This window comes from Cololabis saira, chromosome 23, assembly GCF_033807715.1.
Source record: "Cololabis saira isolate AMF1-May2022 chromosome 23, fColSai1.1, whole genome shotgun sequence".
Lineage (NCBI taxonomy): Eukaryota > Metazoa > Chordata > Actinopteri > Beloniformes > Belonidae > Cololabis > Cololabis saira.
The window spans coordinates 10,318,651-10,419,644 of NC_084609.1; the positions used below are offsets into that span (position 1 = coordinate 10,318,651).

At 39.4% G+C, this 100,994-nt stretch overlaps 4 protein-coding genes across 5 annotated transcripts in view; 2 read left to right on the plus strand and 2 right to left on the minus strand.

Moving 5' to 3' along the window:
• The window catches only part of lhfpl3 (LHFPL tetraspan subfamily member 3), a 51,693-nt gene extending 35,627 nt beyond the window's left edge, over nt 1–16,066 (plus strand). Inside the window, exons 3-5 of the mRNA XM_061715313.1 lie at nt 10,401–10,631; nt 12,838–12,893; nt 15,218–16,066. Of these exons, the coding sequence (XP_061571297.1) occupies nt 10,401–10,631; nt 12,838–12,860 (254 nt within the window). The 3' untranslated portion in view covers nt 12,861–12,893; nt 15,218–16,066. The remainder of the gene's footprint in view (nt 1–10,400; nt 10,632–12,837; nt 12,894–15,217) is intronic.
• A 4,632-nt stretch (nt 16,067–20,698) lies between these two features.
• Nucleotides 20,699–53,567, minus strand: kmt2e (lysine (K)-specific methyltransferase 2E). Its single transcript, XM_061715109.1, is given in 26 exon segments — nt 20,699–22,155; nt 22,158–22,926; nt 23,860–23,939; nt 24,031–24,110; nt 24,913–25,175; nt 26,765–27,295; nt 28,795–28,851; nt 28,938–29,161; nt 30,036–30,186; nt 30,904–31,203; nt 31,342–31,668; nt 32,884–33,069; nt 33,624–33,695; nt 36,159–36,257; nt 37,194–37,446; nt 37,552–37,661; nt 37,767–37,884; nt 38,039–38,169; nt 38,395–38,595; nt 38,693–38,731; nt 38,823–39,004; nt 39,605–39,744; nt 39,953–40,182; nt 41,072–41,186; nt 44,613–44,800; nt 53,244–53,567. Coding segments are annotated over 25 exon segments (5,130 nt in total). The 5' UTR covers nt 44,684–44,800; nt 53,244–53,567; the 3' UTR covers nt 20,699–21,754.
• A 6,104-nt stretch (nt 53,568–59,671) lies between these two features.
• ndufb2 (NADH:ubiquinone oxidoreductase subunit B2) lies at nt 59,672–64,467 on the plus strand. Its single transcript, XM_061715162.1, has 4 exons — nt 59,672–59,871; nt 62,848–62,992; nt 63,767–63,842; nt 64,371–64,467. Exons 1-3 carry the CDS (start codon nt 59,786–59,788, stop codon nt 63,839–63,841), a joined length of 306 nt encoding a protein of 101 aa, XP_061571146.1. The 5' UTR covers nt 59,672–59,785; the 3' UTR covers nt 63,842; nt 64,371–64,467.
• A 112-nt stretch (nt 64,468–64,579) lies between these two features.
• Nucleotides 64,580–95,833, minus strand: kdm7aa (lysine (K)-specific demethylase 7Aa). 2 transcript variants are annotated; one of them, XM_061715160.1, is made up of 18 exons: nt 95,728–95,833; nt 85,039–85,124; nt 84,487–84,604; nt 83,596–83,756; nt 80,600–80,741; nt 79,658–79,844; nt 79,200–79,362; nt 76,347–76,434; nt 74,824–74,930; nt 74,641–74,732; nt 74,441–74,527; nt 73,005–73,250; nt 71,922–72,052; nt 71,064–71,218; nt 70,889–70,983; nt 70,020–70,201; nt 69,586–69,926; nt 64,580–67,084 (listed from the first exon to the last, which is right to left on the minus strand). In XM_061715160.1, exons 1-18 carry the CDS (start codon nt 95,823–95,825, stop codon nt 66,996–66,998), a joined length of 2,568 nt encoding a protein of 855 aa, XP_061571144.1. In that variant the 5' UTR covers nt 95,826–95,833; the 3' UTR covers nt 64,580–66,995. The 2 variants fall into 2 exon arrangements, with proteins under 2 accessions (XP_061571144.1, XP_061571145.1); XM_061715161.1 differs by having other exon boundaries at nt 71,922–72,049; nt 95,728–95,827.
• Nucleotides 95,834–100,994: the final 5,161 nt, after the last annotated feature.

A 100,994-nucleotide genomic window follows, 5' to 3' on the forward strand; every position in this document is an offset into this window, starting at 1 on the left:
CAACTTTTATGCAGATTATTACTAAAACGGGAGGCAACATTGTTTCTGCACTGGGACTACATGAAGGTTCCTGTGGTGGAGTCTCAAAACAATCACAATTGGCGCACACAGTAAGATCTGACTTAGTTTTGACATCTCTTTTAAGAACTGTGTCTTCAAAAGAGTAATAATGAAGCTTGTGCCCTTAATTGGAGATTGTCCAGTCATCAGCTTTATGAAACTGTGGCTGGCATATTTTGCACTCAAAGACTTTGGAGGGCTGTATCCAGTACTCGAGTTGTAAAAAGAAATCAGGGGGGATGGTGGATTTTATCATATGGGACAGATAATTTGTGTTGATTACAAATAATATAATATATTACAAATAATAGCAGTGACCAAAACACCTGCAGAAATACTGCAGGAATGACATAGCAGCAGTTAAATGCAGCCTTCTGTAAGCTTTAAATATCCACTGGGCTTACATCAAATACATCAAAACACAACAATAAAAAACAGTTTTCTGAACTTATCAATATGACTCTGTCCTTCACAGGATAAGTAACATGGATCACTGCAAAAACTCACAATCTTAACAAGAATATTTGTCTTATTTCTAGTTAAAATGTCTCATTTTAGTAAAAAAAATCTCATTACACTTAAAACAAAACTCATCACTGGAAAAAACAACAATTTTCACCTGTTTCAAGTAGATTTTCACTTGAAATAAGTAGAAAAATCTGCCAATGGAACAAGATTTTTTTGCTTGTAATAAGAAGATAAATCTTGTCCCACTGGCAGATTTTCCTACTTATTTCAAGTGAAAATTTACTTGAAACAGGTGAAAATTGTCAAATAAGTTATGTTTAAATAGCAGTAAAACCACATTCATTGATGAAATGACATAAGGGATGGAAAGGGGGGATGGCAGTTTTACAGGGGGGATGATTTGGACTGTTTTTATTTCAGGGGGGATGCCATCCCCTCTCATCCCCTCTCATCCCCTCTCATCCCCCCTCATCTCGAGTACTGGCTGTATCTTTATCGTCCTCTTCATTTCTTCCCTTGGATCATGAATTGGTTATATTAAAACACACATTTATAGTGTCAGCATTTTGCAGAACGACGATGTCAAAAAATAGAAATTAGTTCCCTGTTAAATTTAAATGGAGGTGTGAGTAAACTTTAACCAGTGTCAGCTGTTTTTTCTCTGATTCATGATGAAGCACTAATAACTACAGTTCCTTTTTGGCCCACGCTCTGCTTGGGCCTCTCTCTGCTTAGAGATGATTAGATTGTAAAACTTATCCTCAATCAATTTTACGGCACCATCACCGGCGGAGCATCTCTCAACTACTTTCTCTTTAACTCGGGAGTAAAATTTTATTTTTCTTTTTGATAAATTGAATGAGGACGATCAAATAGCTGAGGTCATGTTGTAGCTGGTAAACTCTTGAAGTCTGTTCTTTGAAGTGTGGTTTCTCTGTTTCTGTGTCATTCTCTGATGAAGGAGTGCTGCTTTACTGCTGCTACATTTTTGAGCAGCTTCTTTCATTCCCTTCATGTCTCAAATGAAGTGCATTGGGATTCAAATCCTGTAACCCTTGTTCACGCGGTATCCCTCCAGCCTGCCTACCTTCCTCCTCGTCTTTTCAATCCACACCCAAGAATGACACAGAAATTACACACATATCTTATATCAATTTGACTTTGATTCTGTTCTGATTTTTATGGTCCTCATAATTCCCATTTCATATTCTGTCATTTTTCTCTTCCTCAGTCATCAATCTTAACCTTTCTGCCATCTCTACTAAAGTGATGCAGAGCCTGAGTAGCATCCATCATCCACTTCCCTTTTCTTTTTTCTTATCTTCGCTTGTCCTTTTTGCCTTAATATCCAGTTTTCTGCATTCTTTACAATATGACAGTGACAACAGTTGCACAATGTTGGTTGTTGTCAAAAGGTGCAGGAGTTGATAGAGGGTATGCAAATGCTTTTCTGTTTCCATCTGTATACCGGAGTGCATACAGAGCTGCTCAGTGACCCAAGTCAGTATCTAAATAACAAAATTGTCAAGGCTGTGTAGTGCGGAACAGAGTAGCTGAAAACAAGCCTCAATACTTCTCCTGGTGGAGATTTCAGCACCAAAGGAAATGACAGCTCCTTGTGGCGATTGCAGTGGTTAGTTACGATTCTTGAACGATTGAATTCAGACGCATTTGTCTATTTGACATGTGTTTGTTGTGTTTCTCACAGCGCATCCTGGATTATTTATGATGTTTTTTGGTTTGGTGTCATAGTTTCTGTATCTTTCTGCAAATAAATGACCAGTATTGATCGTGGCGACTAGAATAAAGAATAAGATTAGACTTTTTATGATCATTTGGTCATTGTATATAAACATTTCACTTACAGAAATAAGCAGTACTCGAGTTGAGGGGGGATGAGGGGGGATGGCATCCCCCCTGAAATAAAAACGGTCAAAATCCTCCCCCCTGAAAAAACTGCCGTCCCCCCTTTCCATCCCTTATGTCATTTCATTAATGAATGTGGTTTTACTGTTATTTCAACATTTACAGTCATCACCAGAAAAATAACTTATTTGACAATTTTCACCTGTTTCTAGTAAATTTTCACTTGAAATAAGTAGAAAAATCTGCCAGTGGGACAAGATTTATCTTCTCATTACAAGCAAAAAAATCTTGTTCCATTAGCAGATTTTTCTACTTATTTCAAGTGAAAATCTACTTGAAACAGGTGAAAATTGTTGTTTTTTCCAGTGATGAGTCTTGTTTTAAGTGTATTGAGATTTTTTTTACTAAAATGAGACATTTTAGCTACAAATAAGACAAATATTCTTGTTAAGATTTTGAGTTTTTGCAGTGATCATTTTACTTATCCTGTGAAGGACAGAGTCATATTGATAAGTTCAGAAAAGTGTTTTTTATTGTTGTGTTTTGATGTATTTGATGTAAGCCCAGTGGATATTTAAAGCTTACAGAAGGCTGCATTTAACTGCTGCTATGTCATTCCTGCAGTATTTCTGCAGGTGTTTTGGTCACTGCTATTATTTGTAATATATTATATTATTTGTAATCAGCACAAATTATCTGTCCCCATATGATCAAATCCACCATCCCCCCTGATTGTTTTTTACAACTCGAGTACTGGAAATAAGTAAATAAGTACTAAATTAGATTTTTATGACTAACTGACAAAGTTAACATCTCATTTAAATGCAATTTAAAAAATGTAACAACCACTCTAATGATCCAGTGCATGAGCTCATATAACAATACTTATATAACATATATGTTGCAAAAATTAACGCTGCATCTCATGTTCTGTGTCTTCGGCCTTATCGTTCAACTCACTTTCATGCATCCACAGCTCTGCAGCGCAGAAGGGATCAGGGTAAGTGGTGAAGAAAAAGAGAGGGAGGTGTTTTGTCCTCATACCTTCCTGCTTCTGCCAGTTTCTGCCCCAATTAACTTCCATTAATTTAATCTGCTATGCTCCTCCTTGAAGCGGATGCACACTGCATACAGTATGAGCATTACACATGCACATGAACTCATGAACATGCACTGGCAGACACAGCTCATGAATCTCTGTTACATTTGAAAGGGAGATGAATCTTTTTTTTTTAAAACAACAACAACAACAAAAAACACGGTAGACGGCTGCTGCTTAGCTCCTGAATTGCACCGTAATGAGTGACTAGGTAAGTCTGTGCGTGTGTTCAGTACATGGTAACTCAACTCAGTAGTCTAGATAATGACACATCATCTTCTGTCTTAATGTCACTGCCAACAGCTGGCAGCTGGGAAGAGTTGAAGGAGAAAGGATGTGTACTACGCGTAGGTGTTTATGAGAGGAAGCATTTGAAGACATTTGCAGTCATTAAGATATATAATAATATATAATATAATATAATATAATATATTTGAGAAACCTTTCAGGATCATAAATCCTCTCACACTGAAACCTGACTTCTCAAGTATCACGGAACAATCCAGCGTTGAGGAAAATCAGATGCAGTGGGAGTTCCACATGGTCAGTTCACTAAACACAGCTAACGGGGGTTTTGAATGTCATGAATATCATCATGAGCTAATTTTCATGAGACATGATTCAGTTCATCAGTAAAAGGAACACAAATTAATACTTGACAGCATTCTGGCAGGCAAAAAGCCACTATAAAAATACTGTCACTTAATCGATTAAACTACTAATTAGTCCAACACTCATTTGTCCTTTGATTCACCTGGTAACTATAGAAACTGCACTGGGGAACTTTAAAGTATTAGACAGTAGGCCTGTGTTGAAAAGATCGATTCTCCGATTTTAAATCGATTCTCATATGAATTCCTAAAAATCGATTCATATGTCTAAAGATTGATTTAAAAAAAAATATATATATATAATATATAATATATATATATATTTTTTTTTTTTTTTCATCATTACGGTACATTACAACTTTTGGTACTTTTTTGTTTATGCCCAAAAAAGGAATATTTTGTTGGACAGGAGACTAACTGGTGCCATGTTTTTGCCTTTAAATATGTTTAAAGGTATGAAAACATTAAAGTTTTCAGTTATAATTGCATAAATTGTCTATATTTCTTTGCTTTATATACTGTCTTGGGGTTAAATTTGTATAAATGTTAAAAAACAAATTCTCATAAATGGGGAAAAAATAAAAGCGATTTCTTTCGTCCTCTGTTTCCTCCCTGGATCTGTTTGGTAATTCTGACCCACGATGTTTCTGAAAGCAGTTCTATCAGCATTCTGGGAGCTGATTGGTCCTTACAGCATCATTAGCTGCAATACTTGCTGTTTAATCTCAATATAATACTAGTATTAATATGTTGCATAACTAGACAGTCATATAATTCATGCAACAGCTCAAAAAACTGTTTTATTAACACTAACCCAAATCAATATCGGATCGAATCGGATCGTGATAATCGATTCTGAATCTTAAGAATCGTAATCGAATCGATTCTTGATATTTGAATCGATCCCCCAGCCCTATTCTGGCAAGCAAAAAGCCACTATGAAAATACCGTCACTTAATCGATTAATCTACTAATTAGTCCAACGCTCATTTGTCCTTTAATTCACCTGGTAACTATAGAAACTGCACTGGGGAACTTTCAAGTATTAGACAGTATCTAAGAAAAACAAAATCCGTGCCCTGCTGTCTAGGAATCATTAAATACTTCAGTTCGGATTTCTGCTACCAAGTCCGACTCAAAGTTTCTGTCGAAACCAGAGAGAAGATGAAGATGAGATGTAGCAGCGCGCAGTAGTCCACGCTCTCTTCTCTCTGTAGTGGTGAGCTGCTCTCAGGAGTCCTGGGTGAAGTTTTGCTCATTACCACTCGTGTCCTGCAGAGTTGGAGTACTACCATCCTGAATGAAGCCTTCAGCGGAGGAGCCGGTGTGTGAACACTTTGGAGCAACCAGTGCTCTCCATCTTTCAGTTGTCCTCAATCATCTGAAGCACTGCAAACTCAGATAATGCTGCTGCTTTCTGCCATTTCTGCTAGAAATGTTACTCTCAGTTTGAGGTTGTACAATCTAAAAATAAATATTCTACAGGACTGTCTCAGAAAATTAGAATATTGTGATAAAGTCCTTTATTTTCTGTAATGCAAAAATGTCATACATTCTGGATTCATTACAAATCAACTGAAATATTGCAAGCCTTTTATTATTTTAATATTGCTGATCATGGCTTACAGCATAAGAAAACTCAAATATCCTATCTCAAAAAATTTGAATATTCTGGGAATCTTAAAGGTATTGTGACATCATTTTTAAAATGCTTTTAACACTATTAAAAGTCTTGGCCAACATCCCTCAAATGTGTCTAAAAGAGTGTAACAAGAAAAACTTCACTCTAGTACTCTTTTCCTGGCTTTTTATTACAGTGTTTTTTTGCGCCGTGAAAAATGCTTCCTTTTCCCCCTTTCCTGTCAATCATTGCTCCGCTCCTCCTCCAAACCTCCTCCTCCTCCAGCCATACGCTCACAGCGGCGTCGGAGAGTTAAGCCGGGAGCGACAGGCGAAGCATGCACGGAAAAGCAGGAGGGCGAACCACAGCAAACAATCATAAAAATAAAGGCATGCAAGCAGCAGTGTCCCCTTATCTTAAGTCCAGTCAGTGGCCGCGGGTCTTCTTAGCAGTTTTCCTCCGGTGATTAGAACAAAAGAGGCTCTAAACAGCTCCGTGTTAAGCCTCATTTATGGTTCCGCGTTAAATCGACGCAGACCCTACGCCGTAGGGTTCAGCGTACCTTGCGCGTCGCCGCGTAACCCTACGCCGTAGGCTCTGCGTCGGTGTAACGCGGAACCATAAATCAGCCTTTATGGTGCGCTGGAGAGGAGAGGAGACAGGGAGCTGGGTGGAGGGGGCGGTGATTTAGCGGATCGTTACGTAACGATCCGCCACCAAACCACATGCGCCGTTTTTGCATAGTTATGCGGAAAATCCCAGAAAGCACATAATACACTGAATGTTAAAAGTTTGTTGTTTTTTGGGTGTAATTGATGTCAAGACACCCAACAAAACACAAAAAATCAAGAAAAATGTGTTTTTCATGTCACAATACCTTTAATCTTAAGCTGTAAACCATAATCAGCAATATTAAAATAATAAAAGGCTTGCAATATTTCAGTTGATTTGTAATGATTTTTTTTTTTTTTTTTTTTTTTTAAATTGCATTACAGAAAATAAAGGACTTTATCACAATATTCCAATTTTCTGAGACAGTCCTGTATGTACATTTAAAATAAGATAGCTTGTGTCATGTATTTCATATTTCATAATGTCTTTCATTATTTATGGCAGTAATAGTGTGAAGGCAGCTTATTTTCCTTTGTGGCAAAGACGGCTGTAGGGATGTTAAGATGAGGGGAATAAACCTCTCAGGAGATGAAACGTGCATTGTGGTCAGCTTTGTTTTGACAGCATGTTTAACAGTAGCATGTTATTTTGTAGGATGCCTTCCAGTTGCATAACATCCCCATAGAAATAAAAAATATTCCACATACACTGACTTCAGTGGTATCAAATGTGCTACTTTGGGAGCCTGGAGCTCAAACCATCACAGCACACCTTGGTGTTCAGATAAAAGTCCAAAGGCAAACCCATTGTGTCTTTGATCTCCCGTATTTCTCCCAACTCAGAGCCTGTGAGAGATGCGAGACGTCCCGTTGAGACGCGCAATTCAACTTGTTCTATTAATATCACAGCTGGGAGGCTGCAGGAGCAGGCTGTTTACACGGGAGAGAAGTTTGTGGATCATGCAAACTAGTCCAACATAAGATAATACCGTTTACATGGTAGAAATTATGATCGTATCTGTGGGTTTATGTGTGTGGATTGGCTTCACAACCACCCAAGTGCAAAAAACACTCACATGTGATTAATCATTGTTGGGGGGGCAAAGGCTCGGATTAACTATGACTTTGCGCCTGGTGCAAAAAAGTTATTTTGCATTATACAAGAATGACAGTTCGGATTTAATAACGATGCACAGTGAAGTAACTTTCCTTTTTATGCTCGACCCTGATGCATATGTATTTCATTTAGGGGAGTTTTCTTTGCAGACTAATAACATTTGGGGACAGAATCTAAATAAATGAATCACTGCACACTGACTAAGCATGCTTTGTGCTAGGAATGGGTGATATTTTACCGTTCACGATATATCATCAAAAAAATTCCTCACGATAAGAATTTGTCATCTCGCAGTAAAAATGATAAATTCCTGTTGATGACGTTTTTGTGTAAAGCTGATTTATGGTTCTGCGTTAAATCAACACACAATGTACGGGAAGGAAGGAAGGAAGGAAGGAAGGAAGGAAGGAAGGAAGGAAGGAAGGAAGGAAGGAGAGAGCAGAAGGAAGGAAGGGAAAAAAGGACGGAAGGAAGGAAGGAAGGAAGGAAGGAAGGAAGGAAGGAAGGAAGGAAGGAAAGGGGAGAAGGAAGGGAGAAAAGAGGAAGAGAAGAAGGAAGGAGAGAGCAGGAGGAAGGAAGGAAGGAAGGAAGGAAGGAAGGAAGGAAGGAAGGAAGGAAGGAAGGAAGGAAGGAAGGAAGGAAGGAAGGAAGGAAGGAAGGAAGGGAAAAAAGAAGGAAGGAAGGGAAAAAAGAAGGAAGGAAGGAAGGAAGGAAGGAAGGAAGGAAGGAAGGAAGGAAGGAAGGAAGGAAGGAAGGAAGGAAGGAAGGAAGGAAATGAGCCTGAAAAAAGAAAGAAAGAAAGAAAGAAAGAAAGAAAGAAAGAAAGAAAGAAAGAAAGAAAGAAAGAAAGAAAGAAAGAAAGAAAGAAAGAAAGAAAGAAAGAAAGAAAGAAAGAAAGAAAGAAAGAAAGAAAGAAAGAAAGAAAGAAAGAAAGAAAGGAAATGAACCTGGAAGGAAGGAAGGAAGGAAGAATAAATCGTGATACATTTTTTAGTCCATACCACCCATCCCTACTTTGTGCTAATAATTCACAGTTGATTGTTCTATGATTTACAGACCATCCAGACTGTTATCAGCAATAAGATTTCAGAACAACATAACATCAAGGTACCATCTTCTGACCTTTAGAAAAATATCTGGAGAATTTTCAAATGAAAGCCGGAATGACGACTCTGTATTGATGCACACCTTCAGACGTGTTTGCAGGAAGAATGAGGTGAATTAGCTTGTTTGTTACCCTCAATGTCAGGTTTTTAGAAGAAAAACCTAGAAGAAGAAAACCACGACATTACAAAAGGGTAAAGGTTTTACCTTTAATCTTAATATCCAATAAATGCATCCGTCCTTTCCAAATATGCCGCTAATAACTAATTTTGATAAAACTGGTTCTCTAATGATACAAATTAACCAGGGCAAACATACAACAGACATTCAGAAGCAGCTTTTGGTAGCACTGCTACAAATATACACAGACATCACAGATCCATGATGACTTGATTGCCTGGATTGACTGTGAGTGAGTGTGTAATCGTGTATGATTGTGAAAGCGGCTCCCTACTGACAGCAGAAGTGTTTGTGATGACTGAGCTTCCTAACAGCTCAGTCCATCATCGTCAGCTCGGCAGCAGACAGCTAATGAAGGCAGGCCGACTCACCACATGGTGCTGTGACATGTGGTAACATCTTTCTGCCTCCTTTCCTGTCTCTCCGTCCTTTTTATGTCCTGCTGCCGCCACTTTTACTTTTTTACTTCTGAATTTACTTTTGTCTTTTTTTTTTTTTTCCCCACATTTCCATCAGTTCCTACTTTTGAGAGTATCCCATAAGCTTAACCTTTCTCCCCACTGATTGCTGCTTTTTATGTTTTTTTCACTTGTAACAGGTGGTTTTAGATGACAGTTTATTGAAAACGATGACACTGCTTAAACTGCAAATTTACTGATGATCAGTAAGTGACCCAAAAATGCTGATGTAACATCTTAATTGGTAGCTATTTTCAGTTTTGTTAATTGTTTGAGTTTTATTTTTGTATACAAGCATCCTGGATATTAATCAGTGTTTTTGTGCAAGCTAAGCAATTGGCATCAACAAAGTGCTATGTGAATAATAATCCGAGTTAGTTTTAAGATCTTTTTATCATAAAATGCAACATTTATCCAACATACTACCATAGCCTTGACACCTTTACAATTAACTAACTATACTTGTTAGTTGAAATATAAATAAGAACCCTACACATTACACTGTATAGTTTACACCAGGGGTCGGCAACCCGCGGCTCTAGAGCAGCATGCGGCTCTTTAGCGCCGCCCTAGTGGCTCCTGGAGCTTTTTCAAAAATGTTTGACCTTTTTTTTTCCTTTTTTTCTTCTTTTTTTCTTCCTTTTTTTCTTCTTTTTTTTTCTTTCTTTCCTTTTTTTCTTCCTTTTTCCTTTCCTTTTTAATCTCGACGTTTTGACTTTTTTCTCATAATTTTGACTTTTTTCGCGACATTTCGACTTTTTTCTGGACATTTCGACTTTTTTCTGGACATTTCGACTTTTTTCTCAACATTTCGACTTTTTCACGAAATTTTGACTATTTCCTCAACATTTCGACTTTTTTCTCGACATTTTGACTTTTTTCTCGAAATCTTGACTTTTTTCTCGCCATTTTCGACTTTTTTCTCGACATTTCGACTTTTTTCTCGACATTTCAACTTTGTTCTCAAGATTGTACTTCAACATTAATCTTGACATTTCAAATTTTTTCTCAACATTTCGGCTTTTTCTCGAAGTGCATAATGAAAAAAAAAACTTTCCCCAGTTATAACTAATATAGAAACATGCAGCATGTGTTGTCTTCATTCTAAGGCTGATACAATACTTTTTCTATTTCTATTCCAAGATTAATCCTAAGAAGGTTTGTTATTCAGACCACTCACCCACCTGTCTCCTCTCTTGATCCAGGTACGTGTCTGATCCTGGGCTGTATGATCTACCCTGACGGCTGGGACAGCGACGAGGTGAAGCGGATGTGCGGCGAACAGACGGACAAGTACACGCTGGGCGCATGTTCTGTGCGCTGGGCCTACATCCTGGCTATCATGGGCATCATGGACGCCCTCATTCTCTCCTTCCTGGCATTCGTTCTGGGCAACCGTCAAGACAATCTGATGTCCGAGGAGCTGCTGGGAGACAGTAAGGAGACAAACATTGGACCATTTCCGTTCCGATTTGAGCTTGACCTCTATTAAATACACAAAAAAGACAAGCCAAAAAGGAAAAACTTTGTTCAGTTGGACCAAGTTTATTTTTCATGCAAAAAGGAAGTATGAAGAAAAGCATTTTGTGTACTTAACTACAGGGGCGTCAATTGGGTATGGCAAGGTATGGCAGCCGCCACAGCTTGGCTTCAAGGGTTAAATGTAAATGTTTGTTTTTTAAATACATTTATGGAATTACTCTGTGTCTATTTGTATTGATTATTCTATTACTTAATACATATAGAATAACTACAAATGCAAATCAGAACAACATGATCGATTTCACTAGTTATTTTACACTGCAAAAACTCAAAATCTTAACAAGAATATTTGTCTTATTTCTAGTTAAAATGTCTCATTTTTAGTCAAAAAAATCTCATTACATTTAAGACAAGACTCAAAAACAACATTTTCACCTGTTTCAAGTAGATTTTCACTTAAAATAAGTAGAAAAATCTGCCAGTGGAACAAGATTTTTTTGCTTGTAATGAGAAGATAAATCTTGTTCCACTGGCAGATTTTTCTACTTATTTCAAGTGAAAATGTACTTGAAAATGGTCAAATAAGTTATTTTTCTGGTGATGACTCTTGTTTTAACTGTAATAAGATTTTTTGACTAAAAATGAGACATTTTAACTAGAAATAAGACAAATATAATAAGATTTTGAGTTTTTGCAGTGAGCGAGACTGCATTTGAAAAAGTTCCAATTTTCTTAACCACACAGATAAGCTACATAGCAGATTTCTGTGATGAGTATTTGCTGGACGTTTTGATTGATACTCTAGTTAAGTTCTGTGACTCGTAACCTTGCCATACCTTAGCTTCCACTGAATTGACGCCACTGCTTAACTAGCTCACAGAACTCTGTGTTGATACTGTAGAACCAGATTAGTAATCAGAGCTGAAATGTCAGATAATTGACTTTCATTGTCAATTATTGTTTAGATATTTGCATGTCACAAAAGCAGGGACATTAATTACTCTGTCTACTACCAGAGCCAGTGTCTAAAAGCCTTATTTCTGTCTGAGCAGGTGCTAAACTACCACAATTACATGGAACGTTAGGGCAGGGCACCGCCTTGGGCGCTCAATGTCAATCTGAGAGCGTGTAGGATATTAGCAGAAACCCCCCACAAAATAGCTGCTTTCTCCTCAGCCACTGAATAAACACTTCATTTAAAGTATCACAAGACAAAAAAGGTTGGAAACTACTTGGCTGAGCTCAAATTTACACTTAAAACGCAGCTCCTAAAAGAGAATAACATTAAACTTGTGCATTACTCTGGTCCAACACCGTTTCAAAGTAGTGGAGACAGATTTATGCGCATCTCTTATTTCCGTGCTAAATTCTACAAGTACAACTTCTTAATTTGCCCAAACTAGATCGATGTTGAACAACACCTCCTTGATGGCTTTCGTTAGCGTCTGTTACCAGTGTTATTTCTGTGTCTTTGATTGTCGAGCTGACAACTGCGCCGGAGAATGATTTAAATGCAGAGTGAGAGGGGGAAAGAGAATGCAGATGATTGAGGACAAAGACAAAGAGCAGCTGGAAAATAAAAACGAGAGAGAGCGACAGAGAAAGATGGGTGTCAGAAGGAAAGCGCATGAATAGCAAGGGTTAATTGAAGCCTGGGGATGCTGGACAGAGTCATGAATTACTAATGGCTGTTTACACAGCTTGCTGCCAGCCTGTCTAAATGAATCACAGCCTCCCTATCAGCCAGGACACAGTTGCCTGTTAGCTCGTATGAATAAAGTGACTAAAGGGGAAAAGCTATTATCAACCGAGAGAACGAAAAGGGAGGACAAGGCAGAAGGAAAGAGTGAGGGATAATGAGCCAAGGAGGAGAATGAGAGAGGAAGAGAAGCAAATATGCATGATATATGAGACCCAAAGTAAAGATGTTGAATTAAACAGCAAAGAAAGTTTAAATTGATTTTTTTTCCCCCCTCATCTTGTCACTCAAGAGTGAAACTAGTGACATATGTTTAAATTAGAACCTGAACATGAGAGAGGGGTTTGAGTTCAGGCATCTGCAGGAAAGAAATACCATGCAATACTGCCACCTGCTGCTCATCATCATGTATACTCTCGCCTTCCTAACCTCATTTCTTTCCTTTTTCCTTTCTCCCACAGAGAGCAGAAATAATGCGATATAACCTCTGGAAATAGTAAAGCAGCAACTTTCTTGGGTGGGTATGTTATAAAAGTGGAGTGAGCATTACAACGCAATTTAATGGTAAACTTTTCTGTAAGATCTGAGCAATTTTTATGTATTTTCACACATAACATCAAAAATTCATGACAAAATAAGACCAAAAAAAAAGGTTGGGGCATTTAAAAAAAAAAAGAAAAAAGAAAAAGGGGATTTCAAGCATAAATAAAGGTTTTCATAGTCTTCCACGGAAGACTATGGAAGAAATTAGATGCTAAAGAGCTAACTGGATGGAAAGAAAAAGCCTTAGCCATCAACATACAGGACTGTCTCAGAAAATTTGAATATTGTGATTTTCTGTAATGCAATTAAAAAAACAAATGTAATACATTCTGGATTCATTACAAATCAACTGAAATATTGCAAGCCTTTTATTATTTTAATATTGCTGATCATGGCTTACAGTTTAAGAAAACTCAACTATCCTATCTCAGAAAATTTTAATATTCTGGGAATCATAATCTTAAACTGTAAACCATAATCCGCAATATTAAAATAATAAAAGGCTTGCAATATTTCAGTTGATTTGTAATGAATCCAGAATGTATGACATTTTTGTTTTTTTTTTTAATTGCATTAAAGAAAATAAAGAACTTTATCACAATATTCTAATTTTCTGAGACAGTCCTGTACATGTCCTGTCAGTAATCAGAAACTATTCCGGTATAATAATCTGGCCATCAAAGGAAATAGAAGGCACTAATGCTAAGATAAGAAAGCTCATCACAATGCGTTGAGGGTTTCACTCGAAGTCCACCACCTTGAGAATGGAAACAAAGCAGACGGAAGAATGAAAGAAATCACCCAGGGAAAAAAAACAATAAAAGATAAATAAATACCTTTACATCAGGAAGACTACTGCTCCGTTGTTCTGAAAGACAGCACTGAGGCACTGAGAACAGGCTTGGAGGAAAAGAGCAGTGGAGGCCACACTCTGTGACACCAGACAAGACACCGGGTGTAAACCGTGCAAGGATGTACTCAAGATACTCCAGCACATAACAGCAGAGTACCGGGAAGTTAAGCATACATGGATGGATGGCCCAAAGTGGAGATGGGAAATACCTCACGGGTGTGAGAGAATAAAAGAGCAAAGATCCTGTGGGATTTCCAAACGCGACTGAATAAATTGATGATTACAAGCCAACCAGATAGGATGGTGGTCAAAAAAAAGAAGTGAAAAAGAAAGGAGTGAGACATTTGACAATATCAAGTGACAACAACAGTGTAGATCTTGCGAAGGTATAGATCTCGAGGCCTATCCTGACCTGTCTCAAGATCCTGATCTATCAATCAGAATCCTGATCTCTCTGGATCTCCAGCTCATTCTAATTTGTGGGCTGGAGCTCTCACTCTTTCTCTACATTGATATGTCTACATCTGTAGATTTTATCTAGTCTACAATCGTGACTTCCTTCTTTCTATATGTTGATTATTTTATTTTATACCGCATGCGGCTCTTTAGAGCCGCCCTAGTGGCTCCCTGGAGCGATTTCAAAAATGTTTGACCTTTTCTTTTGTCTTTTTTTCTTTTCTTTTTTTTCATTTTTGTCTTTTTTTTCTTTTTTCTTCATTTTTTAACTTTTCTTCTTTTTTCCTTTTTCTCTTTTTTCTTCCATTTCCTTTCCTTTTTAATCTCGACATTTCGACTTTTTCTCGTAATTTGGAATTTTTTCTCAACATTTCGACTTCTCGACATTTCGACTTTTTTCTCGAGATTGTACTTCAACATTAATCTCGACATTTCGACTTTTTTCTCGACATTTCGAATTTTTTCTCGACATTTCGACTTTCTCGAGGTGCATAATGAAAAAAAAAAAAACTTCCCCCAGTTATAACTAATATAGAAACATGCAGCATGTGTTGCCTTCATTCTAAGGCTTATACAAGACTTTTCATTTTTTGCGGCTCCAGACATATTTGTTTTTTGTGTTTTTGGTCCAATATGGCTCTTTCAACATTTTGGGTTGCCGACCCCTGCTCTAGAGAGATCTGGATCGTGAACTAGGTCTCAATTTAAGTTGAGATTGGATTTGTCTATTTGTCTACATTTCTGGACCTTCAACAAAATCTCTCCAGATCTAGATCTATCTCACACTAGCACAAGATCTAGATTGTATTCTGTCTTTCTCTCTAGATCTTTATAAAAGATCTCTATATCGCTAAATCAGGACTAAAGCAGCCAAAAGAAAGACCTTAGAAACAAAAGTAAATAAGTTTTGCACAGCTTGATCTGGTAAACCGTAACAAATTACTAACTGAAGCTTAATTTTTCATTGCTATTTTTCTTAATGTGTGTAGGTCTTACAGCCTAAATGTGATGTTACTTCATCTCTTGGCCCGGTCGCTGGCTGGGATGCACAGCTGATGTGTTGGGAATCATCAGATCGAAGAAGATGAGGAGATGGTCCAGAAGAGGTCACGCGACTGCGTTGGAAACCAGGATGCCTCTTGTGCTTTTCAAAAATTCCCTCTGTAAAATTGTGTATATAGTCACAGAAAGTGCTCATGTTTGCAGGATCAGTTTTCTGAAAAGGCTTTGTCAAATGTTCGACTGTGTTGTTATCCAAACTGTTCTGAAATGTGAGGACTCTGCACACCTTCCTTTAAAAGAAAAAAGAAAAAGACAGACTTTTGCATTAACTTGTGTAGATTGATCACAAAAAAAACTGGTGGCAACTCAAATGTAATTACAGCAGAACAAATTAACCGGACTTTGATGGACACAAACAAGAACTTAACAGACTTGAGGTCAAAGCTGTCGGATCTTCTTGGTTATCAAGTCAACGGCTGAAGAGTGATGCCTGCAAAGATTTGAGGATTAAAGAAACTCAACGTTTGGACAACCAAACTGAACAGTATTGTGTCGTTATGATTAAATCTTTGATGTAATAGAATCAAATGGTAGTAATTTGATCTTTGTTTTGTGATGGATGTGCAATCGTAAAAATAAAAGTGCACTAAAGACACATCATTTGTATGTATTTGAATAGCTTCATGTGGATTATGTTTCTGTCTTCACTCTAAAACATATACTCTGAAATGTCAAGATATTGGTCCATTATTAGTGTGCCATAAAGGTAAATATTCACCTGACAGCATGGACCACTGAAAAGATGCAAGAAGTTTGACTCTTTTTGTTGTATACTGTCATTTTTTTTTCTTATTTCGACATTAAGAAGTTATCACTACAAATAAGAACCTATTCGTAAACATGTTTACAGTGAAAAAAAAAGTGTCATTTTAAAAAACTAAGCTTATTTGTATTTCTTGAGGAAGAGAAAGAAAGATAGCTTGAGTTAGTAAAATGCCTCTAGTTTGCCAAGACCTAAACAATTAAGACACAGCAGAACAAACAAAATATACATTTTAGTTATATACGTCTCAAAATGTTAAGCATATCTTGTTTGTGTCACTAATTAAGAGTTAAAAGCTAAAAATTACTACATTACATGAGAGAGAAACTACAGGATCTCTGGTTGTCTTTTAAGACATATCTGTTGCCAGGCAACTGCATTCGCACTACGGTTGTAGAGAAGAGGATGCTCGAGCACTTTGTAAGGACAGCTCAAGTATCGATTGTCCTGGTCGGGTTTTCTACGAGCTGTAAAGACTCCGGTAGGTTATTCATTTATACATATCTTTTATCTTGAACTGGGCTCTTTTTGCTAAACTTAGATCAAGGTAAATGGCGTTTAACGCGATTGTTTGAACAGGTGTTACATCAAATTATGTGACCCATCAGATTTAGTGACGAATTTCAGCTGTCATTGTTTTCCAGTCTTTGTCTCATATATATATATATATATATACATATATATATATATATATATATATATATATATATACATATATATATATATATATATATATATATATATATATATATATATATAAATAAACAAACACACACACCTTAGATTTTCCAGGTATCACTCGAGTCTTGCGCCTTTTTCAGAACAATACACACAACAATAATACAAACCAAATGTGCAAGCATACACGTTTAGTGTATTGTAAATTTAGTCTATATAGCATTAAAATGATTATAACTTTATCTTTTAGCTATAAAATATATTAATAATGATCTTTTCCTAAACCACTATTTGTAAATTGAGATTTAAATGTTGGATAAAATAAGATGTGGAAGGTTGTAGAATCTGACGGGTCACAGAGTAAACCAGAACCTGTGACACTACACAGGTGTGCTTAATTAGGCGCCAGGTGAGTGTAGTTAACATTTAGAAATGTAAAGTCTTTAGCTGAGCATAGTGAAAGTACCCAGCTGTGGAATAAAACCACCTAATGCAATGCTACAGCCAGTTAAACATCCAATAAATATCAGTTTTTAGGCAAAACTAACATTTAAATATATATATATGTATATATATATAATATATGTCTTATGTGATAATTACAAACAAAATACTATAGCTAACATTTTTTTGGGAATAAAACTGGCAATTTAATTTTTTTTGATACAATAGAAGTATACCAATGCAACAAAAATGTGAATAAAAAAAAAAAAATTAAGGTTACAGAAAAGTTGATGAAAAACCAATTTTTTTTTTTGTATTTTGAAAGAAATATTTATTATTTATGAAAGACTCTTGCAAAACTTACAAAATGAGTTACTAGTTGGAATAAAACTAAATAAATAAAACTTAACCACCAAAACCTTTACAGATAATGTTCAACTTTTAATTTTATAGCATCTGTTTCTAATAAAATTGGTGGTAATGTCTTTAATTGAACTAACTTTTATTGTATGAATAAGTGACCACTTATGTAATATTGAAATGTTGGTATATGTTTTAATTTTCCTCCCAGGACATTATTCAAGCACTTGAGAAAGGTCTTTGTTGAATGCATGCAGCCTGCACTACACCACGATGCTTCACTTCTACATGCATTTCTTTATCTCCTAATTCTGCATCATATCAAGAAGTAAAATAGTGTTCAGTAAAGGCACAGTTGCAAAAGTGTGTGTTTTCTCCCTCAGTTCAATAATGTTCAAAGTACCTCATGTTCCCCACAAATGTGATGGTATCTCAGTATCTCATTGCCACAGATTTGTTGTTTAATGAAAGCTTATGAATTAAGCAATTTTATGCAAGATCACTGCAAGATAAAGTATTGCATAATTCATGACCATGTTGGTGAGTAGAAAACTGATGGTTTTATAAATTTAGTTCCAATTATAAAAAAAACCAAAAAAAAAACACGTAATTATTTACTGGAGCTTGAAGAAATTATACCAATCTTCTGGTAACTTTGTGAAGAAACCTAATTACGAAATGTCAACATTTTCAAGCATTAATTCAAGACCTTTTTGAACAAATTTTGATAATTTTAAGTGCCCACAGAAACTTTATCCTTGTGAATGTGCTGCTTTTAATGTGAAGACCTCGTCAAATCAGCTACATACAAATGTTACTCCAAATGGATTCAAAAAAATTACATCTTTCCACTTCCTTCCCCATTACCAAGTCACATTTGTGATCTGGAATATTAGGAGAATATTCTTGTTTTATGACCTTTTGGTTTTTGAAAACATTTCGTATATGACCTATACAGAGCTACACATAAGTCTGCTTACAGCAAGTCCAAAAACACAACTCACCACAGGAGAGCCAGCTCCTCAGGGCAACGCTGAGCTATCCACCTGCATCTCTAGGATAAGAAACACTCCAGGATATTAATGTACACATTCTGGACTGAGAAGAGGAGTGGTTTGAGAGAGTAACAGACATTTTTGGTGTTAAACGAGGGAAAGCTGACAGAGGAGGTGGTTTTTGATTTCATCCATCCACCTGTGTATCCTTGAATCTCCTTCCTAGGTGCTATTAAACCATTTACATCTTGAATAACACAATCAAAAGATGTTGTCAAGGTAAAAAACTTGTGTGAAGAGCCTAAAACACCTTATAAGTCGGATTCTCCCAAAGACAAAAACGTCTTTGGGATGAAAGATGAAATGTCCGAAAGAACCAACACAAGAAATCTGACTAGCCTTCTCTTTATGCCGTTCAGACTTGTAAAACTGTTGAACCGATTCTCTGTGAGAGTCTATCCAGATTTAATTTTCATGTAATTTGACTGTCAAACACAATTTCACTGAATAAAGCAGCAAATGCTGTTGCTTGTTGTTTTTTTTTTTTTTTTTTTTTTTTAAATGGTTTGCACTGACTGGACCTCGATTAATTTAAGAAATTTAGACTGGAAGTCTATAAAAGTATCTGGGATTTACAATATTGTGCAGCCCTTGCAAAGTCCTGACACTGTTTACAACGTGCACATTCTGTATTGAAAATCATTGGGGTAGAATTGCCAATGACTCAAAAACAATCAATTTTGTGGATCATTTTTAATCCAATTTAGCAATATTTATGCATGAATGCCTTCCATATTTTTCCTACACACCCTGTACAATTTTCAGGGATTACCAATGTTAAGATAAACTGTGGCATCCTGTTATTCCCTGGATTTGATTTATAAACCAGAAACTGTACTTGCTTCCACTAATTACAGCCTTGGCCCTTTGCTACTTGTCATCCTTGTTCACCCCTTTCCTGTCCAATATCATTTATCTAAAACTAGATAAGAATCTAAAAGTTGACTCCCAAAATAGGTCATATTTAATAAAGATGGTCAAAAAATATTTAAAGTGCACTTGTGCACCAGGTCAAATTTGATAAAGACCAGATGGCATGAAGCTCACCTGGTCATATCAATTTCAACTTGAATGGTGACTGCCGTTTCAGGAAACTGGTTTGAATAAGAGATAAAAATCTTAGTCTGTGAAGTCACGCATCATTATTAATTGCTATCAGATTGAAATGTTTAGGCTGAAAGCCCCATTCAACCCTAAATCAGAGTATCATGTGTAAATTGGTAGTTTTAGGACTGAAGTCGCCCCTCTGTCAGGTTTACATCATCATAAACGCACTTTGAAAAACATTTAGCAGCTTTCTGAGCGATACCAGCACAACGTTGTCGATGAAGTACATATACATACCTGTGATTATTACTGATTGATAAGTTATTTTCAATTTGAAAGGTTTTGTTTCTGACACATGATCAAGGTCACATATTTGTTTTCAGCAATAATACGGCCGAAGTCTGATCTGTATAATTCACAAACTTTCCCAGGGTGTAATGCAAGAAGAAGAAAAAAATAATTTGAAAACTATGTGCAGATTTTCATATTATTTCTGATCTACACTGATATGTGATTACTTACCTGAGAGAGGAACTTCAACTCTCTGAGATGAACAATGTTTCTTTTTGCCCCTTTGTCTTACAGGACTGTCTCAGAAAATTAGAATACTGTGATAAAGTTCTTTATTTTCTGTAATGCAATTAAAAAAACAAAAATGTCATACATTCTGGATTCATTACAAATCAACTGAAATATTGCAAGCCTTTTATTATTTTAATATTGCTGATTATGGTTTACAGTTTAAGATTAAGATTCCTAGAATATTTTAATTTTTTGAGATAGGATATTTGAGTTTTCTTAAGCTGTAAACCATGATCAGCAATATTAAAATAATAAAAGGCTTGCAATATTTCAGTTGATTTGTAATGAATCCAGAATGTATGACATTTTTGTTTTTGTAATTGCATTACAGAAAATCACAATATTCTAATTTTCTGAGACAGTCCTGTACAGTCATCAATTGTTTCCCCATCGTCTTGCAAGAGGACAATTGTCAGGACAATGGCAGCAGAGGTGGTGGTAGCACAAATTTCCTGAGACAAATGTCATGACAAATGATATAAAACTGTCAATACAGTGATTTATTATAATGAACCATGAAAATAGCCAACCAGTGCAGTGTCTGTGAGTCTCTCCCCTCCGCACAAACATACACTCACACACACAAATAATAAAAAAAGACAAAGTTGAAGAGTTGGATAGGGAAAAAATAAAATAAAAATAATGCTACAGTTACAGAAACATTCAGCTTTGCCAAGAAGAGTGTTCATATTTACAACCATATTTCAAAATGGGATGGGAGCAAAATGTACAAGCATAGAAAAGAAAAGAAGCCAATATTTACAACCGGTTTCTGGTGAAAGCTGAAGTAACCACCTATACATTAAATTACACTTTCTACAAATAACCATTGATATTCAAAAATAAACCGCTAACGTCCTACTTGTAGGTGAGACCACTCTGCCTACCACAGAAGACTACAAGCACTCGTTACAAAACCTCTCTCTCACACACACACATTGCTCTTTTAAAACAGCCATACACACCGCAACACATTTACACACACGCTCCACACACGTACACACACACATACATGAGTGCAGCCTCCTGTGGAAGTGAAGCAGGCTCCCCAAAATGGGTCTTTCCTGAATCTGCAGCGGTGATCAGATATTTATTGTTAGAGGAATAAAAAAAATAATTATGTTTTTTTCTCTATACAAAAAGCTGTCTCTTTGCTATACTGAGCCACTAGTTTAAAACAAACGGTGTAGAGCGGACAACCGATGAGAGAGAGAAGAGGAAGTGTAAGGAATAACTGACAAAAGGAGAAAGAAGAAGGTGTAGGCTGGAATGTCCAAACGACAACCAAAGTGCAGGGCTTAACAACAGTATCCCAAACAAGATAGAACAGAGCTTTTTCTCTCTGTTGCAGAGAGATTTGTATAAAAAAAGAACAAAAAAAAATAAACTAAACAAAAAAAAGGGGGGGGCTATGAGCACCTGGGGGATAGTCCATCTTCATTTTCCATACAGTTTGTCTTGAAGATTATCTCACTGTCCTTTCTCATAAAATTTTCCTGTCCTTGTTTTAATTTTTTTCCTTTTAAAGTACCCTTTTATCCCACAATCAGTTGTTTTTCCACTGGCCATGAGTTCAGGTACATAGAAAACATATCTACATATCTTATGGTACATGCCCCTCTCAGGCAGAGTTCTCGGGGGCCGTTGCGTCGGGGGAAGGCGGTCAGTGCCAGCCCGAGCTCAAGTACCCCGAGCTGTGGAAGGGGGCGGTGGCCGCGGGGCCTCCTCGAGTCCCAGAAGGCATCTGGGAGGCAGTGGCCTGGGGTTGGCCTGGTTGAGTCTGTTGGGGGGGAGGAGGGGGAGGCGGGGGCAGTCCTGTCTGCTGAAGGGGCGGGGGGTACGTGGATGGGGGCACTGATGGGTTTGTGGCGGCACCGGGGTGCAGCAACGACGGCTGAAACCCCGCCAAGTTCTGATAGTGGTGGGGCTGCATCGGGGCGCTGGAGGAGGGGGCCGGGGGAGGCGGAGGAGGCGGCGGTGGGGGGGTGAGAGACAGGAGAGTGTTGCCGGAGGGAGCCTGCTGCTGCTGGGAGGTCTGGCCCTGCAGGGGGGGCGGCGGCGGGGGGGCGGTGGAGAGCAGGAGCTGGTGCTGCTGGATGGGAGGAGGCTGCAGGTTGACGTGCAGCAAGGTGGGACCGGGGATGGGGTGTGGAGGGGGAGGAGGCGGGGGCGGGGGTGGAGCCGAGGAGCTTTGATAGTGCACGCTGTGAGGAAGAGTCTGCATCAGGGACTGGGAGCCGGGGGGGTAGGGGGTCGTCCCCGCAGGCTTGAACCCGGGGAAAGGTCCGGAAGCTGCAGGACTCTGGCTGGGGAAATAGGCGGTGGAGACGGGAGGTGCTGGTGGCGGAGGGGGGGGCGGCGGGGGGGCACTCTGCGTGTTGTACTGAGGGAACGGACCGGGGCCCGTCTGGGCCGGGGTCTGCGGCTGGTTCTGAGGCTGGCCGGGGAACAGCGCCCTCTGGCTGCGGAAGGGCGAGCCCGCCGGCTGAGGCTTGGGGGAGTGCAGGAGGGAGGGTCCCGGGTAGTGCACGGGGGAGGAGGGCAGCGGGGCGGGGTGCAGCTTGGTGGGGGTCAGGGGGGCCGGTTTAGGGCCTGCAGGCTTGCTTGGCAGCTGGCTGGCCGTATTTGGTGTCCAAGGCTGACCGTCGCCGTCTTCTTCCTTCGCGGGTCGACTGGAAGGCTGGGAGACGGCGCCGGGAGAGCAGGGCTGAAGAAACAACAGAGAAAGATTCAGACCTCCATCACATCATATCCTCAATCTATAGTCACAGCACATTTCACACATTAATTCAATGATCATTTGTGCTTTACAACTAACAGTAAATATTAGTGTTGTCCCGATGGATCGGGCCTGATCACGGCATTTTCAAAACATCGGTATCGACCCAAAAAGTATCGGGACATACCTAGTTATTAATGTTTTTAATATATATCAAATCGTTTTATATATCGTTGCATTTACAAAGTAAGCGAAACTAACATGGTTTACATGTTTGAATTGTGAAATGTTATGTATGTTCATGTTGCATTAAGCTGCTGCTATTCATTTCATGCCATTCAGAATGTTGCACTAAGTATTTTTATTTTAACGTATTTTAATTTTCTTGTGTTTGTGAGTTTGACTGGATGTCATTCAACTAGCTCTTTTGAAGTTACATTTATTTATTTTTGTTATTACACTATTCTGCACTTTTTGTTTTAGTTTACAATTTCATGTTTTTACATTTTGTGGCACCAGATAAGCTTTGTTGAAATATATGTCCATGTTGTTCTCCAATGGACAATAAAAGAAACTTGGGATAATTTAGTTTTAGTCCTCTTTTTTTTTATTTTTTTAATTCATGGCCAAAATGTATCTGATCGGGAAAAAGTATCGGGAGCCAAAAAAAGTGATCGGATCGGGAAAAATCGGGATCGGCAGATACTCAAACTCAAGTGATCGGGATTGGATCAGGAGCTAAAAAAATCCTGATCGGGACAACCCTAGTAAATATTAAAAAAAAAAAAAATTGGATTATAATATGATATAAATAATAATAAAAAAAAAAAAATTGGATTATACTTTTATTAAAAGTTGCCAGCCTTAAAAATGTAAAAGTAGACACCACAATGCTTCAATGAAGCTCCAATGTTGACTTACTGTGTGAGTTGGGGTCTTTTGAAGACTTGGAGATGCACACTCTCTGAGTGCAGGTGTATCACCACCTTCTGTTTCACCATCTAAAAATATATAAATGAATAAAAATTATAAACAAGTTCACATGTCTAACACGTTGACATTTAGTCACTTTATCCAGAACTTCATTCTCACCTGTGTCTTTATCCTTGCTGAGCAGCAGAGCTCTGTGATAGCTGCGTTCTCTGGCCTGCTCCACAGACGTTGATGAAATCCTAAACACAGGCAGCAACATAGTAAGCAATCTATGAGCTGAATATAACAAATACACATTAAATAGTTAGTACATTAATATGATATATGGGTCAATGACGAATAAGGATTTTCAATAGGTCAATTTTAAAATAATTTAAAAAAAGAATATCTATTGCAGTAGTTCAAACATTCAGAATGTTGTGTACACATAAATTCATATACAAATTTTAAATGAAGTGATTTCAGAGTTTTTTGTCAAGATGAATTGGCACTAGCCTTAAAAACCGTCATGTGGTGCAACCATGTTTCATATTAAAATAAATTAATTTCCTTAACATCTTGACATCTTTTTTTTTTTTTTTACAAGTTTTCAGTATTATACAAAAATGGTTGTTTTTTTAATGGTCGCGCCACATGATATTTCATAAAATGGACATAATCAGTCGGAAATCATGCCAGATAGGGCAGAAGATTGATTTAAATACATTTAGAGTGATTTCAAAAAAAGTTTTCAAAACAAGAGTCATGGTCGGACAGTCCCACCACATGACATTTTGACGCTTAAAACGACAACAAAATCCCAAATAACTAGTATTTTTTGTAAAATTCAAGTGAGTCCATATGTGGGACAGGTAGGTCAAATATATGATATATTTTTTTATCCATTTAAACCTTTTTTGAATTGAAAAAAAATCTGTTTTTCAGAAAATATAGGCGTCACGTCATTGACCCACATACACATTATCTCACAGACACACAAAGAAAATATTGCAAGTATTTATGATTTCAGTTTAAATGTTTATCGACCTTGTGAGCACATACCACTGTCCATCTCCCCCTTCCTTCTCTCTTTTCTCTCCAGCGATCTCCGGCTCCTCACTTGTGGGAGGCTCTTTTACAGTGGTGGCGGTGTTGCAGGGAGCTGGGGGAGCGGGAGGCAGAGGAGGCTCACAGGGGGGCTCTAGGGCGACGGGGAAGGCCTCCACAGTCAGAGGCGGCACTGTGGAAACCGGGGAGCTGCACTCGGTCTTGGAGCCGCTGCGCCGAGCTTCGCGCTGACGCTTCCGGTACTCGAGCAGCGAAACCTGGGAAGGTGCAGAGCTGAAATGTGATTTATGAACAAAAAGCAACCCTCAAGTCAAACCAGTAGAGGGCAGCATTAGGATAGTTGTCAACACCTTTTACAGACAGATTCATTTTATTGTCATTGAGTCATCGGTGCGATATTTGTTCCAGTACAGATCTGTTTTAAGGTCATTCATTCATTTTCTTTGAAGTGTGCAGTGTTTGCCACAGAAGAAGGCTTCATCTTTCTTATTTTCTTCATTTACATTCTCGCCAGGTCCTGTGCTGTTCCCTTTTCTCTGATTCTGTTGGATCTTGTCCGTTTCACCATCATTACAGTAAATATTATACCACACTACAAGTTCATTATTCTCTGATGCTGCCTGAGATTATTACATATATTTTTTTAGATTTTATGGCTCTAGTGACCTTTATTCAAAGTGTAGATAGGAAGGGGGTAGGGCGAGAGAATGGGGACGACCTGCAGCAAAGGGCCACAGGCCGGGACTCAAACCTGCGACCACTGCAGGAGGACTGTAGCCCCAGTACATGGTCTGCTCGCTTTAACATCTGCAGCACTGATTATTGTATTTCTAAATTTTATTTTCATTTAAAGGTTTAGTTATCAGGGACAATGCACATTAATAATACATTTAAACAAATGTAAAATATGCCAGAATTAGCCAAAAAGGCTATTTTGCATCTGCTGTCCCTGGACTTGTGTAAAATAGTTAACCTAAAAGAAAAATTATTAAGATACAATCAATAAAACATTTCAGAATAAGAAGGCTACATCAGAATAAAGATTAAAAGGTAAGAGACTAAGCTAAAATGCATACACAAATAACTGCTTTAGTCTCAAAAAGTTTTGAAAAGGTCTGAAAAGACATTAAATATTGTCCTAGAAACCCTCATGTGAGGGAGCTGGTGATAAGATAGAGAGAGAGACAATCAGTAATAACCAACCACTCAATGAATAAATATGTCACCTAATAACTGGAGCAGCAGTTAAGACACTTTCTACAAAAGGCGCAATTAGGCCTGTGTTGAAAAAAATCGATTTCCCAATTCTAAATCGATTCTCATATTAATTCCTAAAAATCGATTCATATGTCTAAAGATCGATTTTATTTTAAAATACAAATATTTTGTTGGACGCGAGAATAACTGGTGCCATGTTTTTTCCTTTAAATATGTTTAAAGGTATGAAAACATTAAAGTGTTAGGTTATAATTGCATAAATTGTCTATATTTCATTACTTTATATACTCTCTTGGGGTTACATTTGCAAAAAATGCTAAAAACCAAATGCTCAAAAATTAAAAACCAAAATAACTGAAAATGGAACAAATAAAAACGGAATGTAGGAAAAAATAAAACTTACAGCATCATTAGCTGCCAATACTTGCTGTTGAATCTCGATATGATACTAGTAGTAATATTTTGCAGAACTACAGTCATATAATTCATGCAACAGCTCAAAAAAAGTTTTAATAACACTAACCCAAATCAATACCGGAATCGAATCTTGATAATCGATTCTGAATCTTAAGAATCGGAATCGAATCTTGACATTTGAATCGATCCCCAGCCCTAGGTGCAATCTCACCTTTTTCTTTTGTGGCGGGTTCTGCGCCGACCCTCCTTCACTAGTACCGTCCCCGTTCAGCGAACGTGCGAAGCCGAGTGAACTGCCTTCGTCAGAGCAAGGGTAAAAAAGTTGTCCTTGAGCTTCACTAAAGGGGGGCTGAGAGCCAGCCAGGGGCCCCGGCCCCGCCGCAGCCCCAGCTGCAGCCTCGGGTCTAAACGGAGCTGCCAGAGGTTCCAGGGTGTGGGAGGGAGTGAGGTCCCTTAAATTTGAGTTGACTGGAGAGAAGTTCAGACCAGCTGGTCCAGTCGGGCCCCTGTCTGGGCTTTTGATCCAGCCAGAAAAAGAGGAACCGCACATTTCTGTGGATGAGGAGGCTTCACTTGTGCCCTCCGTCACACCACCGTCTGTCCTGTCCTCTGCAAGGTCCACTGACTCAGCAGCCGGTGGTTGTGGACTCTCTGGAACCGACATCTTGACTTCTGTTGTCAGTCCGTCTGAGCTGGTGGCCCTGATGCAGGGAGAGGAGACCAGCGAAGGGGGACGATCGGCCTGCAAAAGAAACAATTCATATTTTGAAACTGCTTGTATGTATGGAAACAAAAAGACTAATATAATGTTGCCTACTGCAAATCCAGAAAACTCGCTACATGATTTTTTTTCCCCCCGTTTCAAATGTTTGGTTAATTTGTCTATTTAAAACATGTATTATTCTAAAGGATTTGCAGGGTTCATACACATTTTAACCAACAAATTTCCATGACTTAGGAGCAAGTTTCCATGGCTATACATGACCTCTAAAACATCAATATATGAATAAAAATATAGGAATAAAACTATGTAAAAAGTCACCACAGTGGAGATCTAATGACAATTATTAGTGATGCACCGAAATGAAAATTTGTGGCCGAAACCGAAATTAATAATAAACACTTGGCCGAATACCGAACAATACCGAACAATGGTTCTTTGCAGTTTTTCATTTATTTTGCCAATTTTTTCACCATTGCATAAATCAAATAAATTTGATTTAGGCATGCTCTTATCTTATTTTATATACCAGTATTTATTATTATTTTTGTATATACCAGTACTGTTTATAGTGTGTCATACTCTGTTATTATTATTGTATTATTATTATTATTTCTATTTATGCCTCTTGTTTTGCACTATCCCCTTTGCTGCTGTACACTGCGAATTTCCCCGCTGTGGGACTAATAAAGGAATATCTTATCTCATGTTAGTTTATCTTTTCAGAGAAAAAAATCTTTTACAAAATTACCAGGTAGAAAATATTTATTGAACATAAAAAACTTAATATTTTTTAATTTCCCAGCATTATGTTGTTTTGGTTCCACCTCCTGGTGAATGTTAGGTAAAATTCTTATGTGGTTACTTTTTGGTTGGCCAACGATTTATGTTTGTGGTGCGCAACTTTTACGGGAGCGACCAGTCTATTTCCTTATATTACAACGCCGTTATTAATTGTTTGTTTTTTTTCCCCACTTATTCCACCGAACACCGAAAGTGTTTTTTTGCCATTTTCGGCAACCGAACAATCGTGCATCACTAACAATTATGGTTTTATACAAAATAAAAATTTGTTTAAACTAACACTGATATACCAGCAATATGTTGTAGTATATATTGTATAGTAATTAATATAACTGTAATAACTGTAATAATAACCGATATGCATGATGCGCAAGATGCTAGGCACGTTACGCATGAGAACGCGCAAGACTTTTCTATACGAAATATTTATTGATCAATTTCAAATCTACCTTATAGGCTGTTATTACTAAATGTCATCATTAAGTGAGAAAAATAAATTCCATGACTTTTCCAAAACTTTTGGGGTGGAACTTATGTTTCCAAAACTTTTCCAGCCCTTGAAAATGACATTTTCAAATTCCATGACTTTTCCAGGTTTTTTCAAAATGTATGAACGCTGGATTTGGTAAGACAGGTGGATGGGTCTAATCGTGCATAAGAAGACAAATATAAGCTTGATGTAATACTTTTACAAACAACACAAGTGAGTCCCTCACCTCTTGCACACAAGGTTTACGGCTGACCTCTGGTGAGCTCTCCACAGAAGACTCACTCTGAAACAACAGAAATTGCTTCCCAATTACTTCTTTTTCCTCACTAAACAATTTTCAACAGGATTCTTCTCAACCGACAAACTCACCTCCTGAAGGGGATTAAGTGTATGTGTTGGAGTACTGGGCACAGGCTCTGCACTGGGCTCTTCTGTGCGGGGACGTGGTGGGGTGGTCAGTAAAATAGGCGTGGTGGTCTCGGACTGGTCTGCTCGGGTGGGTGTTGCACAGGGGGAACCGTATGGCGTCGAGCTCTCGGACATACAGGCGTCTAACGGGCTCAACCGTCGCTTTTTCAAAGGAGTGGGCAACTCTGAAAGAAACAAACATCCAGTGGTTTAGCTTGATATGTGTCCAAGGACTCATTGAAAAGAGATGTGTGACTTCTGTCTCAATGTTCAAATTCATTTAGTTTTGTTTCTCGTAATACGGTAGTTTACTGTCATGTACGCCTGTGTTGAAAAAAATCGATTTCCCAATTCTAAATCGATTCTCATATTAATTCCTAAAAATCGATTCATATGTCTAAAGATCGATTTAAAAAAAAAAAATTTTTTAATTTATTTATGCATTTTTTTTTTCATCATTACATTACAACTTTTGGTTATTTTTTTGTTTATCCCCAAAAAAGGAATGTTTTGTTGGAAACGAGAATAACTGGTGCCATGTTTTTGCCTTTAAATATGTTTAAAGGTATGAAAACATTAAAGGGTTATAATTGCATAAATTGTCTATATTTCATTACTTTATATACTGTCTTGGGGTTACATTTGCAAAAAATGCTAAAAACCAAATGCTCAAAAATTAAAACCAAAATAGACCGAAAATGGAACAAATAAAAACGGAATGTGGGAAAAACTAAAACCGATTTCATCCGTCTCTGTTTCCTCCCTGGATCTGTTTGGTAATTCTGAACCACATGATGTTTCTGAAAGCAGTTCTATCAGCATTCTGGGAGCTGATTGGTCCTTACAGCATCATTAGCTGCCAATACTTGCTGTTTAATCTCAATATAATACTAGTAGTAATATTTTGCATAACTACAGTCATATAATTCATGCAACAGCTCAAAAAACAGTTTTAATAACACTAACCCAAATCAATATCGGAATCGAATCGGATCAAATCAAATCAAATCTTCTATTTCTACCAAAAGATGTAGCTTAAGAAGTCTCACAAAAACCTACCTGGCAGTGAGCAGGTGCCATTATAGGGTAGAGGGCTGTCAGAGTCACCATTTATGGAGGGACTGAGAGGGCCATCGCTGGCCATGTGAAGGCTCGGTCGTCTGGCTGGGCTGGTGGAACCCTCCTCCTCTAGAGCCTGCTTCAACCATCGCTGAGAGACAAGTGTCTTGAATTAGCATAAAGCCACTAAAATACAGACCATCATTCACTATTCACAAAAAAAAAAAAAAAATGTCAAGGTGTATCAGTGTCGAAGGGGTGAAACTATGGAACCGCCTGGATGAGGAACTAAAAAAAAAAGTAGCTCAATTTACAAATTTAAAAACATTTTTAAATCTAAAATAATAAATATAGAACACTACTAAATTATCTTCTGTCTAACTGTCTAAATTATGCAACTTTCCTCCAGCAGCTGCCCTCAATCGTGAGTGACCACATTTATTTTCTTCTCTTCTTTGTTCATTTTCTTTGTTTTGTTCGTTCGTTTCGTTTTCTTCTTATTAGCATCTTTTTTTTTTCTGTAGTCTGCCTTTTGTTGAAAAGGATAGGCAAAATAAGCCATGAGGCTTCAGCCTATACCTTTTTGTTAAAAAAAAAATAAGGAAATGTGTACATATATATATATATATATATATATATATATTTATACCTGTGTGTATACATATACAGTGTGTATATGCAAACATCTTAAAATGTAAATGACCAAAACAAAATAAACTAAACTAAAACTAAAAACAATTCTTTCATTGTTGCAGGTGATTTTAGGGGTCAAAATTGTTGCCGTTTTTTATTATTTTATTTTTTTTAATCTTTGATAAATATCTTTATCAAAGGCTATTCAGGACAATTCACAAAACACAAGTTGTACCTTCTTGCAGGAACCAGTGGTCGGTGGCGTTTCTGGTAGTTCTCGGGAACGCCGTCTCCCGGTAGGGACACCGGGGGTGGCGGGGCTGCGACTTGCCAGGAACGGGGATGAGAAGCGGACGTAGTGTTTGGGCGTGCTGTAGATCTGCGGAGAGCAGGCCATGCCTGGTAAGGCGTTGAGCTGAGTGGCAAGCACTTCAGGGTCACTGCTTATTCTCAGGGGCCTCTCTGGGGCCGGCTCCGGCGTCCGTACTGCAGCCCGGTCTTGTTGTCTCTCTCCCACCCACTCGCTGACAAAGTGCTGTTGGAAAAAGAGCTGTTGTAAGTCAATTCAAAGTCCACAAGGTTGATATTTATTTCTCCAATGTTTTAATTAATAATAAAAAAACAGCAAGACTACAGGAGTGTCAGTTGTAGAGAATTAGAAATGTGCTTGAACCTTTTTAGTTTTGAAGTTCTTGCACCCTGTTCGGTTTCGGTCAGGAGCAGGGGAGCTGCTGTGTGGAGGGCTGCTGTCTGGGGCTTGTGACAAGATGGCCTCTGGTTCTGGTGCTGCGAGTATCTCTCCTTCAGGAGGTTCACTGAGGAGAGGTTCCACCATCTCGGCTGGAGAGCTTGGTGCCAGGTCAGAGCAGGTGCTGATGGTGCGAGCTCGGCGACGCTGCTGGCCGATGTGAGTACGGTTCCTCGAGAAACTTTTCCTGTTCCGTGACTGTTTTACCTTCGCTGGCTTCAGTCCCGGCTCCTCCTTTACTTCCAGAAGTGGCTATAAGAGAAAACCATTCATGTATTTAAAGTTTACATCTAAAATATCTTGTTTACTAAACATATTGTTGTGAACTAGTAGGGGTGTAACAATACACTAATCTCACGATACGGTACGATACACGATATTGAGGTCACGATAACGATACGATATTATAGCAGTATTTTTTTTAACAACCTTGCATGAGGAACATATGACTGGAAAAAAATTGTCTTTTATTTGAAAGACACAAAATACAAAACAATGCTGTGCGTTTGCCCTATTGTTACAGTTTGTAATGATTTATAACTATTTAAGTTTTAAAGAGAAAGCCAGGCCAACCATTTTCCACAAACTGAACTAAAAGTAAATGTCAGGTTTGCATTATGCATCTTCAGTTTCATACAAGAAAAAATATTTAGCCACAAACTGAATAGTTTCTCTCATGTATGATCTGACTTTTTTCTTTTCCAGAAATTGAACAACTAAAATTAAATAAATAAATAAAATTAAATAAATACATACAATTTTACATCATAAAACAGATAGATTCATGCTCACCTTATAAGTGTAAGAGGAGATTTATTTTTGTTAAGAAGGTTATTTTGGTAATTCAGGGTTCATTATTTTATAAATATATTATTTATATTCTGATGTAAATCCGGGACTATAATTACACTAGTCCGCCCAATCTAAAACATACTAAACACTACAGATAAGCTGAGTGATACGCCACAGTACGGCACTAGGTGCTGTGTTGATGTTCTAAAATCCTACACTGTTGAGCGGACATTAAAGTACACTCCAACTCGGAAGAAGTTGCCCCCGTGTTTATCCTACTAAAAAGGTTTAATTTAATAATGTAAGGCTTAACTCTACACCAGCCTTACATAAGTAAAGGTCCAGAGCTTAAAACCCCCAAGAGTCCCGTGATCGGGACCGCAAAAAGGTACTAGTTTCTTCTGAGCGGAGTAAGATTTTGGTCCGCGGGTCGAGGCGCGGTCTGCACGTGTGGTCGGATGCACGTTACTAGACAACACAATAGATTAATATTAATAACCCAATATCGCGATACAGTTTGTCACCTCCACGACACGTTTCGTGACGTTTTTGTATCGCGAAATTTCGTGGCACGATATATTGTTACACCCCTACTAAACATTTTGTTGTGAACTAGCAAAGCTAAAACTCTTCTCAAAAGGGTATTCAAAAGTATTTTATTACCTCTGTGCTCACCTGCATGAGAGCTGGAGAATCTGCCATCTCCGGAGTTGGAGGAGGCTCCTCCTTAACATCACTGCGAAGCCCAACTTCTGTTTTTACGCTGCCAATTCTCTCGAGGGCCTGCTCCCTGCGTTTCTCTCTCTTCTCCATTCGGGCAAAGGCTTGTAGGATGGCCTCCATCTTCCTCTCCTCCCGCGTCTGCAAAGGGTTAGATGTGGGATTGGGAAGAGAAGAGAAGACGATCATTAGTTCCCTAAAAACTCTGGAGGTAGCAGTGGAATTGGTTAATGTGGGTTATAAAGCTTTCTAAAGTAGTGCAGAGATGTGACCCAGAGGCAGGCTGGAAGAAGGAAAAAGATTTTTTTATTCAAAAAGCAAAGTAAAACTCCCTTTCCAAATAAGAGCAACAGAAAAGGGAGATGGAAGCGACAAGAAATGTAATACAATTTTGTCAAAAGTGAATGGGGGACCCAGAGGTTGTCGTTTAGTCCGTCTTCGTGGAATAATCTGTGCAACACAATTTCAAAAGCTTCTTACATGAAAACCGGAGCTACCTCCACCAGCAGTCGTACAACACCTCGTTGAAGAGTCATACCACCAACACATACTGACAACATGTTTGGCTGCACAGGTCAGACTGAAACCTCTGTATAGACAGGACTGTTAGTATTCTATCAAGACAGTCACCTCTAGCAGAGTCGGTGGTTGCACTGGTATATGGGTGAGATCGGCTATGTACGGGTCAAGTTTACCTCCTTGGGTTTCAGTCCCCTCCAGCTTGAAGCCGCCCCGACAGGGAGATGGGACTGCTCCGCTGGGTTGGCCTGAATGTTTAATAAAGAAACAGCCCAATTTAGAAGAGACACGTCCCCCCTAAACAAGGCTTCAGAGACACGAGTCAGGTCTGCACTGAGGACTAACCTTCTGGTGGTGAAAAATACTATGTCAGGTACAGCAGGCATTGGGCAGAGTTGGTTGAAATATCCTACTACACAAGACGTTGGCAAGACGCATCTTCAGTAATGCCATTACAATGCCTGGATGTGAAAGATGCTGCAAAATATTGAGACCATCTAACTTCTATAGATCATCCACGGTGGATGCAGGTGACAAAGGTTGTCTATCATTTTAGAAAACATGGTAAAACCTAGGGCTGGGCGATATATCAAGATTTTAATATATATCGATATATTTTCAAACGCGATATGGTACGAGACAATATTGTTTATATCAATATAGCTTTTTTTTTTTTTAATGATTTTGATATAGCTTATTTTGTGACAAACTGACTTGAATGTTTTATTTGAGATTTGCACAAATGTTTTGTTATTTGCACAACTGTCAACCTCAGTGGAAAAGTCTGCCTGTTACTGTCTACATTATATTAATTGCACAGTGTATTTTTATTTAATTGTTATGCAGGAAAGGGATATTTGTTTTATTTTATTCAAGAAGCATTTTTATTCTATATATGCAGGCAGTTTATTTTTATTTCATTTGTTTTATACATTTTGATATTGTGCAGACCTCTGTTAATAAAGGAACCTGTGTGACATTTAGCACGAGGCTTTGTATTAAAACTGACTGTTTTTTTAAGGGTTTGCCTCAGAAAAAAATGCTAACAGAGATGCTATGCTATAATGCTTTGGGGGAAACCCCAATCATGTCACAGAAAAAATATCGATATATATCGAGTATCGCCATTCAGCTAGAAAATATCGAGATATGACTTTTGGTCCATATCGCCCAGCCCTAGTAAAACCTTTGGTCATCAATCCAAAATTGTGGCAATATGTGCCATTTTTATTTGTGGCTAATTTCAGAGACAGCATGACAATATTTAAATATTTAAGATCGGATTTTAACATCACAACCGCTGCCAAAACCCATGTCACCCTGAGAATATGACATGCCACAATCCAGTCTGTATAATAGTCTCTTTACTGCAGTTCAAGTTAAGATATGTTCTAAAAAAAAGGTTTGTCCTAATGTTTTTAATTTTATTCCAAACCACTTTAAAGGGTTGATTTCCAAAAGATAAACACACAGATATTAGTATATATATATATAACGGTCGGCCACATTGTCCCCAGGTGGAGGATTGTCTATTATCTAAGTAAAACAGTACAAAGAACTGATACACTAACAAGCACAAATAACCACAAACACTACATGTCCCAAATCACAAACATAGGAAATAAAAGAAGAAGAAGAAGAAAAAATAAAATTCGACCAATAGGAGTTTGATCAAAACATTGAGCTAACACAACCACCACTGTTCTCTCCTCCGCACCTTGTTGCGGCCTGGACTAACAAGCTCCACGCACTTTTACTTTGCTTCTAATTGACAGTATGTGAATGTACACTTCACTGGTTCAGCATCTGAGCTCAATCCTGAACCACAATCAGCGGCTATTGGATCTCCAAGTCAATACGGCCCTAGCAACCGGGCTGTAGCCGCTGCAACCCCTACTGTGTCTCCCGTTCTGCCTCCGACCCCCTCCCTTCAACTATCTGTCTCTGTCTAGCTGATTAGCAAAACTGTATGTTGCCCATAGATGAGTCAGCGCTTTACACCTTGGATCCACCGCATGAAATGAAGCTGACTGCAGGGTAATTTCCAGAGTGTGTGTTTGTGTGCCCCTATACCATGCTTTATTGTGTGTATAATGTGGGTATCGTCCCATCTCTCAGGGACACGGGGCCATTTGGCAAAAGGAAGAGGAGAGTGCTGATACCATGATAGGCCATTTCAAAAACCACAGGCTGCAATGAAGATTAGGGGTGATCTATACTGGAAGTGTAATGCACACTGGGGGACACTTCCAGCTTGTATCAAGACAATAAATGGGTTTCACTCCCACTGATGGGAGGACTTTGTGTTTACATGAAATTTATTCTGAAAGCCTATTCCCATGATGAAGAAAAAAGGCATAAGCATAGAAGCCTTAATGCTGTGAGGAAGGAAGGAAGTTAAAACTGAGGAGGGCCCAAAAACAAGCAGCAGGAATGAATAAAAACAGCAACAGGGAGACTGACAGTGGTGGGAGTCAAAGTGATGAATGATGAAGCGGTCACTAGTTTGGAGAAGGGGAGGTAGAGGACAGCTGCTCCTATCCAAGCCTTCAGCAGACTAATAGTTAAGTCTGCACTCAGAGTGACGTGGAACCGTTTTATTTTTACGTTTTGCTCCTTTTGTTCTGCTTGGTGGCTGCATAGCAAAAGAAAAAGAAAAAGGAAAAGAAAAAGGAAACAAAAGCTGTAGCCCCCTAGCTTGGCAAACTTACCATCTTCCTCTTTCTCTCTGCAATCTGCTCCTCTGACTCCATCTCTACTTCATTGCTAACGGATGTTCTGTCTTCTAGATCCTCAAATAACTCAGGATCCTGTAAGAGGAGTGGAGAAGGGGGGCATGGCGCTTTTATCATGGCTGGTCATTCAGTCTGACTACAGACTAGAGGGAGACAGGGAAGACTGGAGAAGAGAGGGAGGTTGGGGAGAGGGGGAGAGGCTGGGGGAGAATTTGTCAAAGACACGAAGGGGGGGAAACTCGATCCTCTGCGGTTGGTCTATGTACAAAATATACCTGCTAATATCTTGGGGCCTTTTTTGGGTTTCTGATTTTAAAATAACCTTCTGAGATGATCTAATGCTGTTGCAGTTTCTCTGTTACATCCTAAAGTTTGTTTTAAAGGAGTTGCAATAACATCTTTTACCCTGGGAAAACAGTTTTCTATTACTGGTGCCTGAAACTGTCATCACTCACACAACTCTGAGACACGTTAGTTTAATCTCTAAATAGAAGAGCACCATATTTTAAAATAGACTCTGACACAGACTACACTGCATTCAGCCACCAGAACAAATCCTTTTTATTATTATTTAGCTGACCACAGCAAGTTAAAGTGGTTGTTCTGGAATAAATGACAGATGAGACTGTTGTTGCAACTGACACTTCCAAGAGAAGCACTGTGCTCCGGATGTGTGACTGAAATTATACACTAAACACAATAGACAAGTGATGCCAAAGTGTCTTGCAGAGTGAAGCCGAAACTTTCTCATCTAAATTAGTATTCGGCAGGGACACATAAATGGGCATAAAAGGAAGGATGGGGAGAAAAGGAGGAAACTAAACATAACAACAGTGGAAAACACATGCAAAGACCATTACAAAAAAAACTAATTTGCAAGCACGGATCATGAATGTTAAAGTATTTTACAAGGAAATAAAGTATGACCATGCAAACTATAAAAGGAAAAAGTGTCAAACAACAGGGATACTGGATGCATTTGGTACCGTCTTCATAAATGTATAATCTTACCTGGTTGTTTGAGATGGAGAGGCGAAGAGGAGAGAGTTTTCGCTGCTTGCCATCGCCTATGTTTTTGCTCTTCCCGTCGACATCAAAAACCATATTCTGGTTCTGGCCCAGGTCATCCCGTCCCGACTCCTTGTCCTTGCGACTAAGCCTGCGTCTGCCTCCCGAACCCATGTTCTCAATGGGTTCCTGGTTGTGCTTCAGCACCGGGCACTCCTGGTTACCTTTCACGCAGGCACAGTCCACCTTGTATTTACTGCAAAAAATAAAACAAGGGAAAGGTGTGGAGTGAACTAATCTGGTCTTGCTGATAAGATTGCTTTATGCTTGCAAAGTTTATTACTTTATTACTATAACTCACCAGCAGCCATAGTCAAAATCGAAACCTATTGTGATTTCCGTGCCCTTGCTGATAGGCCTCAGCGAGTAGATGTATAAATGCAGCATGCCATCCTCAATGACATGCCGTACCTGGTAGAAGTTTAACAAAAGATTAGTGAAAATGAACAGCTTGCAACTACACAAGACTATGTTCAAAAGGCAACTGATCCAGATGATTTTGAGACATTTACATACTTCTGAATTGGGGGTGCAGGAACGGCGGATGAAACGTGCTTCGTTACCAAAGCTACGAGCGTCGACACACATCTCGAGTCCATCGAATTTAGAATAAAATAACACAAAAGGGTATGGCCTAAAAAAAAAAGAAAAAGAAATGTCATATAAAAACATCTTCACTGTGTTTGAAGTAAATTTATTTGCTTTCTTAGACAACCTCAGTTGTGAACATTTGCAGTACAAATAATAGTACATAAAACGGTTGCGTGTCAATGAGAAAGCATCCTGACCTCTTGAAGAAGTATCCGTTGGCCTCAAACTGCTGTCGAAGCATGAACTTTCCCCTGTACTCTATGATGAGGGAGTCGGGGGGCAGGTCTCGCACAGCCTTGAGGATTTTCTTGTTCTTTTGAACTTGACTCTAAACAAGAGAAACAGCCTGACATAAGCAAAAAAAAAAGGAAAGAAAAAAAAAAAACACACAAAAAAAAACAAAAACATAGCTAAACACTGGAAATACTACATAAAAACTCCCAAAAGGAAAACTAGCACTTTCCACTAGTTGGATACTAAATCTTTGAAAAGACAAAGACATTTAGGATATTGTGAATGTATCCCATTAAACATGTGATAGTGTCGTTTATACCTCTACTGGGGGCTTGAAGGAGGCTGGGTGCGTGTTGTATGCCAAACTTTTGCCATCGCCCTGTTCTTTAACACGCAACAGGACTTGAACGTCCTCACTGTACTGGTTGCTGCTGGCCTCCTCATAACGCTCCATCCACACCTTGATCTTATTCTCCCACAGAGAGAGGTGTTCTGCTGGCTCCACCTCTGGAGCTGCCCCCTGAGAAAAACACAACAGACGTTACTCGAGGTTCAGCTTTCAAATCATATCGTGTACGACTCCATACACAGTAACTGCATGTTGTTACTGAGTTTACCTTTACCCTGGAGGATTTTCTGGATCCCTCTCTGAAGGCCTACGGGAAAGATAATTAAATTAAGTTAAAAATGAGTTAAACCATAACCATGTAAATAAGGCACTATTACAATTAAAGAGTCCAATTTGACCTTTTTTGCACGGGCAGCAGATGCTGAAGGCTCCTTTTCTCCACTTTTTTTACGCTTTTTATCAGCCTGCTTGTGGCCAAGACGCCCTGTTGTCAGGGTGATTGTGGTAGGCGTGTGTTGGAAGGTCGAGTAAAGCTCAAGCGGAACCTCATCTCCACTCTCTGTAGCACTGGTGTCTCCATCTGTACAAGCAAACAAGTTATTAGCGGAGAGCACTAAACAAAGAATCCAAGAGCACTAAACAAAGAATCCAATATACTTTGCTATAAAAAAAAACAACAACTGCAGCAGCTGTAGGCTCAATAACAGATATCCAAGTTACAGTGATAGAAGACGAGGAATGTTACACGGCACAAATGACAAAATTGTAATCTGCTACTTGTCCAGCAGGTGTCCCTATGGTCTTAAACTCGGGATGAGAAAAAAGAAAAAGAAAGAAGATGTTGGGGTCCTGCAGGGGAGGAGTTTACCCCCTGACACAGACGACTACCTGCAATGTTCATTAATAAGCTGAACATTTACTGCAGCAACGAAGGCAGGAAAGGCTGAACCAAGACATGACTAAATGCTTGTAAGGAAAAGCAGCATCTCTAAACTCACAATAAGGAATTCAGCTCTCATAATACATTTTTGTTTTTATTATTAAAAAAAAATGAAACAAAAACTTTAGTCAGCTTAGATTGTATCCGTGTACTGGCTTGCTAAGATTATTTTTTAAGATGAACTGAAACACAGCCCAGTTTCTCAGTAGACAAGGGATGAGTACAAGTACCCTATCTTACCAGATAAGCACTCTCTTTTCTTGGTCTGCAGCAGAATGGCCTTCTCTCTGTCCAGAGGTCGTGGTTGGCAGCGTTCACACAAGTAGGTCTCAGGAATGTTCTGCCTGTCGATGCCCATGCAGTCTATGTGCTGCCAGGCACTAAAAATAAATGCAATACAAAAGGGTAGCAGATAAACTTTTAGTTGACTGTTTGAAGTTGATCAACACAGATTTTGGTGGCAGAAGTGAGTCAACTAGTCGCATCAGTCGAAAGCACTAAAGCAAAATGACAACTAGATAGAAAGAGAAAAATTCCAAATCCACAAAAACCATTGCTTGCAACTACTTGTGTAACTTGGGATCTTACCTGCACTTGTCACAACAGATCATGTAGCCATCGTCGTGGGTGAAGCCACAGATGCAACGGGTGATGTCAGCCCCGTAGCTGCCATCTTCTGATGTGCTGAGTGTGGTGCCCCTGGACGCCTCGTCCTGCCCTCCTGGAACAAACAGCCCCCCCTCTCCTTGTCGGATCAACATGGAAGGTGGCGGGGAGGCCGGCGGCGTAGGCGGGGGCCTCGCCCCATAATTATGGTCCTGACGGGGAACACAAGATGTAAAGATCATGTATATAATACCCGACAAAGTCAGCTTACAGTCAGACCAAAGCTCTCATGAACTAACAAATACATGAATTGAAGGCAGAACTACAGATGAGTTGTTCATTAGTCAGTTAAAGTTCCTCAAAAGAATGTACTATTACATAATTCAAAAAGGGCCAACATTGTGTTTCAGATCCACAGTTTGACAGTTTGTTAAATAAACAAACAAACAAAACTCAAGTCTCTTCTTCTTTACACTATTTTTTTTTAATTAATCAATATAAGCAAGTCCTCACTCATCAAAAACAAGAATTTATAGTTCCAGTTCTAAAAAGCAATACAGAATAATTAATTTATAATAAGATTAATAAAATCCATTTTATTTCAAGTTAAATAATGAATTTAATTTACAATGCACTTTCCATTTGGTGAATCTCAAAGTGCTACATAAAAAAGGTAAAAATAGTCATATATTAAAAAAAAAAAAAAATTCAGATCATTGATCATAGCTGGCGTAAATAAATAAATATAAATAAAAAGGTAGTTGTGATGCCCTTTTTATTTAAATTATGTTTAAATATTTTACAGCAGCTAATGAAACCATTGTCATATCCCAGAAGTAACACAAACATAATTCTTTGGTCTGATTTAACTTGGCAAACATCTGTCCAACTGGCAAAGTTCAAGAAAACCTTATCAGTTTCACATGACTGTCTTAACACAACTCAACACGGGTAGTTGTTAAAATCACAGCTAAAGAAGCACATTTTCTCACATCGTGTAAAAACAACTTATTCCCCTTCACCAAGTATAACACACAGCTGTAGTTCAGGGTATGCAGTATAAAGTACCGTAGTAAGATATAAGCAAGCACGTGTACTCACAGCATACGGCAGGCCAATGTAACTGTGGGAATGGTGGGAACTGCTGCTGTAAATCTGGTGCGGGTAGCTGGACTTTTCCACCACCACCGGGCTGGCCTCCACCGATTCTGGTCTGCTGGGCAGCAACACAAAAAGAACCCATAACTGTTAACTCAAAACACAATGACAAACAAGGTTACTCTGCGTTATTTATGCCGTTTAACTGTCCATCCAAGAGGACGTGTGTGCTTAAGCGGGGATGTAGTCTAACTACTGGTCGTGACAGAGGTACCGTGGACAGAAAAGGTGTTTAGATGCATGTTGCTGCATTGATTATCACACTATCAGAGGGGCAAAGGGGAGAAAAACAATGCTACTGCGAATCCATAAACGCACTGCCGGCTGTAATGTCACTCTGGCTGTACTCGACAGACAGAAACGATTGTTAAGTTTATTGAGTTATATGCCTGCAGTCATATCTAGGAGGCCCGTAATCATGAGAAACGTGCTGCCAGACAGTCACACAAAACAGCTAACACACCAGCTTTTTCATGCTTTCATGCTTATCACGCAGAACCAGTAAATCCACTTTCCCTAGTGTGACAGTCTGGCTCAAGGAACCCGTTTAGCTGTTTTAAACCAACCCCATACCCGTATTATGATATGATCAATCTGTTTGTCAGTTGCTGAAGGGGTGGCTTAGAGAAAAGAGGGAAGAGGAACTGGCAAAACGGTGGCGCGAGACAAGACAGTCAGGTATTAAGGAGGGAAAAAAAAAGAAGAGGAAAACACGAGGAACAACTGTCACTTCACTTGGTAAATCATTCAGAGAAGTGGGAGGGGAATAAAACTAAAACTTTGGCCATTCTCTTTATAGAGTTGTGTAGAAAATGCTCCAAGGTCACAGGAAAACAAAAACAGAGTACGGTAATGTGTAGCAGCTGATGAGCATAATTATTTCTCTGCTTTCTCGTGACATAAAAAGTACTAACTGCTACACGAGGACTACTTTCAACAAGATTTCTCAAGCAAGGCAAAATACAAATCCTTCCCCGTACAACAAATACGACTATTCCCTGAACAGGCTATGCATCCCAGCACGAGACTTAACCGATATTAAACTCAAATTAAGGAGAGAGGTACTTAAGAAGAACCAACTAATTACAAAAAAAAGAAGAAAAAAGCCACCAAGCATGAAAGACGAGTTAAATCTTAAACAGGAAGTGAAAAACTCTTTAACATGTGACCTGCCTTCTCTTTCAAATAATAGCCCCTTTTTAAGTGAATCCCAAGATTAGTTGAGGTAAGCTACAGTACCTGCGTGCGCCCTCCTCAGCCCTATTACTCTTCTTGCACACCGAGAGTGCACTGTGCAATACTTCCTGTGTGTATTACCACTCGATCCCTCACAGTCAAAGTGAAAACGTAACTGCATTCAGGAGGTCTGGAGGCGGTACCAAGCTAAGGCGGGTGTGTGCGTACACAACAGTTCAATAACTAACTAAATGAGTTTGTCAAAGCGCGCAGAACAAGTTTTATCTGAAAGACGCGCGATTCAAAGTCAGGAAAGAATCTGCCGAAGGCTCACTAACTTTACCTTATTAATGATTAACAAGATAAATTTCTACACAGTATAATACAGGGATTTAAGGTGCGGTCAGAGCTTTAATCATTCAAGGGATGAAGAGAACAAGAAAGTGACAAAAAGCAGATAACATACAGGAAGAAAGTGACAAAGCCAGCACGTGTCTTTATGTGCTGAAGAGAGAGAAGTACAAAAAAGGCCCTGCCTGTATAATGCATATATGAAAAGTGAGTGAGAGGGAACAAGAAAACATTTTTGAGCCATGAAGTTTCATCTGAGCAAACAGTTGGGTGTGTTTTATATACAGCTTGTAAATTCTGAGTATTTCCAAACAGATAGATGTCATCTGGAATGCAAACAGCTAGGAGAGGGCGAAGAGGCAGAGGGGGCAAGGATGGAAAACAAAGATATCAGAAGAAGAAGAGTGAGAAAGAGCAGTGAGAAAGAACAGCCAGAGCTGATGCTTTGACTCCTGAATGGCTCCCACTTGCTGCTATGGCAACCCTACGTATCCAGAGTGCGAGCAAGCAAGCGCACGCTGTGCTGTATGTATCACGGTGGACACGCACCCTGCATTAGCCAACAGCTGGTCATGCTGCAGCAGACTTCAGGGGGACATGGAAAGGACATGACGCTGTTTCTCTGGTGAGTAGCCAGCCTCGCTGCTCCAGTCTCAGCTGGCGCTCTCACAATTCTCTACAGAGACGTGTGCGTACGTATGTGTCCATCTACGCTCATTCCCTTTGCTTGTGGATGTAAATTGTGAAACACCAGGTGGAGGCCCCTTTTAAGCTCGTTATCTGCTTTTGGGGAAAAAAAATAAAAAAATCTGCAGCAGGCAATCAGACTAGACGGACAAAGACCAAGTAAGGGAGTCGTGGCAAGAAGCTAACCATTAGCCCCGGTGGCAGCAGAGATCTGTAAAGATCAGAACCGGGGGGGGCACGGGGACGCCCTGGGACTGTTAAAGACGCCATATCTGTGTAAAGGACCACCTGTCACTCAGGCCAGTAGCTATGGCAACAAGCCCTGCGCAGTGCAGCCAGGAGGGAGGGGAGTGAGGCGCAGATACCATAGCAACTCAAGCTGTCACGGCAACACCTCTGATGATGGCAAAGGGGTGGGCTATCCCTCCGTTAAAGACACAGAAGCCCCTCCGTACGTAGATGACGTACACTATTCTTAAGTCATACACGAACGTCTTGCCTCATTTATTTGAGTGGAAAAAGTCACGGCAATGTCCTTGACAAGACTCTAGGAAACAAAGAGGAGGGGGCAACGGGAAGCCTGTTGCCATGGCTCCATCCACCATTTCTGCTTCACTGACTCAATGCAGTGTACATATGTGCAAAAATCAAGCCACAGCTGGAGACATGAATCAAGAAAAAAAAAGAAGATGTTTGGTGCTTCTGTACAGTTTACAGTCAGTTTCAAATGAGAAGATTTAGTTCATATATCCACACTGAATGGGCTGAGTGCAAGTAATCAATGGCAGGACGGATCAGTCCATTAGAAAAGACAGTTGAGAGGCCCGGCTTCACACAAAATCCTTTCCCATTAAACTGCAACCTTATCGACACCAGAGAAAATTTCAAACTTGCAACAGGAATTCAATCTAACCATGAAGAAACAGAAAAAAATACAGAGCTGTTACAGTCATCATGAAGACCATGTTTAGGCATATAAAGAGGAAATGAGAGAGACGTGAGGGGGAAAAAAGATCAAAATCATACTACAAACATGGTGTCTTCTGTAAAAAGAGTAAGTTAAAAGTACTAAAAAGAGGAGAAATGAGAACTGAGACAACCAGAAAGTAAAAGGTAGGCAGGTGGGAAAGAGAACAAAAAAGAAGAGTAAAACTGAGAATTAAGTTGTGGCGGAGGTAAAACCATAAATGGTATTTGAGGATGAACTAGAGGAGGAAGTGAGGGGGCATCAAAGGTGAACAGTGAAAAGTGAAGGCATGGAGTTACTCACTCTGAGCCTGCAGCCATGTCCAGGTATGAGGTGTCAGATGTGTCCACCCCTACTGGGATGACTATGCTCATGACGTTCTCTGCTGATCAGTTTTTGTTGTCCTACTGAGTCCAGAGAAAGGGAGTCCAAAACACTGAGGCATGCCAGCCACAGCAGTCATTGCAGACATCTAAGTGCATCCACAAGGCCTGAAAGTACAAACAGACGAAAGAGAGAAAACAGAGAAAATCTGTTAATATCGTATGGCAGTACAGTGTTCGGGACTAATATCGCTTTAACAATGTTTTCATTCCTTGAACAAATGAAATATGCAGCATCTCTCAAACCTGAAGTTACCATTCATAGTGAAAATGGGGTATTTCCAGCACATGTAAATGCATGATTCACAATTTCAGATCACAGCGGAGTCATGGACGGAGAAATATTCGCCAGGAATTCCCCCTCTGACAAAGCCACCAAGGTAAGGTTGGGGACTAGTAAAAAGTGTACAGATACAGGACTGTAAGGTGAAGCCGGAGCTGCTGATGTGAACTGCGCAAAAGCGACCTCTAAACACTATCTGCCAGGAATGCATAAGGCTGCACTGTAAGAAAATTCCCACAAAGGGGAGCAAGCGGACACATAGCAGCCATCCTCCATGAAAGGAGGGAGGAAAATGCAACACAGAGGCCATTTTTCCCCCTTTCGACTGAAGAGGACCACTCTACGCCAAGCACTCACACCCACATTTGATTAAAGACACACACAATTGAGAAAATGTATTGCATTTACATGCTCAAGTGTTTTACTCTGTATTACTTAAACTTTCATTTCCATCTGTTAGCGCCTCTAGCACTGCACATGAAAAAAGCATCCGTATGGGTAAGTCAATAATAATTAACTATTATAGATGTAAGAAAACGTGTATATAGCCTTTTTGGTCCCTAAATTGTAAAACGGCTGGTTTGATCCATCAATTAATACACTATTTGTTTGGTTACGTTATTTGTCTTTGATGTGAATGGAGACAGGAGCATATGTGTCAGTGTGGCTGCCCCTGATACAGAGAGCTCTGTTGATAAGCGGGATTAGTGGGAGGGACAGATGCTGAGACAAAATAGGCTGGAGGTCACACCTCCGCCTGCTCCAGCAAACTGTGACCACACAAAAGCTCTGATCATGGCAATGGATACATGAGAAAAGGGTTGCAAAGTACTAAAATGTCATAAGGGTTACTGTGGAAGCAAGAGCGCCAACTTGTCTCTACATGCCCCAAAGTTGTCTGCTTAAAAAATAAAAAAAATGCCACTAAACATGCCCTCGCTCTCACAAATACGTGTCTAAACATACATGGTTGTGCCTCTCGAGGAAAGCTGTATGTCGTCACCAGGTGAGCCTTCATCCCTAACGGCAAAGTTTCTCTCAAGGAAATGCAATTAATGGAGAGAAACTGAGACAATGTGATTCTTCTTCAATAGGCTCAACAGCTTTAAGAGTAATTTCAGGTCCTAATTCAACTAAATGAACTATTTAAGCCAGCAGGACTGCGAGACCCTCACAGCCACGACAGCTGTCAGCTCCAGGCCTAATTAATAGGAGAAAGAAGATCCTGGTGAGTCTGTGTTGGCCAAGGCTTCAAGTTCCCTTCTAAAGGCAGCGCCGATGTTAAACGACATGGCTAAAGAAGAATTTTATGATACAAGCTGAGGTCACCACAGCACTTTTTTCCCCCCAAAGAAAGAAAGGTGGGGGCAGTTTGCCAAAAAACACTAAAATGGTAGGAGCCTCCTCCTTTCCCTGCAATGTTGTTTTCTTGTTTTAAACCTTTCCCTCCCACTTTGTTCAGTTCACTTCATCCTACTGTTTCTGCTAAGGTGTACACACACAAGATAACGTTCAGACAAACAATCCCTTTAAAGTCAGAAACAACCAGATAACCTCCCAGCCTGTCATTTTAAACATCCCTGACTACACCGGGCTCTCGGAGCAGTGTACAAACATGCACTGCAGTCAGACGCAGTCCAGACTGACAAAACTTAAGTCAAGAAAAAAAGAAAAACAGAGGAGCAACATTCCTAACTAAATCTGAGCCGTGCTTTTGACTGCCTGTGCCTGCTCCTCCTACTTCCTCTAGGAGATCTGCCCATCGGCCTGGAGAAACACAGCCAGAAAAAAGAAGGGGGGGGCGTACCCCCCTTGCCACCCCTCCTCTTTCCTGTGCCCAGTTACCCCGCCCAAACGGATTTCTCTCCCTCCTCCGTGCACTTCCTAAATAAACCTGAGACGGTGAGGCAGCGCCGAGGGGAAGGGGAGTGTCGCAGACTCAGTTCCTAATTACAACGGGGCCATGAGAGACCATTAAAAGCCACCTTTGGCTAAATCCACTGCTCTTATTGAAACATGTGAGGAGAACGAGTGGTAAGGAAAATAGGGAACATGCTCAGGGGAGGGTGAGTAAAGCAGGAAAACAAATGCAAAAAAGAAATAGAAAATAGCCTGTAATAGTAAAACCAGCCACAATGTGACGTGGTTTAGATTTTCCCAGAGTCTGATTTCACTAAAGCTGCATGCCTTTTATTTGCTCACTAAATAGATTTCCTTGCACTACAGGGAGCTTTATAAATCACCAAAGCGACTCCATTTGAGAGGGCAGCGGGGTGGGGGAGGTGTACATGGGGACTGTCTGACAGTGATGCTACACAGCCAAGACCTGTGAGGACTCTGGGTGGCGGAGTAGAGCACAAAGCGTAATCTAGTCCGTCCTTTTTCTTCCTCGTCTCCCTTACTGAGGGGATCCAGTCACGTCATTGTCAGTGAAATGGCTATCCTTTTAAGACAGAACTACACTGGAGTCGGGAGGGAAAACCCAAACTATCATATTCAAATGCTGACAGTACAGTGGGCAGCTTCCCCTTCTCCCTGATACATTGCTGTGGTTTAATCTTTATCTGTAATTTCATTGTGTTTTTTAACCTACGGACGGTGTTTCCAGATAAGTGGATGAAACAAGACAAAGTGAGGGGCTTCCTATCAAATCTCCTTGTGCGACTTTACCCCATAACCCCTAGCTGGCTGCAATGACTCAGCTTACAAACTGTTAAAGCATTCAAACAAATACAGATTTACACACAGGAAGTTTGACGCAGATGGAATCTCCCTCTTTTTAACCGTTATGTGCCCACCATCGGGCATACTACATCTGCCTTGTCCTTCATCAATCAGTGCACCGATGGCTGCCAAGGCTCCTTCAGCACTCGGAGACTAAGGGTGAAGTCATTCATCAATACAGTGGGGTATATGGAGCCAAGTATGCACATATGCTGTTTCTGCTTCCACAATAGGAAGCACATTGTTGTGTTGGAAAAGCAATACATCCAACTAAGAAGACAAGTCCACTTAAATATCAGAAAATGAGGACATTAGCTAATAGCTAGAAAACACCACATCTAATGGACAGAAGTGCAGCAGGTTTGTGGAAAGACAAAACCCTGGTTCTGTTCTATCTGCTAAGTATCAAACAGCTCAGTAAGTGACAACATTGTTTCGGCCTTTCACGTCTACATTCTGAGAAGATGCAAAACAAAAAATGCACAAAAAGTTTCAAATGTTGACCGTCTTTTGTGCACAGACCAAGCAGAGATTGACTAAGTGAGCTTTAGGCAAGAGAGAGAGAGCTAAGCTGAGAAAGTCCTTCTGTATTTGGAGTAATGCCTGTTCAGAAAACTCTTGAGCACAATCTTTCATTCTTGCTGCAGCTTCAGCAGTCACAAGCAAGCTATGTATGGTCATGGGTGAACTCCTTCAAACATTTGGAATTTGGACTAGTATACGTTCCATCAAACCGCTAATTGGATCTGTATTGGACTGACTGCACAAGCTAAACCCACTACTATTTTGCTGCTTGGGCTAGGAGGACTATTGTGACTTGAGATTGACAAGAAACAACATATGGAGCTGGTACTTAAAGCATTCAGGGAATGCACCACCCACCAAACTAAAATGTGAGTTATGCATCTATATTTGTGCAGAAGACATGAGTTGAAGATTGTCAACATAAGGAAAACTAACAAGCCACTCAGGCTGCACGACGACACTGGTCAATGATCGACTTCACATCTGGACAGCAGTGTTGTTACATCACTACCATTTATGGCACATGCCTGCTTTACTCAGCCCTTATTCCAGCCTTATGCTACGACCAATGAACGCTTTTCTGACATGGGTGCTCTTAAGGTTATGGAGGTGTAGTAAGGCTGCAGCCTCAGCAGCTCTGGCACTAAAGCCACCTGTCAGGGAGACAGCTTGCTAGTTTAAAGAGGGATCTGTTACGGCCCAGCTAGCAGCACAAAAACAGGTCACCTGAGCCCTGGTTTCTCTTCCCAGCTGGGAGGCCATGTGACTAGACTTGGGCTCTTGAGCCATTCAGCTTTGTCTGTGGGTCTCTCGGGGTCTGGGCACCACACATGTGCGATCAATGGAGACTGTGCAACAACAGCTACACACTTAAGTCCCACATGGTGAGGTGCATCTCTGCAGACACTTCAGCTACACAGAAGTGCTACTGTCTCAGAGATGGCAGTTTTTTGTCTGGAATTGAAAAAGAGCACAAAAACAATACGACCATAAGAGGGCCAAAGAGAAACCATATGAGTCTGTGGCCTTCATTTGTCCTGTCAATATGTCAATACAGAAACGTATGCCGTGCTGCATCCATGTCTGGCTTTTCTGTTTTGTCTGTTGAGAAATGAAGCAGTTTTGCACCTGGCTTGCGGCTTTTGCATCGGTGCATCTTAGGGTTAAGTTGGGAGGCGATGTGTGTTATTGAAGACTGCCATGAATCCATGCTGCCAACCAAAGCGACCTGTCCCTATGGCAGAGGAGACACCACACCTCCACTCTCCATCTCTGTTCACACAGCAAACAAAATACACACTCTCCTGCACACAGCCAACAGGCACAAAAAAAGGGAAAAAAAAACAAAAACAATTGGGTATTTAACAAGGCATGTTCTGGTATCACATAGACAGAGAAATAATTAATCAGTATCTAAACAGAAGCCTTTGCTCTTTCACAAGGAAAAGAGATGGCTTGGGATTTTGTGTGTTAGGGGGCAGAGATTAATTAAACATAATAAGACACGCTTGCTCATCTAGTAGTAACCACTCAACTTTATTAGATCCTGACAATGGCCAGAAGATGTTTAAACAAATTGCTTGATATCTTTCTAATAAATACTGACTTGGTAATAGGTGAATTAAAACTGGCCCTGACATACCAGCGTATTTACCATTGTACGGTTAAAGGGGTTTGGGGGCTTGTGTCATGCATCATTTGTGCTTCTACTTCAGTCAAACACGGCAGCAGTTTGTATGATGCATTTCTTGGCCCAACACCCTCAGTCTGCAAAAAGGTTGATGACAATACAATACCCTTTCAGAACACCTAACTGCTTGCAACTAATGCAAACTTGATTTATGACGCTGGGAAGTTTCTACCACAACAAATGCTTGCTTGGAAAAACTTAGCATATATATACCAATGTGTGAATCAGAAGCTTGGAAAATGTTATACCTCTTACTATTGACAGTTTTGATGTCAGTTATGCAAAAGGTTTCTTGGTGAGAGTTATTAAGACACATCTGAATGGAGCAGAGTGTAAAAGTTTGATTCTCATAGTAAAGTAGAAAAGGGGACAGGTTTGTACCGTAATAAACTTAAAGTCCACCTTTTAAACTAGCCTTGAATCGCTCACATCCACATTTTAATTTTTGATATTACTTAATCGTACAGAAAAAAATAATCTCATCAGGTGCCAGTCACATTGGCAGGATTGTATTTATTTCAGAAAAATCCTCAATGTGCCACTGTAGACTGCACTAATAGTATATGATTTATAACTTCTACCACCGTGTAAGATGAATAGTTATAAGTTCATAACACCGTCTGGGATATTCCGAGCCTTTTATTATGTCCGATAAAATAGATTAGTCATCAACATGAACAGCAAAAGCTTTATCTTCTATATCTAGCAACTTTTGAATGTGTCCTTTATATCCAGGTTAGAAATTACAACTCATCTAATGTGTCCTGCCCATATTCTTCAACCTTAGTTAAACATTGGGTGCATATCTTTAAAACTAGGGACACAGAACACTACAGGAAAAGCCACCATGGAGGAGAAACTACATAATATTGCATACAGTTAATTGGTATAGCTCCTTGCAGGTAACATCCAGCAGCTCTTCCATGGCTTTCTTTACAACAAGAGCTATTTATCTCAATTCTAAGCATACTTTAGTCTAATGTGTGACGAAAACAGGTCCTACATAAAAAGCAAGAGCAATAGCATAAGCCATGACGCATGTCACTGAGGTCGTTTGTTTTGGTAGAAAAATCAACACAGCTTATCTGATTCCCATCAGAACAAGTCGAGATGGGAGTTTCGCCGACGCCAAATGTAAAATATTTCACGTTTTTTTTAGAGGTGAACTAAAATAAAATGCATGTGTGGTGTAGTTGCTGCAGTCAGTCCTGCCGGTAGGGGTGTGGAGGCGACAGCGTCGCTATTATGTTACCACAACACCCTGCTGCTGTCGCCATTTTCAGAGCGCTTCTCTCAGGACGGCGTGTAGCCAGGGGAGCCTCGCCATGGGAGGAAAAAGCCCCAAGAAAGCATTCAAATCAACTCTTTCACACACTCTGCTCCAAGTATCACTCTGTCGGTACAGTTTCCGTATTGTTTCACTAGACTGCTGCCAATTTCGTCGAGACGCGGGGCCAACATCAGCCTCTCCAAATGTGATGTTAGCAGGCTGCATGCCACGGCGTTTCAAGCACCGACACAGCCGAAGCAGGTTTGGTCCGATTAGCTGATGCAAAACGTTTTTTGTTTCTTTTTGGCCATTATTCGAGGCCAAAAAATGGGAAATGAGGGGAAGCCAGCAGCATAATGCGTAGACGGTACACGACACAAGTGGATTAATGCTCGGGTCGTCACAGACAGGAAAGAGCGACGACATCAGCGCTGACAGTAAACCCAGCCACGTCCGACAGCACATTTCATACGGTAATTTGTTTTTTGCCCAGGCTGAATAAAACTACAGTCCAGGGATATCCAAAAGGAGGTTCAAATTGTACGACTGGTGCGAAATGCCCAAGTGGAAACAACCCCTCCCCCACGGCTGCAGCATTTGATCCCAACACACACCGACTCTTAACTTTAGTGACTGTCAAAGGCTCCTTTAAGTCAGGAAATGGCTATTATTATTATGTTCTTGTTTGACATTGAGCCTGTCTAACCATGACTAGAATAACATAAGAAAGCAGGGATAATACTGCGTAATCTCAACAGGAATCTGAGCTATTTTAGCGCCTGGCTTTGTTTTAGTGGCCTTGGACAAAAACAAACCAATCAACCAACCATTTTCACATATTTCTTTACACGTTTCTGGCTTTTAACCAGTGCTTTTCTATGTAAAAAAACATCTCAACGGAAATAATCCAAGGTGAGGATACATCTTTAGAAGTCACAACCTCTTTAAGTTTCTAACTAGTGTTAAAATAACTATTTTGATGATTCAAGTAACATCAGATACAAGTGGCAATTGCTGATACATGATTTTATATGATGTACAGTAATATATGCTTGGAAATAAAGGTTGTAGTGTAGGAGCATTAAGGGTTTCAAGTTTGTCATGTGCACAAAAATGTTGATGGCAACTGTAAACCAAAATACTAGTGTTGAATCTCATATCACCCAGTTGAGCAAATACAAAGAAACAAAACCAGAGATGAATTAGGGGAGAGGGATTATTTACAAATACTCATCTATAAAAAGAAACAAAAAAAGGGGTTATTGTTAATATTCAAGTGGGGGGGATATCAAAAGTATTTACAGTTAAATATGGACAGTCATGACGCGTGGAGCCATAAAAGGCACATATTTCACGTATGTACACAAAAGCGAATTAAACTGTGCGCAACATGGCCCGCAGTGTCAGTATGTCAAACTAAACACCCAGTGCCTTTTCCTCTCCCCCCTCCACCCCCCTCCTTTTTTTATCTGCTTATGTGTTTTCAACATGCGGGAAAACGTATTTTCTTTTGAGATAATCTCCCCACTGAGTGTTAACTGTAGTTAATGGTGTCTGAATGGAGACCTTATGCTTGTGGAGCAGATCTACCTAACCCAACCTCTCTCCTCTTATCCCAGCTTTTATAACACTGTGGCTTAATTTTTTTTACTTATTATTATTATTAACACTGGCTTTTAAAATACCCAGTGAATCCTGGTCATATTTACCTTTTAATTTAAGGTGACATCCATGTTTTGCCACTCTAATCGACGACAAGTCAGAGCTAATTTGATCTGGTAGCATGCGCTAGTGCGCATGCGCAAGTGGCTTTGCCAACTTTGGAAACCCTTGTCATTTATTTGTCCTTTTTTGCGTTTTGAATCAACGTAGATGAGAATAAATGATAATTTGAGTCGCATACACTTGTAGTGACAGTTTTCGTTAGTAAGTTTAGCTGATACCACATTAGCAGGCATCAGCATGATGAGCTCTAGCCAGCTAACTAAAGCCAACAATAACCCTTCCTGGCTCGGATTTACACTCACTCTGCAACCACCACTTAATGGAGTTTACTCACCGTTTTAAGTCCACTCTGGAGGACTCGAATAGCCAGTAAAGGGAGCTGGGTGAGACCCCCGTCGCAGCTTCCACAACCAAAACAATACTCGAGTCCACACACTGCGGATCCCCGGGCAAAGCTTTAAAATGTGTGTATTTAAACGTGTCTCTCAGAGTCTCGACTCCCTCCTTCGGAAAAATCCACCGCCTCTTGGTACACGGAAAACGACCTGTCCAAACCGTTAAAGCCCGAGCCCCAGTTAACGGCGACTTTTAAAAAATTAGATGCCCTGAAACCTGTCTCTTCTCCCTTTGCAAAAATGGCGGCGCTGGCCAGGACCGCCGAGGCTCCGCCCCCTCCCCCCCCGAGCCCCCCCCGCCCCGCCGTCTCTAAACCCGGGCTCCGCCCACTCGCGCTGCGGGGCTACACGCCCGCCGCGGCAGGGGCGTCCGCGTCCGCGTCCGAGCTCGGTGCGCGTTCACGAGTCCCTGTGACGGTTTCTGCTATTTCCGTCGTTAAAGCCTGAATTAGGGTTCCGCGTTAGATCGACGCAGAGCCTACGCCGTAAGGTACGCGGCGACGCTTTGGTGTAACGCGGAACCATAAATCAGCCTTAACGCCCGAGATTCGACGCTGTGTGGAAATACTAAAGAAAAAAAAACCTATATAAATATATATAGTTATATATGCTGATGAATACAATTCATTTTTATGGCATTGTACTTTTAATTTTTGTTTTTTCCTTTTATTTCTATTTTTATCTTTATTTTTAATTTTTTATCTTTTTATTTTTATATGGGTGTTTGTTTGTTTAAAAAAAAACCTATATAATTTATATAAATATATATAGTTATATATGCTGATGAATACAATTAATTTTTATGGCATTGCACTTTTTATTTTCGTTTTTACCTTTTATTTCTATTTTTATCTTTATTTTTAATTTTTTATCTTTTTATGGGTGTTTGTTTTTTTCAATTTAATTTACATAGCGTCTATTAGGCAAGGCAAGTCATATATGCTGGTGAATACAATTCATTTTTATGGCATTGCACTTTTTATTTTTGTTTTTACCTTTTATTTCTATTTGTATCTTTATTTTTAATTTTTCATCTTTATATGGGTGTTTGTTTTTTTCAATTTCATTTACAGAGTGTCTATTAAGCAAGGCAAGGCAAGTTTATTTGTATAGCAAGATTCAACACAAGGTAATTCAAAGTGCTTTGCATCAACATTAAAAGCGGCAAGACACAATTAAACAGTAATTAACAAATAAAATGATAAGAAAAGAGGTAGAATAATAAAAAGCACAAGTTGTTAAAAAGTAAGGGCAGTAGAGTACAGCAGGTAAGTATTTAACACTTTTTCTATCCATATAATTCTTTTTATGCTTTTTATACTTCACTTTTTATTTTAATTTTTACCTTTTATTTATCTTTTTATCTTTATATGGGTGTTTGGCTTTTGGGGTGTTTGATTTGTATATGACAGTGCTGTGTGTGTGAGATGGAGATGTCAATTTCCCCGAGGGAACCTCCCAAAGGGATTAATAAAGTCATCTGAGTCTGAATCATAAGGATGCATGTTACATTACATATTATAATACACATGTTAGTTAGTTAGTTAGTTAGTTAGTTAGTTAGTTAGTTAGTTAGTTAGTTAATTTCAGTAATTTCCAACATAAGAATTCAAATACAAAAGAAATGAAAGAAAAGAAAACAACAAATAAACATGAAGTTAATGCTAATATTGCATTAGACCGAAATATATAAACAAAACAAGACCGAAAAGGTGTAGGCTGAAGCTTAGTTTATTACGCCTATTATAATCAATTTCTGTCAGCTCCTACATTTACCGATACAGAGCAGTAAATCGTGTACTGCACTCTTTAATTTCCATTTCCAAAACATTCCACAGATTAACCCCATAAACTGAAACACATCTATGTTTGACATACGTACATATAAGTATGAATTAAAGATTACACATGGATGTGTGCAAGTCTATGGTTTTGTCTGGTTGAAATCCACCATGAACTTAAAAATACAATACTATGTTGTCACGCATGCCAGTATTACATGAAAGTCAAGAAGCAGAGAGCCAGACCAGCATTTTCAGAAGGTTTAACTTAAGTGTTACACAAAATTGATATAAATAATAAACAGATTTCCTTGAAATAATTTATTTTTGTAGGTTGTGTAACACAGCTCGTCTAGGACTCATAATTCACATGCTGCAGAGTATTTTTATGCTGGTTGCTGTTATCTGTGTGATCATTTTCTGAAAGTGCAGTCAGCTGTGGGAATGTTTTCATTTGTTTAAACCAAGTAGCCTACTGTTTCCTTCTCTTTCTCTTAGGACAAAGAGAACAGGGTACAGCTTCCAGCTGCTCACAGGAATTTCCCTTTGATCCAGACACATCAATTCATGTAAATGATTTATCCTTCAAGAGCAATAAAAATCAAAAGAAAAAAAAGGCTGATCACGTATGCCAAAGTACACTGCCGAAGGGATCATTTAGACATTCACATATACTTTTTCCAAAATCCAGACCTGGCTGTTTCGGATCACTCCAATCCATCACCAGACTGTAGAAAGTAACTAAGCTGTTATGTAAGCCCTTACACAAGAGCAGCTTTTTACATATTGAATGTATTTGGGAAGAAACAACAAACTAAACACTGGACTATAAGAGTATACCACAAATAAAAAAAACATACAGTACATATTTATCAAAATCTAAAGATATTCAGCTTATATAGGGCTTGAAAGTTGTTTTTTTTCCCCACCTACTTCAGTTAGTTGATAAATACATCAAACAAAATCAGGTTTATTGGCCGAGTCAGGTCAAACAAGACAGGGAATTTTACTCGGTTAATTTCGGTCACTGTACAGTAAATATCAAATGACAGCTCTCATTAACATTTTTTTTTTTTTTAAAGTGAAAGCTGCAGCAGTATGAGGTAGACGTGGTTATTGAAAGGTGCATTCAGAGGGCATCTTTGACCAAAAACGTCCAGGCATAGACTTAAACTTGGAAAAGTTCTCAACAAATGCACGGGTTAAGCAAATAAAGTTTTTATGAATGGTTCAGTATTGTCTTGAATGGTCATTTAGGTTCCCATGACCAACATTTTTTTATCCCCACACTTTAAAACCCATGTTGCTCTGTTGAACTATCATCACTCATAGAGTCTCAGAGTAATCAATCACTGTGCAATAGTAATAATAATAATAATAATAATAATATTAATATAATACTATTATAATATAATATTCTCTGCAACGTGCAATTATGTAAATAACATCTGTAAATATCCATCTGTTATTCTTTTTATATACTAGTATTTCTTATTACTATTTTTATTCTCCTTATCCTTCTTATTATATATACTGTTTATAGTGTTTTTATTATTATTGTGTGATATTCATGCCTCTTGTGTTTTGCACTATCCCATTTGCTGCTGTAATCTCGAAATTTCCCCTCTGTGGGACTATTAAAGGATTTCTTATCTTATCTTATCTTAATAATAATAATAACCATAATCATATGCTGTAACAATGCACCTTTCAATAACCATGCCAACCTCATACTGCTGCACCATTCACTTTTTTTTTTTTAATTGTATATATGTTAACAAGAGCTGTCATTTGTCTATTTACTGTACAGTGAGCGAAAATAACCGAGTCAAATTTTCTGTCTTGTTTGACCTGACTTGTCCAATAAACCTAATTCTGATTCTGATTCTAATTTGATCTATACATTATCTACTTAATGCAACACACGCTCCCAGTCTCGTATGTAACCAGCAAGGGGTATTGTTGTGGTGAATCGGTCACTGTCACGTTTTTAGAAATATGCCTGTAGAAATCCCTCTGACATCATACATGTGGAGGGAGGATGTCCTCATCATTTCCATTTCCAGTGACCCTCCCCCACCCGCAACCGCATCCCCTGGCGCATGCGCACTCTCGCCGGAGCGCTGCCTGCTAGTGCGGGTGCACGACAGGCCGGCGCTTTGCTCTAAAGTCGAGGGACGACGGCGGTCGTCGACCTGCGTCGCCTACTGTGACAAGGAAACGTTTGTCCGAGGATCCTACGATCACTGTCGAGCTTTTTGGAATAAAAGGGGAAATTATTTATCCGCCACCGTTGAAGTCTGCTGTGATTTTTGCTCTGAAGTTGATCTCGTCTAGGCTTGCCACCCGTCCCTTAAAATACGGAATTGTTCCGTAATTGGGAATTAAAAGTTGCATTCCGTATTGAACCAATACGGACACATATTATGCTCTTATTTATTGATGTAATAATATACAGGTGAAGGTCGGAAAATGTGAATATATTGCAAAACTTCATTCTTAGTAAATTCAACTAAAGGTGAAACAAATATTATTTCCCACTACATGCAAAGTGAGATATTTCAAGCCTTTATTTGTTATAATTTTGGTGATTATGGCTCACAGTTTATGAAAACCCCAAATGAAAAAATCTATTATGAAATCAATAAACAATTCAATCATCAAAATAATAACAAATAAAGGTTTAACATATCTTGCTTTGCATGTAATGACACTATGTAATATATTAGTTTCACTTTTTAATTTGAATTATTGAAATAAGTTAACTTTTACACCATATTCTAATGTTCCGACCTTCACCTGTAGGTTATATTATACATCTTGGCTGATGTGGACATACATAGAATAGGATATTTCAGTTGCTAGTATGGTTGGATATCTGTACAGTCATGCAAGTTAAATGCTATTAAAGCACTTTCAACTTTAAATCAAAGCATTTCGTTTTTTCATATAAAATAAATAAATTTATATGCAGTTTAGAAGTTTTGGGGATGTCCCTTTTTTTGGGGTCTGCGTTGCTGAAATCGGAGCGTCCCTTATTTCTATTTCTGAAAGGTGGCAACCCTAATCTCATCCTTGTTAAGACTGAGGGAAAAAAAAGATTCAGCAGTGTGTTTTACTGGTTGTCCAAAAGCAATTTATAAAAAAAAAAATAAAATAAAGAAAGAAATGGCTGGTTTATGATGACATCATGCAGTTAATATGTGTGGGCGGGCTCTGAGCTACGAGGGGAGAGGGGCGCAACCGGAGAGCAGCGCCGGTCAGGCGCCATTAGGTAACAATGTAAAGTCGGTGTTTGTCCCTCGTTGAACCAAGCAGCCACGTGGATAAAAAAAACTGGTTTAAACATGGTGACAAAATGCGCACAAAGAAGAAAGTGGATTACTGATGTCGAGGAACACGACGTCTTTTAATTTAGTGAAAATGATCGTCGACTGATGAAAACAAGATGGCGTCAGGATTTTTTTTCTCCCCTCCCGTTTGGGTGGAGGCGCCGTGCGCGTTCACGCCGCAGCCTCATTATTTCCTGTTTTCATCTACTGAATCCGCTCCTTTTTTTTTTTAAGTAAACCACGTTGACCCGAAAGACAACCCGAGACTTAATTTATTTTGCAGCAGTCTTAAGCTTTGCTGACAGACGAAAAGGAGGAAAATCACGTTATATATATGGCACGAATTCTCAGCAGATGGACCATCGATTACCCAAGCAACCCTGTGATTTATTTTTCTTTTTGTATGTTTGTTACACAAGTACACAATGTCCCCATTTCACACCAACAAGTTGGTTAAAAGGAGTAGTAACATGAAAATCACAAAGGGGGCACATCACGCACAGATTGAACGTTAGAGGTTTTGTAACGCTTTGGCGGCATCTAGTGGACAAAACTGGTAACGGCACCAAACATTTTATTTTTAATCCCGCTTCCCCCCCATAAAGGTCCCGCAATCAGATTTAGAAAAAAATGATTTAATAGTGGCATATGCTAAAAATAATTTCGAAACTATTGATGAATTACTGACAAGAAAATTCAACTAAATTGTTTCCAGCCGGTGTTCTGCCAATCCTTGCTACCTGCCGAGAAATGCTACTTTGTGGTTCTGCGCATGCGCACAGTCGAAGTTTGATTGCTACGTCCATGATTTCTTGCACTATGTAAAATTGATAATATGGGATATTGAGTATTTGATCCTTCAAAATACACGACCCATGACATGAATTGCATTACACTTTGTGAACATTATACGATAAAGAGGGGAAAAACAAGAATTCTATGGCTTTCTTTGATATTCATTCAGTCATTCACCTTTATTTAACCAGGCAGGTCATTAAGAACATTCTTATCTACAATAACGGCCTGGCAAGAGACAAGGCCCCTTGGGGGGAAAGGAAGTGGGCTAGGGAGTAAAACACAGTAAATTGTAGCTCTACAAAAGGTAGAAAACCATAAGGTAGCTTTTTTTGGCAAAGCAGCAGAAATCGGCAGAACGCCGGTGCAGTCAAAGGTTGACTTTTCATCCAGCCAATCAGAAACGTGGAATAAAGAAAGGGGCGTGGCTTTCTGACCAATCACAGCGGACGTTGTTCAGAGGTCCGTCTGTTGACAAGGAGAGAAGGTGACTCGTCTCGCCGTGGAGTCGGACCTCTTTCTTTCCAACCAAATATTTCCTAAAGAAGACGGGATTTAGTCACATAAACAACAATGTCTTCTTTTGGAAGGGCTTTAACAGTCCTCCGCAGAGCACCTCTGTTGCTTAGACGGAGGCCAGGAAGGATTACGAGCAGAAAGTAAGTCCGTTAGCATTGTAGCTACCACGTTAGCTGCAATATTTACCCTTTAACACAACTACAAATTAAAACAGTTAAATTATCTAGAAGTGTAACATGGAAGTACACTTAAAAAAATAAACATGTTTTTAGTTTTTTTGAATGAAATTTACAGCAAATCAAACTGGACATTCTTACAGGCAAGACAACAGAGCAGAAAAGAAAAAATAATGTATTACATGAATAAGAGTAGACAGATATTTACATTACAGGACTGTCTTACAAAATTAGAATATTGCGATTTTCTGTAATGCGATTACAAAAACAAAAATGTCATACATTCTGGATTCATTACAAATCAACTGAAATATTGCAAGCCTTTTATTATTTTAATATTGCTGATCATGGCTTACAGTTTAAGAAAACTCAAATATCCTATCTCAAAAAATTAGAATATTCTGGGAATCTTAATCTTAAGATGTTATCTTATCTATTTATGGAATAAATTAGATATAGATTTGAAATTCTGTAGAACTTTAACTTTATTTAAAAAACATTGAAAAGAAGGATGATTTTCTTATATTAAATTAATGAGTGGCTTGATGTTGATTTGGGTATTTATTTAATTGGTGATTTGCTTTGATTTTTTTAAGGATGAAGATAACATGTAGACTGCACCTTTTATTTTAAAAATCTTTTTTATTTTTTGAGGAATGTTTGTTATCCCCACAGAGGCAATTTGTTTTACTGGCAGTCTTTCTCTTACTTTTTGCTTTTATTTTATTAATTTAATTAATCTTTTTGAGGGTAGGCAAATAATAAGCTTTGCTTCAGCCTACACCTTTTTTGGTCTAGATGTTATTTGTTTATTTGTATACTGGAAACTTTTTTGTTATGTTTTCTTTGAACAGTTGAACGTTTTCTTGTTGTCAGTTTTATTCTAGTTTTTTTTTTTGTGTCATGACCGAAAATAAACCAAACTAATATCATATTACTTTATATCATTATATCACATCCTACTCCCTCAGAGCCTGCTGTTGAAGCCAATTACCAACATTAACATGTCTCAAAAACCTTATAAAAGGTCTCTGGATGTTTCCGTTTAATAATGTACGTTATCTTTTCCAATGTTATGTTTGATGCCATATCTTTAATCCATCTTCCAATTCTAGGAGCATTCAACATTTTTCCAATTAAGAGATATTATATGTTTAGCTTGTAATATGCACATACAGTTGTGCGAAAATGTTTGCCCCCTTCCTGATTTCTTTTTTTTATGCGTGTTTGTCACACTTAAAATGTTTAATATCAAACAAATTTAAATATTAGACAAAGATATCACAAGTAAACACAAAATTCAGTTTTTAAATGAAGGTTTTTATCATTAAGGGGAAAGAAAAATCCAAAACTACATGGCCCTGTGTGAAAAAAGTGATTGCCCCCTAAACCTAATAACTGGTTTGGCCCCTTAGCAATAACAACTGCAAGCAAGCGTTTGCAATAACTGGCAATGAGTCTTTTACAGCGCTGTGGAGGAATTTTGGCCCACTCATCTTTGCAGAATTGTTGTAATTAAGCCACATTGGAAGGTTTTCGAGCAGGAACCGCTGTTCTGCCAATTTCTGCTGCTTTGCCAAAAAATGCTCCCTAATGGTTTTCTACATTTTTACTGTTTTACTCCCTAAAGCACTTCCTTTTCCCCCAAGTGGTCATTGTCTCTTGCCAGGCCGTCATTGTAAATATGAATGTGTTCTTAATGACCTGCCTGGTTAAATAAAGGCGAATGACTGAATGAATATCAAATAAAACACTAGAATTGTTTTTTTTTTCCTCTTTATCGTATAATGTTCACAAAGTGTAATGCAATTCATGTCATGGGTCGTGTATTTTGAAGGATCAAATACTCAACATCCCATATTATCAATTTTACATCGTGCAAGAAATCATGGACGTGCCAATCAAACTTTGAAAATCCACTGTGCGCATGTGCAGAACCACAAAATAGCCTTTTCTGGCAGGTAGTAAAGATTTGCAGAACACCGCCTTTATAAGGTCATGCCACAGCATGTAGGTTTGGAATTTTCTTTCCCTTAAAAACTGCATTTTGTGTTTACTTGTGTTATCTTTGTCTAATATTTAAAAGTGTTTCATCTGAAACATTTAAGCGTGACAAACAAAAAATAAGAAATCAGGAAGGGGGCAAACACTTTTTCACACAACTGTATCTACTAATTTAGAATATTTATTTTGTAAATGTGAGGTAGTTGGATATATGCCCAGAAGGAAGTTTGAGATCCAGAGGTAGCTTCTTAGTTAATATTTTATCGATCATGCTTATAACATCTTGCCAGAAGGATTTCACTTTCACACAATCCCATATACAGTGGTACATTGTTTCTTTTGCTTCATTACACTTAATACATGTGTCAGGGATGTTATGATTAGACATGTCATTTTAGTGGTGTTATGTATGTACGCATCAGCCATTTATATTGAATAAGTTTCAGATTACTGTTAATCGCATTTCAATATATAAATTACCAATTCTAATAATTATTCTTGGCATTATGATATATTGTTTCATAGTGTATTATTATATTAAGTTATGAAATCTCATGGGATGTTAAACTATAGTATTATTATATATTATAGTATGGTGATATCATTTTGTTATGTTATAATATAAAAATTGTTATATTAGGATATTATATTTATATTATCGTGCTACACCACACTATTTGTTTACATATTTATTCTCAAATTAATATTCTTAATTTATTTATCTACTTTCATCATATTATTTACACACACACCTAGATACATATTGTAACTGTCGTCTTTTGTCCCCGTTTGTACTGTATGTTAATAAATAAAAAAAAAAGGAAAAAATAAAAATTACTGTTAATCGTTTGTTTCTGAGCTTTACACGAAGTACACTTTTATTTGAATCCATTGTTATGTGTATTAGTCTAACACGTCTTTAACTTTCTGCTCCAGGGCCAGCGGAGGGCCTCACATTGAGCCGCAGTACAGACAGTATCCGCAGCTGACCAACAAGCAGAAGTTCGATTCAGAGCTCCTCAGCGGAGCCATGTGGTTCTGGATCCTGTGGCACTGCTGGCACGACCCAGATGCAGTGTTGGTAAGTAAACGATGCTGGTAACAGATTATCAAAATCTGGTGGTCAATGGTCTGTTATATGTAAGCACTGCAGTCCAGCCAGGTTAATATGACTACTAATTTGGTAAAAATAGTCTCTCGTTTTAACTTCAGTACCTGCATCTAGGATAAGTTTTAGTAGGTTAACTTATTCTCCAGTTAAGCAGCTTCAGAACCTCCTCATTTGGAAGTAAATGACACATTCCACCTTAGATTCAAATTTATATTTACTAGGGAGACTGAAAAATTGGGAAAAGCAGAATTGACAGATATCCACAACATAAAGGAGTCTAGAAGAAAAAAAACCTTGTAGACAAAATCCAAGGAAGAAGACATCTATTCAACTTTGTAACTACTGTAAAGAAAATACTCAAGATGGGCAAATAAAGGGTAATCACAAGGTTAAAAATAAATAATCAGTGGTCTTCAATTCCAGTCCTCGTAGCCTGATGTGCTGCACCTGATTTTAATTAATGATTGTGATCAGCATGTCAATAAGGTCGGCACAAGTCTGATAATGACATTAGTATCATGGTGGTCGAAAGCAGGAAAACATGCAGGACACTGGCCCTCGCTCCCCTGCTCTAGACTGTTGGGTCATGTTGTGCTGAATGAGCTTCTATCCAGCTTTAGTATGGTATTACTTCATGTGTTTAGTTTATATTGAGGTTTTGTGTGATTGTAACAAACAATTTTTCAGACAAAATTTGACACGTGTTTGAATGACTAATGATAAAGATTCATACCTCTTCTTAAGGGTCACTTCCCTTGGCCAGATGCGTCTCAATGGACCGATGAAGAGCTTGGTATCCCAGCAGATGATGAAGAGTAACGTGAGTTGTTTAGTTTCAAGTGCATAATTCGATACTGGGACATCTACCTTTCAGAATAATACTTTTTTTTTTTAGTCGCACACAGGTTTAAAGCTGCTTATCTGAGATTAGGTTTTTAAACTAAGAGTGGATTACAAGTGTATAAAGTCTAGACAAACAACATTTTTGACTGGGTAAAATAATACAAATATCTGGGGGGGAAAAACTATTAAAAAAAATAGTATGCAAGTAGTGAAGTACTGTAAATGATTGTTATAATAACTAGTGGAACTCGAAGTTCTTTGCGATACATTTTCAATTAAGTCTCGTAAAAATCTTGTTTTATGGACAGTTATGTGGACACATTGGACAATTGTCAGACATTTTTGACCTCATTATTTATGAGGAAGAACATACTTTGAGGTTATTCTACCTGAGCGGCCATGTATGGTTGAAAGCCATTTTATTTTTTCCAGCGTCATGTTACTGTCAGCTAAATAGTTAGCATTTCTGGCCACAATTGTAAATTTGTTTATTTTCCTTTTTCAGATCACCACGAGATTCTAACCGGCAAGTCTTTGAAAACCTTCAGGACTTTATGAAAGTCATTGTTGTACATAGACTAATAAAATTATGTTTAAGTTAACCTGCTCTCTTTTCTTTAAAACAAAACTGAACATAATCTGAAAACTGTATTTTTACATCTTGTGGAATGTGTAATGGCACCAATTGGTAAGAGAATTTGACAAGACCAGATTATTATTACATTAATTTTATTTACACGCAATTTTTTGAAATGCAGAAACAAAAAAATGCCACGCATCAACAGTGTCACAGTTAGCCAGTGTTCGTATGTTTCAAATAAGCTATTGAAAAACTGGGAGAAAACATTGCAAGAACCAACATACAATACTATAATGCCAGGAAAGCCGCATACAAAAATCGGAAGGGGACAGATCCAGCGCGGTAAATATTACAGCTTATAACAAACCCTGCCTGCGGGCCAATTTGTGTTTTTTTTTCTTTTCTTTTTCCTATGATTTGACATGCAAAGAGTGTAAAAGTTTAAAGTGTAGTGTAAAAGAAGAAATCAGACTGGTCACGTGATTAACGCCAACTTTTTAAGTAGCGTCTCTGTAAGGATTATTTTAAATCTCTCATCTGGGCCTGGTGATTCATCAGTTACTCGCAGGGCAACCTGAGCAAAGCTTCGCAAGTCTCACGGTGTTCAACAGTGGTCGTAAAGCTACATGGCAAGCAGTTTCTGGGTGTCATGTGCAGCTAAGTCAACTTGATGGGGGTGTAACACGAGTAACACTGAGCTGAACATTTGTTAGGAGGTAGGGGGACAATACCAAAATCCTGTTAGCCTAAAGATACGATGACTGAAAAGGTAAAAGCTAAAGCAAAAGAGCGTCTGTACAACTTGAGAACCAACCTCAGCATCTCCAACGCAGGAGATTCCTTAAGTCTTGAGTGAGAGCTGAGATTATCTGGTCTGCATCCATGGTGTGGCTGGTGGTTAATCTGAGGTTATGTCCATGGCATCATTCCCTGAGAGTGAAGAACTGCGCACCCAGAGCAAAACAAATCTCACATCAGCACTGGTATTTAAAGAAACAAAAACAGAAGGAAAACTCACTCGCCCCAGTGACGTTCCTCATCGTTGACTTCTGAATATAACTACTTTGGATCAACCACAGTGGCTCAGAATACTTTTGTTAAACGATAAGTGGCACTAGTCAAACATGCTCTGGTGTAGACATGAAAATTTTTTTTTTTTTTGTCGAACCTAACCTAGTCTCTGCTCACATAGCCCAACGTCTGGCTATAGGGAGAAGAGAAAACTGGAAGAGACAAGAATCAACACAGGCTCTACTCAACTGGGGAGAGAAAATATTTGTGACGACAGGTTATAAAAAGGTTTGTAGGTAAACTGCTACTCAACAGATAATCACATGAAATCTAAAACACCCACATTTACAAAAAAGAATGTGAGATTAAAAAAAAAAAAAAAAAAGAGAGAGAGAAACCCCTATCAAGGAAAAACCCTCAGAATAGCTGAGGTTTTATGGTCAAAATATAATAAAAATCACCTCTTTGAATTAATAAATACATCATTCAGAATCCATAAAAACACAAAAACATCACAGATAAAAGGAGAAATAAATTAAACAGAATATAATGCAAGTAATTTCAGAGTTAACTCACAATTCCTATTGAAAAATTCACTGAGGCAGCACTTTGAGCAACTTCCTTTCAGCTCTAATCAGAGTGCAGACATGAGCGCGTCACTAAAAAGTGCATGTCTGGTACACACATTTAGATTTTCTTTTTTTTTTTCTTTCTGCAAAACACAAGAAAGCGCCTCAGTGCTGCCTCTAACCTTTTTTCCTCTCGGAAAAGTCATTATTGCTGGTGTGATTGAGATAAAAAGGGAGGGAGATCAGGGAGGGAGGTGAGGGCTGAGAGGGGCGAGCATGAGTGGAGGAAAAATACAAAACAATAAGCACCATTTGAAATATCAGTTCATTGCCTCTTTTTCGAGCACCACTTTCCTTTGCACCCCCCTCCTTCAGGTTCAAGCACGCTCAGCATCGTCTGCTCGGCATCAGCCGCCCCTCCATCTTGTTCAGTCTGCAGATGAAGCGAGTGAAGGCTGTGGGAGGAGCTTGCTCAGCAGCGGGGAAATATTAGCAAATGTGATGCGGATGACGTTGGCATCAAGAGCAGTTGACGTGTCAATTTCCCGACAAAGCAAGCGTTTCCGTTTATTCAGCAGAGGCCTTTTATCTCCGTTGTCCATTTGAATGCCCGCAGGAGCTTCCTTTCACTTTTCCCTGTAGCAACATATTCATCCTCTCCGTTTCCCGTCAGCTCCTTTTCCATTTTGTTCTTAGTGTGCTTATGGTGAAGTCGTGCACTTGCTTTTTATTCTTTTTTTCATCTTTTTTTTTTTTTCAAATCCAATACCCTGTCTCCTAAGCATGCACAGTGAGCGTGTTTTACGTGTCAAGATTTGATCAGTTACGGTCATCTCCAGGCAGTGTTTTCACCCCCGTCCCCCCCATCTCTACAGCACAGAAGTGTCCAATTACAAATACACAAATGTTTTTTTTTCTTCCTCTTCAAGTAAACACTCCAAACCATACAGTCTTCTATGATGTTTGGGGGTTACACAAAGACACGATTGTGTCTGTTTAGTTTCAGGATCTTGCCCAGTCTCTGCTTGGCTGTAGCCATTCCTTTTTTGGGCCGTTTGCCTGGAAAAGAGAAAAAGAGATAATATATAAATCAATTATCAGCAGATAGTAACAGGACATGGAATACGTATTTTTAGTTTTAAGTTGCATCCAGGATGATCAGATCACAAATGTACAGCGTAACCTACAGGAGAGACTGGACTCATTCTAAGGTGGTCTTGAATGCATTAGTTCAAACTAATTACATATGTACAACATATCCTAGTAAATTCACACAACCATTCCAGATGCCACAAGGGTGTTTCCCCCCCCTACGATTTCCAAAAGGACCATCTTGATAAGATGCAACATCCAAAATCAATGGATATGTCATCGCTTGCTGCTTTTTTTCTGTCAAATTTTGCAGCAAAGTAAAGTAAAGCAAATGTAAGGGTCAGTCCCAATACACCCCCTAGCCCTACCCCTAAATTTTGCGCCTTCCCGTGAGGGGAGTGGTGTCCCAATTCCTCTTTGCATGTAGGGCTAGTAGGCATATCGAGGGGTAGGGGGTGGGAATCTAACCCTTCACAGCTAGGGATTTCAAATGCTGACTCTCCGACGGAGGGCCAGAAAAATTTCCCAGAATGCTTTACGTCGTCATTTGCAGACTGAATCAAACAAAAAAACATGGCGGACATTTCTTATTTTTTAGTGAATAAAATCAATATTTTGAGTAGTTTCTGCATAAAAATGCGTTTTGATTACATTTCTAGCGAGAAATATATAATTTATTTTCATAATATTCAGTCAGTGAATGTACACGCTTGCTCGTTGTTTCAGATCTTGCCAAAATAAAGGCTGAATTATAGTTCCGCGTTACACCAACGCAGAGCCTACGGTGCACGTCGCCGCGTACCCTACGCCGTAGGCTCTGCGTTGATTTAACGCAGAACCATAAATCAGCCTTTATTCTGGCGAGATCTGAAAAAACTTCGCAACTTCTGGAAGGCCAGAAAATTTCACTTTATAATATATTATATTTTTTATTGCTTCACTTTATATTCAGACAAACTAATGTGGCAGCTACAACTGTTAGATTTCATCTATTAAACCAACATTTATCTTCCTATTATTTATTTCAGCCACAGAGCTGCAGGTCAGTTCGTTGGATCACTTTCTCCCCGGGAGAAAGGTCGACCCTGCGATCACGTCTGTACTCCGGCCGTGAGCTGCTGCTCTTCTCATCCCGAAAACATCGGAGCAAATTTCTTAACAGGCGTTATTTGGATAAACTGAGCCCAGGTTGGGGATCTTAACAGTTACTTTTACGCCTGAAAAAATATTAAAACTTAATAAAGTGGCATATTAACAGCGCTACAGCTGAAATTAAAACAGCTTTTAGCTCTCGGCTTCTTGATATGGTGTGACGTTTGTGCAAACGTAACTATGCAGTCGCTTACGTACCCGAACGTTAACCACGCAGAGACGTAGCAAGTGGTGTCCCAATCCCTAGTGAAGATTACAAAGCCCTACCCCTTGTGGCTTCATTTAGAGGGTGAAGTGGTAGTGAGTAGGGTGGACATTGGGATTGGCCCTAAGTATCAGAGACACGGCTCTGTTGGAGTTGAGTTTTAACATATTTCAATTGTTCTTTATGCAACATAGCACGCATGTATGTTATAAGGTGCAAACAGTCCAAAAAGGTATTGCAGATGGAAATGACTATTGTGAACAAATGTCTGGCTTTTATTCAGAGTTTAAAACCTTTAGTTTGTGTGTCTTCCGTCAACATAGGTGTGACAGCCATGAGATCTGATCTTACCTCTCTCACAACTTCTATTTCAAAATAAACCATTTAGAAAAATTAGAAAGTTTACTGATTAGCTAAAGGACTAAAGGAAACAGTCGACCTGCTGATGTCCCGTCTGTGGAGCCACCAAGTCAGATCTGACCACAAGTGGGCAGTAAAGAGTTGTTCTACTGTCAACTCCTCCAGAAAACTGTCCACTTGTACAGGACTGTGTCAGAAAATGAGAATATTGTGATTAAGTTCTTTATTTTCTGTAATGCAATTAAAAAAAAACTAAAATGTCATACATTCTGGATTCATTACAAATCAACTGAAATATTGCAAGCCTTTTATTATTTTAATATAGCTGATTATGGCTTACAGTTTAAGATTCCCAGAATATTCCAATTTTTTGAGATAGGATATTTGAGTTTTCCTAAGCTGTAAGCCATGATCAGCAATATTAAAATAATAAAAGGCTTGCAATATTTCAGTTGATTTGTAATGAATCCAGAATGTATGACATTTTTGTTTTTGTAATTGCATTACAGAAAATCACAATATTCTAATTTTCTGAGACAGTCCTGTAATCAGACCAAGAACAAAAGATAATCCCAGCTGTGACCAACCTCTAATTACAAAATAGATTACTAGAGTAAATATTCTTTCTTTTAAAAAGGTCTTATAGTTCACTGAACTGAACTTTGTCCGATTTCCACTGTAGTTTTAATCACAGAAATCCTCATCTGTTAAAGCTTATTAAGTGATAATGGAAATACTCTGAAATCCAGACCTTTTGTGGCTTGATTGCTGACCGGCGGGGGGTTGGGGGCATGCCTCTTGGAGGGGTGCAGCGGTGGAGACAGTGAGGGGTCGCCGTAGTGGTAGCCTGCTTCTGGGCTGGGGAGCCCCTGATTGTCCCAGGCCTCGCTGCTGCTGTTGCCCTGGCTGTCCACCGAGCCGTTGCCTAGGTGATGGTGCTGCGCCGTCTCCTGCGGCGAGCACTGGTTGTGGCTGGACCACCAGGGCTCGTGGGGCGAGGCGGCTTTCTCTGGGTTGGTGGAGCACAGGAGCCCGGCCATGGACAGCATCCCCTGGATGGCCTCTTCTGTGCTGGGTGAGGTAGGACGTTCTCTGCAGGGAGCAGCAAAGCTCATCAGCTACCACCTTCATGGACATTTATAAACACCATCCCCTGATGTGACCGTTTTTGTGCTTTTTTCTCACCGTTTGAGTGGTTTGTAATTGTGCCTGAGTTTCTGACCGGACTGGTCCAGATCTAAGGTGTGCCCTGAGCCCGTCTGCTGAGATAAGCCCCTCTCCTCCTCTTCCTGGGAACTCTCCGAATCCTCATCAGAAGACGAGGATGACGACGACGATGATGAAGACGATGACGATGATGCTTTATGCTAATTCACAGAGGTGTCAAAAGTATTCACATTCATTACTCGGGTAGAAGTATAGATACTAGAGTTTAAAAATACTCCTGTAGAAGTTGAAGTATCAACTCAAGTTTTTTACTCAAGTATAAAAGTACTGGTTTCAAAACTACTTAAAGTATAAAAGTAAAAGTAATTTAAGAGGGAAAAAGGCCATTAAGGACAAAAGCCATTGAAAATGAATGCATCTTAGTATAATGCAAATATATTAAAGAACCATATATGTGTACTATTGAGCATTAACATGTGTTTCAGAGAGCAGACGCGTACAAACCAATAGGGTGTCGGAATGGTATGTTTATACTTCTCATCCAACCACAAGCAAATTCACTCTATCCGGATGGCGCAATTTAACTGGATATTTTTTTTTAAAGGCCGAAATGAAAGGCTGTTTTTAAAATGTAAGGAGGAAAAAGTACAGATAATTGCGTGAAAATGTAAGGAGTAAAAGTAAAAAGCCGTCTGAAAAATAATTACTCCAGTGAAGTATAGATAACCAAAATTTCTACTTAAGTAAGGTAACGAAGTATTTGTACTTCGTTACTTGACACCTCTGCTAATTCAACAAAGACGTTTTAAAGGAATGCAAACCAGTAAACTTGTTTCTTTTTAATTGAATGAGATATGTACCATAGAGATAAATCCTACGTCATTTACCTCAATGGGAGAGTCACTGTCGGACTCAACGTCGGACACACTGGAGTGTCCTGAGACTTCTTCCCTGAGATCACGTTTTGTCCTCTCCAGACCCCCTGGAGCACAGAAGGAGAATCATGAAGGAACGATGTCTACGGTAACACGGTTGCCTGATAACCTCTCCCCGATGACTTACTGAGGAGGATGGGTTTCTCAACCGCGCTGTGCTGCTCTCGGCTCTCCCGCGTCCTCTCCGAACTCACATCCGCACAACTCTTGGGAGGGCTCTGGCCGACCGACGACCGCTCGCCCTCAATCTTTATGGGACTAATGCTCGGCTGTCTCAAATCTCTGCACAAACAAATATTAGTTATTTTTATTAGGGGGTAAGGCACAGTAGAACAGGAATCAATAACACATTTACATTAAGTATCACATTATTTCTGTATGGTAATTTACAATATATAGATACTGACACCATAAAAATACTGTGCATCTTAATGGGTTGAGAAAAAGATATCCAATCTACCTCCTAGGATGTTTTTCTTAATTTATGGACAAAGCATTACACAATTCAATGAAAATAATATGAATAATGATGAATAAATGACTGAAGATTCTACTAAGTATTAAATCTACACAGTATAAATTAAAACAGAAATAAATGAATAAAAACGAGAAAAAGAAAAAAAAAGAAAAACAAAGAATAAGTAATCAAATAAATAAAAAAGAAGAAGAGAGAAAGGAGGGGGAGTTCCGGCAATCAGGGGGCAAGAATGTAAGAAAGGGAAGTCATTTTTTATAAAATTTGTTAGAGCTACCTTTCACTGAATATTGCACAGACAAATATACATGATATATGTGAGGACCGAAAAAGAAAATAGGTTTTCACGGTTTACAGAAAAGATATCAGGAGGTGCATTTCTGAACTAATCGAGTAACTCTGACAACAATTTGTTTGGTGGGAAGCTGTTTCTTGTAACTCAGATGCAGCAAATCCCCGAGCTCAGTAATAAGAGGCACAAACACAAGTCTTGGCTCGGACTCGTCTCACCTGATGATTCTTCCGTTGACCATCATGAACCGAAGGTGGTTGACGTCTAGCGACTCCGCTACAGCTGCCGCCGATGCAGTTGACACTTTGTTGAGCTTCCCGTGGACCATGGCACAAAACGCTGGATCCTGCTGGTACACGGACGTACTTGGTCACGTTTACATGTTTTAGATGGGTGCTCTTTACAGAAAGGTTTATAAAAATAGGTTTAATAACTCAGTAATAGGGCTGCAATGATTCCTCGAGTACCTCGAGTAACTCGATTACAAAAAATGATTGTGGAATTTCCTCTGCCTCGAAGCCTCATTTAAATAAAAGATAAATGTAAACTTCACGTTTCACGTGGGTTCTTTTTAAATCAGACCCAACTTGCTAACAGGCATGTGTCCCTTATAAAAGCGGAAGAAGACGCTTTTCGTAACGTGTATGAACTGTTTAGCGTCACAGATGCCGGCCGGGACTGACAACAGTGACCGTGCCAATGAGAAAACACAGCAAAGTGAAAGTAATAAGAGGAAGTGACAGAAGATGTCGAAGGTGTGGGATTATTTCAAATCAAAAATGGATAAAAAAAATATAAAAATAATAAAAAAAGGCCCCAGTCCACATTGTGTAAGACTTGTTCCCGGTCCACAGCCAAGGATTTCTGTTTAAACGTGTTGGTTCTGAATGTGAAGTTGCACAATTTAAAGGCAGTGTTTAAGAATATTTTTTATTTTTGAATACTTGGAAAAAAATTTTTTTTTTAATGTTTCAGGAGATGTTAAATTTAAAATAATTCTATTTATTTTTATTGGAAAATTTAACAAACAGTTTACTAGTCGGCATAATATGTAAATAAACTTCAATTATTCTCATAAAATAAACAAATTCGTTGTTTTTAATCAAGTAATCCGTCTTGTTTTCTATTGTATATTTATAATTGGGCTTTAGTAAAGCAAAAGTAAGTTTTAACCGATTACTCGATGGAATATTTCATAGAATAATTGATCACCAAAATATTGGATAGCTGCAGCCCTACTCAGTAACTACTGATTTAATCCATATAAAATACACACCTCTGTTCTGTTTCTTGGCACTCACCTCCTCCAGCGGTCCGACCTCCAGCCTCTTCAGCACCTCCCTGGTGTGCTGCTCCAAGATGTCCAGGTTGGAGGGCACATCGGGCGCCTGCCGCTGCTGCTCCCTCAACCGCCTGGCGGCCTTTCTCGCCCGCCGCGCTTGGCACAGCTTCTCCAAGGCGGAGCGGGTGGCTGGACAGCCAATTATTCCAGGCGGTAGTCCACATCCCTGAGATTTCACTGGCTTGCTACCACTCACTGGTTCCTCCTGCAGAGTAATGCAAGAGAGACATCATGCTGTTTAAGGTCTATTCTGATTATATGACGAAAGATAAAGATTCTCTCGTATGTGTGACGCGAAGCTTTCCTCCATCCATAGTTAAATACTAGGGGTGTAACGATACACTAATCTAACGATACAGTACGATACACAATATTGAGGTCACGATAACGATACGATATTATAGCAGTATTTTTTTAACAACCTTGCATGAGGAACATATGACTAGAAAAAAAAAAAGGTCTTTTATTTGAAAGACACAAAATACAAAACAATGCTGTGCATTTGCCCTATTGTTAAAGTTTGTAATGCTTTATAACTGTTTACGTTTTAAAGAGAAAGCCAGGCCAACCATTTTCCACAATCTGCACTAAAAGTAAATGTCAGGTTTGCATTATGCATCTTCAGTTTCATACAAGTAAAAATATTTTGCCACAAACTGAATAGTTTCTCTCATGTATGATTTGAATTTTTTCTTTTTTCTCTGAATTAAACAACTAAAATAAATAAATAAAAGTAAATAAATACATACAATTTTACATCATAAAAAAGATTGATTAATGCTCACCTTATAGGTGTAAGAGGAGATTTATTTTTGTTAAGAAGGTTATTTTGGTAATTCAGGGTTCATTGTTTTATAAATATATTCTTTATATTCTGATATAAATCAGGGACTATAATTACACTAGTCAGTTTATCTGTAGTGATTAGTCTGTTTTAGATTGGGCGGAGTGATACAGCACTAGGTGATGTGTTGATGTTCTAAAATCCTACACTGTTGAGCGGACATTAAAGTACTCTCGACCTCAGCAGAAGTTGTCCCGTGTTTATCCTACTCACAACCAGAAAAAAGGTTAATTTAATAAGGTAAGGCTTAACTCTACACCAGACTTAAAAGTTCAGAGCTTAGAGTCCCGTGATCGGGACCGCAAAACGGGACTAGTTTCTTCTGAGCGGAGTAAGATTTTGGTCCGTGGGTCGAGGCGCGTTACTAGTCAACACAATAATTAATATTAATAACCCAGTATCACGATACACTTTGTCACCTTCACGACATGTATTGTGACGTTTTTGTATCGAAAATTTCGTGGCACGATATATTGTTACACCCTTATTAAATATATTCCCCTACACTGAACACCAATCATATTATAGGAATGACAAGAGTATTTTCTTACCTCCAGGTGGCGTATTTCCTTGGTCAGCTCCTTAATGAGATGGTTAGGCCTGATATGGTCTGGTACCTCACTATTGGGCTGAGTCACCTGCAAAGACACAACAGTTTACATTGAGAAAAGTTTCTTGTTTGACGAAAATCCACCGGATAAGACGAAGGCTGATGCAGCTCAGTGTGTTGAAACACCACTAAAGCTCTCACCTCTCTCTTCAACCAAGTCTTCAGTGCACCAATTAAAGCCTTGACTCCATCCATTATGTAAGTTGGTGGTGGACAGGTGTCCTCACGTAGCTCTGAGAAGACAAAAACCATTAAAACAATTAATGCTAAGTTTAAGCCAAACCATTAACTCATACTTTTATGATAAATGTTAAACATTCTCACCTTTTAGCATTTCTAGGAGATTTTTGGCCACATACCAACAGATTGCCTCAAAGTACGGAAACTTAAAGAGGTCTGGGGTTTTTAGGCGACGTTCCATTTCATAACACCTGCATCAAAGACCGATGCATAAAATAGCAGTTTAGATATTTAGATACAAAGTAATATACAATTTAAATCCTTGATTAAAGGTATTGTGACATCATTTTTAACATGCTTTTAACACTATTAAAAGTCTTGGGCAACATCCCTCAAATGTGTCTAAAAGAGTGTAACAAGAAAAACTTCACTCTAGTAATCTTTTCCTGGCTTTTTATTACAGTGTTTTTTTGCGCCGTGAAAAATGCTTCCTTTCCCCCCTTTCCTGTCAATCATTGCTCCGCTCCTCCTCCAAACCTCCTCCTCCTCCAGCCATACGCTCACAGCGGCGTCGGAGCGACAGGCGAAGCATGCACGGAAAAGCAGGAGGGCGAACCACAGCAAACAATCATAAAAATAAAGGCATGCAAGCAGCACTGTCCCCTTATCTTAAGTCCAGTCAGTGGCCGCGGGTCTTCTTAGCAGTTTTCCTCCGGTGATTAGAACAAAAGAGGCGTGTTAAGCCTCATTTATGGTTCCGCGTTAAATCGATGCAGAGCCTACGCCGTAGGGTTCAGCGTATGTTGCGCGTCGCCGCGTAACCCTACGCCGTAGGCTCTGCGTCGGTGTAACGCGGAACCATAAATCAGCCTTTATGGTGCGCTGGAGAGGAGAGGAGGCAGGGAGCTGGGTGGAGGGGGCGGTGATTTAGCGGATCGTTACGTAACGAGAAAGCACATAATACACTGAATGTTAAAAGTTCGTTGTTTTTTGGGTGTAATTGATGTCAAGACACCCAACAAAACACAAAAAATCAAGAAAAATGTGTTTTTCATGTCACAATCCCTTTAAGTTCTAACTAGGGATGGGCGGCATGGACTAAAAAATGTATCACGATAATTTCTGGCATTTATCCCGATAACAATAAAAATGACGATATAAAAAATACCAATTCAACTCCATCTTTGTAACTATAAATCTATCACCACATTCAGTCTTTGGAGCCCCCAAAACACCGCTCTAAAAGATACTAAATGCTACTAAACTACACCAATTAAATTGAATTAATAAAAACCAATTAAATTAGTACACCTGTACTGCAAAACTGTAATGACTCAAATGAAACAAGTTTGAAATGTAAGAACAGATTCAGTATTTATTCAAACTGTATGGCTTAAACAGTGGTAAAAGTACCATTGTCCTTCAAGTTTTCCTAGCTTATAAACTCACAAAGTAGAAAAAAATACAACCTGATAAATAAAGAAACAGGACAAATAAATAAAAGTTCACTGAAAATAAAATCCAATCAGTGATGACCTCTTCTAATATAAATAAAATGTGCAAATTAACCTGTGGTTAGAACATGCCACAAATAAGATACTATTTAAAATATCGCCCATTCCTAGTTCTAACAACAATAAATTAGGACATATCAGTGAGCTTTTTACCTGAGCTGCATGCCAATGTTGAGGTTATGAAGGAAGTTCCCTCCGAACGCCATGCAATCCTGAGAGGTGAGAACAGCATGGATCCAGCCTGCAGGGGGCAGCAGAGCACAGACCATCACTCACCTCATACAACAGAAGGCCAAATCTCATACAAAAGTTATAAACTGCTTTGGAGGTACGACTTCATTCTGAATATATATTTAATAAAACTAAATATTTACAGGGGAAAGTAACCTAAAGAGAAAACGAAGGAAAATCATATTGGTTCAAAAAAGAACCACATTAAAACAGCGCTCCTCATTCAACACAAAGTGGGATAAAGTAGTGTCTGGGGCGAGGGGGGGTGCTGTTATTAGGTGTTGCTCTAAGGCTGATAGACAGGTCCGACAATGCACCGGTTGACTGACCTAGCGAGCTCTCTGACCCCCGCTTAATTCCCACCTCCCTGCACCCTTTCTGCCAGAAAGTGGCCCTTTCACGAAGCTACGTGAGCCTGCTGAGAAAGCACGGCTGCAAGACTGACTGAAGATGTCCAGCAGTTGACGAGCTGAACTGCGCTTTGTCTGTCTGGGCTCGGGGAGGGGGTTGCAAAGGAATTCTATGGGCTGAAAAAGTCCCTTCAGACACTGATGAATAATTGTGTCTGTGCACATTAGACTCACTGGAGTTAATGACAAGCATGTCACATTTAGGTCTTTACACGGCACAGACACCCGTTTATACAATCTCAACATAACTTCTAATTAATACCATTTGGTTTGAGAGGGACATAAGATTGACACAAGCGGGAGAAAGCTGCATCAACACGACTATAAGAGCATTGTAATTACGATCACTGGGACATGTTCGTGTTGTCTCTCAAAAAGAAACTTCCTCTGTTATTTTACCCTGACAACAATGGAGGACCTTCAAGAAGCCTGTATTTTACTTGCGGTAATGGAAAGCATTAATATTGATCAAAACAGTTAAGTAGACACCAGTTTAAGACATTTGTGGAAAATAGGTGCCTGTGTTGTGAAACCTGTGGAGCGTCCCCTGGTTAACCTACTTAAGCTTGAGTTATGGTTCTGCGTCAAAACGACGCCGTGCCTACGGCGTGTGGTTCACGTCAACGCATACCACACGTCATCACTGACGCCGCCCCGAAAATTGTAACTACGCGTCGAGGCAACACAGACCACACGCAGACCGAGAGGGCTGTGATTGGTTCGCTTGGTAGCGCATTTCCGGTTTCCGGTTTGAAGCAGTCGTGAACTTTCAGCGCTCTTTTCTTCGTGTATGTGCGATTTTTTTTGTTTTGGTTTTTTGCACAATAGTTGTCCTTATTTCTTTGATTCACCGTGACCGGAAAAAGTCGGATAAACCTTTCAGGAAAAGATCGCTAACTAGCGGTCGTGGGGGGTACTGCACCGCGGCGAAATGGAGTGACGTAGAAGTCCGAAGGGTTCACGACGGCGTCACGGTGACGGCGTGTGCTCTGCGTTGGTTTGACGCAGAACCATAATTCAGGCTTTAGTTTAGTTCAGATCCATTGTCTGGGTCTACCTGGGTAATGCGGCTGGTCTGGGCTGATATGAAAGCCGTCAACTACATCTTAGAGCACCAGACCAACAACTAGACCCACAGTGAGTAGTTGAGCATTTTGGTGATTTTAATATTAATTCTAAGAAATGAAAAAGTTAATTCATTTCACTCCATAAAAGTTTAACCCCAAAAGCTTAATTATGTTGCAGTCTGTCATTATTCAAGTTTCAAGGAGTCATTTGAGATGATTGTATCTTTGGGCAGGAAAGGTAATCATACAAAAAGACAACAGGCAGTATTATCTGCTCTGAAAAGATTCAGTGTCTGTCACTCAGTCGAAAGTCGAATTGTTGCCTTAATCCGACCGATATAGAAGTTTTAAAAGCCATGTATACACCTTAGCCGGGCTGTAGTCGAACCGAACTGAAGCTCTTGAGATCGAGCTGTTACCGCTAGGTAGTTGGTCCTAATCAGAGTTATTCTGGCATATATACGCAACCCACGTTTAGCCGAGCTAGCCTAGCCTTTCAGGAAGTGACGACACCGCGAAAGCCAGAATATCAACATAGTAGGAGAAAAAAAAGACACACAACAAAGAACTAACTGGAAAAACGCCAACGAAAAAGTGCGTGTGGCGCCACCTAGCATCACGGAGTCGAACCCACCTCCCCAATAATCGATTGTACTTGGATTTCTCCGAAACTCCACTTTAATCCTTAGCTTGATTTAGCTTTGGGCTCTAGTGGCCCTTTATTGGAGATGCAGACTGGAAAGGGGTAGAGAGAGAGAACAGGGAAGACACGCAGCAAAGGTGCGCGGGCTGGATTCGAACCCGCGACCGCTGCAGGAGGAGGACTGTAGCCTCAGTATATGGCCCGCTGCTTAACCCACTGCGCCACCGAGCGGCCAATCCTTAGCTTGATTGTTGCCAATAGTTTGATTTAGATGTGCATGTAACCACACCGACTGGCTTAAATTTAGATGTGTCCTCTAGCTTTCTATCTGCACCCTTACGCATCTGTTAACCACTTCAACATATAGTAAATAGTAGGAATTAGGCATTTTTACATCCGTTGTCTCTCTTCATAAAGTCCTATAATATCTGCGTTAGTGTCGTCTGTTTTCACACGTACACCCTAACCCTACAATTTTCTTGACATTATCCAGAGGCACTTTGTTCAGAGTTTATAATTCCAGCTGCCAGAATATCTGACAGAAGTTCACCAATGTATTGCTTTTGAATCATCAATTAAACAAGGGGACAGGTATTGACAAACTGAAAACTGGTGGCCAACACAGATGACATGTCATTCTTCAGAGGAAACAGACCTGTAGGGATGAGCAGGGTGGTTCCTTGGGTTACAACACACTTGTAACATTTATCCACTTTCTCTCCAAAGAACACTTCACTCTGATTGGGCGAGGAGCTCCATGCCTCATATAGTGCAAGGTTGGCGGAAGTGGGCTTGATTAAGTAGAAGATCTTTTCACCCTGGAGATCAGACGTTAAAGTGTCAGAGGCAAATTCTTCAGTGATGATACGCTCTGTGTCATTAGTGATGATACCCTGCCTCAAACGTGAAATTAATTTTAGGTACAGTTTAGAGAACTTAGAGTGAGATGATCATCAAGCAGCTTAGAAAAGGTTGACCTTTCATTTAGTGCCAATCAATCAGGGAGCAGACACACAGAAGTCACAGAGCTTGATGACTGTCAAATTAGCAAAAAACCAGTTCATTCAACCGTGATCAACTCTGGTTTTGAAAGGTTTTAATGCACACACTTACCCAGAGAACATGATACCAGACTGAGGTGCCCCCAAAGTCTATGTGGAAGTCTGTGTAGCTGTCTTTAACCCCCATAAGGCAATACTTCTGGACAAAAGGTTTAGGGAAGAACGAGTCATCTGGCCAGTAGTTCTCTACCCAGGACATCTTCTGGGCCACGTCAGGAACCTCCACCAATTCTGACATCCTGCAAGTTGTTAGAGGGGGATTTGATGCCGTGATGTCATTTGCACAGGAACTGCAGACAGCAGGTCTGTCACGCATTTTAAAACCCACTCAAGTGTCTCAGATTGAGTTTTACCCATGCTATCCACAGACCTACCTCCCATAAAGACACAACTGGGCTTAACATTTGAGATATTTTTACGTTTTCTTCACACTGGGTTCTGATCTAAACAGAAATGTATTTGGGAGTAGTGAACATTTTTGGATAAAAGAGTGAATAAGATCGTTACCAGAACAGTTACAAAATTTGTTCAGATTGGAGGATGAGGACAACAGACTTAAACTTGATTTCAAACATACTTTTGCAAGGCTAAACATAAAACAAATGCGTATTTCTGTTACAGGTGTAAAAATATGGCATGGACAAAGCAAGGAACTGAAAAGTTGCACCAGTTTGTATCAGCTTAAGAAAATGTTTAAAAAAAGAAAAGATAAGTGCCTACAAAAAAGAAGGAGAAAGGGGGAAAAAAAATAGATAGAAGAGTGGTATTTTTGTTTGTTTTCTTGCTATAAATATATGTATAGATAGATTGGTGTTCAGTAAGTCAATGTAATTGTATTAACAGAGAGGGGCAGGTATCATAAGTTTTCTTCTTCCTGCTCCTTTTCCTTCATGGTGATAATGTGTACTTCATGGAATTTTGTACAACATTATTAAGATATACCATGAATGGAATAAATGAAATGAAATGAAAAATAAACCGCTGGAAATCTTACTTGGTGTCAGAGAACTCCAGGCTGATGAGGTTGAGGACCTTGGGTCGTTGGGGATTGGTGTAATACTTGACAAACTCACTGAGTTTCATCTTGCTGTCTGCTTGCCGCGCTACATCAATCACGTCAATGACTTTATCGCCACCTGGATGGGAGACAAGTACTCTTTAGTGTACATTGGAAGAGAAGCTCTGGGAGGTACTGACTCTTGAATGGAAAATATTAAACTTTTAATTGGCTGCTGAGTGGGCAAGGGGTTCAAAGGGGTCAGCAGCTTGCTGGCATCTCCATGCACTCTAAGACGAGCCTTCAGGGAAATTGGCATCAATATGGCGGTGTGGGGAGGGGGTTGCAAACGAGACAATCTGTCCAGACCTCGAGTAGAGAGTGGGTGGAGGTAAAAGGGCTGCTGCATTTATTGCAAATGTGTGCGTGGGAGACCTAGAGCATAAAAGGACACGCTTGTAGAGATGTGAGAAGAAGAGTGTGCAGGAGCTATGTTTGTGTTGACCCATGTACAACAGGAAGTTCAAAAAAAAAAAGGAGAAAAAAAAAAAGCCAAACATACTTGGTGTAAACAGCTGGAACGATGCAAATCACACTCGAGTGACACATGGGGCCGGAAGGAGCACTGAGGTGTGGTGTGTGTGTGTGTATGTGTGTGTGTAAAAAAACACGACAGCTGGTTGTTGTATTTTCCCCGCACCCCTCCCACACACCTTTTTTTCTTTTTTTTATAACCCTCTTGCATGTTCCCTTTCTCATACACACAAACATGAACTTGCACACACAGACACCTCCAGCTGGCCAGCATCTGATGACAGAGAACAGCTGGAGTGAAGGCAGTCCACTGCACAGAGAGGGACAAGGCTGCCAGGAAACCCCACAACCCAGAGCTCCAACACCAGGATTTATTATTCTTAGTACTTGATGGTGAAAAAGAATATTTCTTTTAAATAACTGCTTCATATACTGTCCAATAAATGGAAAATAGTCAGAGGTGTCAAGTAACGAAGTACAAATACTTCATTACCTTACTTAAGTAGAAATTTTGGTTATCTATACTTCACTGGAGTAATTATTTTTCAGACGACTTTTTACTTTTACTCCTTACATTTTCACGCAATTATCTGTACTTTTTACTCCTTACATTTTAAAAACAGCCTTGTTACTCTATTTCATTTCGGCCTTTAAAAAAAAACTATCCAGTTAAATTGCTCCATCCGGATTGAGTGAATTTGGTTGTGGTTGTTTCAGATGTTCTTGTCCAGTTTTGTTCTTACATCCGTTCCCTCAGATTCCTGCAACTAAACTTGGATGTACATTCCAATAAAGGTTAGGATAAATGATAACATGCCTCTGAAGTTTGACTTTTTGCACCATTACAATACTTATAGGCAACTAGTCATCATATCTCCTGCTCTCTGAAACACATGTTAATGCTCAATAGTACACATATATGCTTCTTTAATATATTTGCATCATACTAAGATGCATTCATTTTCAATGGCTTTTGTCCTTAATGGCTTTTTTCCCCCTTACATTACTTTTACTTTTATACTTTAAATAGTTTTGAAACCGGTACTTTTATACTTTGACTTGAGTAAAAAACTTGAGTTGATACTTCAACTTCCTCAGGAGTATTTTTAAACTCTAGTATCTATACTTCTACCTGAGTAATGGAGGTGAATACTTTTGACACATCTGAAAATAGTCTGGTTAAAGTTGGGGTTTAAACTTTCAAAACTACCTGCACAAAGTAAAAGAACGTTTAAGATTCTATATTTCCATAATTAAACCACTTATTAACTTATGTGAGGTATTCATTAATTGACTGTGGAGGCCATCAAACTACGTAAATGATAGAGTTTAACATTCATTTTGCGTTGAGCAAACATTTCATCATTCAGAAGAGAAAATGGACATCTGGATATCATTAAAAATACCTACAAGATACAAATGAGTCTTAAAATGCAGGTAATACTATTATACTAACCTCACCAGCTGTGATTTTCATAGAACTTGAGATTTCACAACTTAAATGTCCTGTAACATTGGTGAAGCGAATGACGATGCATGACCTTTTCTACCCTTTCATAACATTTTCATCACGTTGTTCAAGTTACAAAAGCGCACCGTCTAGTCATAGCCTGCTTAAAACGGGTTAATCCTTTCACTGGAATTAGTCATTTCCACATCAGAATAAATTGCTTAACAAGGTTAAACTAAATCCATCCAATTGCCTCAACTTGCTTGACATTCAAAGGAATGTAATGCAACGCCTCGGAAAAGTTTCAGCATCCGTGATTCCTCATCATGCGACTTTCATGAGGCAAGAAGAACCCAACATTGGGATCAAAGAAAAGGCCACACAACAAGCTAAGCTTCAGAAATTCGTGGAGCCTTGTAAGCCATAGGAGGCATCAGTGTTGACTCCAGCTGTCCTATTGTCTTCCAACTACAAGAATTGCAATTTGACACTCAGTCACTGGTCAGAACACCTGTGCCTTGGCTTAATGCTTAATGGGGCACAGGAGAAGGAGATAATGTGAGACAGCGAGTATGTAATCTGAACTTAATGATAAAAACACCAGCAGGCTTGATAATGGGCTTGTAATAGGAGCTGGGAAGTGGCAGGCTGTTTCAGGAAGGGAAGTGTAGTGGTCAGAGAGCGGGCAATGAAAGCTTAGCCGTCACTCATTAAGAACTCCCTCCGTCGGTGCCTGATGCCCGATAACTGGGTTAAAACCCCATGAACCTGGAGAACTGTTCGTATTGGCACACAGATGGTGCCTCCTCGGCAATGGCCACTTAGCTGGCTGGTTTTAGGTCGTATCATTAGCTTTTAAGCAGACTACAGCTACTGCACACTGCAATCATGGATCCTACGATGGATTGCTGATGGATAAACCCTAATGTGTTGTTTTTAAATCTGATACAGGTGATGACGACTGCTGCACACCCCACAATGAAGCCGGTTTACTCTCCAGCATACTTACCAACATAACGTTCCACATCTTGGACAGAGAATGTAAGTGGGGGAAGCTTTAGACCCAGGCCCTCCATCTCAGTGATGGATATCGGGTAGTTGAAGCCATGTCTCTCCAAGTACCGGGTGGTCACCTGCTCACCCTTCATTCGTATCAGAATCTCCTCGCCACTGCAAATAGTTGAACAAACTTGAAATCACTTTACTGTCGTCCAGCATGAATTTAGTTTCGGTATTATGTACGTATCTTTTTCAGCACGTAATCTATATCGGAGTCTGTGGACATACCAGCAGCTTTGTGAGGCTCAGGTGGGATAAACTCAGGTGAGGTGATTTCTTTAATTTATTCCTGAGGTGAATCTTGTGTTTGCACAACATGAAAAGACAACTATTTTAACCACAATATATGTTAACTGGAACCAGTTTGTGGAAAGAGCCTAGCGGCTCCATAAATGACGTTGATTATGTTTTCAAGACAAAAATCTGGAGTTTTCCCAGAATTACTGTTCTGTTACTCCGGTATAAGAAAGAAAGAAAAAATAAAAACCTACAAATTACATCATGAACAATGTTTCAGTGAGACATCTTTCTTTTGTAAAGTACACTAAACATTTGTGGGGGGAATTCAGATGATTTCATACAGTTATGCCAAATAATTCAATTTATTAAGAAGGTTTTCATTAAAACAACCAAACTCCAAAACAAAAGAAGCTTGTCAGGAACTAAGTTTCCAGTTCTGCATTTTCAGAACAGCCTTTTGAAACTGTTTATTTTGCTTTAAAAGTCAGGGATTTTAATAATTAAATGGCTTAACTCTTCCATTTATATGTGTTGAAAGCTTCACAAGCTTTGACAGGCGGAGTTTACATGTGATATCAGTGCTGTATGTGGTGATATGTACCTGGGGAAGGCCCTGGTCTGGAGCTCCTTGATAAACACCGAGGTTCCCGCCTGAACTGGCTTCGATCCATCGTCTGGCTCCGTGTAGTCATGCCTGTGCCAGTTGTTGCGCGTTTTCACTGCATAAAAAAAAGCCAAAACACTTGAGTTTGACCAAGTTCCAAACTAATTTTATAGCATCAAAGCACATTTGAGGTATTCTTCTCCAAAATATTAAATCATGTAGAACACAATCACTGCTCATAAGGGCGTTAATGGCCTATGGCAACCCCTGTGCTGGGAGATGGAGGTGTTTGTCCTATCAAAGTGGAGGGTTTGCAGCACTATTCAATTAGCCTGTTATTGTCTGCCCTCAGGGCTCTCAGGTTTACCCCCGACATGGTTAACACAGCAGAGACTGGCCTTTTTTAACACAGGGGGCGTCAGTACAGACACATAAATCGCTGGCAGTTTAAAAAAATCAATTCAAGGCTGCAAATAATGGTAGGATCAAGAAGTAAATAAACTGAGAAAATTGCAAGGGGAACAAAACATCACTCGGAGCAATACTCACTCAAGGAGGGTCCGTGTTTGACATCGCAGTTAGGACAGTGGTAAACATCGATATCCACAGCATGATGCTCCTCCACCTGTACACAGCTGCAGAGGAACAAGAGGTGAAGACTCACATATTGGATAAGTAAGATCCAACAGTAATATAGCATAGCATCATGATATTTAATGTTGTGTTTTCATAACATAAATCACATTAGCCTGAGCTTTAATCCAGAATAGGCCTGTGTTGAAAAGATCGATTCTCCGATTTTAAATCGATTCTCATATTAATTCCTAAAAATCGAATCATATGTCTAAAGATCGATTAAAAAAATCTGTTTTTTTTCCATCATTACATTACAACCTTTGGTACTTTTTTGTTTATGCCCAAAAAAGGAATATTTTGTTGGACACGAGAACAACTGGTACCATGTTTTTGCCTTTAAATATGTTTAAAGGTATGAAAACATTAAAGTTTTCAGTTATAATTGCATAAATTGTCTATATTTCTTTGCTTTATATACTGTCTTGGGGTTACATTTGCATAACTGTTAAAAACCAAATTCTTATAAATTTGGGGAAAAAATAAAAGCAATTTCTTTCATCCTCTGTTTCCTCCCTGGATCTGTTTGATAATTCTGACCCACACGATGTTTCTGAAAGCAGTTCCATCAGCATTCTGGGTGGTGATTGGTCCTTACAGCATCATTAGCTGCCAATACTTGCTGTTTAATCTCAATATAATACTAGTATTAATATGTTGCATACATAGACAGTCATATAATTCATGCAACAGCTGAAAAAAACTGTTTTATTAACAGTAACCCAAATCAATATCTGATCGAAGCGTGATAATCGATTCTGAATCTTAAGAATCGGAATCGAATCTTGATATTTGAATCGATCCCCAGCCCTAATCCAGAACATACCACCTGCCAGAACCAGAGAAAAACTTGAAGCAAAATGTCATCAAAGCATGTTGTCTTTTTCAAAATACCAAATATTCTCACCCTAATACAACCAATAAGTCAACAAAAGTGCCACCCACACAGCAACCCCTGACTGTCATGCAACAGCTGAAGCCCAGACACATGCATTCCTCGTTTGCATACCAGAGCTCCATTCCAGAGCAGCATCGGTTGAGCAGCGACTGAGTTTTGGACTGCGGACAACTTGGTAACATGTAGTTTGATGACTCCACACCTTCTCGCACGGCAGAGGCCAACCGAGTTCACAGGCAAACAAGCCACCGAGTGTAATTCATATTGTGGTGGCCGGGACATCAGTTACACTAAGCCTGGATTTAAATCATCTGTCAGCAATAACGCATTATAAAGTAGAGGGAACCGTTTTTCTGCTAACATAACCGTTGCTTTTAAGAAGCCAAAAGCCTGAAGGAGTGCCGGAGCTGACCGCAGCCTGCCCTCAGCTTTGATCTATGGAGGACCTGCAGGAAACTAAAGAAAATAAAACCAAGGGGCCATTAACTCATCAGGAAGTGGTGGGCTTATGTGAAGGCTGGCCCAAGACAAGTCACTCTGCTGCACCAAACAGGATATCAAGAGCTGGTCTCTCTCACTTTTTTGCTACATAGACCATGCACGGGTATCGGCTACACACAGCAAACATTCTGCTGTAAAGCAGAGGTGTCAAGTAACAAAGTACAAATACTTTGTTACCTTACTTAAATAGAAATTGTGGTTATCTATACTTCACTGGAGTAATTATTTTTCAGACGACTTTTTACCTTTACTCCTTACATTTTCACGCAATTATCTGTACTTTTTACTCATTACATTTTAAAAACAGCCTCGTTACTCTATTTGATTTCGGCCTTTAAAAAAAAACTATCCAGTTAAATTGCTCCATCTGGATAGAGTGAATTTGGTTGTGGTTGTTTCAGATGTTCTTGTCCAGTTTTGTTCTTACATCCGTTGCCCTCAGATTCCTGCAACTAAACTTGGATGTACATTCCAATAAAGGTTAGGATAAAAGATAACATGCTCTGAAGTTTGACTTTTTGCACCATTACAATACTTATAGGCAACTAGTCATCATATCTCCTGCTCTCTGAAACACATGTTAATGCTCAATAGTCACATATATGGTTCTTTAATATATTTGCATTATACTAAGATGCATTCATTTTCAATGGCTTTTGTCCTTAATGGCTTTTTTCCCCCTTACATTACTTTTACTTTTATACTTTAAGTAGTTTTGAAACCAGTACTTTTATACTTTTACTTGAGTAAAAAACTTGAGTTGATACTTCAACAGGAGTATTTTTAAACTCTAGTATCTATACTTCTACCTGAGTAATGAATGTGAATACTGAAGACACCTCTGCTGTAAAGCAAAGAAGCTTCATGTAAACCTGCTCACAAGTCGAGTGAAAGAGCAATAATGCTCTTTTAGGCACCGCAATCACACCGAGAGCCTTACTAAACAAACACATTAGTGCTCCTGCACAGTAACCAAGCATTCATGTCAAGAAGTCTCATATCAGACTTCTGCTTTGCAAGAAAACAGTCATTGGAAAAAGGTGGGGGGGAAAAAAGCTTAAAGAAGCCCTCCTGCTCTTGCACGTGAGTAAGGGGATGATCAACACTAACACTGTACAGTGCTCGGCTGACTCGCCAGCGTTAGCTCATGTGTCAGGAATCTTTGTTCAAACATGTGGCTGTTTGCAGGGGGAAAGCGTGAGTCACGGCTCTCTGCCGCCGGGTATACCAAGATGTGCACAGGAAGTGAGTGCCCGGCCGAGGTCACCTTCTTGTCATAATCTCATTTGGTACTTTCCCCTCGTGTAACACCGGAGCGGAGAAACAAGGGCACTGTGCCACGGATGCTGACCTGACTCAGCATCTGCCACCTGTAACGGTTATTCCCTTGCAACGCACGCCGAGTTGAGAAGAGGAACGTGAAAAGGAGGAAACACACTCGGCTCAAGGAGAAATATTGCTAAATATTTCCTGCCTTGCTAAGGCTGGAACAATCATTGCATCACCTTAAAGCTAGTGAGTGTGCAAGCAGTTCTTGAACTGACGTGAACCTATTTTACTTGGAAAGCAATCAGTGTAAGATAGATAGAAGGCGACATAAATCACTGTTAAACTTTAAGAGTTAATGACTCATTACAAAAAGACAAAACAATTTCACATGCGGTACATCCAGTATGTCCCACAAAAGATACAAAACTTTGTCTTATCCTGACTAGTGTTTTGCTCTGCAGTAGATTACCGCGCCAAACATCCCTTCCTGAATGAGAGGAGATGTGTGTACTTGGCTAAACCTCTTGCCATCAACAACCCCTCTCCCTCCGCTTCCGCTCATCAAGAGCCTCCTTCCTGTGTGACTGAGAGGGCTTATTCATTAGTCCGTGCACTGTGAGGGGTTCATTGTCCTCAGTGATCAGTGCAGGAACACAAAGGCTGGAGGCGGGCGTCACCATTATTTTAAGCTCTAAATAACTGCTCTGCATGAGGCGGCGACACGCCCACATTAGGGAACAGGCAGATCCCTAATGGATGGGTGGCTGATACAGAGGAGATGAGGGCAGTTAAACACACCTGGCTATCTTTATCTACCTCCGAGGAGCACCTGACTCCTCCGGCCCTTTTGCTAATGCACTAAACCGGCGCTTACATAAACAGTGCAGGACCTGCACAGCAGTCAGAGCCACTGAGGCCTGACAGACAGATAAGGATCTGTCATTTTGGCCTTGCTGGTTAAATCGTTTTAGCCAGCTAGCCATAAAAGCGACATAAAATCCCTGCCGTGGTTACAGCTCGACAGAGACAGGGGGGCCTCTCTGTAGTCAGCTGGTGGACAACAAAAGAGGATCACTTTGTTGTTTATAGGGCGTCAGGGAAGCCGTGGGGAGTTTTAACAACTTAATTGTTTCTGGTGCGGGTTGAGCTGCCTTCAGGCTCCAAGCACTGCAGCTCTGTTTTCACACATGTCTTCAACATGGTCGTCCCCAGCGCCTCTGTAAAAACCACAAAGTACTCCGTCTTGTGACTGTCTGCTGCTGAGATGCATCTGCACAAAAACAAAGACTCAATGCACCTCAGAAGTGAAGAATTTGGGCATGCAATGCCGTTTCTCTGTTATTAGAGTGTTTTGAATTATGAGCAGATTATTTTTTTCCTAAAAAAATAGCACAATGCAAGAAGCAAACTATAAATTGCTTCTAACCAGCAGTAAGTCTGTATAATAAATTAAATAATCTCTCCACTTATCCATTAATTTATAACTGATGAGACCAAGAACTGCCTTACACGTTTTTACCAGTTTTAGACCTAAACCTTTAATTTCATAATTCAAGCTGACAGTCGATACAGAGGCTCTTGACCCCTAATCAACATTGACCAAGCTAGCAGTAATGTTGTTTCCTTGCCCCCAAGAGACGGCCTCTCTAATGAGTGTAAACACAGCTTAACAAGAAATGTGAGCCCCCTCTTCTCTTTGGTAGCTAACTTATTAGACATCTATGATCCAAAATGTGTGAATATTAGAGAAAAAGAAAACAAAACTCCAACCAAAAAACATGCCACTCATCCATCTACACTTTGTCGGTCTGTGGAGACTATCAATCTCTCTTTAGTGTGGTCACACTCTGTGTGACATTGACAGATCATGCATGAACTTGGTTCACTCGAGCTCCCATCCATCACTCCCTCCCTCCGTCCACTCGAGCATTGCCAGTCTATCATCATCCCCCACTGTCCATATCTAAAAAAAATAAGACAAGGGGGCTGCCTGGAGCGCCTGACATCGACACCCTGATCCGACTTCACCGACTGAAGATTTACAACACTTGAACAGCCAGAAACGGGGCATCTAAGAAACAAGTTGCGGCTCTACATGGTAAACAGAGCTTAAACTAATATCCCATCTTAACCACAATGGTACAGTGAGTTTTACTGCTTTGTGGAGCCCCTTTGGGTCAATGCTACCAAGCTTGAATGCCAGAAACACTGCAGCCAGAAAAATAAACCAAAGGGGTCAGAAGGTGAGTAACTGGATAGCACAGACGAAAAAACACATTTCTTACACAAATAATTATATAAACTTTTCTGACTCGACTTGTCTGTTGTCTCGTCTCAATCAAGACGAGGGTTGCCAGAAAAAACAAGACTCTGTCAATACAGGACATGGACTATCCTCATTTTAAACCAAAGATATTTTAAAAGTAATATAAAAAATAATCCACAGCCACTTTGCTCAACTATTGCAATCCAATCAGCTTGGGCTGCAGTTATTGACATAATTTTATATATATGTAAAGCTATTGTTACCACTGTAACAGTACATTGCATAGCCAAAATAAAAAAGTTGCACACAATATTTTGTAGGACCACCTTTCGCGGCGGTTAAGTGGTTATACCGGGTGACCAACAACCCAGCAGGATCCAGTCAGTACGTTTACATGCACTAACAGAAAGTCGAATTGTTGCCTTAATCCGACCGATTTCTACGTTTTAAAAGCCATGTATACACCTTAGCCGGGCTGTAGTCGAACCGAACTGAAGCTCTTGAGATCGAGCTGTTAGTGACAGATAATGCATCGTAATCAGAGTTATTCTGGCATGTATACGCAACCCAAGCTTAGCCGAACTACTGAAGCCCCGGGACCCCCCCATTCAGGACGTGACGACACCGCAGGAGCAGGAATAACAGTCACGGCATCACAATAACAGGCTCAAGATTAGTATGTACCACATTTACAGAGCTGCTGCATCGCTAGCGTCCATTTTTTCGCATTTTGTTGTTCTCCTTCGCTCTCGTTTACCAATTGTACCGGAAGAAGGCCAACGCGAAAGTGCATGTAGCGCCACCTCGTGTCACAGAGTTGAATGCATCTCACTCAATAATTCGATTGTCTTTTCGTGCATGTATACTTGGATTTCTCTGAAACTCCAGTTTAATCCTTAGCTAGATTGTTGCGAATGGTTTGATTTAGATGTGCATGTAACCGCACTGACTGACTCAACAAACTACCGCTCCACATCACATGGTGGCCGAAGTGCACCACATCTGCCGTTTGCTGCCAATGCATAAATAAAATAATAAAATGGCAAAGAAAGTGTAACTATGAGATTAGCGGAGATACCAAGATGGGTGTTAACATTTCTGTGTCCTGTTTGCAAATAACGGCCAATATAGCGGCAGCGACATGAAGAGTTGACTCATACTTGAAGACGACGTTGAAACGGCTGAATTTCATCTCCTTTCTGCAGCATATGCAATCCGTACCAAATGAGTCAACAAACCTTTCCACACAGCAGTTTTTCAGGGCTGCTTCAAGTACCTGAATCACAGCAGGGAGATTTCAGCCCTGTAGAGGTTCCCAAAAATGTTTTTTATGCTGTAAGCTGCCGTAATGTTGAGAACAACACCAATTGAGGTCCTGTTAAAACAAGCCTGGACCCTGCTGGAAATGCACCTTTTTGGTACCTAACCATCTCAGGGAGCAGGAGTTCCCTTATTTCAGAATGATATGATATCCTGGCAGTGTTATCTTTAACACATTTGTGCCATCCATGAAGATAAACAAAAATAGATTAAAAAATATCTACTGGTATGAAAAACGGGTCATTCCGCACATTGAGATACTCAGAAAAACTTTTTTTTTTTGGATCAACAGATGTTGAACTCAGACTTTAATAAATGAACAACCCTGCGTCATGAAAATGCCACCTCACGCTTTGCTTGCATAGTAGACACAAGGCATAACTGGGACATCACGACATCCACCGCTCTTTTCACCCAAAGGCACCGATTATAAAAAAAAAATTGTCCCAATATGATAGTTTTCTTTTTTTTTTTAAGTTTCCCATAGACATTCATACACACAAATAAATCTAAAACACAGCAGGACTGTCCCAAAAATACACCACAAATGAGGAAGACAAACATCTGTGGACATCCTCTAAACACAAAAGGAATGTCCATTAGCTTTATCTCATCAGTGTAGTAAATTACTGTGCCATAGTTCAGCGAACAGGCTCAGTAACTTCTGCATTTTCTGATAAATTCAGGACCACGTCACCCTTTTTCTATTAACCCCGAGTCAGCTCTTTACGCTCCCCTTGAATCGTGAAGGTCTTTTTCTGATTAGGTTCTAAAATAACTGGTTTCCGAGTCCCAGAACCCCCAGTTCTATTTATACCATTTTTACACAAATGTTCTTACTTTCACTGTTAAAACTGTTAAAATGAGCACTTTTGTTGAATTTCCTTGATTAGCTTTCATTAAACGTTAATTCATGATCACGATCATGATAATTTGAGACAGCCTACACTTCTCCCTCATTGATGATGCTTCACCATAATCCTAATTTTAGGTTTTAGAGCTGACAGAGAAGGTACTTGCATCGGTTCACATGAAATAACTTGTTGCAAACTGAAAGATATTAATCACTGCAGTAATATTCCAATGGGAGGCTCTCATCCATTTGTTATGTTAAATGCAGTAGGTGATTTATTTGCTTTGATCAGGCAGTTTATAGAAGTACGAGTAACTATTGAGTACACATTCTTCCCCTCCCCAGTTACTTCACTCGTCTGACACTGACAAACCACAGAGTTCTGATTGTCCGGGTGCTCACGTCTTCAAAGTCCTGGGCTGTATTGTGTACTGAGATTTTGAGATACAGCTGATGGAAAGCAGGGTGCTCTCCAGAAACTGAGGCAGCAAGGGAAAAGCCCCCGCCCCCCCACACACACAAACACAAACAAACTCCGCCAGCGTACTGATGAGCAGGCATCTCTCGTGCATGCCATCATCCACAGATAGAGAATACCCCTTTCCTTCTAGGCAGCCTTGTGGGAAAGAAGCTGGCAATCTGGCCACTTTTGGAGGTCTGCTATGTGTGTTTGTGCTTATTAGTCATCAATGGGGGAAGCTCCAACGCTTGTTCTTTTTCTTGCTGGCACATGACGCACAGCAAGTCCTTTCTGGATCGGACACGCCAAAAATTCTGGCAGCCAAGTTTTTTGGCAGCACACTCAATGTGGTTACGCAATGGCTTCCGTCATTTCAACATGAGCAAAAAGATTATTGTATTCATAAACAGTTGCTGTGGAGATGCACCCACACAGGCTGCGTCAATGGATTGTCGGAGCCAGCCTCGGGGCCACAGAGATAAAAAGTGATAGTTGTACAAAGTCTGGCGTTGAACAGGGCTTCATGTTCTTGAGCTCCATGAGAAAATTCACATTATCAGTGGTACAAAACCCATTTTGTTGCCAAGATTTACTTCAACAGACCGCTTCAGAGTGATTTACCCTGGTCTTCTGATTGAAAGTACATTCTGTAAAATTATCTGGGTCACCACGTCAGGCTAAAGCAGAACAGTACAGAGTGGTCTGTAATAAACCACAATATCAAACATTCACTTACGCGTACAACTCGCATGTGACATTTCGGGTAATAAGTGCACAGGCACCACAAGGTTAGATTACATAACAATAAATTCCTGTTAAGATGTTGGCGGCAAACCACCCACACACCATAAAATCATCTCTGACATCAATGGCCCACTTGAAATGAGTTAAGGATGGGAAATTAGGCAAGCTTAAAGCAGAACAAAAAAGGTCCTCCTGAGTAATTTGAGCACATGTGCTTGCCTGGTACCTTTAAATAATCCCGCTGTCAACCACTAGAGGTCCTCTGCCATGTGCCTGCACTGCTTGAAAGGGGGATTTAAATTTCCCAAGCTGTCAATCACTCGGCCAACCATAACAAGCTCCTTGTTCTCACTTTCCACTAAAGTGCAAAAAAGGACCACGCGAAAGCAGTTACAATCACAGAAACAACTCCATAACCATTGAATAACTTAAAGAATAACTTAAAGGCCGTTGGGATGCCAGAGTCCTTACAAACACCAGGAAACTGGACCATATTACACCGGTCATGAAATCACTACACTGTCTTCCAGTGAGTCAAAGGATACAGTTTAAAATCTTACTGCTGGTCTACAAAGACCTGAATGGTTTTGGACCAAAATACATGGTTGATCTGTTAGTTCCTATGAAGCTCCCAGACCCCTGAGGTTCATCTGGATCTGGTTTGTTCTGGTTCCCAAGAACCAGAACCAAGTAAGATGAGGCAGCGTTCAGTTATTCTGCTCCTCACCGGTGGAACAAACTTCCTGTAGACCTGAGGTCTGCTCCAACTGTCAGCTCCTTTAAATCAGACCTAAAAACATTACTGTTTACTGAAGCGTACTCCTAAATTAAATACTTACCTGCTGTACTTTACTGCCCTTTACTGCTCATTTTTCTGTAATTATACATATTTTATATATATTTTTTATTTTTTACTTTTTAGTTTTTTACTTAGTGTACTGCTGCCAACAAAATAAGTTTCCCCACTGAGGGAGAAAATAAAGGATTATCTTATCTTATCTTTTAACCACTTGTGCTTTTTATTATTTTACCTATTTTCTTATCATTTTATTTATTTATTATTTCATTTCATTGTATTGTATTATTATTTGTTATTTCTATTTCCCTTTTTAATTGACTTGTTACTGTTTAATTGTGTCTTTCTGATTTTAATGTTGATGTAAAGCACTTTGAATTACCTTGTGTTGAATTGTGCTATTTTTTGATTGATTGAAGAATTTATTAGAAGAATTGCATAGGATCAGGTACAGTTTCATGACAGTGCAGATTCGCTGATACAAAGTCAACTAAAAGGCATTATTCCAAGAAAGCATTACACTTGTTTACATTGGAGACCTTTTTTTTAACTCATATAACATTGAATGACATACAGGTAAGAAGCAGTATTTTGTAGGGAAGATTGTAAAAAAAAAGAAAAGGGGGGAATTACTGTTATTTTGCACCGAGAGAGACTAAAAAGGTGATGAGACAAATAGAATAAGCTAGGTAATACAAAACAAAAGCAGAAAACAAAACAAAAACAAGAAACAATAATCAGAAAAATAATATAAAAATAAACTTGCCTTGCCTTAAACAAAAACAAGCCCAACTTCTTTACAAAAAGCATCTTATGTAACTAAGTTTAAAGTGCAACTCAGCCCTTTACTTTTACCTTCAATCCGAATCAGATTCAGGTTAATTGGCCAAGTTTGAACATGCCAGACAGGGAATTTGACTCACTGTACAGTAAATAGACAAATGACAGCTCTTATTAACATATATACCATTTAAGTGAAAGGTGCAGCAGTATGAGGTAGAAATGGTTATTTAAAGGTGCATTAAATAACGTGACCTGGTGAGCCAGACTGGCTCATAGTCAATCAAAATCAAGCCGAAACCACAATCAAAGTTATCTGTCAAAGGGACTAGGAGGAAAGGGCAAACATACAGGCTTTTGTAAGTCGTGATAAGCCTGCGTGTGATCTTTGCTGACTGACACATCTGCAGCCACAAACACTATTTACCATCTCAAAAAATACATTTAACTGTCAGAACAATTTTTAAACCGCACTTAAAAAGTGATTTGTGTCAATTGAAGCGATCTGGAAGAGGATATGACTGAATTGAAGCAGTTCTGAGGCAGAGGGAAGCTGGTTAAGTCGTGTCAATAGACGATTTAAAACCCCCGTCGCCCACCGTGAGCGCTAGCAGGCTAACTTAGCCACCAGTCACAATCGTCGCTTTCCATTAAAAAACAACCGGTGAATGTCGCTCTCACTCCCGCTCATCTGTGAAAGGCATCCTAGCCGACTTACCTGCCGTGAAACCAGTCTTTACAGATGTCGCACTCGATCATAAACCGGCTCACGTCGTACGGCTGCCGGCAGACACAGTACAGCGGGGCCGCCGCCATCTTCCTTCTGTCCCCAAACAACGCAGGAATGAGGCGGGCGGGGCTTTAACCCGGCGGCGGAAACATCCGAGTGGAGCCGAGTGGAGCCGAGTGAAGCCGAACGGAGCCGAGTGAAGCCGAACGGAGCCGAGTGAAGCCCTTGGTATATATTGTGATTATTTTGCAAATTGCAGAGGTGTCAAAAGTATTCACATTCATTACTCAGGTAGAAATATAGATACTAGAGTTTAAAAATACTCCTGTAGAAGTTGAAGTATCAACTCAAGTTTTTTACTCAAGTAAAAGTATAAAAGTACTGGTTTCAAAACTACTTAAAGTATAAAAGTAAAAGTAATGTAAGGGGGAATAAAGCCATTAAGGACAAAAGCCATTGAAAATGAATTAATCTTAGTATAACGCAAATATATTAAAGAACCATATATGTGTACTATTGAGCATTAACATGTGTTTCAGAGAGCAGAAGATATGATGACTAGTTGCCTATAAGTATTGTAATGGTGCAAAAAGTCAAACTTCAGAGGCATGTTATCATTTATCCTAACCTTTATTGGAATGTACATCCAAGTTTAGTTGCAGGAATCTGAGGGAACGGATGTAAGAACAAAACTGGACAAGAACATCTGTGTCACAACCACAACCAAATTCACTCTATCCGGATGGAGCAATTTAACTGGATAGTTTGATTTTTTTTAACGCCGAAATGGAAATAGAGTAACGAGGCTGTTTTTAAAATGTAAGGAGTAAAAAGTACAGATAATTGCGTGAAAATGTAAGGAGTAAAAGTAAAAAGTCGTCCGAAAAATAATTACTCCAGTGAAGTATAGACCCCTTTCCAGCCTACGTCATCACAGGATGCGCGCGCATTGTTGCGGCAGAAGAGCGGCAGAAGTTGCATGAGTTTGACTGGAGCGAGGGAAGATTTGTTTCTTAAGTTGCGTTTTTGGAGTTGCAGTAACGTTATAGAAGAACAACATGCCCACCAGCTGTTGTGTGTACGGGTGTACAAATCGAAATCCTGAGGAACATTTTTTTTTTGCAATTCCCAGAGGAATAATGATGATATTGTTATTGTGTGTGCTAGTCTCACAAACCTTATCAAAAGTGTTGTTCCGAAAAAATCTAAGAAATAAGGGTTCTTTATAATAACATCAAGTCTTGACATTTTTTTATTTTCTCATCAGTGATTTGGAGCTGTGACTATGAATTGAATATGAGCCATTAATGATTTACTTGAGTATTAAAGTTTTGCTATTAAACTACCGGAGTTATTTGTTTTTTCCTCACTGATTGTGTAAATGTATTGATTATTTTCTCTTTTTAAAGCTACAAACATCCAACTTCCACAGCTGTAAATATGCTGCAGAAATATACATATATTCACTATATGTGTTGTATATCAAACTCAGGTATATTATAGATATATTAATCCCCACAAACCCTCAAATAAAAATAATGAATTTACCTAAAAATAATGAACTAAGTTTTAAAAAACAGTATTTTGCATTATATGCCTTTTAATGTTTTTCTTTTTATCGTATTAGTGGGAATAGGTTTCTGTAAATTAATGGTGATAATGTGGGATGCAGGATGGACAATAAAGCTCATATAATTTTTCTTTTTTTTTTTTTTTTTAAATAACTATCAACTTCATTCAGCCAGCACAGACAAAGGTACACATGACATGGCTTTCATTCAAAGGCAATGCTTAATGAAACTCATTAAGAAACAAAGGGGACACAGTAAATTAACAAAAATAATAAGATAAATTAAATAAATATGAAATAATAAAATAACTTCAAATGTCTAGTGTATAAAATACATTCAGTTGACTGTCATAATTCTTTACAAACTTCAGCTGTGACAGCTGCTGACAGTGTCGCAGCTCCTCTGAGTGTAAACACTAGGTTTCTCAACCAAATACAGATGAATATCCGGCCATTGGACATCGGGCCACTTTGTGATATCTTCCTCCGGGAAGGAAGTTGCTTTCCATCCGCCAAAGTTAGTTTAGTAACGTAATTTCCACGATCTTTCTCCGTCAATCGGCTGGTGTAAACTGTCATGAACTCCGTCTTTCTGCCGCAACAATGCGCGCGCAGCTTGCCTACGTCATACTTGTTTACAAACACGGAAAGGGGTCTATTGATAACCAAAATTTAAGTAAGGTAACGAAGTATTTGTACTTTGTTACTTGACACCTCTAAGTATATTATACATTTAATAGTAAATATATTCTAAATTACTGTAGGATATGAGTGTATATATAATATAGTAGTATAGGTATATTATAATGTATATAGGTATATTATGTTATATAGTATATTTATACTACTATAAATAGTGGTATAGGTATATTATAAATGATAAAGTCGTTGCAAACTATTTTGCTCAAAAGTGGATATAGATGGGGATAGTAGCAAATATTGTTACTTAAGATGTGGATGGTTTTTGGTTGGTTACTTAATCTTTTATTTTTGTTTCAATTTATTATTTCAGGAATTCTAGTGAATATTTTTCACCCTTTTTGAGTTGTATTATTGTTCTTTTGTATGTTCAATTCAATTCAATTCAATTTTATTTATATAGCGTCTAATACAACAGATGTTGTCTCTAGACGCTTTCCAGAGATCCAGAACATGAACATAAACATAAACCCCCGAACAATTATTACATAAACAATGGCAGGTAAAAACTCCCATAGTGGGAGAAAAGCCTTAAGCCAAACAGTGGCAAGGAAAAACTCCCCTTTAGGAGGGAAGAAACCTTGAGCAGGACCAGGCTCATATGGTCTATGGTCCACACATATCTATGTGTGGACCCCAGGAAGAATAGTCTTCCCATGGTGAATACTAATGGGGATCCTTTTTAAATAAACAAAAAATAAAAAGCTGGGTGAAGCCGATCCGTCACCTCTGACGTCACGTTGCAAATTTATTTATTTATTTTTTATTTAACATTTGCAAAAAGTACAATGATAACAAATCTTCACATTATGCAATTTCAAGTTGAATTAAAGCTGCAAGCAGCGATGAACGGACCCTTGCACCCTTGTGCACATTCAGGCGTGCTGCAGTGGAAGCGCTTGTATGACTTGCATGTAGATTCTTCAGGCCTGGACATTTAGCGGATGACACCACCCACGACTCTCTATGTCAAACCATTCAAAAGTTATGCCAGAAAATAGAGACAATCAAATATTGACCAATCAGAAGAAGGGGCGGGGCTAATTCATGCCAATGATGGTCAAGTACTCGATACCGAGTCTGATGACACCACCCACATGTATTTATCACAACCCGTTCAAAAGTTATGGCAGAGAAAAGTTTTCATGGGGGCGCTGTTGAGCCATTAGGCCACGCCCATTAATGAAAACCATGAAATATCAAATTTTTCTGAGACCGGGAGAACCGATCAGCTGAAACCGGGAGAACTGATCAGCTGAAACCAGGAGAAGTGATCAGCTGCGACGGGCACGAGCCCGCAGCTCTGGCCATGCTGAGCAGCCGAGTCACTTTCCGATGCCGGTGTTCTGCCGAGTCGTCCTACCTCCGCGAATCGTCCTACCCGTTGGATGAATAGAAAACCAAGAGTGGTCAGCACCTGTATGTGCATCGGGATGGCACGATTCCGGCAGGGTCTGTCTAACACTGGACCCAATTCAGCACAGAGATCCAAGAGCACTGCTCTAGGGAATCGAAATCGGCTTATTAGCCAGTCTTCATCATGGGCCAGGAAATCTTCATGGTCCCTAAAACTCTCTCCATCCTGATCCTGCCATTTACGTGATCTTCAAGCAGTGCCAGCGCATCCATTGTGCAGCATTACGCACGGCTGTCACCACGCAATTTATATTCTTACTCAGCAATTAGACTGATTGTTACACACCTTGTCACGATAAATATTCTTTCTGGTGCTATTCACCACTCCATACCATTTGAAGATGGAAGTATGATATATGAACGTAGTACCTACTACAAATACCTGCGTAATGGCTCACTTACAGAACACACAGATCTATAACGCTGCCGGCTTGAGTGTACATGGATCTAAGTCTGATATGTGATGACATTAAAAGTATGACATGAATCTGGCTTCATTTCACCACCTCACCGCCTGCGTCGCCAGTTCCCCATGTCTTCAAAATGTTCGTGCGCTAGGGTCAGGGTTGGCGTAAAGATACGCACATTTTTCTGTTAGTTTTTTTATTTTAAATCCCAACCTTTGCGTAGAAGGTGGCGTGCGCATCTTTCAAGCCCTGTTTTGTGCGCATGCAAGCTTTATAAATGAGGCCCCAGCTCTGTTGGTGTGCACCTCCAAGCAGGAGCTGTTGTTGCTACCATATACAGTCAATTGGAGGTGTTTCTGAATGAAAATGACCCTAACCATGCACGAGCACGGCAGTTAAGAACAGGTGGGATTTATCATCACTGACTACTTACTAGTGTACGTAAGACCAGTGTCCGCACGTTTGATAATTACGGATTTCTTTTGTACAGTCTTTTTTGTCAGAGTATTCTAATAAAATATATGCTCATATTCTCTGTAAGTGTGTAAAACTAGCTTGTGTTCCACTGTAAGAAATGTAAGACATTTCGTAGCCCCACCTTTGTTCTGCTGTTCTAATGCTGGAATACAGTCTTTTTTAAATAAAATTGTTATTCCGTCACGCCAAACATATTTTTCTGTGATGTAAGAGCCTTTATACATTGTCTTTTAATTATTGTACTTTTTCTGACGGACAGACACTTGCTCTTACTGCAGTGTGAACGTAGCCTTATTGTCACATTCATCATTTAAATACATCAGATTGTATTTGTGTGTGATGCTGCCTCCCCAGCAGACTGCAGCATAAAACAACACACTGACCACAGACTGATAAAACATCTGCAGCATCGTACTACAGATGTAAATAGATCTGAATCATAAAATATTTAACTGAAAACCATAATTTATCATTGTCCAATGTAAGGGAGTATTAATAAATCGCTTACATTAATCTCATGTAGCTACACAAGAGATGTATTTCACCAGATTACAGTTCAATTGATAATTTATCTGCAATCCATGAAGCAAAATCTTCCCCCCAAAAAACACAGAAAAGCTTGTCTAATCACACTTTTAGTTGTCATCCAGCCATTCAATACACGTAACTGACATTGATGTATTCAC

What these genes read in the sequence shown, in the direction of transcription:
- kdm7aa (XM_061715160.1), bottom strand. Translation starts at nt 95,825, where the DNA reads ATGGCGGCGGCCCCGCTGTACTGTGTCTGCCGGCAGCCGTACGACGTG. An exon ending in TCTGGTATCATGTTCTCTGG is followed by an intron (nt 79,363 to 79,657) that starts GTAAGTGTGTGC and finishes TCTGATCTCCAG; the next exon opens with GGTGAAAAGATCTTCTACTT. An exon ending in AACATTGGCATGCAGCTCAG is followed by an intron (nt 74,931 to 76,346) that starts GTAAAAAGCTCA and finishes TCTTTGATGCAG; the next exon opens with GTGTTATGAAATGGAACGTC.
- ndufb2 (XM_061715162.1), top strand. Translation starts at nt 59,786, where the DNA reads ATGTCTTCTTTTGGAAGGGCTTTAACAGTCCTCCGCAGAGCACCTCTG. An exon ending in GGAAGGATTACGAGCAGAAA is followed by an intron (nt 59,872 to 62,847) that starts GTAAGTCCGTTA and finishes TTTCTGCTCCAG; the next exon opens with GGCCAGCGGAGGGCCTCACA. An exon ending in ACGACCCAGATGCAGTGTTG is followed by an intron (nt 62,993 to 63,766) that starts GTAAGTAAACGA and finishes CCTCTTCTTAAG; the next exon opens with GGTCACTTCCCTTGGCCAGA.